The sequence below is a fragment of the Argiope bruennichi genome, chromosome 5 (assembly GCF_947563725.1).
Source record: "Argiope bruennichi chromosome 5, qqArgBrue1.1, whole genome shotgun sequence".
NCBI lineage: Eukaryota > Metazoa > Arthropoda > Arachnida > Araneae > Araneidae > Argiope > Argiope bruennichi.
In genome coordinates this window covers 269,050-413,228 of record NC_079155.1, presented here as the reverse complement: position 1 = coordinate 413,228, position 144,179 = coordinate 269,050, and the positions used below count along the sequence as shown (strand labels likewise).

Here is a 144,179-nt window from a genome sequence, read left to right as displayed (position 1 = left end):
TTAAACATCAAATCCTTATGCCCAAACTCTCTTTTTCATATACACGCCAAAGAAAATCTGTTTCGCTAATTCCTCTTCTGATTTATTTACGTGTCCATTTATTTGTTTGTCTACTTTGTTATTATGTATTGTGTTAGACGTTAATTTGCTATTTGCGTTTTAATGTTTAATTCGTTTTATCTAAATCGATTTTATTATTTACTTAAAATAATTTTTTTCTATTAGCTTGATTATTTTTCAAAATTATTTAATATCTTCTGAAGCATATATATTGCTATTTCTTAGTTTGCATATGTATTCATTTATTTAATTCCTGTTTGTATTTTTTTTTTTTTTACATTTTACTTTTATTTTATTTATTTCATATTTTTGTCATTTATTTTTTAATTCTCTTGATATTTGTGTATGCTGTTGCTTATTTTGTTTATACTCACTATAACACATTTTTCTGCATATATTTTGACTTTATGTACATTTGTGTTCTATGAGTTCATGCCTTCATGCTGAGATGTATGTGTCGGTGCGTTCTGTTGTCTCCCCTCCTAATAACTAAGACCAAGTCGGCGTTCTTGATTAAATACAACTGATGAATAGAAAAAAAAATCGATTATTTAATCAATCTTATTAGTATGATCTAAAATTTATGTTGATGTCAAGTATCAATTTAAAATGTATTACTAAATTAAAAATTTTATTCGGTTCTTTGATACGTCTGATTATATTCAGGTGTAATAATTTAAACAATGCGTTAATTTCAAACTATATTCTGTATTTCTTTTTGATTAGTGGCTTTAAAGAAACTATATAACACAGTAAAACAAAACTTTTAGAATAAGGTTTTTATTCGCTCTGCTAATTTAGTCAGATAGAAGAAAACGTATAGACAACAATTTTCACCGCTACTTCTTTTCTTGAAGACATAGAATTTTTTCAAAATATAATTAAATTATCAATTTGAGATCTTTACCAAATATTTTTTCCAATTTAAAAAGCAATGTATAGGAATTAAAAACAGAAATTAATTTTTATTTTTTATTTTATTTACTTTTGACCTAATTAAGGTAATTTTATTGATTCATGGCTTATTTTATAGAGTTATTGTAATGTAACTTTCTTCATTAAATCTATCTTCATTGATTAACAGTCACACTTAGTCATCAGAAACCGATGTCTTCACTAGAAACCTTTCTGTTTTCCTCTTTAAAAGGTCAGATATTAGTATGTCACGATACAGGGATCTGTTTTGAACAGCAACGATATAATGAATAAAAATATTTCACAAACGCTGTTACGATTTTTTTTTTATTCAACACTGTCGATAGCCATACGACTGGACTACAAGATTTATCACGCACAGTTCAAATTCAATGAGATGCGCAATTAAAGAAAAATAAATTATGTCCTACAGAAATTTTCCAAATTTCAAAGTTCGAACATATTTTCAAAGCAAATTACTTATTATACAAGACATAACAAAGTTTACGAAGGAGATCAACCAATCAAGATAGTATTTATTGAGTAAACCAACGAATTCTGCATTGCATTCAAAAATTACTATTCCGAATCTTTTCTTTAAAAAAGAATCTTTCCAAGATTTTCAGAGACTGCAGGGTAATTTAATTCCACTTTGAAAGGTGTACATTTTAAACTAACATCACTAACCAAATAAGATCACCAGTGCAAGATTCTTTATCCTCATCCTATATCACTCTTATTGATTTTGATTGAGTTGACCGAAAAGAAATGCATTTGGATGATTTGCACTTGTACTGTGAGACAAGGAAAAGAGCCTCTCCTGAAATGTAGTGATATTAGCAATCTAATCAATGAATTAGTTTTATTTTCGGCTATTTATTCGGCATTATTTTTTGAAACGATATTTACAAGTGCTATATCATTCACGATTTACAAAAATAATTAATTCGATGTATGCAGAAATGTAAAATGAGAAATAAACTTTCATTTCCTGCTGGTATATAACTTATGAAGTAATTGAAGTCAAGCTTTCATCATTTCAATTGTTGAAATTTGTTTATTTCTATCAATACATTTTAATTCAGACAAATATATTTGACTTCAAGAATATCATGCATATATGAAAAAAATTCTTATCTGCTTGTCACGGTGAATTCGCAGCATTTTATTCTCTTGTTTTAGGAATACAAAATATTCCACGTAGATTCACAGTCACTGCTCATGCGATTACGCTCCCGACGTATAATATTTAACGGAGTTCTCTGTTGGAAGTCACGGGGAATTGATTATTCTCAATATAAGTTAAAGCTTCTTACTGAGAGGTTTTCAACGTAGGCCAGAAATTCCTTGCATTGAAATTCCAGAAAGGTTGCAGGCTATTCAAACAAAAGAGAACGCTTCCGAATTTAATTACTTATGTCAAATCGTATGCCCAGAATGGAAAAAAGAAAATTTTTTTAGGAATATGTAACTTGAGACCGCATTTTATTTATATAAAATAATTTGATTGTAGATTGAAATGAAATTCTTGGTTAAGGATTCGATTCCACGCATTCAAATGTTGTAAGGTTTAATATGTAAACATTATTATTACATTTCATATAACTATCTTTATCATTTGATTGTTTTAAATGGTCTAATATATTATAAGCTGCATGAAATTTTAGAATAATTTGTTTGGAGTTTTTTAAAAGGTTATTTTTAACTTTAAAAGGCTATTTATTTAAACCTACTTTCTATTTTTAAAGGAAAATTATAGTCTTTTTAATCAATTCCTTAGTGCTTATTTCTATTTTTTTCGTCATTGATGAGTCGAATTTGAAGCTTACTGTACGATATTTTGTACAAAATTTGATTTTAAAAAGTAACAATTTTAGAATTTCAATGTAATGCTTTATTAATTTTTTTTTCTTCTTTTTCATGAAAATGTTTATAAATAAGTTTGGCAAGGTTATTTTGTAGTAATAAAGTACCTTACAACCCATTTGTTATGTGTTATATGCTCATTTCTGCTGATTATTTGATTAGAAAAAATCTTTTTTTTTTTTGTACACTTTAATTACTTTTCAACAAATATCTGAAAAGATGGTTTGCATTTTTATTGCATTCCTCATGTATTTAATATGCAATTTTAAATTAATCGTGCTAATATATTAAGTCATAATTTATAGATATAGAATGAGCATTCTTTTAAAGATAAAACTTTTCAGTTTTGTTTAAATTGATATTTACTGCTTGTCGTTCAGTTACAACATATTCTTAGGAATCTGTAAATACCTCCCTGTGCACATATACTCATAGTAGAGATTTACAGATATGTCTCTAAGAGACTGAATGAATTCAATGTCAATGAATTCCACTTTAAACTTCATTTTGAAACTTTGGCGACGGAACTGAAGGCTTCCGAAAATTCATAAATTTGGGTGACATTTCTCTTAGGATATGAAGACCGAGATCCTTCTAGAAAAGTCCATACCTCTCACGGTAATGCGGGGAAAGGTGCGCAAACAAAAGAGAGTCAATCGAGAGAATTTTCTCTTTGACGTGTTGATCCCGTAGCGTGTCTGTCTAATAATCTCTAATTCTAATAATCGTACTTGTGAAAGGAAGACTTTTATTAAAAGCAAAACTATATGTCTAAACCACAAGGTAAATACATAGAAAGAAAAAGCCGATAAATAAAATCAATTTTAGAGAAACTGAGACAAAATTTTAGTATTAACTTTAAAGGCTGTTACATAATTAGCAATTCCAATCATAAAATAATAAAATTATAGCTTCTTTGAATGAATTTGAATGTAATAAAGCAAAAATAGTTTTGTAAAAATCCTTTCATAAGATATTAAAGCTAAACTATGTTGCTACTAAACTTCGCTTGATAAATTTTCTCAAGCACTTAATAAAAAATTTATTTAATATTGATAAAAATTTGGTTTAATAAAATTGGATATAAAGTTTTCAATGTTTAGGTTGAATATTTCATTATGCAAAAATTTATGAAAATGCTCCACAAGGCATTTGAACCAAGAGCTTACCAAATTTTGCACACTGTTACTTCATAAGAAGTAGGTGCTCACAAAAAATAAATAAATAAATAAATTCTTCTCAAATAAATTTTTAAAATATAATCGAACTTTTGATTATTATTTTGATTGCTTGAGATAATTTATTGGCCACTTTTGCGTCGCTTTAATACTGGAAAGATAACAATTTATATCTATAAAACAATATCGTGAATCGTATTAGTTACACCATTTATAACTCAAGAACAGCTGTGCCGATTTTAAGGATTTGTTTTTCTTTTTTTGTATTCGTCTCAGGCCCGAATAGCAGAATAACTATTAAAATATCGTTAAAGTTCAAGGAAGAAAAAAAAAAATTAACCCACCTCTTCGTCATTGGCGATAACGCGCCAAAGCTGGCTACCACCGTTTTCTCCACCCTGTAACTCCTCCGAAAAACACGACGTAAGCTCTTGGTTGGCGAGTTGGCGATTTTTGAAAAGTGCGCCAATCCGGGGGTTAAACTACGATCGCATCAAAATTAATCTTGATCATAGGGATATTTTTTAGGAGTTGGTAACACTGCAACAATTGTCAAATGGGTCAAAACTACTAACTATATGATTTGTTTTGTTTTTACCAATTTAATGACTGAGGTTCGTAACAATATTAAAAACATTATATTGAGAATCCAACTAGGCGATTACCATACAGCATTTTCTTAGTAAACTGTAAGATAAATAATCGCAATTCATTCAAAACGAAAATTATTAAATATCCGTGTGCACATCAAAGTATTTCTTCAAACTACTTAAACAAAAAGCAGAATTTCAGTATGCTCTATAAATCAATGATTCATTAAAACGTGTGGAATTCATCATATTCAAATAAAATATCCTATTTACGAGAAACGTCTCCGTGCACAATAATAAAAAAATCAAACATAACATAATAATACTTGATCCGTTGCAACGTATCAAATTTATTCTACGCATTAAAAAAAAATCTGGAAAGTGATATCTTATTTCTGAGAAACATTTCCAGATAGGATCATAAATAATTCGAACATTTGACTTCGAAACATTACAATTTAAAAATCATTGCCACTGCTAAAAAATGAAATAGTTTGAATCTATAGAGGCTTGATTCTAGCGTCCCAGGATACTTTTTCAGTTTTTTAATTCAGGCTGTTCAGAACGGCGTTGGAACGCATGTTTTGTTTTTACCAATTTAATGACTGAGCTTCTTAATAATATAAAAACACTTTAATAGATTGAGATTTCACCTCAAGTAAATTCGAGCTAAGCTCATCTCAAGTTGACACGTCACTGCCGTGTCTTTTTTTTTTTTTCCATATTGTATGTGATTTGTTGTGAAAAAACATTTAGGCTACCGGTCAATTTGTTTGTTTTATATCATTATGCCGCGACGCAGAAGATCTAATTTTTTCCTACAAACTTGTAATGCAATTAGGCTTCGGAACATTGCGAATCAATCCACTGAAGAAGAACGAGAAAACGCACGCGAAGAGCGCCGCATTAGTATGACTCGGCTTCGAGCTTTTCAAACAGAAAAGCAAAGAGAAGAAGCCCGTGAAACGGCTTGCTTGGCAACGAGAAATCGTCGAGCTCGACGTAGAGATCAACAGCGAGATAATCTTCGGCGCGATGCTTCAAGTGTTGATTTGAATCGAGCAGCTTTTCTATACGATTACACAATTCCTCATTTCATTGCTTGTGGGCACTGTTCGGGCGAGATCGTACACTGCGACCACATTGAGGAATTTGCGGTCACATTGCGATATCGTACATAGCGGCCACATTGTTGGATGGATGCCATACGGCTCATTCAGCGTTAAAGTTGCGTTAAACCTACAAAATTCTGAGCAAGTGACATATAACATTTCGAAACAGTCCGCAATGGCCAAAATCTTAGTAGCATCTAAAATCATCATATGGGACGAATGCACGATGGTGCACAAATGCGCATTGGAAGCACTTGACCGGACATTGAAAGATCTGCGCAATGGCTCAAGATGCTTTGGAGGCGCAATGATTTTACTGTCTGGAGATTTCCGCAAACACTGCCAATCATTCCAAGATCGACTGCTGCCGATGAAATAAACGCTTGCCCTAATTCATCAAATCTGTGTGCGCTATGTGAAGAAACTTCAACTGACAACAAATATGAGAGTTACATTGCTGAACGATCCATCTGCTGAAGATTTCTCCATGCAATTGTTGACTATTGGTAACGACCGTGTTCCTGTCGACGAATCGTGCGGATTGATTTCATTATCTCAGAATTTTTGCACTTTTGTTTCATCGAAAGATGAGCTCATTAACAAAGTGTTCCCGAAAATCACTGATAACCACAAAAATCATAAATGGTTGAGTGATCGAGCAATTTTGGCAGCTAAGAACAAAGATGTGAATGACTTCGTTATTCAGAATGAAATCGTTGGTACTATGCCGTCATTCAAATCTATTGACTGTGTAACAAACGAAGACGAAGTCACCAACTATCCATTTGGATTTTTAAACTCCTTTTATGTGCTTTTCTTACCACCGCACAATTTAAAGCTGAAGGCTCGGTGGTCATGATGCTTCGAAACCTAAGCTAACCAAATCTATGTAATGAAACGCGTTTGGTGATTTAAAAAAAAAAAAACTGATGATCAATGTGATTCTCGCGACTATACTCAATGGAAAATTCAAAGATGAGGAAGTTCTAATTCCGAGGATCCCAAGCGATATGCCCTTTGAGTTTAAACGAATTCAATTTCTACTTCGTGTTGCATTCGCGATGACAATTAACAAATCGCAAGCCCGATCGTTGAGTGTTTGTGGTCTGAATCTAGAAAACCCATGTTTTTCTCATGGTCAATTATATGTGGTATGTTCACGTGTTAGTAAACCATCCGCTGTATTTGCTCTTGCGACCGATAACAAAACAAAAAAATGTTGTATATCAGAAGGTGCTTGACTCAAGAGAATAAACCCGAATGTATACAGGGATTGAATAAAGAAAATATCTTTCTGAGAAGACACTGTAATACTTACTTTTATAGTTTTATTGAATTTTTTTTCCTTATATCATTATGATAAGTCAAATATGATTAAAATCAGAACAGCCGTTCTTGAGTTATAAATGATGCAACTAAACTATTCGTTGATTGCTTGCGGTACGAAGCTCGCCGGGTCAGCTATAATACCTATAAAAATCGATGTTCGGTAATTTCGGTCGCCCTTTCTAAATTACCAAAAATCATGCTTTTCTTCAAAATTTGTTTGCTATAATACCTTTTTTTGTATGCATAGTGATTATAAAAAAACTCTCCCGATATATAAGATTGCAACTAATATACCGGAACGGAATAAAATCTTGATTCAAAATATTTTGAGGTTTGCTCTCAAGCATCATATGAGAAACAATAATTAAGTTTTAACAGTTACGGTTACAGTGAAAAATTTCAAAATTTCAAATGGCAAGACCATTATTATGTTTTATTGAAATACGTTCTCCACAAAAAAAAAGCAATAAATAGCGTTGGAATAGTACCAGAGCACCAAAAATCACCAACGCTAGATAGACTAAGAAGAAAAGAGAAAATGACCAATAACATCAGAAAAGCAACAGCATTATATTGTGCTTCACAAACATTTTACTTGACCTATTTCAACCATGATGACACTTTGAATGCAGCAGATGGTACTTAGAACCAAAGTATGTGACATGCCGCAAAGAATCTGTTGGTCTTCACGTCTTTGTTAGGCACACCAGTTGTTTTCTCTTTTCTTCTTAGTCTGTCTAATGCTGGTGATTTTAGTTTTGTAGATATCGTTCCAAAGCTGTGTATTATTTTTCGTTAAAGAGAACGCATTCCAATGAAAGAATGTTAGTGTTGCTATTTGAAAATTTTGAAATGTGTCACTGTAACTGTATTTTTTTTCCATGATTCTTGAGAACATATCTGAAAATGTCTAGAATCAAAATTTTATTCTGTTCCTTTGAACGGTATGGTAGTTACGATTTCATATATGGGATGGTGCTTTTTATAATCACTCTGTATTTAGTTAATTTTATATTTACGTCATATTACTTTCTTTGCTATATCGTCAGAATAATACTAGCGCGATAAAAACGTTTCTTGGTCTAATTCTCTTCATTTGAGATAGAATGATTTCGGTATTTGTTACTAGTATGTTCCATAGTGTCAACGTGCCTAAATGTAGTAATATTTTGTCTAATTTCAATGTCAAAAAGAAATTAACATTTTTATCATTCGGCATAAAGCATGTTCACTAATGGTTTTATTATTGTGTTTTCTCCCATTTTTTCCCCCTTAAATATGGAAAGATATTAAATAAAATTTTCGACCGAACAACAGCTGCTATCCTGAAATTTAATTTAATTCTGATAACATATTTCTTTTACGTCATATAGTATGCAAGTGGGCTAATTGCGTTCTTTGGAATAATGTCACATCTTCTGTTACATTAACGCAGCGATTCTCAACCTGTGGGGTTCGCCCCCCTAAGGGGGCGCGAGCACACTAGAGCACACATACACATAGAAAACAAAATACATTTCGACATATTTAATAACTTATTAAAGTAAAACAACTTACTAAATAAAAATTTACTTAATTAAAACATACTAACTTAAAAACAAATTTAATAACTATTAGTGACTTCCTTGGGCCTGTCTTTCAGAGCAAAATTTTTCGAAGGAAGGCTTAATATTAGAAATAGCCACTCTCAGTTCTGTTTCTTTATTTAGCCGAGATCTGTATTTTGTCTTCAAAGGAGCCACAGCAGAAAATCCAGTTTCACAAAGGTAGGATGTTGAAAATGGTAATAGAATGCGAAATGCCTTTATTTTTAGTGCAGAAAAATCATCCTCTACTCCTGCCTAAAATTCAAATAGTGATTTATTACTAAATTGTCTTTTCGTTTCGCCACTTGTAGTGAAGCCTATGATTAATTCTTCTTCATCAATTTAGAGTCCTTCGGGAGTCTTCTGAAATGAATCCCTAACCCACTCGTAACTTGCTATCAGTTTGTCATCAACAAGAAAATACTTTTTAAAATTCTTTGCCAGCATGGCTAAATGATTTTCAATGGTTACAAAAACAAACTTTTACATATTCTTCTTCAGCCTTGTAAGTTTTAGTACAATCATTCACATTTGCAAACATTGTTAGGTTTTTTTCTTTAAATTTCTGTTCCACAATTCCAATTTTCTACAAAAAGCATTAAATTTATCACTCGTATCCAACATATGTCTATTTGCTCCTTGAAGTTGAAGATTAAAGTTATTTAATTTCTCGAATATATCGACCCAGTAGTTCAATTTCATCACAAATAAATGTTTTCTTCTTCTAGGAAAATGGCAATTCTTCTCTTAATTCATAAACATGTTGCAAAAATTTCCCACGCGATAACCATCTTGACTAGCAATAAAATAGTAAAGCTGAATGTACTGAACCCATGTCTTTACAAAGTGCGGAAAAGATTCTCGATTTCAGGGGTCTCATTTTTATATAATTTACTATGATTACAACCGTAGTTAATACAATATTCAGACCAGGACTCATTTCTTTCGAAACCAAAGCGTCTCTGTGGATCATACAATGTATCCAGACCCACTGAGGCGATTTTTGTTTTATAAGTGCTTGTATACCTTGGAATTGAACGAGCACCATCGGTGCATATTCCGACGCAATTATTCCATTCTATGTTTGCCTCATTCATAAAATCATTTAAAATAGCAAATAATGCGACAGCGCTGTTGCGTTGAGTTCTATTGGTTTGCAGAAAAGTAGTTCTACTAATGACATATTATCACAAAATGGAACATAGGCAATTAAATGGGCATCTTTATTACGATCTGTTGCTTCATCACGCTGTACTGAAAACAATTTGTCACGCAACTTGGAGAAAAGCTGACTGTACATCTTCAGATATATCACCAATTCGACGAGCAACACCATCATTTGAAACAGGCATGAACTGCAATTGTTTTGAAAAATTATCTCCAAACATAGTTTCTGTAATCTCAATTGCTGCTGGCAAAATAAGCTCTTCACCAATGGTGTGAGGGTTTTTACATCTGGCTATTTTATATGAAACTTTGTAAGATGCAATTAAAGCTCTTTTATTCACAGTTTTTTTAAAAAGTAATTTTTGCTTTTTATATGATTTTAATTTTAATTCGAAGAATTATCTGGGTTTGTTGTACTCATTATGAAGTGTTTCCAAATGTCATCGGTTAAGTTTTTTAGCTTTCATGCTGCCTGCCGCCAACATTTTTGAGCAAATTATACACATGGGCCTTTCTTCTTCATTTACTTCAGTACTGATAAACCCAAAATTTAAGTATTCTTGAGAATACTTTCTTTCTTTTATTTTCGAAACCACGCTCGTCTGTGTATTTGTTGGTGCTTGACTGTCGTCTAATTCTCGCTTACTTTCGCTTAAAAATTTATCCACGAATCTGCATAAATCTACTGCCGTGAATATTTAATAATGCAATTAACACGAAAACATATAACATACACATTCACGATAGATTCAATAGCGATAGAAGGATCGACTCGAATTAGACTGGCAGGAATTGAAACTTGCGTTATCGAACATTTTCCTTCTTTCTATGAGAAAACATTTGCTCTGCGCCTGCTCGAGACGGCATCGGTCGCTTGGATTCCCTTCCACAAATATAACTTTGTTTTCTTTTTTGTTTAGTCGTGCTTCTGTTTTATTTCTTTTATTATTCGAAAAAATGTATTCCCAGTTTTTAAATTTAGCTCACCCAGTCTAGGTTAACTTTCATTAACGAATTTTTCTACTTTCATATTTTTTGAACGTTATCTCCCTGTTTGGCTTTCATTTCAAATATAATATTTAAATTTTCCCCGCTTTCATTCGCTTCATCTGTTCACCATCCGCTTGGCAAAATGCCAAAGGTGGTTTCGCGCCAACGTTGGCACGCTTTTACTCTTGTTTTGGCAATTAGTTAAAAATGATTAGAAACAGAATAAAAAATACTCAATATGCATTATTGTTTTATAAATTTTATTGTAAGTGGGGGGCGCGATGAAAATTATGATTGAAAACTGGGCCGCGAATACTGAAAGGTTGAGAAAGGCTGCATTAACCTGCTTTATAATAAAGCAAACAATTTTGAAAATACGTATGTCGTAAAATCCACCATAGAAATGCCAGCTGGATATGGGATAAAAGGGCTAATCAACTGCTTTTAAGACATTTAAAAGTGTGCAGCGTTATATATATACAAAGTTACATTTCAATAATACTTAATCAATATTTTCAAGTCGGTCATAATGTAACATAAAAGGTCTTCGTAATCGTCTGACAGTTCTGTCTCTGGATTTTGGTGAGTCTTTTCTCCCTCCTCGCTTCCTAATGCACATACTCCAAAGAGAATGTGATTTTAAAAAAATTCAAGCAACTTACACATGATATCATTTTTATATACTCTGCAACAAACGTATTCTAGATCTTTGATACTAAAAGGAATTTATCTGCCTGAAGTTCTTTGGATCATATCATAAATATTTCATGATTTCTTTCGATCTATTGCAAACAATTGTTTCATGAATAAATCATACCAAGTCGCATACCACAAAATAGTTTTTAGAAAACGCTTCGGAATTAAAAGCATCTTATCATTTAAATATATATTCCGATTCGGATCCTCAAAGAATGTGAAATTTCACTTCTGTATATCGCAGTTAGAAACGCAGGATCTCTTTGCTTGTAAAGAGTCTCTATAAGTCCATATAAAATTTCCAAGCTCCATGTGTCAATTGGAAATGAATTCAGTCAACGAACCTGCCTCAATATATTGGATGGCAAATGTCTTCCCAGAAGAAGAACTTCAATAATGTAATAACTTCAATATGTAGTCCATACTATTCCTTCTTTTGCTGCTGCTTAACTTCGCTCATTTTGAAAGAGAAATATGCTTTTGAATTTTTTTCCAATACTCTACTTCGCTTATTTATCTTGGTTCATTTCAAGTGAAGTACTTGCGTATTGGACATTAACGTTTATCAACGACTTTTCTTCACTTTCCGATTCAGAGCAGAAATCGCTTTGCACAATTCTGTAGAAAAACAAGCATATTTTTCGTTAAAATTGTCTCATTTTCGTCATTAGGAATTGCCTTTTTTGAGATAGCTTAAATTTTTAATTTAACCAAAACCAGTTTCAGATAAATTCCGCAACACTTGTGAAATTTATTTTTCTAATAGCACTCTTTTAGATTCAGTTCTTTGTGGCATGTCGATTCAGAAATGGAAAATGAAGAACTGAAATCGATAGAAATGAATGTTAGTCATTCTTACAAATCAGATGCATAAAAGATGCCTAGCAGGGGCTCTTTACTGAAATCCGTATTCATTTATATTCTTTTCCATCAAATCATTTTCAAATACCCTGCAAATTGAAAGAGAAACAGTGCAAAGATAAGTAAAAAAAAGAAAGAATGAAAACAAAACGTAAGCTACTTTTATTCTTTGAACGGTTAAAGTAATTGTAGTCCGTATTTCTAAGCATAAACATTCGTAGCGCCAATAATAATAAACAAAAAAAAAATCTGCTCAATATATTCTTTAAGAATAGTTAATGAAAATCAATGAAGAAACGAGATTTTGAAGAATAAACAAGGAAAGTATGAACTTTGAATTTTATTTGCTGTCAAATTGGCCATTCTCATCTTTATGGTGTTAAAAATCCGAAAGATATTTGCTTTTAGAATAAAAAAAACAACAAATATGTTAAATTTTAATTGAATGCTTAAAATAAATTTTAATCATAATTTGTAACCCTACTTTGTGATGTCATAATAGAATTAAATATGATATTATTGTTCAACCAAATCAGCCCTTTGCGTGCTTTTGACGGTATTAAGATAGAAAGAAATTTCTTTATTGCAAGATTGGAATGCAAAAATATAATTCTGTAATGTAATGCGCTGCAGAAAGTTTTGAAATTTATCATACACAATATAATATAGATGATTATAATTTTTAAACGCATTTCATTTCTATAATAAACACTAATGACGAAATATTAAGGAAAATATCACAAAAATGACGATTACTCAAAAGGTTACAAGTAAAATTTAATGAACATGACTCGCAATACATAGCACATAGTAAGATATAAAACAGCATGAAAACCAGACAATTCTGGTGTTACAGAAATTATCATATGAATAAAATGAACTTATCGGATGCGTTAGTTTGGTATAGAATAATTGCCTCCAATATGGAGTATGGTTGCCCTCAAGAAGCAATGCAGTACATACAGTGATGTGTGACGCAGTTAATCATGGGTGTCTATCAGACCTGTAGGAAATGTGAACAAAGCAGATACAAGCGTGACAAAGGTCTGAGGAGGAGGACTAAGAGCAGCATCTTCCTAAAGCATTCCAAACTTGCTTTATAGGATTCAGATCCGGTGATTGAGCTGGCTACTCCATGCACTGAATTATTTCCATGACGATAGCATTCGCGATGCGAGCCCTGTGCTGTCTTGTGCTATCATCCTACAGCAGGAAATCATCACCTATTGCCGCCAACTTTAAGGTGAGCGTAGACATCAAGAATGTCATGTTTATAGATTTGGGGATTGACAATTTCACGTGGAAATACATAAAGATCTTTCCTGCGTCCAAACACGTACGTCTACCTAAAGAGACACTACATCCAAATACAGACACTTTCTCCTCAGGATATATATTTTACAGAGATATTTGCAAGATAAAAACAGATTCCAGATTCTCTCTAAATCAAATAATGTCTCCTCTAGCTTAGGAGGTTGAATCTGGATTCAACCATAAAAAGAATAGACTCCATTAATCAGCCATCCAATGTACATGATGTGTCCACTTCAAACGTTCCCTTCTAAGACTGGATATGAACAGGTAGGCAAATTTCTGATCGCCTTGCATGCAGGCTACTTTCACAAGCAGACACTTCCTTGTGGCTGCAACAAGGAAGGATCTGAGTTGAGTCGGAGATACAATTCTATTCCTCCGAATACATAACAACAAATATCGGTCATCGGCACCCGTTATAGCGATTGTTCCCCATTGGATTGCTCATCATCATCCAGACAGATTTTGCATCCGTCTGGATGCCAAATCTGTGGTTAGAAATTGTTGTCAAAGTCTATGGAGCACGCAAGGATTCGCATTTAGCCATTTAGTTACTTCTGTCCTTGTCCAGTCTGTAAGTATCTCTTCATTGCAGTTCTTCAGGCAAATAATGCCTGTGGGTAACTCTTACGTATTGGTATCGAAAATTTTCTTATTTCAGTAGCATTACAAAATTTGCAAGCTTGCTCTCACACATACAATTTTATGTTCCTCATAGATGACGTATTCCGACGGCAGTTTCATAACTTGCATACAGCATTTTTATTTAGTAAATCTAATTGATAAACATATTCATATTCAAATTTTTATGCGAATTGGCTTAATATTTTTGTTTTATTTTCAATTTTATGCTATTTTGGGAACTGTTCCTTAAATTTAGGTGAACAGTGTATTTCAAGACAATTTAATGGAAAAAATTACGCACTTAATCCAATAATCATAAACGTACCCCGTAACATTGATCCAGATTTTACATGAACTGTTTTACTCATATGAACTTTTACTTTTTCATTTTTTTGCAATATTAAGGAAAAATTTGCTTTTAATTTTATTGTTATTTCCGAATTTGCAATATATAAAATCAGTTCGTCAAATAATAATAAAAAAATAGAATTAACACTCAATATTATAAATGTATAATTTTGTTATTTTCAGTTAGACTAAGCTTTGATGCATATTTTTAATATAAATCTTTCTTACTTAAATTTAATATTACTTTCTGGAATGTAGTATCAGGAATAGATGTTTTATGTTATATGTATTTTCTTGTTTTGTTTACCATTTTATAATTTTTGAATATGTTCCTTATATTTCTAAGTCGACATATTTTAGTTTTTTTTAAATGCTAAATGCTAATTTTTTTAATCAATTTAAACTGAAATGATTTTGTAACAGTTCGATAAAAATTGGATAGAAATACAAATTTCTAAACATTTGTCATATTAAAAAAATGAAATGTTTTCAAATTTAAAAAACAATACTTAAAACTTTTATCGATGTTTCTTCTGATTTAATTCCCAATGTTTTCTCTCTTAACTTTTCTAAATGTTTCTGAAATACACTATGTAAAATTAGAGCTTTAATTTTGGATATACGAGTCAGTTAAAAAAATATTTAAAAGAAATGTGCGTAATTTTTTTAGAAATAAATATTAAATATTTTTAATTTTCTTATTTTTAATTTTTTTTTCTAATGATGATAGTATTAAGTGATTCCTTATACTATTTAACCACCCAAGATATTTTAAAATAGTTTAATAAAACTGCTTGAAAAATATATTTATAAAATATACATAAAATGTGAAATATTATGGAAAGAAAGTCGAACTGTTTTATTTTATAAATGTTAATTCGATTTAAATACAATAAATACAAGGTATATATATATATATATATATATATATATATATATATATATATATATATATATATATATATATATATATATATATATATATATATATATATATATATATATATATATACAGGGTGTTTATAAAGTCCCGGACCCATTTTGATGTTTAATAACTCATAAAATAATAAAGATAGATTAAAATTAATAACATAAATAAATAGACTCAAAAGTTTCATGACCCTTGTCAATGAACTTCCACGTGTGCCCCCTTCGTCGCACGGAGAATATCAAGTCGATAGTCAATTTCACGCCAGGTAGCGACAAGCATGTCGGCATCCACAGAGCCATTTGCGCACATTATGGCGATTAACAATGCCAGAAACATGAAAGGATGCTTCATCGGAGAACATTATGCTCTTCAGAAAATCAGCAGCATCTTCTATCCTCCTTAGCATATCTGTTGCAAAGGCCATCCTCCTAGGCCTATCGTTCGGTTCCAAAACTTGGACAATTTGAACTTTGTATGCATGCAGTCTTAATTTTTTCTTAATAACCTTGTACACCGTCGAAATTGGCATATCCAATTCTGTTGCCGCTGATCTCACAGATATTCTAGGATTGTGTAAAAATGTCTCTCTGACACGCTCAACATCAAAATCACTTGTGCAAAGACGTCTGGAACGTTGCTTATCTTCGATACTTCCAATTTCTAGAAAATTCTTTTTCCACCGCAAGATGCTGTTTTTGGATGGAGGATCTTTTTGGTAAATTCTTCTGAAATTTCTCTGTGCTTGCACTATCGATTTCATTTCTATGAACCACCATAAAATCTGTGCTTTCTCTTGTGGTGTACGCATTCTCCTTAATATCCACTCGAATAAAACATCACATACAAAAGTAATACATAGAACAAACACATCAAAAGTAAACATAACATTGCAATAGTTGCCAAAAACAAAAGAGAGAAAAATGCAATTAATAAGCAGACAATATTTAGAAAAGTACAGATATTTAGACTGGAAAATGAAATTATCTGAAAATAACCACACGTGCAGACGATATTTACAAAAGTAAAAATATTCAAACCTGAAAAGGAAAATATATGAGTTATTCCATCAATAAATGCCATAAGTTTGTTTATATCTTTATTATTTTACGAGTTATTAAACATCAAAATGGGTCCGGGACTTTATAAACACCCTGTATATATATATTGTTACGAACCTGTGATGCGGCTTTCCAGCAAATTTGTTTCCATGGGAGGTCCCAGAGCTTAGCGACAAACTTGGCGACCATTTGGCGACTTGGCGACAAATTTGGCGCCTTCGGCGTTAAAATGGATTATGCCCGAAACACAGAGAATTTTTCCGAACCGTCCAGTAGGAACCGAGTTACGCCTCGAACGTTCCTGATTAGTTGAGAGGCTTCTGGCCCATCCTCCTGAGACCTATAAAAGGAGCCGCAGATTTGTATGCTGTTGTTGCTGCACGTCTCGGCTGAAGATAATAGTCTTCTGTGCTGTATATAGTTGTCGTCTTTGTGCTGTCCTGTGTGCCTTTGTGTAAATAAACGTCGTTGTTTTATTTTCTATTGCCGCCTGGTGATTGAGCGTTATTCACACCATATAACTTCCACTATCCAAACAAACCCCGAAAATTTTGTAACAATATATATATATATAGTTGGTATGACATTCGATAATTTTTGGCATTCACAACATCGTTAATATTTCCCAATATTGCACACTGCTGTAGTACTGACAGAGTGCACCGGATCCTGTTAAAAGTTATAAGAATATAACCACATATTCGACCTTTCATAGGCCTATTTGTTATGAGTCATAATAACAGGAGAATACTAAAATTTTCTTATTTCACTATATATATATATAGCTTTATTTGAAGATTGGTTTTGGATTCTTTAGGTTCTAAAAGCTTGATCTGTGAAGAATTGAAGAGATTTTCTACGAAAGCAGAGTTAAGAGAATTATTGCAAAAGGAAAAATTATTATAAAGGAATTGTCTTTGCTTTTATACAAGCATTATTGTTGTAAAGAAATTGAAAATTTATGCTAAACATATGATTTATTTCAATTTTATGAAACAGACAAAGTTATCAATAATTTTTCTTTATATTAATTATTAAGTTATTTTTTTAAAAATAATCTTTATCTTAAAGCGCAGAATGTTAATTAGAAAAAGAAAACTTGCATCTATCCTTTTGAAAACTAATCATGTAATGTTATTTCAATGCACAAAAAGATTTAATTCGCCAAGCAGACACAAGATATATTCAAATTATTAAAATAATTTAGTTATCTTCAAGATATTAAATATTTCAGAACTGCAAAACCATTATTTAGTGGGGAAAATGTATTTGTAGTGCAAAGCAAATTTTTTTCCCATAGTGTGAAAAAGGATGTATATTCATAATGTAAATGCCATACTTGCAATACTTAATTGTTGCTAAATTATTAAACTAATAAGTGTTTTTTTTCTTACTTTAAAGAATTAGACGAGTAAGTTAATTATAATCTCACGTGTCAGCATTGTATCTCCGACATGAAAATCAATTGCAAGCTTCAACTGACTGAGAAGAAGAAAAGATTATACGGACACTTATAGACTCTTTACATGAATGCATAAAGCTGAAATTGACCTTAAAATGCATATAGATTTTGATGCCATCCTTCCGATTTTGTGTCTTTTATAAAATGTACCCAACAAGTCGACTTGAGATATAAAAATGGAAATTAAAAAAAATGAATTATCTCTCTATCTGCCTCACTGCATCTATCGGTTTTTAAAGAATTTAGCAGTTGGAAAAAAAACCCTGAAATTGTTTTTTTCTTCGTAGTGCAAATCACATTAATTAAATTGATTACATTCAATGTCATTTTAGACTTTTGGATTCTAAGGAAGATTACTTGAGCTTCAATTAGCTGCTCAAATTTGTCACCGAGGGGTGCACTAAGTGAAAAGGCGTACATAAGGAGGATAAGGGGTCAAACTAATTTTAAATTCGATAACCTTCAAAACGAGTACTCGGGAAATCTGAAAAATATCAAACATTTTCCTGCCTTTTCTGATACTCTAATCCATGTAATTCTTTTGAATCGTGATTTTTTTAGCTGAATTTTATAACTTCTTATCAAAGAATACAGCCAAAAGTAAGAAAGTAATTTTTCCTCACACATTTTAAATAAATTGTTTATTTAACCTCTTAATTCGTTTTAAATTTTTGTCTTTTTAATTGTTTCCAGATTACAGAAAAGACATGAAAAGAATAATGTCACGGTAAAAGCTCTGCTGAGACAAAATAAATACTAAGAGGGTAGCCGATTTCTATATTTTCTCAGTAATTATTTTCCACGATATGAACATTTCCGCTTAAAGGCAACGAACACAACTGATAAAACGTAATCAAATGCATCCTGTTTACATTAAGTAGGCTTCAAAATTAAACTTTTAAACCTGGAAATTTCTTAATCTTTAGAATGATTTTGAAGATACAGGAATTTCATGGAAAAATATGTTTGATTTAATATTTCAAAATAGATGGGTCCATTTGAAATCATTTAAAATTTCATCTTCTTTCTTTATTTAAAACGTTATCTGGATAATTGGTTTTTAGGAGGTTTTTTTTTTTTTCAAAATAAATATTTATTGATACAACAGTTTTAATTTCAAATCAGTCTTTTAGGTTGTTTTAATTCGAAAGAGTTAATACCATCAACAATATTAACCGTTTTAACCAAAGTACTCGGCTTTTATTTCATCAAATAAAATGGAATCAATATTCTAATTTGGGGAGAAAACCTAATGGGAAAAATAACAAAAATTTTTACAAATTTGCAACATTTCAGCAAACATTTTGATTTGGTTATCTCTATTTTTTAAGACATATCTTCATTTTCAGTTATTTGTTTCGATTTTCACTCTTCCGTGATATCCTTACTGCAAAGAAAAATAAAAGCGCACAGTTATTATTTTTAAAATTAAATTTTGACTTCCTTCTTGTAGCTTTATTTTATGTGCATTCTTGCACTCATGGCCTTGCTGTCCAAGAAAAGGGCTTGGACGACAAGAAGAACCTTCATGAGATGAAAAGTTTACTTTCATTAAGGTACTTTTATTAAGAAATATGGAAGAAAGTTTCAGATATAACTTTCTCTCCCGCTGGTTTAAATATCAAATTAAATTTCGTGCTCTTCTGATAAGCACGCGATTTAAATGGGAGAATAATGGTTTATAATAGGGTTTGACGGTTTTCAAACCCGGTTTTAAAAAACCGGTTTTTTAAAGTAAATTTGTCATATTAGAAAACATGTTTTTAAATTAAGAAAACCGGTTTTAAGAATTCATATTATTATGTAAAAATTAATTTTGAACTTATTTGATTTGCTATTCATTCTATGCAATGGGTAGTAAACACATTTTTCCAACGTTGCAAGTTGAGTTGGGAAGTGCTGCGCAGTGGATATTTTATGTCTTTTAAAATCCTATTTTCTTAAGAGAAATTAAAATTAGTGAAAATAATATAAATATTATTTGAAATTTTTGTTTGAGCTTTCGTTACTTTGTGTTAGTAATATGTATATGTAATCTTTAATTTTGTTTTTTATATTTTGACTTTGATATTGATTTCGTTTTTTGTTATTTTATATAAATTAAAATAAAATAAAAATAGATTAGGGAGAAATATTTTATTTTTGCCTATTCATTTTTTTTTCGACAAAAAATCGAAAACCGGCTAAAACCGGCTTTTTTGGAAATATCGAATTTGAAAACCAGTTTTTCAAAAAGTCGGTTTTTGTATAAACCTTAGTTTATAACATTCATTAAATTTAAAAGTAATTACATTTTTAGTAACCGGAATTTTATTAAAAGCTTTGCAACATTTTAAAGTTTCTCTTCAGAATGATTTGTTGTATTATGGTATTTCTGATTCATAGGGCCATAGAATTCATAATTAATTTAAATGAATTGGAAAAAATTATTTTCTTTCTAACACACCAATACATTTTGGAAATATTTTTCAAAATATATCTACATTTTTCCTAAACACGTTAATATTGCAAGTTTCAGTAATTTCGTCATCTTTTTTACATACATTATTAATTTTAAGAATTCTTCTCTTTTGTGTTATTTTTAACAAAGAACGCAGTATGAAAATCATGAAAGATTAAAATAATATCATTATTAATGTTAATAATCATTCTTGATTTTTATAATATTAAACATTTCAATAATTTTTCCATTTTTCTTGATTTACTTGATGTAAAAAATCATCTTCATGCTACAGTCCAACAATTTTTGCAATAACTTTAGTACTTTTTAATATTAACCACACAAATAACTTGGGAAAAAAACTGTAGTTTTTGGAAAGGTGTACTGAGATAAGAGCTGCATGCACTATCAATGCTCTGAAGTGAGAAAACGGTGCTTATTTGATTGATAGGGCATTTCCTCGGCAATCTAATACCACAATTCTATTGAAAAACTATACTCAATAGTTTCTCAGTCTTAAGAATTAGCATATGGAAGTTTCAAACAATATAAAATACTGGATGATACAGAATAGCTATAAGACGACCCTATTCAGATTCCTCTAGAACCCATTCTGCCTTTCGGATTTTGATGAAACTTGGTATATACGTTATATGGATCATGTGGAAAATATTTCTGCAATAAAAAAAAAATCGTTCAAATTTTAACTACCAGTGGGAATTGTGGTGCCGGAAGAAAGACAAAAAATATCTTTGAGAATCATTGAAATTTATTCAGCTATAGAATGTGCTCAAAATGCTCTCCATTGACATCTATTCCGGGTTAAAAGTGCAAATATATTGTGTTCAATGGTAGCGTGAAAAACATCTCGAAAGATTCCAGCAACAAGGCGTATAATGCTGGCTTTCTACTCAGACAAAGTCTTAATTCCAACTCCATAAAAGCGGTTTTTTAGGAATCCCCCATCCAGAAATCACAGGGATTTAAGTAGGATGAATGAAAAGATCAGACATCCGGTAAAGATCTGGATATTTTACGATTCTTGCCAAAGTTGCCACAAAGAAATTCTTTGACTTTGAGTTCAATGAAAGTGTTGCTCTATTTTGCATGAAGACAGTGATCTGTAAACATTGCCGTTCCTGTAAGGCAGGAATGACCTGCTGTTTCAGAAGCTTACTGTAGCGTGCAATCTTGACAGAGCATGTTCTAAGACCTTGATGTGTGAGCATTTCAAAGAAAATCTGTTCGAGGATATAATGAGCAGTAAACCCAGACCATGCAGTCACGTAATCAGAATGCAGTGGTTGTTGGTGCAGGACATTAAGAGGTAATGCATCCCATATGCGGGAATTTTAATTATTTTCAACTCCATCTAAAGAAATCTCATCTTACCATAGAATTTGTCAAGACCACGCGTCATCAACTTCCATTCTCGCCAAAAATAGGCAAGCAAATCTAAAGTGTTTGATGGTCTCCAGATTGCAACATTTGCATCACTTGGATCTTATACAGATACTGTTTCGAAACGGATTGCAGAATCTTTCTTACTGCCAACCACGGATTCGCCAATTCACGTGACACCGATCGAGTACTTGCTGAAGAATAGCTGGAACTGGAGGCTCTTTCAACAGTTAGTCGCAACCGGTTTCTTCCATTTTTATGGCAGCGCAACTAGGTTTCCTGTCTCTTCAAATATCATAATCATCTTCTTCAAACCATTCTTCGACATGGACCCTTTTCGCGATCCCTTTTAAATGGCCATATTCGGGCAAAGATATTGGTGCTGTTTTGATAAAATAGTTTTACCATTAAAGCTTCATCTTTCTTCTGTAAAGGCATGTTTAACGATGACAAAGACACACAGAATTATATATGTGCTCTGACTGCAAATCTCTTTATAAGTTTGACTAATTTGTATAAGGAGTTTTTAAAAAGTGCCATCTGGTTGTCAAATTTTGAACTATTTTTATTGCAGAAATCTCTATCCTATGGTCCATAAAATGTATGTTAAGTTTCATCAAAATCCCATAAGTAGAAGAGGTTCTAGATGGGTATCAATAGGGTCACTTTGATTATATTTATAACCCCTCTAACAATTTCTATATATATTGGATGCCTTCAAGAAAAATGCAAATACACAGAATATGTAATAAATAAATATTTACCTTTGATTATACAGCTGAGCGTGTTCATTGTTTCCCATATCACCTGTAGACGTTACATGAGACATCGGCATCTCACTCCGAAGTTTCACGCTTTCTATTTTCTCTCCAGAGTTAACATCGCATATAAATAAATAATGGATGCCAACGGAGCAAAACAATGTGAGTAATAACTTCTATAGGAAATAATTTTGCATAAAAATATATATTAAAATATTGCTAAAAAATTAAAAAGTTTGAAAGTAAATAACCTAAATTTTCTCCATGTATTCTAAATTTAGGAAAACTGGTGATAAGTTGTGGAAATAATTAGTTTTATAATTTTTTTTTATATTAAGAGGATATATCAATGATATGCACAAATTAAAGACAATAATTTAATTAGATTTCCTTTCACTTTGCTATAATATGGATATCAGTATTGAAAACGCATAAAAAGAAATGTTTTGAATAATGTATCGCTTTTTCAAACAACCTTATCAAATTGGTATTTTTTTTTATAAAGGATTAGAATGTTTAAAATTTTGAAAAGATGTGATCAATTCGAAAACTCTTAATTTTAAGAGCTGATTAAATAAAAATCTCTTTGTCATTAAAATCTGGTCTTCAAATGACAGAAACGAAAGGCGAATGGAATCAAAAGCCTGAAGCGACGACCCATTTAATGAACGCTTGTACAAAAAAACATCTTTGTAATTTTTAACTGTTTAATCTCTTTAAATACGATAGACAAGTATTATTTTTGATATGAAAACATTTATTATTTTTTTAATTTATTTCTCACTTATGAGAACTTTTTCAGTTGAGTCTCATATGCTTTTTTAAAAAACTGTTAAATATTGTTTTATAAAAACAAGTTATACACTGGGAGCTCTGTATTAGTTTTGTTGACAGATGTACAGACAGGTACAAATATTCTGACGAATATCTTTTTTCCCTTCAAATATAATGGACTAATTTCATAGCATTCATAATGAAGATCCAACGTTGAGGCATTATCTTTCATTCAGCTGTCCCATCTAAATATTTCAAGATGACATTCAGTAAATTACAGTTTTCTTTCTGACTGACAGATATAACCTAAGTAAATATATATTCATCATTTTTTGTGTGTATATGATGCAAAAACTGTTTTCAATGTTCAGTGTTATTTTAGTAATACATACTTTAAAATTTGCTACCTATCACTTATAAAAGTGCAATTTGATTCGCATCAAGGTAATTATTTTTAAAAAATAAACATAAAATTCTGTTCGGATTCTCTCCAAACAAAAAAGTAATAATATGACATTTCGTATTGTTATCATATAGTAAATCATATAAGCTTTACTTATAATAAAGTTCAATGTGCGTGTGTGCGTGTGTGTGTGTGTGTGTGTGTGTGTGCGTGTGTGTGTGTGTGTGTGTGTGTGTGCGTGCGTGTGTGCGTGTGTGTGTTGGCGTTCTACATACCAGTCCGCTCTACGTACAGTTACCAAATTTGGCATATGTATAATTTGGAGGCCGGGAATATGCACCTCGGAGAGTTTTTTAAAATTTAAAAATTAAGCGAAATGTTGGCGTTTTTCAGCTATAACTTCCGAAAATATCGCAGCACAAAATTGATTTTTATATCATATTGAATTTTAAAAAATAATCTTTTCAATGATACTACTTTAAAAAATAATCTTTTCAATGATACTACTTTAAAAAATAATCTTTTCAATGATACTACTTTAAAAAATAATCTTTTCAATGATACTACTTTAAAAAATAATCTTTTCAATGATACTACTTTAAAAAATAATCTTTTCAATGATACTACTTTAAAAAATAATCTTTTCAATGATACTAATGTTTTAACGAACAAATTAAATTTCTATTTTTAATGATTTAAAACAATAATTTAATGGTATTTTTTAACAATTTATTTCGTGGAAAATAAAAATAAGATTTAAGCTGCACGAGCACATTAAACGTTAATGGGAGAAAAAAATTAGCTTTTATCAACGGGTTGACATCATATTGACATAAGCTCAAATTTAAAAAAAATATGTTAATGATCATTCCAAATTAAACATATAAAAATATAATTTTTAGCGCGTGTCTGTATAAAATTAACTAAATACGAAACATTATATTTTTTGAAAAGTAAATGCAAGGAAACGCTTTCTATGATCTTTCACAATACTTATATTATTAAGTCAATTGAATAATTTTATTTAAAGTAAATATAGTCTAATATGTACTAGATATCTACTCTGACTGGCACCTAACAACTCATTTGTAAACCTTTAGTAACAGACATACATAAATTAACTAAAAGCTCTAAATGAAATAAATAATTATATTTTAAATAATCTGACTCAACAAATGCTGATGAATTACGAATCTTAAATTTTTACATATATCTTCTGTCCTGTGACTCATATTTTACAAAATATTCTTGAGATGCTAATATCTTAAATAAATAGAGTTACACTCCAATCCATTGAATCCATCACTTAAGTTGATCGATTTATGAAAATTTGAATATCACTATTCTATAGAAAAGGATGATTTTAGATCACTTCATTTCAAAGAAGCCAATCATCTCTCAGGTTTTCTCAAGAGAGATTATGAAATGATGTTCTAATATTGTAATATTCCAAACTTAATGAATCAGTCAGATGTGAATGCAGAAGATAGAAATGTTTATTTATTTATTTGAAAGTTGGATATTTTGAAAAATAGGATTCCCTAGGACCAAAAGACTATCTAAAATTTTAACTTCATAATTTTTGAAATATATTTATAAACCGAAAAAAAATAAAATATTATTATTGAGAGCATTTATATCCTTTTAGAAATAAAACTAAAAACTGAATTATTTATTGAATCCGTGAAATTTTTGTTGAGAAATTTTTTGATATATTATAAATTATGAAAATTATTCGGTAGTGCACGCAAGACTTCAATGCCGAACGACTCTGACTTTTCTCATATTTTTTTAAGACACTTGGATTCACTAAAGAGGCGTTTTTATATTATTTGCGGTTTCATCCTTTCCACTTTAATCTAAAATACAATTTTACGGTGCGAATAGAAAATGAGAGAGAGAGAGACGCGTAGCTCGATGAACAGAATGTCTTAAGGTCTACGTAATAATATAAGTGAATATCAAAATGTGAAGATGAAAAATATATTAATTGTATATATATATATATATATATAATATATTAATTGAACTTTTAGCGAGCATTAATATTGGCGAACCGGCTGGTCGCCAAAGGGGGCTAGTACTTATAATAAAGTTCAATGGGTGTGTATGTGTATCGCTGCTCTACAGACTAGACCGTTCTACCTACAGCTACAAAATTTGGCTACATGGCTACCTGTAGACCGGGAATGTACATCTTGGAGCAATTTTTTTAAATTTTTAATTAGAATTTTAATTACTTAAAAAGTAAGCCAAATTTCGCGCGTTTTTCCGCTATAACATCTTAATTTTATATTATCTGAAGAAATATTTTAACCATGTTTTCAACAATTTATTTGGCATAAAAGGAAAGTAAAATTTAATCCGCACGAGTATGGCAAAAAATTAGTTTTTATGAACTTGTTGCCATTACCTTTACAAAAGCTCTGATAAGTTAATTCCTTCTGCGAATTAAATCTAGAAAAGTGTCATTTTCAGCACGTGATTACATGAAATGAAACAAATATGAAATGTGATATTTTCTAAAAATATAAATGAAGGCAAAGGTTTCTATTATCGTTTCCAATATCTGTATTATTAATTCAATAAATCAGCTTTGTTTAAGCTATTAATTTGGCTTTTTTAAAGCTGGTAATGGTTAATTTGTAAATCTTTAGTAGTACATACATACTATTTAGTACTGTTAAAATAGTTTAAATGACGTAAATAATTAGATTTTATGTAACTTGAGTCAGTAAATGCACAGTTGAATTACGAGTTTTAAATTTTTTCATACTTCGTTCTGTGAATCATACTGAACAAAATATTCTTGAGACACTAATATTTTAAATAAAAAGCATTGTATCAATCAACTGAACAAATAATTAAAATTGACTGATTTAGGAAAATATTAATGTTACTAATGTATAAAAACGTACGCTTTTGGACTTTTCCATCCACTATCTTAAAGAAAGTATCAATTCTGGGCCAATCAGTGCTCGGAATTTCTCCAAGGCTGATAATCAGAAGAATATGTGTTTGTGCGTCTGTCTGCTTTGGTGCTCTACACACCAGAGCATGGAACATAGAGCTACCACACTTGGTATACTTTGGAGGATAAAAAAATTATACCTAGAGAGAGTTTTTTAAATTTTAATTAATTAAAAATTAAGCTGAATTTTGGAAATATTACAACACAAAACTGGTTTTTTTTTAAATTATATTAAAAAATATAAAAAAAAAAAATATATGCCAATGTGTTAACCTATAAATTAAGTTTCTATTTTTAATAAATTTAAAAAGGTATTATAATCATATCTTTTAGCATTATATTTCGAACAAAATGAAAGTAAAATTTAACCTGCAAAAGCACATTAAGACTGTATCAGTGTGATGTCGTCACCTTCAAATAAACTCAAACTGATTAAATTAACTCTTATTGCAAACTAATACGAGGAAATTGGGATGTCCAGTGCATGTTTCAATGGAAGCGTAATGTTATGGTCTAAATATAAAATGTGACATTTTTCATAAAATACCACGACAGCTGATTGCGAATTAGAGAGATATATCGTACAATGAACAAATTATCGTAAGGCTTCTACAATAATAAGAGTTACGTGATTACGTGAGTTAAATATATTGTGCTGAAGAAAAGAGAAGAAGGTACATAAGTATTTAACTGAACATTTTAAAAAGCATTACTCTTGGTGAACCAGCTAGTCGCCAAAGGCGGCTAATATTTCATAGACTGAAGTGTTTCATTTGATACACTGAAAACGAGTTACGATCATCAATAGAATATCATGTTTCTAGATTAGGAAAAACAATTGAGCTTGTTGGAATGAAAACAAAGTAAGCCGAAACTTTTTACCATCTGAGTTTAGCATGGATTTGAATACCTATTTAGAGCCTCTCCTTAGTACGATAGTGGCGTAAGTCAGTTTTTAAATGACTGACTATGAGCTAAACTTCCTACGAACCCGCACTTCGGATGAGATGAGAATGAAACTGATGAAGTCAATTGTCAGGCAGCATATGTACTGTTTTCCATTCAACTAAACCATGGGAAATTTTAGAAAGTCTTCATTGCTTTACTTTTTCTACACAATTTGTGATATAACTCCGTTTCATTATTGATATCATGCTCAGCATATTATTATTTAGCCCTAGGTGGACCCGGCGCGTAGCCACCGCTCTATTGGATGGAAGATAAAAGAGACTGAATTTAGCATAACACAAACATGATGGCTTGTATAGGATAAACACGGTTTTTAGAATTTAATGAAATGATTCTAATTTATGTTCACTCGCCCGGTGGTCTTTAAATAAGCACGTGCTGCTAGTCAATAAGTTTCGGGTTTTTCTTCTGCAGTTACTCGTCACAGATATGATGTCCTTAAATTATTTATCAATCCTGAAAATACTCTCTTCATTACATTTCAACATTGCACAGAAAGAGATGCTGCAAACGGTTGCCAGATTATTCACATCAACTCGATCTAAATTTACTTAAAATGGAAGCAGCGAATCTATTTAAATTGAAACACTCTAAGAAATAAATATATATATATATATATATATGTTTTCAGAATGAAGATCATAATAAATTTACTGATTTATTGGGAAAATGTTTCCAATTCAACCTTCCAATGACACTCAAAAATCGACTCCGACATTTCATAATCGAATAAAAAAGTATATAGTTTCATCGCACATACCAGAGTGAAAATATTCTTTGACTTTTTGTACATCGATGTTTGTGTACTTATAAAAAAATCTGTCAAATAATTTCTATAACAATTTTATAGACGTGCAAATAGTTACATCACGTTCGCCGAAGTTCTTGTGTAGAAGTTATGTTAGTATTAAATTTTTTTTGCCAATTTTTATGCATGTATTATATGTCGAATATTTACAAATGGATTATAACTAAATACTCAATTCAGAAATTTTCTCATTTCATAATTCTTTGAATAAGCTAAGAATATACAGTAGAAAGAAAAAAAAGTCCATCGAGCTTTGCTCTGTGGTTTTAAATCGTATATGCAATCTAGAAACACCATTTTAAAGATTACTAAAATGTTTCGTGCCTGAAATGCTCATATAGCAAAGAAATTCTTAAAATTTTTAAGAAAAAGGGAGGCAATTGAAACGATTTTTTTATTATTTTAATGGAGTATTTGTTTCATTATTAAGGTTAGCAATTCGCAAATTGAATCCTAATGGGTTGTCTTTTTTGTTGCATTTTCATTTCTATAATAGAGAGTCATTCTCCTACGTATTATTGCCATTTAGTGATAATTTATTAAAAAATATACTGCTTTTTTACATAAAGTAAAATTACATTTCCTTCACTGGTAAATGCAAACAATTTTTCATCCATGCTTTATTGGAGATTTAGTGTTCTATAAAAGTTCTTTAAGTTCTTTTTAATTGCGAAATATTTTGTGGCGCAAAAACACAAATACTGAGCATATGCATATTAAGAAAATAGAACTCTAATTACAAATATCAATTATTTATTTCCTATAACTATAATTTACAACACACTTTATTATAGCAGTAGTAATCGTGACAATTCACAGGTTTTACTGCTTCAAAAATGATAAGAAATATAAAATTATGTATAATCATAATTATAGGAATAATTATGAAGTACATAATTGTTGAAAAATTATTTCATAGATGTATTTAAAAGTAAGGGCTTAATAATCGAAAAATAATGTTATAAATTTTTTTGATTAAACAAAGGAAAACAATTGATAGGCACAGATGAAAGATTCTTTTTCAGTCAAATAAATTCTTTGGAGTAAAAACATACATTGTTTGGAGTTAAGGCGAATCAAATTTGCAAAATTATATCGTATCGAATACTAAAAATTACTTATGATTATTTAAGGCATTTCTGCTTAATCACCACATTATTTTCTGGGAATATGAATAAAGTTCTTTCTTTTAAGCATTACAGGTCAAAATGTACTCGCATTCTCAATATGAATATATGCAATCTAGTGAAATTCGGTAACGTTTTGAAATTTAGTGAGGGAAATGACTGCTGCCAAGTAAGATGTTTGTTACTGATGCACATATGACCAACTATGAAACATTTAGATCTTAAAACTTTCAGAGTGCGCAAATTCATTCCAAACGATACTTTTTGAATGGCTGTAAAATGAGGAATGATGGAGTAAACAGGCATGGTTCCTTTTTCTTCAAAAATTGCACATATAATTTGATAAGATGGATTTTTAAAAAAGTTACATTTTGTTTTGTTTTTCAATGTAATTGTATTTTTGTTAAAAAACTAAGATTAATGGGAATTATTAAATATCAATTATAATAATATGCTAAACCTTATTTTTGTTTAAAGCTTATAATAATCAACCCGCCAGGAAACAAAGGCAGTTGCTTGTCGCATTGGTTTGAACAGGAATTTTGAATAATTTTAACAATGTGGAATTTACAGGAACTTATTACACAAACCTCGTAAAATTTATTCTGTTTAATAAGACAATCGAAAAAGCGCTATCGTTGTCCTGTAATCATATTGCATAAGGTTTGAATAAGTTTATAATTAAGATTGTATTGCATAAATTTGAATAATTAAAAGGACGGAATGTTTTGACATTACTGAAAGGTACATGCCCGATTCCAAAATTGAGGCAAATCAATTTGAATAAGCAGTTCAATCGAACATAATGTGCTAATTATTGATTTTATTTAACTTTAAACATTTCCATTCGGAAAAGTAATTTGATACATAATTATTCACCTAACACTTGTTTATTACTCCAAAAAATAAGCACATATAATTGTTTTAAGTTGAATTTTCTGAAAAATTAATCTACATCTTCTTACCATTCTGTAGTTATTTTAACAACCATCATTAAAAAGTTAAAAAGAAAGTAAAACGTCAAACTGAGGCTCCATCTTGAATCATGTTTGAGAGGAAACATCCGAATGCAAAGTGTTAAGAAAAATATTTAAACAATATGTTAAAAAGATAATTTTTAAGATATAAGGACTCGGTGCCCTTCTGTCACGGAAATAAATTATAAAAAGTATCGGAAAATGCTGCCGTTTCTCAAAAGACTTAAGAGCTATTATCAAATATCGAATTTTCTAACGTATTACAAAATGAAGAAAAAATGTTGGGGACCTGAACAAGTAGAAGCTTTTAATAACTTAAAGAAAGATCTTACCTCCGATCCTGTCTTAGGCCTTTAAGACGAAAATGCACCAGCGGAACCTCACACCGACGCGAGTGGATACGGAATCGACGTAGTATTAGTCCAAATCCAAGATGGGAAGGAAAAAGTAATAGCTTAGGCCTCGCGTACTCTGAAGAAGGCTGAGAGAAACTATTCCACAACTGAAAGAGAATGTCTTGCGGCCATATGGGCTATCACTAAGTTTCGACTATTCTCTTTGGAAAGGCTTTCAAGATCGTCACTGACCATCATTCCCTGTGTTGGCTGAGAGGACTGAAGGATCCCTCTGGGAGACTCGCTAGATGGGCGCTGCGACTCCAAGAATACGACGTATCAGTGGTGTACAAAAGTGGAAGAAAACACAAAGATGCTGATAGTCTGTCCAGAAACCCATTAAAAGTCGGTGCTTCATAGTCTGGGGACTCCATAGGTGTGCCACTTTATTCACTAATCTCTCAGAAGAACAGATGAAAGATCCGGAATTGGCAAGAATAATAAGAGACCAACAAAGTACCGAAGCAAGCAGGCTGGGAAACTTTGAATTAGTCGAAGGAGTCCTCTACAAGAAGTATTTTGATCCGTCCGGAAGGAAATTTCTACCAGGGATCCCGAAGCCTTTACGGAACAGTATTCTAGAATCTCTCCATGACGACCCTACCACCGGACATCTAGGATTCACCAGGACGTATGATAGAATAAGAAAGCGATTTCATTGGCCAGGCTTGTACAGAAATGTTCGAAGATATGTGATGTACTGCCGAGAATGCCAAAGGAAAAAATCTATTCCTCAGAAGACACCAGGTCATCTTGAGCCTATTCCACCAGCTGTCACTCCTTTCCATCGCATCGGAATCGACCTGCTAGGACGATTTCCAAAATCTGATGATGGCAACAAATGGATTGTAGTATGCACCGATTATTTGACACGGTGCACAGTCACCAGAGCTTTAACGACAGCGGAAGCTACACAAATCGCCAAATTCCTACTAGAGGATATAATCCTGAAGTATGGAGCTCCACGAGTTATCATTACAGACAGTGGACAAGTTTTCCAGCCCAATCTGGTGTCCGATATTAATAGACTGTACAATATCACTCATCGAATGACGACAGCCTATCATCCACAAACAAATGGCCTCACAGAGCGATTCAACAAAACGCTAGAAGATATGCTTCCTATGCATGTGGATGTCGAACAGAAGAACGGGGACCAGATATTGCCGTTCATCACATTCGCCTACAACACTGCCAAGCAAGACACGACCTATCTTTAGTTTACCAGATAAGTGTTATGGATTTTCTTACTGTCTCCAGAAATGTATTCTGGAACTTTCCCTGTTAGTATAAAAGCAGAAGATCTGTCAATCACTGTGTTCTGAGTTGAGTTAATAAATTGGTGTAACTCTACTTCTTGTGTGTGTCATTGCGTTCGACACAAAAGTACCTACGTGACAGTATAATTCCTTAGATAAAAGATATTGGGAAGAAAAGACGATTTAGTTAACAAGTGCTAAATCAAGCATCATAAACGGGTTTAAATTATGTTCTTAATACTTTCACGCATAAAATTCTACTTTTTCTGTTAAGAGGAAATTAAATATGACACAATACTACACAAATAAAATAAGGTATAATATTTCAAAATAACAATGAAAATTTCCAAGTGAAACTATTGATAAAAAAAAGAAAGTGGAAATTAACCTTACCTAGCTAAGAAGGCTACCTACCTAGGCTAAGAAATACAATAAATCATGATTCAAAAATATCTATCAACTAACTAAATGCTTTCAGTCTCTTTTCTTTAAAAAATTCACCAAATTTTCACAAAAAGTGTTGTCCTAGAATGAAAGATAATTTCGGATTGTTAGTAAAAAAATACGAGGAGTAACCCTTTAAATAGAAGAGAAATCCAATTAGAACACTCCATTGATAAAAGCAACTTAAGACATAATTATTCCGTTAGATGTAGTAAGAGAAGAACTTAAGCAGCAACAGAAACACTATTGTTGACAGGTTGTAAATAAGTAACATTGTAAATAAAGTGAAGTAAGTAGATAGTGGAAGACAACCAGAATCTGGTGTTAACAATATTTTCCATCCTGAAAATTTATTTAAATCACATTGTTTTTTCATCTTCACATTTCCCCTCATTTCACAATAGCGTTTGCGATGCCTGTTAAAAATAAATTTACACCTTTTAAGCTTGCACTTTAATAGGATTTTTTTCTTAAATTTCCAAAGCCTCAGTCACTCATAAAAATATGACATTAGAAAAATAATAAAAAATTATGTACGTTGCACAACCTACAAAGACAATAAAACATTTCGGTTAATGCATTTGCTTATCATACAACTTGCTGAATATACAGAACAGAAATTAATCAGTTGATGTAAAAAATAAGTTTAGAATAATAATGGTTTTTTTTGAAAGAAAAGTGTGAATTAAACTTGCCAAAACCGTGATTGCGAGTTTTCAATAAAAAATAATGGGACAATTCTTTGTTGTTCATTATCACATGTTCACAAAATTGATATGGATGAAAATTATCTAGATAAAAAAAGTTATACCCCTAATTAATTAATATAGTTAATTAATTAGTATTTCAGCATTTCCCATTGCAAAAATATCGACATTTTTTTAATTATTCGAGCCAACAAGTCTTTTTCGATAAGTGTATCAAATTTCATTCCAAAATTCGTATCAATTCTTGAAATATAATCAATTTTTTTTCGGTTAAAACTCCACTTGAAAAAAGCCAATTCACTAAGTACCGTATATTAAATAAATCTTAGATTTTTAAAATCAAAAATTGCATTTCTTTTTTTCCTTTCACAAAGATTTCAAAAAAATAAAATGAAACAAACTTTATGCGGATTGATCTTTGGCAAGAACAATCATTTTCAAATTCTAACTAATAAACAATTTCTTTCAATTGGAAATGTGAGCATTTCATTTACTTTTCAAAATATTTTCGAATCTGCCACTATGGTTGATATCTCTCCCTAGACATTTCAATCGAATACCTTTAAGTAAAATAAGGAGTTGGATATTCCTTTCAAGACTTCTTTATCTTCAAAACGTTCGTGATAAATTTTTCATGTAATAGCAGAAAACGAGCTTTTCCGTTTATCGTTGTATTACTCGTGTAATTTATCATTGGTTGCATTTCATCTCTGAAGACCGAAAATTCATTAATCGAGGATTCTGTATAGGCATACTTTTGCACTTTCGATGAAGCATTTTTATTGCGGAACGTAAATACTCTGATTATGGAATAATGATGCATCAGACGATCGAAATATATTTCAACTGAAACCAATTATGCTTTTGATATTTCATTCATTTATATGTGCGTTTGGTGTGTGTTATTTAGTCTTACATGTCGAAAATATATTTCATGAAATGTGACACTACTTGCACATCTAAGATTTTCGCATTCACATTTCGTGTTCTTGATCAATCATTTTTTTACATTTCAAAAAAATGATCGATGCTTTATATATTCAAAACTGTGATATTTCAAAAGCAAAATCAATTTTTGAGTAAACAAATTTCTTACTAGTGACTATCAAAATTTTCGCATTAAAATTTTTTTAAATAAAAAAATTATTGCCAGCAATACTATTAAATAAATAGTACTTGTGCCGGAATGAATAGACAGAACCTGTAGGGGAATGCATAGATGATCCGAGAAACAATTAACTGCTCCAGCAATGAAACCAGTTCAACACGGTAGAGTCATCTCCAACAATAAGATTGCTCCACTCCATTCATCCAAATTTAATCATTCCGAACTCCTGACCGTCTTTAAAAAGGAAATGCTAGGCAAATGTAACAATGACACAAATTTTAGAACGTTTGCGAATCAAGACAAATCAAAACTATTTGAACTGTTACCAATCTAATTGTGAATCATCTGACACATTAAACGACAGTTCTTCTATATACTAGAGATAAGAAATTCATTAAACACTACAAAGAGAAAATTTTATGAGAAAAATAATTTTAAAAAACTGTAAATCTAAAGCATTTTGAATCAAACATTGAAGAGAAACTTATTTGCATAATTTAAGATCCCACTTAAAGTTAAATAAGATATAGTAAAAAATATAGCAAAATATCCGTCGTAAAATGTTTAGAAAAAAAATGTTGCCAGAACTGTGAATAAAGATTTAATTCCAAAAGTGTATTTTAAAATATGTTGTACAAGACAATCTTTAAATATATATATATATATAAGGTTTCCAAAAAAGTGAAACAAGGGTTTCTTTCTTTACCTATTGCAAAGTTATATCAAATAGGAAATCCAAATGTACGAAAAGTACTTTGACTTCTACAAAGGATAACAATCAAAAATTAATTTTTTATATAATTTCCATAGTAAAAATGTATCGGTGAATAAAATATTTTTATTACACGCGTCTATATAGAAGCAAAATTTCAGGATTTTTTCAAAAATATTTTTTGAGCTATTAAAAGACAAATGTACTGATTTGCATCATCTTTCCATACTTCTGACTAATATTTGAGCGAGTCTTGCACACTAATTTTTAGAATTAACATGCACATAACACTAGATTATTTAAAGGATGAAATATGAAAGTAATAGGACTTCCTTCGGCATCTAAGCGAAATTGCATTCTTATATGAAAAATTGTATCATTTATATGAGATCCATTTCATGCTTTTGGTAGAAAGATGAGCTTTCTGAATTTGTTGGGAAAGATCTAACGGCAGCCCATTCAGTGTACTACTGTGCAAAACAAAACTAGCTGATGAGTTTCTAAAAATGCTATAGAACATGTTTATAGAAAATTGACAATGATGATTGATTAGATTTGTAATAATATTTATAATGAGCTATTATCTCAGCCACACATTTATCTGCTTTCGTGTATCTAAGTAAGTATATCTGGCAACAGCCAGCCAAATGCGCAATTTATAAAACTGATTTAGTTCCTGATTGACGCTTGTCTTGCTTACCTCGTATTTAATAAACTACAAAGTTATATAACATTGAGAAAAGAATGGACTTTTACCATTTCAAAAGAAATAGATGGAATGTTTGTTTTTTTTTCATTAAGGCCATGTTCGTTAGTCCAGACTGCATTTATCAGAAAAGATTGATTTGATTTTTCCTGTAGAGGAGCTCAATTAGAAAATTCTATACGCCGATTGTGTAGTTGCCTACGTAAGTATTGTAACAGTCCATGGACTCTGTGAATGCTGCATTGATTCTAATTATTAAGTTGAAATTTTATCTACACTGCCTTTATTGAAATGTTGAGTTCTGAACTGACTGTTCGTATTCTACATGAAGGATAGCTGAAAAACAAACCAAAATATTAAGCCTCCACTTCCCCGGCAAAATAAGGAATCTGCTATCGCTAAACCATTCATAAATGCACCTCACAATGCCAGAAATTCAGAAAATGATGTTTGTATTCGTCTTCAACTAGCTCAGCATCACGATTACCTATAGCATGAATTGTTGGGATTTCCAAACCTCTTTCTTATAGAAATATACCGTTCTTTCAATAAGTGCGATGACTGAATGATGTGCTTCTAGACAAACATTTGCATGCGACAGTTTTTCTGTAATGAAGAAATTTGCATTTCTTAAGTAAAATGGTCCACATAAATTTCCGAAACCATCTACTGAATTTAAGAATAAACGCATCGCTGCGGGCCTTGTAGACAGGAATTTTGTGTGTGAAAAGATAAATGTAAATAACGATTTTACTATATAACATCGTAGAGTAGCGTATAAAAATTGAATCGTTTTAACTTTCTATTGTCAACCTTCACAGAAGCCCGAGTGTCTACACAGGACTTTCCAGTTTCCTTTAAATAAACTTTGTGAGTGGAAATATGTAAGATATTAAGGAAATCAAAAGCCTTCTCCACTTCTTAGGACATGCACACACAATCAAAAGCAAAAACATTGAAAATAAATATAAAATGACAACAAATAAAAGAAATTAAATTAGAATGAAGAAAAAAAAATTGCCGAAAAGGCTAGAAACAAAAGAATAAGCATGCAAATAAAAACAAATAATAAACGTTCCGAATGAATACAATGAAAAGTTGCTATTTCCATTCGAACCACAATAAAAAACCAGTATGAATGGGAATCAATTTAAAATATAAAATTGAGTTCATTTCTTCATATATTATCTCCAATAATTAACAGGGAAGGTTGTTAAAATATTTGGATAAACAAGGGAATATTCCAACATACAAAGACGTATATTCTATAATTATTATGCTACTTTTTTGTTTCTAAGAATAGTACAAGAGTACAACTAATGTAATTTCACAAAATAGTTCTATCCATTTCCAAGTAAGGTTAATCCAACAGACGGTCTCTGTGTTTAATGTACAATAGTAGTTTAAAATAATTGTTTTCCTCTCTTTTCACAAGATCATCAAACTTTATCGACATGAGTGATTTAACAATAAAAATAGGATGGCCGGACACTGAAGATGAGAAGCTCGAAATTTATTAATACATATTACATTACCGTACTTCATTATTACTAATAAATGGTAAATTTTAATGATCGGAATTTTTACTCTTTCAAATCAAATATTTTCTCTACTTCTAAATGATCGAAGTTAAAAGTTTCAAAGTAAGTTCTATTAAATACTAAAACAATGAAAGAAATCAAATAATAACTCTTTTAAATATAAAAAGAGCACTTAAAACAAAGTGCAGAAAAACTGTCACTGTCCAGAAATTCTATCATTGTGAAACCAACATGAAATTCCAATTTAAATTGATTGCTGGGTATCTATTATTTTTATTTTCAAGATTATTAGTTTCTGTTTCTTAATTTCTTTCCTTTAGTTAGGAATTTCAGTACTCAAATGAGCTTAATGGCGTTTTCTATTAAATTATGATTACGGACACGAAATTTTATAGCATTCTTACCGTAAGTGTATCAGATGTTTCATTAATCGGATTTTTTTCTTTCCTTTTCTTAAAGGGGAAATAAAAATATTGTTGTTACGGAAGGTTTTTATGATTTTGCTAAAAACAATTCAACATTAAATATAGATATGAGAGGAAAATAGAAATAACATTAGAATGATCAGTAACAAAGAAATACAGAAATATTTCCAAAATATTTCAATGATATTTGAGAAAAAATAGTAAGCAATACAAAGATAAAACAAATTAGTTAAAGATAAAAAAAATGCAAAATAATTTATTAATTTTCTCTATTTTACTTAAAAATGTCTACCTTAGCTTTAAGAATTTAAATCCCATTTGATTTCAATGTCAATAATTTTTCAAATTATTTTGTAATTGTAAATTACAATGAATTGCGTAATTATTTCATAGAAATGCTCTCAAGAGAAAATATGTTATAGCATCTCTAGATCTTTTTAAGAATATTGTTTGAAATAAAAGAGGAGACCCTTTAATAATAATTCTTTTCCTACGGTTTTTTAGCAACAAATCATTAGCATTTAATTGTGCCATTTCTACTTTTGCCATTCATCAAACATAGTTTTATTCTTCCCTCAACATCTTCTTCTCGTTCCTCGAATGTATCTTATCTCCGCAGCAGATGGAAATTATATATATATATATTTTTTTTTTACCGGAATTGTGTTACAAGAGTCTTTTGCCGGACACTGAAAATACTGCAAGAGTTTGGAGAAAATACATATATGATTCCGGAGAAATAGAGAAAGAGTAGAAAAGAAGCGCATTTATAAATCGCAAAAATCGAACAGAAATCTACTGTAACTTTTCTGCTTCTACCTCAAAAACTACTGATGAAGATGGATGACGGCCTGATGGGAAAGTTTCTTTCTCGACATTCGAATAAGAAAGAAAAAAAGGAAAATAAGGAAGAAAAGGAAGAAAAAAAGTTCTTCACACATCTCATATATGTATAAAGGCATAAACAAGATGAGGCTGTACTTTTATGCATATACTTCCTTTTCGTATTATACATATAAAAGGAAGGAGTGTATGAAAAGAAACAGTGGAAATTCTGGCAGTGTTTTCGTATTTCTTTATGCAGAAAATACCTTGTGGTGTTTTGTATTATTTTGCTGCATCTTAGAATGCTGGTTTCAGTAAAGCTGAACCTTCTTAATTCGAAGATTGTAAAGAATTTCCCACCAAAATTTCTCAATCGAAGCTTTTCTAAGAATTACTCAATAGTCTTTCATAGATTTGGAGCAAAATACACTGAGCGTTTAGGAATTTACAATATGTGACGAAATAAATATTCATATTCTCTTTTAAATGGATATTTATTCATAAAATCAATAAAATTTAAAATAAAGTAGATTCAAAATGTTTTTCGTAATAAAATAAATTTCATCATTTCCGAAATCGTTCGTCACAATTATTAGAAAGCGTTGCATTCTTTACCAGAAAGGAATTTTCCTGTTAACAGAGAAATTTTATTTTGAGCAATGATGCACATTTTTATATGTAATCATTTTATTGTTGTTCCAATGGCTTTATTATTTTCTGATATTTTGATAGCAAGCGAAAATTTGTTTTGGGTCATGTTTAAAATAACAATAATCCTTTCATTTCTCTAATACAATTAATTAGTAATCTCAGTTCGATTATGAATACAATATATTTCGCTTATTAGTATTTCGCTCAATTTATTGAACCGAGAAGAACAGTACAAGTGGATCCGGAGTATGAAGTTACTGAAGCTTTGATCGTAGCAAAATACAGGGTGTTCATTAATTATTGTCGGGGTTTCCTTACCTCATAACTTTCGAATAAAAAATATTACGCAAAAACCGATTACGTATTCGTAAATTACAACTCAAAGAATTCTATTAATGATATTAAAGTGTAAAGCTTGCACAATTTGCCCTTTGTAGGCATTCAGCTGAAGGTTATTATGCATTCGTAAATTCGCTGAACAAATTTTGAATCGAATTGAGGATGATGAAAATTACATTCGGAAATGGTTCTTTAGTCAGGAATCCACTTTTCATGTGTCAGAAAAAGTGAATAAACATAACTGTAGAATATGGGGCTCGGAGAACCCGCACGATTATCGAGAATTGGAAAGAGATAGCCCAAAGGTGAATGTTAGGTGCGCTTTATCACATACTGAAGTTATTGGACCTTTCTTCTTTGCTGAAACAACAATAAACTCCGCGACATGCCTTGACATGCTGGAGATGTATGTGGTTCCTCAGATGCAGCAACATCAGCCAGATGTGATATTTCAACAGGATGGTGCACCCCCACATCGGGACATGATTGTACGTGACTTTTTAGACGAGAACTTTCCCGACAGATGGTATGGAAGAGGTGGACCAATCCCATGGCCTCCAAGATCACCAGATATAACACCGCTGGACTTCTTTCTATGGGGGTTTGTCAAGAACATTGTGTACAAGGCCCCTGTGCCCTCTCTTGATGAACTGAAGCGCATAATTGTTACTGCGATCAAAAATGTTACCCCACAAATGCTGGAGAAAACTTGGAGGGAAATCGAATTTCGTCTAGATATGTTACGAGCCACAAAGGGCAGTCATGTGAAATTCATTAATCTTTTTAATATCATTAATAAAAATTCTTTGAGTTGTAATTTACGAATACATAATCGCCTTCAGCTGAATGCCTACAAAGTGCAAATTGTGCAAGCTTTATACTTTAATATCATTAATAAAATTCTTTGAGTTGTAATTTACGAATACGTAATCAGTTTTTGCGTAATATTTTCTATTCGAAAGTTATGAGGTACGGAAACCCCGACAATAGTTAATGAACACCCTGTATATACATTCCAGAAAAGAAACACAATCAATATATAATATTTATGATTCCTTCAACAAAATATGTTATCCTAATGGATTTCGTTATCCTAATGGATATGTTAAAGTTAAGTCCAAAATGGTATCTGTTCCTTAATATGACCACATAAATGTGTGAATTATAATCTAGACAAAATAAATTTTTATTGTATATATCTATAACATAAATAAGTAAAAATGATTGGACATAAGTTGCATTTGCCACTAATTCTTAAAATCGATTCTACATTAATGTTTTGAGTGACTTTTGACACTCCGAATTTGAATTTTGGACATCTTTCAGACTTTTCACTTTTTTTTTCATGTTGCTTTTATAATATTTGTTCAGCAATAACATTTGTCAAAAATTCTTAAACAAAATCTAGATCATTTTCGCATTTTCATTGTACAACTTAAGATACTTTTATTCTGCTATTCTAATGCCCGTAAGGACCCATCTATCGATTTCTTCCGCAAACCGTTTTTATAAAACTTTCACCATTCAAACATTTTCTTACCTTATACATCACCTGCTGCGGAACCAAAATTATTATACCATACACAAGAATATTCACCATTATTATCAGCTTTCAAAAAATAAGGATACCAGCAGATAATTATTGTATTTCTGATAATCGAAGCAACTTTAATCAGAAAATCGAGTTCAAGTTGGAATAGAGGAATTGCAGTCGAATCATCATTTCAATAATGATGGATGGATCTGTAACTAATTTTAAGAAATGAAAGAAACAGCATTTTCAGTTCTAAAAGAAAAGAAGGGTAAAACAGAACTTTTCTCCCTTGAGTCCAGTTTTAATAATCTAAAAAATTAAAATTTTTAACAACTCAGACTGATATCGATTGCAGAACTACATTAAATGAATAGGGTGGACCGGGGCTAATTGTTACAAGGAGCAATTTGTTGTATTCGAATTTTAAATTACCCGTCGTCAGAAAAAACTCCCTTTTCTTCACTGGATGGTAATTTTCATTTATGTGGCTTTTTAACGAGTTTTGGACTACCGCAGACAATAAGAAAACCATTACTTGTAAAAACATCAGTTATGTAGTTACTTGAAATTTTCTTTTAAATTTTTAAATTCCTAATTTGTAAAGAAATCCAGTGTAATTTTAGGATTCTGAAACCCCCTGGATTTCATTTAAGTGATATCCAATTAGATTCTGACTGAATATAATTTATTATCTGAAGTTCTGTATAAGTGTACTTCATCTCTCACAAGTATCAAGATTTAAAATGCCACTTAAGAGACAATTTGTTGCGATTCCTTTGGAATGAGTTGAAACACTGTAACAACTTGTCCGGATTATTTCTAATTTTATAATATATTTATAATTTTAGTTTTAAAGTTGATATGAGAAACTAAATAAGAAAGTGGGTAAGGGTACATTTGCATAGGAAGCATTTCTAGAGAAAGTTGAAGAAGCAATTGTTCGTTGCAATAAACAATTGGCTAATGTGAAATTAAATTCATGACATTCCAAAAATTCTACAATAAAATTAGAATTGCTAGTAATGGTACATTGTAATTATAATCAGTATCATTTTCTAAGTTAAATACTATAGGGATAATGAATGATATTAATTAAATAAATAAACAATATGAATAAAATTTATTAATTTTTGAAAATACTTCCTAAAAATGCTGCTGGTAAAATACATTAATGCTTTGTTTCTATTTCAGATCCAGAATCAATTATACCTAACATACTCTGTAAAAAAAAATCTCGATTTATTTTCACAGATTATCAGAAGATAGAGTTTCAATAGTACGTAGATAGTATTTCAAAAACATAATATGACTTTTATGCTAAGGAAACATAAACTTTGGCATATCAATACGCAATTGAAAAGATTAAATAAAAATCCGAATGAATTAGATATATTGTGATAATTCTTCGACTGGATATTAGCTTTTCTAATAGATAAAGTGTAAGTCTTCTTGTGCAATTTGCAGACAGATGCAAATATAATATGCATTACAATAAATACAATATGCACCAACAATTGGTAAATTCAAATTCTAACGTCAAGGTATTTACAATGTTGACGGGATTGGACTTATAAAGATTCAAAAGCAGGAAAAAATAATTGCCCAATAACTATATCAAACATTATGAAGCCGTATCTTAAACAAAGGGAAACACTTTGTTAAAAATTATTTTTGCTGTTAGAACTAATGCCAACTTAGTTACCCCCATTTTTTTATAGAAAATGTTTTTAAATATTACATCCTTTTAAATACTTCAAGTGCAAACTCAACAAATAAATATGTGTAAATATTAGGATAAGATTTTTAGAACATTTTTAAACATTTTAAAACATTTTAGACATTTTTTAATACCAAACTCATCAAAGTCCGTTCTGTCCTACTTTTTCTGGAGAATCATCAGTTTTACCTCGATTTACCATCACCAAATAATACGGAGGAATATTTTTGCCAAAAAAAAAATCAAAAGTTTATTCCATGCATGACATAAGTTTCAATAATTAGACAGGTCTGTATTGAGCCCTTTCAAAAAATCCCTTAGTATTCTCTTTAAATCTTTAGGGAGGAGTAGACTTCAAAAGACTGATCACGTATGATACTTCTTCTACAGTGAAATAGACCTTACCAAATGCTATAACAGTTTAGAAGATTATATCAGGTTTCTTCGAAACTTACTTGCTACTGATTTTGGTTATTTAATTAGGACATTTTCGGTCATGGATACTTCTTGTCGTTGAACGCGGCTGAGTGCTCAAGGGACGAAAAGTAGCAGAAGAAGCGTGAACAGCAATGATGCGAAAACAAAAGATTCCATATCTGAACGAATATCTTCTGCATCACAAGCAAACCCTTCATTAGAAGAAACAGGTCCCTCTAATAAACTATCTCTCTAGAGAGGAGAGTTTATTTCAATTCATAGGAAACAAGACATTTTCCATACGCTGATGATGGGAATGTAGTCAAAACAGAAATGGACGGTGAATTTCATTTTAATATGTTCAGCGACAAAAAAAGCTTTGTAAATCGAAGTTTCAACGTGGCAAGCGTTAAAGAGGAAACTATCAGTCATTAAAGAAAAAAAGAGCATCGATACAGACAAAAAAAAAGAAAGAAAAGGGTTCTGAAGCAGTATATTTGGATGAAGAGGACGACTAATATTGCATAGAACCTTCAGGTTAAAGTATAAATATTTAAATCATGTTGTTGTTGTTTCTAATCTCAGATGTTATAGCTGCGCTATACCACCTCCATGAAACCAAAGATCTCTAAAAAGTCGAAAACAATTGTGGATCCTTTAAAATCACAAAGATCGTAAAATTTAAACATTTAAGAATGTGATTGGGGGAGACGTAATCTGCCTTGCACCAAGGACATTCAGAAAAGATCCTCCGTCAGTGTTGGAAGGTGAGGGATTTGGTGCGTCCACTCAAAAAACGAGAGAGAGCCGTTTGCTTTTTTCTAGAGATATTCAGGCGGTGACACAAACCAGGACTCTTACAAAAGTACCAAGGGTGAGCAGGCGGGACTCTCCAAAGTGACCACTCGACTCCATCTTTTTGATAAAGTAGATTTCAGAATAAGTTAGTGTTGCATCACCATGAAATATGTCAGCTGAGACAGTCTTAGCTAAGTTATTCACTATCTCATTACCATTTAAACCAACATGTGAGGGGACCCATTGAAAGTGTATAAAGTGTTCAGAGGAGAGCCTGGAAATTAGGTATAAGATATTTATGCTAATCTTGTCCGCCACGTTCGTCCAATGAGAAAGGTGCTGAATATAGGCACGACCATCCGTTAAAATCCAAACGTCTCCGACGACAATTTCAGATGACGTGTGTATAAATGGAAGTCCCTTATAGATTGCAATAAGTTCGGACCTGAATACAGAACAGTTGATAGGATTACTAAACAAAATATCAGTAGTTCCTTCAGGAGTCTCAATGTGCACACCACTACCAGAAACGCCACCATCTCCTTAACTGCCATCAGTGTACATTTTCAGAGCAGAGGATGGAATGCTATGAATTGTTTCCAGAGATATTTGTCTAGTAAATTCAGGTAACTCTGACTTTTTGCTAATCTTGGCCAAGACATCAGTATGGAAATGAATTCGATCAGGGTCAAACTTAAAATTCCAATAAGGATTTAAGGAATGTGGTTCCACATCTCCAGGAGGTAGACTCATCTCTTTTGCGAGAGAAAAAGGACTGTGTTTCTTTAAACGCTTATTATTATGCCAAGAATGAAGGTAAGCAGAAGTTCTGTGCTGATCATTGTAGCTATAGAGCTAGTTGTAATATTTTGAAAGACAGTGATTTCTTCTTAGAGAAAGAGGTGGTAGATCACTCTCGTACAGTACAATATCATTAGGGCAGCTATTACGAAGGCCAGTAATTATTCTTGAAGCACTTAATTGCACTCTTTCAAGTTTGTCTAAGTTAGCTTTTGAGGCATAAAAGTAAATTGAGAAACCATACTTTAGAATAGGTCTGATCAGAGAGATGTATTGTAGTTGGTTCTCAATGTATTAGCGTCTGTACCCCAGTCAAGTCCAAAAAATATTTAAGTATGTACAGTACTTTCCTACATTTATTTACAAGAGCCTCTATATATGTCGGTTGTTGAATATCTCTTGATCGAGAACGTAGCCCAAGTATTTGGCATTTTTTGCATAATTTAATTGACAGCCATTCATAAAGACACTTGGTTGATAGTTATAAAGTCGTCGTCTGTTGTTAGTAAAGAAAATTACCAAGGACTCTGAGGTATTGAAAGTCACTTTATGTGTTTCAGCAAAAACACATACCTCTGTAAGTGCAGAGTTAAGGGCCTAGCAAAAAGTCCCACGTTACAGTAGTTACTGATTACTTCTTCGATACCAGCAATAGATAGAGAAAACAATAACGGGCTCAATACTGACGCCTTAGGTAATCCATGTCTCAGATCAAAAGGGTCAGACAAAGTGATTTTGTATTTTACTCTAATCGATCTGAGCTATAAAAGATCAGAAATCCAAGGCAGGGTTCTTCCTTTAATATGAAAAACATCATAAAGTTTCGTAATGAGCTTTTGTCTCCAGACTTTGTCCAAATCTGTACTCATGTCCAAAAGGACAGCCGCAGTGTGGTTGGTTGGTTTTAAATTTTGAGAATCTCTCACATTCTAGAAAAAGAATAATATCTGATCAATTGTACTATGTCCTTTTTTAAAACCATATTGCTCCTTTGAGAGCAGTCCATTTGACGACAAATAAAAGTTCAACCTGGCCAGGGCAAGTCTCTCCATGAGCTTGCATACGAAAGATGCGAACGAGATGGGCCTAAAGCCCTCCACGGATCTAGAGTCCTTTCCAGGTTTTAGGAAAGGGATAATTATAGCCCTCTTGCACTCCTGAGGAAGTCGACCCAGTTTCCACGAAAGGTTAAAGAACTTCAAAAGTCTTTGTTTTCCCTGAGCACCGAGTTGTTTAACCATAAGTCCATGTATATTATCTGGTCCTGGAGATTTTTGACAGTTCATTGCCTCAAGAGCAACATCCATTTCGTGCACCAAGAATAGATCATAAAAAATGGGACTTCCCAAAAGAGAGGTGCAGCAATTATGGACCATTTTTTTGGTTTTGTTTTTAAAATGTTTATCATCTCTGGCAAAGCTCGAATGGCTTATGCTTTTATAAAATTTGTCCAAGATGTTCGCAGCCGTTTTGTTATCCTGAGGTAATTATCCTGAGGATTTAAATCATTGTAATTGTAATTAAGATTGTTTCAAATTCTAATAGGAAAAGGAATGATTTTTGAAAAATATTTATGTTGTTACAAATGTAGTTTATCAAAGAAAGATCAATGTCTTTTTAATAATTACCTTTTTTGTTTTGTATTAATATAATCTATACTTATAATAAAGCTCAATGTGTGTGTGTTTGTGTGTGTGTGTGTGTGTGTGTGTGTGTGTGTGTGTGTGTGTGTGTGTGTGTGTGTGTGTGTGTTGGATCTCTACAGGCCAGGTCATTTGACATACAGCTATCAAATTTGGTACATGTATACCTTAGAGGTCGGGAATGTGCACCTGGGGTCCCTTTTTTCGAAATTTTAATTATTAATTAAAAACTAACTTTCCAGCCAAAAAAATCTTCCATTTTCCCCACCGCCAACTTTTCCGCCAAAAAAATCTTCCATTTTCGCCACCGCCAAATGAGCAAGGCTTTCGTTTTTTTTTCTCCCAACAGTAATGAGGCTAGGGTTAGTATTTTTACGCGGATTATTTCAAACGATTCTGTTTATTTTCTTAATGTTTGATGCATTTAAAATTAAACATTGTTAATGAATCGATCCTTCAGATTCATTCTGAAGTACTTTTGAATTAAAATAAAACAGAATAAAGGAAATTAAAAATTTCTAATCCACATAGCGTTACCCCAACTGGCGTAGAAAAAAAACACCACGTATTTGCGTTACGTAACTGGCGTTGAAAATTCACGCATGCGCTTTGTGTTCTGAATTCCGCATTGTGTTGACAAATTATTATAACGGATGCGGACTGGATTTAAATTTTTTTTAGGTTCGTTGCATGCTTTTGTAATTAAAATGTATTTATGTTAGTTATATATTTTTTGTATATGCTTATAGTTTTAAGTGCATCGTTTTTTAAGTAGTTTTTTTAAAACCTGTTTTAAACCGTCTATTTTAAACGATTCGTTTCATTTTCTTAGTGTTTGATGCATTTAAAAGTAAACATTGATAATGAATCGATCTGCTCATGATGAATCTAAGAAAATTTTGTTGACAAATTCTTGAGATAATACGTAAATTGAAAAAGATATTCTTTAGTGCCCATAAAGTTTAAACGCTGAGTGACTCTATTTTCATTAATCAGATGATAAAAAAATTCTTTGTTTCAGTAAAAAATATTATTATATTAATTGCAGATTAATTCTTTCCACTTTAATTTAAAGCATAAATTCTACGGGTGCTAACAGAAAATTAGAGAGATACATATTACGTTATGACTGAAGGCCTTTATAATATTATGAGTGAATTATAGGACTATCAAAATTTGAAGTTTTAAAATATTTTGATGAAGAAGCTATTAAAGTAGGAATTGCATAAAATATTTAAATATAAAAATTTTAACGAACATTAAGATTGGCGAACCGGCTTTTCGACAAATTCTTGAGATATTACATAAATTAAGAAAGATATTTTTTAGTTCCCATAAGGTTTAAATGCTCAGGGACTCTGTTTTCGTTAATCATCTTATTAAAAAAATTAACATTTATTGATGAACACGAACACACTGATTTTCACCGTTACTCTGATTAGATGTTATAAAATCTGAATAGATCAACATAAACGTGTAAACAGCTGTGCGCCGGTTTCTATGGCAACACAGCTGGAAAAGGAAAAGAAGTTTCTACGACAGAACATCTGCTTTACACAATTTTATAGAATAACTTTTCCCCTTTTTCGTTTCATTTTTTTTAAAAATTACTTATTTAATAAGAACACCTGATTTACCCAATTTTTTGGAATAGTTTTTTCCCCTCTTCGCTTGCTTTAAAAAAACATCTATACTTATATATAAAGTTCAATGTGTGTGTGTGTGTGTGTGTGTGTGTGTGTGTGTGTGTGTGTGTGTGTGTGTGTGTGTGTGTGTGTGTGTGTGTGTGTGTGTGTGTGTGTGTGTGTGTGTGTGTGTGTGTCGGCGCTCCACAGAAAAGACCATTTGACCTACAGCTACTAAATTTGGTACATGTATACCTTAGAGGTCGGGAATGTGCACCTGGGGTCCCTTATTTTGAATTTTTAATTAGAATTATAATTATTAATTAAAAGCTAACTTTCTCGACAAAAAATTATTCATTTTCCCTACCACCAAATGAGTAAGAGTTCAGTTTTTTTCCCCAACAGTAATGAGGCTAGAATTAAGATTTTTCGGCTGATTATTTCAAAGGATTCTGTTTATTTTCGTAATGTTTGATGCATTTAAAATTAAACATTGTTAATTAATCGATCTTTCAGATTAATTCTGAAATACTTTTGAATTAAAATAAAACAGAATAAAGGAAATAAAAATTTCTAATCTGCATAGCGTTACCCCAACTGGCTTAGAAAAACTCACGCATTTGCGTTACCGTAACGTTACGTTGCGTTGCGTTGTAAATTCACGCATGCGCATTGTGTTCTGTTTGTTGACATGACAACCAATATGAACGGACGATTTAAATTATTTTTAGATTAGTTGCATGCTTTTGTAATTAAAGTGTATCTATGTTAGTTATATATTTTTTGTGTATGCTTATAGTTTTAAGACCATCGTCTTTTAAGTAGTTTTTTTTAACCTATTTTCGACCGATTATTTTAAACGATTCGTTTTTTTTTTTATTTATTTATTTTTTAGTGTTTGATGCATTTAAAATTAAACATTGTTAATTGATCAATCTGAGAAAATTTTGTTGACAAATTTTTGAACTATTACATAAGTTAAGAAAGATATTATTTAGTGCCCATAACGTTTAAACACTCAGTGACTGTTTTCAATAATCATATTACAAAACAAATACTTTGTTTCAGTAAAAAATATTATTATATTAATTGCAGATTAATCCTTTCCACTTTAATTTAAAGTATGAATTCTATGGGAGCCAACAGAAAATGAGAGAGATACATATTACGTTATGACTGAAGGCGTTTATAATATTATGAGTGAATTATATGCCTATCAAAATTTGAAGTTTTAAAATATTTTGATGAAGAAGCTATTAAAGTAGGAATTGCATAAAATATTTAATTATGAAAATTTTAACGAACATTAAGATTGGCGAACCGGCTGGTCGCCAAAGGCGGCTAGTTTCAAATAAAGTAAACAAATTTACAACTTGGAAATAATTCAAAAAGTCATTTCATCATCCTAATTGCGTCAATATAATTGAGATTCAACAATATCACAAAACAATATTCATCATTATAATTATTTTGAGTCAGAATTTTGGTACAATTAGCTATTTCAACGAGAACTATTTTTCAATTTGTAAGCAAAAAGCTTAATGTAAATTGAACATCTGTCCTCAAACGCTTAGAGAAAACATCAATTAACCGTAACAAGGGAAAATTATAAGACGATTACGCAGCGTTTTAGATCCCTATCTAAGAAGAGAAAGGAATTAACATATGGCATTTCGGCCCCTTAACTCTCGTGTGACAATTTCTATGACGGACTTTTTGTGACGAAATGGAAGTCAGTTTTCCTTTTATCGTCGCCCTTTAATCCAGCAATAGCTGAAATCTAAGTATTTTTTTGCCTATCAAAATATAAACTGGTGTCAAAGTTTCGCTGCGCTCATCCAATCCGTATTCATACACAATTGGACAGCTATCGAGATTGGCTTCGATTCCGATTAACCCTGTAGGTAACCGTTCTTCTTTCAGGCGAATTATTTTAATGGATTTACATGTAATCTTTTAACACTATCTACCATTCTCTTCTACCTACCCAACTACCACCACCACCAAGCTATTCGTACAGCTATGAACTTCCTAAAGATGCTGTATGTTAAAACCTTACTGGAATATGAAACTGATAACAGTTTCCAAATTCCAGTAAGTTCTCTATTGGTAGCAAGGAATGCTGCAAATTTATTAAAATCCATTATACTAGGCAAGCCTCGACATCCCATAAACTTCTGAAGTGACATAGGAAACTTATTTGTTGAGAGACATGAGACTAGCTCCAAATTATCCTTGTGATGATCCGAGTGAAGAAGGTGATGCAAGGTTTTTCGACTGATTAACATTGCCGGACACGAAAACTGTTCTTCACACTCACTCTAACTGCTTGAAGAAGTGCTTCCATCTACTCTCTTGTCATTTGCTTAACAGTTTACAAAGCAAGCATTTATGAATAACTTTCTTGGTAACTTAACGTCCTCACCTGATCCAAAATGACAATCAGAGTTCTACAAATTCAGTGCGTATTACTAAATAATGTAAGCATAAGTGAAAGTAGAGTAAAAGAAGTTTCGTAAATTTGTCAGATCCATTCAATGATAAAGAACTTTTTTCAAGCAATGAAAGTTGCGAAAGTTCTAATTTTCCAACAAGACGTAAGAGAACAGCTTTAAGAAAGGAATAGAATCGATTGGTTTTTATTTAGAAGTTTTGTTATTTGATAAAATATACATTTCATTTGGAAAATTATTTTTCAGAGGTATTTTTGACAAATAATCCGAAACAAAATAAGTATTCAATTCAAAACAAGTAAATTTCTGAATATTATGTTGGTGTATTACCAGTGAAAAGAAAAATTCAAGTAGTCATTCCAAGCAGCTTCCTTTAGGAGTTGAATGTAGAAACAACGACAAATTTTTGAAGAGCATCTATTGACCTTTGAACATCTTATTGGAGAAAAAAGCAATAAGACATAAACCATACGCAAGAAAATAATAGTCTTTACACCCATGCATCATGATAATGTGTGCTTAATTCATCCATATAAAGGCTGTACTGCTTTTCAATATCAAAATTGTTTCAAAGGATCGAATAGGATTTCAGACAAGAGCAGTAAAACAAAGTAAGACATTAAATGTATTGCAACAATAATTATTTAAATATATTAAATAAAAAATTTAGTATTAAATGCAATCTAATCATGTTATAATACATCATTAACACGTATTTCCAATTGTGCATTAAATATTCTTATAGTTTACTTAAAATATTTCTTAATTTTATGCTTATCTTATTTGATTCGGTACAGGGGCTGACTCAGATATAAACAGACATTTTATGGATTTTTGGATTTTACATTTACACATCTACCTAAATAATTTATCGTCCTAAATAGAAGAAAATATAATTATTTACACAACAAAATGCATGTAGAGCAATAATCAATTTTAAAATTAATTACATTGCCGAAACCCTTATATACCAGAATACTTTTAATTATTGACTCCTAAATGCATCTAAATGCTGTCACTACATAGATTTACAATAGTTTTGCATTTCCTGTTGATTCGACAGAAAGGAATTTGTGGGTAGAAGATGACCATGCACAATGATGATGATGAATGATTATTTCAACCCCACTTCGTGATCTGATGACGAGACTTGCTCAATTCATCCTCCACACCGAAAACAAATTATCTGTTTCCCGAGTAGAGTGTCTCCGACAATTATTATTTTCCGCATTTAATAGAATTTTTATCCATTTAAATTCCTCTCAAAGAAGACTACTTTGGCCCGAAAGCCAGTTTTTCTAATTAACTGAAGTCTCCTATCGCCTTACTTGCCACATTCTCTTTTTTTCCTTCCCTCATTTTTGTTTCTTTTTAAGTAAAAGTGTGAAAAAAGTTTTCAACGAACCAATTAGAAGAAATTCAGGAAAGAATAGGATCATCATCATGACAACGAAAAAAAAAAGCTTCGTGTTGCCTTTATGAATAAAGAAAAATGAAACTAAAGGATTAGAAAGAAAATAAAAGCATTTAAAAAAGAGAGACACAGTTCAACAGGCACATCAAACGTGGTCCTTGCCCAAAAAAGGGAAAACCAAGCTTTATCCAAGTCGAGAATTGAGAAATAAATTTTAAAATGATAAATTTATTTCAGGACACGTGTTATTCTTAAGGGGAAAAAGACTATTCGCATAAACAAATTTTCAAAAAAGGCTTCTTAAAATTCAGCTGGGAACTCAAATATTCAAAATCAACATTTTTCTTACATTAGATCACATAGGAGGAAAAATTAAATAATAGGAAAATTAATAAAAGGAAATTTTCTATAAATTATATACGTATGAATTATTCTTTTATTGGCATCGATTCAAATTACATCACCTAGTAAATCATAAACTATTCTGCTATTTGTGATTAAATTCAGCTGTTTGTGGTTAAATTATTATGAGATTTTAATTTCACATGATCAAGCTACATCTTACTACTTCATATGACTCGAATTACAAAGACAGATTATTTACTATTATAAAACGTATAAAACTGTCAAGGAGATAAGGTTGCTTTTGACAAATATGAGGTCTGCCAGACACATTTAATTATAGATAATTTATGCAATCGCGGAAAAGAAATCTTTATTTAGAATGAAAATGTGATATCCTAGATTAGATGCTCACAGTATATTTTGAGTAGAATACAAAATGCAACAACAAAACAGATGTGTGGTTAACAACGTGCGATGTATTGTTTCGGAATTCTTTCTTTAATAAAGTACTCCAAAGGCTTGAGTTTGATATCGCATTAGACTTGTGTTTTTGTCTATCATGCGTCGTATGACTTGCAGTACTGTTATCCATGCAATGTCGTTGCCTACTGCGAATTCATTAAACCTGTATTGTGAGTTTTGTCTTTTCTTTCATTAATACAACAACGAAAATGACAGCTACAGTCTTCATTAGCGTTCACAATTCCATTCTTGTTTACCTGTCTAATCCTTAACATTTGTCAAAATAAGGAGGACTTTTGGTTTCTAAGGACTATGGTCGGATAAACTGAGCAGAGATTTTCTTGTGAGCCATTGCATTTTTCTAATAGAATCTGATTAATGATGGCATTCGTTCTCTAACATATCTTATTGTAATCTGTATTCCCACTCTACTATTACACTCTACAATTAATTCATCCTCGAGAAAATATTGGATGATCTTAGTTACATCACAAACTAATTTAAATTTTACATATTAAAGTTTCAGCACTTTTCTAAACTCACGTTTCGATGACCTCAAAATTAGGTTAAATCTCTTTTCGAATGACAATGCAAACGATTTCATCCCTTAATAAATTCAGAGGGCAGATATTTTTTTCAACTTCATGATGCATTAACCATCGCGGGCCTTCCAGTGTCTCAAATTATGTCCTTCAAGTGGAATGTCTGTAATCTGCCGAATTTTCAGATGAGAAATCCTGGATGTAAAAAGAAGTATTAAATTCGTGGAATGGAAGAATTAAGTCAAAAGGGTTGTCTGATAAGAGAATTGAGACGGTCTTTCGCTGTTTGGCCTCTCATTAGCTAGATATCATTGGAAGCTTTCGATTTTGAATAGAAAAGGTTAAAGCCCTTTATAAATCGAGATTTGTCTTAAAGGGGCGATTACAGAAGGTGTCTGAAATATAATATTTAAAAATTTTGAAATTCCAGAGCTAAAGGAATAAAGATGTGACGAATTCGATTTCGAAAATAACTTAAATATGAAACCATTAAATGTGAGATGACGGATTAGTTATCAGATATGATTTATGTTATTGATAAATCTTATATGCCTTTTGCAAATATATACTCCATTGCTAAAGCGGAATGAGAAAGACATGATTCATGAGATAGTTTATTTTCAGTTATCCATGAAAGTAAAATATTATATATTTTTGTAAAAATGTTAGAGCTTGAGAAAAGATTTGGCAAATGTATTTTGATAGAATGCACGAAAAAAAAGTTCAAATACATGCATTTTTAGAAGAGATTACAATACGATTCGACTTGCAATGCTTAGAATTTTATGCTTCTTGAATAGGAATGTCGTATAGACATTTCAGTACAGATCAATAGTTTTTCGGGAGAAGTTCTACTTTAAATCAAACGAGGCCGTCATATCGGAAGCTAGTATACAAACAAACACGGTTCCTGCTTCATGGAACATAGTGTGTGCATGTTCGACTTGTTTACCCTCACAATTAAATTCATCCCTCAGTAGCAAAATATATAAGAAAGTCCATGACATCCAAGCTAAGCAATGAAGAGTTTTCTAAAAAATAACAGTATCCATCGTTTAAATCGAGGAAAAAAAAGATCTTTCAACATCTCCTAAAATCCATAAAGCCTTCATCTACTTATTTGACAGGGGACAGTCCTATTTAGAGAACCCTTATGATTCCATTTCAATTCCTGAGATTTCTCGAACCAAAGCATATGTATTCTAATTCAACTATCCTACAACGGTCAATGGAAAAAAGGCTTCCCTGACAAACGTGGTTCTATACTCTTACTGCCTAAATTCCACAAATGAATAAGGAAATCTTCCCGTTCTCTCATTCATGACAGATAGGTGATTTAACATTCAAACAATTTTAAGAGACAAGAGTTAAATTTGCTTACAAATCTTTCTCTGTCATCAAATATTTTTGAAATAAACATTGATCTTCTGACAAATTAGGACAAAATTCAACTTTATAAGAATAAATTTATATTCTTGCTAGATTTTTTTTTCTTTCTTCCACGAATTTGGTACGCAGCTTTTAATTTGCAATACCAGCTCTTAAGAATTGACGTCTGTTTTTCAAATGAAACTATAAAAATCTAAAATAGAATGAACATAATGATTTCCATTCAAATATTTTAAATCATAAATTCCTTATATATTCAATTAAAGCTCATATTAACTTCAATGTTCCATTCCATATTCTATTACAATTTTTTTAGCTTTGCAAGACTATTTTTATTAAAAGATTATTGTAATTTTATTCTTTTTTAAAACTCATACAATACTCGGATGAGCAAATGAAACATTTGAAAAGAGTAGGTGGCAATCCAGTGGGCACCGCAGTGAAAACTGAGGTTATAGTTAAAATTGAACAATAATAAAACCCTGTGGCAGGTATGCCTTAACGAATGCGACTAATTTGAGTCATTTCATACCTAGAGGACCGGTTTCTTAAATCTCAAAAACATGTCTATTTTCCGCTTCGAGTATTCGGGAAATTATTACTTTTCGTGTTATTCACTAATTTTTATTCATTTAAATTATTCTGCAGAAAAACAGCTTTGACCCGAAAAACTGTTTTTCTAATTAACTGGAGTTTCCTATTTCTTTACTTGCTTTCATTTTTTTACGCTTGAGTGTGTGCGTTTCTTTTAATGTAGCAGCGAGAAAAATTCGATGAACCAATTAGGAGAAACGCAGGACAGAATGGAAGCGTCATCATAGACATGAAAAAAATTCTTGGCGGTAAAAAAAACTGAAGTAAATAGAAAAACTTCTCTGCTCTAGCAGTGGCAAGAGCAGAGAACGCAAAATTCCTAATATAATGGAACCAAAACCAAAAGCAATTCAAAGCTAAATAAATCAAATAAATTTAAAAATGAAAAATAAAATTAGTAATTCGAATTGGGATGTGAGTTTGTACCGCAGATGCACTGGTTAAAATAAGATACTATAAATAGATTGAACTAATCAAAATGGTTGCGCTTCATATAAATTGGAATCATGTAAAAAATTAATTCTTCAGAAGAACAAATCTCGTGCATCCTAACAGAAATTGTAGTTCATATTAGAATGAAATATAAGAAAAATATTGCTCAGACATTGAACTTTCATAATATTCTTCAATCAACGTCACAAACTTTACTGATAAAATGAATTAATTGTATTAATATATTCATTTACACACAAATATATATATATATATACGCCTAATTTTTGAAGCAGAAGGCAGTTTCGAAGACATGAGAAGAGACTTTCGATTTTTTAACTTCGTTTTATTTCTGTCCCGGGAAACAGGATTTTTTGCACAAGCAGAAGCAACGAGAACAACACAGAATTACATAAGACGAAATGAGGAAAAGTTGATGAAAATTTTATCCCTGTGAATATATACTGTGAGATCTTAATAGAGATTCGCATAACGTGTTAGTCACAAGCAAGGGAATCATAGGTATCTTTAGAAGAATTTGTGTAAGTCAACAATATTTTATCCCTTCACTCGGAGTGTGGGAACCGCTAACTAAAGCATTTTCACAGAGCTTTTGTTGCATTAATTAAATAGAAAAACAGGAATGGGATCAGGAAATAAGAGAATATTTTAGAATGAAATTAATATGGGCTGAATTACGATAAACTTTGAGAATTAATTTGGATTCAAATTAGAGTTTAAAATATCCTTACCACACACACACACACACACACACACAAACACACACATACATACATATGTATATATATATATATACATATTGTTAGGAAATTTCCGAGGTTCGTTTGGATAGTGGGAGTTATATGGTGTGGAGAACGCTCAATAAGCAGGCGTCAGTAGAAAAAAAACAACGACTTTTATTTACACGAAGACACACAGGACAGCACAAAGACGACAATTATATACAGAACAGAAGACGATTATCTTCAGCCAAAATGTGCAGCATACAACAAGACTCTACTGCAGACAGTAGCACACAGCTTAGTTCAGCATTAGCTTGACTCCGTCGCTGCTCCGCTTATCCCTGGAAGACTAGTTCTTCACCGTCAATTCCGACTACTCTCGCTGTCGCCTCCGACTACTCTTCGACTCCACTGGCTCACGACCACTCCCCGGCAGTTGCAGCTGCTTTTATAGGTCTCAGGAGGCGGGGCTAGAAACCTCTCAACCAATCAGGAATGTTCGAGGCGTATCTCGGTTCCTACTGGACGGATCAGGAAAATTCTCGATGTTTCGGGTATAATCTATTTTGGCGCCGAAGTTGCCAAATTCGTCGCCAAGCTCTGGGGCCTCCGACGTGCCACCTGGACTCCGTCCAATACAGATGACTGTAAAACTGTCTTTCTGATGATGGAACCAACTATGCTGGGAAGCCGCATCACAGATTCGTAACATTGTCCCCCTCCTAATGACTGCACGTCCCGGGCAGTACAATATCTGAGTAAGAGGTATCTACTTATAGGATTACCATATTCACACAATAAGCAAGTATAAAATAACAAATACCCAAAATGACATACAGCGTAAATATTTTCAAAATACATGAACACAAAAATAAATTACAATACTAAAATAACAAAATTAAGATGATAAATGATTTACATTATTTATCATATAATGGGCGACCATGGCGATCTGAACTGGAAAGATCTTAATCACCTTGGCAAGGTAAGGGGCTAGCCTGTTACAGTGTATCACCTTCGGTTTTGAGTGTGGTGATTTCTGTATCCGTAACACAACGTCATTCAGTCTTTTAAGGATTGTATAAGGACCCTCCCAGTTGGTCTGCAACTTCGGAGAAAGTCCTTTGCGACGTTTCGGATTCCATAACCTTCGTGGAAATTGTGTCCCGTTGCTCTAGCATCGTATCGGGTCTTCATCTTCTCTGAAGCCATGTCGATCCTATCTCTGGCCAGATGATGCACCTCCTCCATCCGTATCCGGAGGTTCTCGACATATTCCTCAGGTGCCAAGGGAGCATCTGGAGGCCGGCTGAACAGTAGATCTGCAGGCAGACGAAGGTCACGTTTGAAGAGCATTTGAGATGGGGAATAGCCAGTAGTCTCGTGAACGGCACTTCTATAGGCAAGTAGGAAAAAGGGCAGTTTTTTGTCCCAGCCCGGTTGATTGCTGGACACCAGGAGAGAGAGACTGTTCAGAATGGTCCGATTGAATCTCTCTACCATGCCATCTGACTGAGGATGTAAAGCCGTAGTTCGAATTTTGTCGATGCCGAGTATCTCACACAGTCTCCTGCAAACAGCCGAATCGAAGTTTCTTCCTTGATCAGAGTGCAGTTGTAGAGGAACTCCGTATCTTGAAATCCAGTTTTGAACTAGAATCTCTGCAACAGTCGGGACTTCTTGATCGGGAATGGGGTAAGCTTCAGGCCATTTGGTGAAGTAGTCCATGACAACCAGGATGTTGTTGTTGCTATCTGATGACCTAGGAAGAGGGCCTAGGATGTCAAAAGCTATTCGTTCGAAACGTTCCCCCATTATACAGCTGCAGTCTTCCTTTAATGCGTTTCCCAGGACCTTTACGTGCAGCACAGGGATCACATGTACGACACCACTTCTCCACGTCATTTCGCACATTATTCCAGTAGAACCGTTCTCGAACTTTTTGTAAAGTCTTCGTAACACCAAAATGACCCCCAGTCGGACTGCCATGGAGTTCCTTAAGGACTGTTGATACTCTTGTCTTTGGGAGTATTAATTGCCATCTGAATGCTTTTACATCGTCAGACTCCCATTTGCGATACAACACACCATTTCTTAGATGGAGAGAATCCCAAAGAGCCCAGTAACGCTTCGTTGTAGGATGGAAAGGGGTGATGTCTTGCCAGCTAGGCTTTCCGCCTGTTGACTCTTTAAATTCAATTATTGGTTTTATTTCAGTATCAGCTAGTTGGTCTTTCCGGACGCTCTCCGCACTCCATGGATCTGATTCTGATGTTGATGGTATTGTAACTTGGCGAACTACAGGATCTACCATGCCAAATTTCTTTTCAACTCTAGAGCAGTAATAGCAGTTCTCCGAACATGGTCTTCTGAATTTCCATGTCATATTCCTGTAGTCTCTGTATCCATCTGGCTATTTGACCTTCTGGATTTTTAAAATTCAATAGCCAGGTTAATAAAGCATGATCTGTACGAAGCAGAAACCTTCGACCGTAGAGGTAAGGGTGGAAGTTTTCTACGGCCTTTACGATATCCAGGAGTTCCTTCCTGGTCACACAATAATTTCTTTCCTGTTTGGACAGACACTTACTGAAATAGGCGATGACACGCTCTTGTCCATCTATTTCTTGGGACAACACAGCTCCGATGCATTCATGGCTTGCATCCGTATCCAGAATAAATTGCTTTCCAATTTCAGGATATGCCAGGACGGGAACAGATGTTTGGGCGTCTTTGAGCTTGTTGAAGGCGTTGTCACACTCGTCCGTCCAGATGAATTTCTGTTTCACTTCGGTCAGCTTATGGAGTGGTCTGGCGATTATTGAGAAGTTTTTCACGAATTAAAGGTAATACGTGCATAAGCCTAAGCAACTCCGGAGCTGGTGAACATCCGTCGGGCAGGTCCAGTGTCTTTCTTACGATGACACTAGTCGTACTGAAAAGCAAAATTACAGATTTGTAACAATATCCTATCTGATACAGTTAGCGGGACGAAAACTAACTAAGGGAGAGTATTAAAAAAATTTCCGCATATGTCACCTTTGCTCTAAGATCTTTGCTATTCTTCTAACATAATTTTCCCTTGGAGATATCTTATATATGGTTTAAGAAGCTTTGGTTGCATATAAAATTGCCCGTTTCGCGTTGCGTCCTTCGCCATTTGGTCTGCCTGTTCATTGCCTATGCTGCCTACATGCGCTTTCACCCACGAGACATTTACTGTTGGATTTGTAAGGATGCTAAACAATTTTTCTCGCTCTTTTGTTTATACTCTTTGAATAAAGGGATGTCATGAAACTTTCTATATTGTCGATATAGACATTTTAAAAGTGGTGATGTTTGGAAATTGAAACTCATATTTGACTGCTTCATTAAGTGTAGGGACTTCAACTTGAATAATAGTGTTGTTGTCATTCAGCCAATGGTAGGAATAAATGCCAATAATCAGGATGCAGAACGCAGTTCCAACATCGTGTTCTGTCTTCGAGCTATCTGTGAAAATATTGATTTGTTCATTTGAGCTATATTTAATTCTTTATCTTCCAATGAGATCTGATTGAGATGGAGATGCTGTGAAGGGTGATAAACCAGGCTGCTTAGATCTTCCCATTGGATCTTTGTTATGTTATGGGAAAGAGGGATTCTCAGGCGATATATTGCAGTTTTTCTAGCTTCAAACTGTAATTTCATCGAACTGGTTTGTAGTGCGGTCTTTGGTGTTGTGTGACATGCAGCAAAAATGAGAATGTATTGAATTATTTTATTTGCATTTAGATATAGAGAAAAGAACTGAGATATTTGCAACTTAAGGGTGACAGAAATTTATAAAGAGACCGCTATCAAAATAAAAAATAAAAAAAACTTGGTATACAAAACTTCAGGTCTAGTTCTTCATCATATAAGTGTAATTGCATTAATAAAATAACATGGAAAGCTATTAAAGCTATCGAAATTTTACTCATATGGAATTCTTCTAATTTCCAAAAAACGTTTATAAAAAAATTTCTTGACATTGCAGCATGCGAATATATGGACTTAAAATCTTGCCACTGGAAAAATGCCACAACAAACAGTTTATAATAAGCTTGAAATCTGAGAAAAAATTGCCATGAATATAATATAGATCAATAAACAAATGAACAGCTTTAAAAAAACTGGTACAAGGGACGAGAAAGTTAAAATTTTAGAAATTGCATTTTCTTTTTTGCAGAAGGAATAAGAACCCTCCTAAAGCAGTAGCATTTAAGTAGCTTTAAGACAGAAGTGAAAGAGAAAATGAGAGATTGTAACATCATTCTTCATCATGGACGTTGCTGTCGAGGAAGATATTCTAACACATTCCATTCCCTAAACAAAGCTAAGTATTCAACGACTGCAAAAAGCTGCATGAGCGCGGATTGCTTGTACCCTTGCTTTCAGTATTAGTTCATAACCGTTAGTTCACTCGTATTAGTATATATTTCAATTCTTTTAAAACTAGTAACATATATCTTAAGATTGTATCATCGCTTGCATTACAAGTAAGAATTTAAAAAAAAAACGATATTGAATTTTTTAAAACTAAATCATTTAAAATTGCAGTGATAGGGCGCAACGACACGGCTCTTAATTCGTAATATTGCTCTGTTCATTGTTATTCCAAATAATGTTTCCATCATAATGCAAAATAATATTCTTATTAATATCGCTTTTGTATGCTTGTAAATTCAGTAATACTTGTTACTGTTTCATCTTCTGTAAATATCTTGGTTCTTAGTAAAATTCCCGTGACGTGCCCATCAAAGATTCTCTGGAATATTTATTTGGTGACCTTGTATCGATTTCACATGGAATACGTTCTATATTTTTATAACTGTATTCCCATTTTTAATTTATCAATCTGTTTCTTTTATGGTGTTATTTAAGTTAAATTTCGGGAAATTATTTGAAGTTATTGTTTTTTTAAACAATTTTACTGTGATTGTGATTGAGAAATCACAATCACAGAAGAAATCAGGATTTTTAAATTAAATGTCAAATCATATTTTTGAAAGTCAGTTACTGGTAATTGTTTTTATTTTCTGATAACCATGGGCAATTTTACAATATGTTTAAGAGAATGCTATATAGTTCATGGTGACTTTTATTTGTTTTAACATAACAATTTTTGAATTTTCGTTCCACCCTTCTGCAGATTCTCTGGAATATTTTTTTTTTCAATTTAATCGCTTAGACATAATTTCATGTGAAACTGCTATTCATTAATACCGTAATTTTAATCGTCTACTCTGCATATTTTTTGTTTATTGTAGACATGAAATTCCTTAATTTAGGCCAGTTTTATGACATTATATTACTATTAAAAATGGAATTTTCTGTTTAAACTCCTTATTAATGATAACTTTCGCGGTATTGGTAACCTTCACGGATTTGCGAATTCACTTTTTATTCGTCTTATAAGCTACACAAATATAAAATAGAATCCTTCTTTAGCTTTTAACAATGGAAAGAAATGTCGCGACTAAATATTTGAAAAAGCAATGGAACCGATTTGCACTCCAAATCAGTAATGTAATCTCTTGCTGAAAAATAGACAAAAAAAAAACCTTCTTTACAAACAGGAAACATTTGCACGACTGCTAAATTCGAATGATTAAAATGCGATGTGAAAATCTTTTATATTCAATAATATTTTCTGAAGTTACCCCGGAGAAGCGTGAAAACTTTGCTTGATTTTTAATTAATAAAATTTCCAAAATTTCAGAACGATTTCTTGGAGATAAACATCACTCCTTCAAGATATATATTTGCCAAATTTAATCTGTAAATCAAAAGGACCAGTCTACACATAAAAACACGCGCACACATACAGACACACACATATTCATCTTCATTATTAGTACATTGTTTTTCACTGAATTTTCTTTCACATGAGCATGAATATATTGTTCTTAATTGGAAGTAAATTTCACGTTCGTATTGTTTTACTTATATTAAGGTTAAAGGTAACCGTCTATTTTATTCCATCACAATTTTTTGGTACACAATGAAGGTTCATGTTTACACCTGCACTCGCCACCTTTGGTGAGCAGCCGGTTTGCCAGTAATAATTCACGCTAACATTTTTATTTAAATATTTTATCTCACTTAGTCTTGTAATAGCGTTTTTTTTCAAAATATTATTAATCTTCTAGTTTTGATAGTCATATAATTTACTCGTACTATTATGGAGGCCTTAGGGCATTCTGTTCATTAATCTATATATATTTTTATAGTTTTCTGTTAGCTTCCTTTCCTTTTTCAGTTAAAGTGTGAATGATTAAACTGCAGTAAATATATAAATATTTTTTACTAAGCGTGTTAAAAAATAAAGAGTATAGAAAACCGAGTTTTGCACAACATTGAAGTCTTGTGTACACTAATGAGTCATTTCATAATTCATGTAGTATCTCGAAAAGAATTATTCAGCAAACATTTCTCAGATTCATCATAAAATTCAGTTTTTACATTTACTTTCTAAAGAATTTAAATGATGTCAATAATAATATTTTATTTTGTTTCGTTCTATAAATATACTTAAAAAAATTATAAAGTCTAAATTTTGTACAGTTTATTGGTCCTAAAGGATAGTAATGTGCGAAATATTCTTGACACTTCAAATTTTAAATAAATGAATAGAAGTTTTTGTTTTCTTTGTTCAAATTTGTCCGCTTTATGAAGCTACGAATATTATAATTCTAGAACAATCAACATTTTCGTAATCTTAGGTCCATCAGAAACCCTCGGAGCTGCTTGGCGTCTCTTCTTTCAGACGAACAATGAAGTCATTTAAAATGCCACGTTTTTATTGAACAGCCATATTCAGATTTTCCAAAATGATTCAATTCAAATGATTAGGTTAGATAATCAGAATGCAAGTCTTTTTATTTAAAACAATAGCGTCTCAAGAATATTTTGCCAAATAATATTCACAGGGTCAAGGATATATATAAAAATTTTAAATTCTTAGTATTATTTACTGAGTATTTATTGACTCAAGTTACATAAAATGCAATTATTTACTTTATTTAGACCATTCCGTAAGCAGATGTATGTTTATTACTAAAGGTTCACAAATTAGCTGTTGGGTCCTATTTAGAGTGACTATCCTGTGAATATTGAGCTATGTTTGCTGTAAATAAAACTGAATTATTAAATTAATAATATAGATATTGTAAAAAAAAATCACAGAAAAATGTTTCTCCTTTTTTTTTAACATTGAATTTTATATTTATTATATTTTATGTAGATATGTGCTGAAAGTCACACTTTTCTAGGTTTAATTTGCACTAATAGTTAATGTATTTTTAATTTATGCTTTTGCTAATGTGTTGGCAAAGCATAAAAAAATAAGCTCGATAAAAGCTTACTTTTTCCCATGCAAGCTTAATAAGCTTGTACAAGTTAAATTTTATTTTAATTTTTGAAAAATAAATTGCTGTAAAATAAGTTTTTAAATTCATTAAAATATTTATTTTTATATACATATATTTTTATATATTTATATTATATACATATATTTTAATTTCATTAACATATATCTTTAAATTCATTAAAAAAATTTTAAATATTTGTTTTATTGAAAATATAATTTTTTTCTTTAAGTTTATATAAAAATTACTTTTTTTCTGTAATATTTTTTCAAAAGTTATCGTGGGAAGATGCTAAATTTCGCTTAATTTTTAATTATTTAAAATTTTAAAAACAACGCTCCAGGGTGAACATTTCCACCCTCCAAACCATGTATGTGTTAAATTTGTTAACTTTTTAGTAAATTTTGCATTTCTATATTTTGGTAGAATACTTTTAAAATAATTTATGCAATATTTCAAAGAATTATTAAATAATTTTTTTTCTGATTCATCATAAAATTCAGTTTCACCTTCAAAATAATTTAAATGTGGTAAATAATATTTTATTTTATTTTAATCAATAAATGTACTTCTGAAAACAATCATGAAGTATGAATTTTATACAGTCCTTTGATCCTTTAAATCATATTCAGTTACATTTTCTTGACAATCCAATATTTCATTCTTCTGCTATGAAGCCTGACTGAACTATAAAGGTTTCAACATCATTATTTTATCAACAATTTTATTATTTTGAACAATCGATCTTGTGGAAAGTCCAAGCGCTAATCGGTGCATTTTCTTCGAGTGTCGCATTTTTTTTTTCGATTGAGAGGTCTAAAATCGCGCCTTTATATGGAATGAAAACATTCAAATTTTCAAAACTAAATTAGTTTTCATTGCAAAATAGGGGAACATTATGTAAAAAGATATTAGTGTTTCAAGAATATTTTATTTAATATCAGCAGAGGCTCTATATAAAAAGTTAAAATCATAATGAATCAAAACATTTAAGGATTCATATAATTATTTACTTCATTTAGACCATTTTTTTTACTATACACGATAATTAATAAGTATTTAGAAATAATCTGTTGGACTCTGGTTATAGTGGATATCTTTTGTGTACTGAAACATGTATACCTTAAATAAAACTGAATGATTGAAGGAATAATATAGCTATTTTAAAATGTCACAGAATACATTTTCTCGCTTTCAATTTTAAAAAAGAAAACATTGATTTCATATTTATATTATTTCAGGCAAACAAATGCAGAAAATTGGATTTTCCTATGTTTAGTTTGCAGTAAGAGTTAATTTAATCTTTGAATTTGAGTTTTTGTCAACGTGATTTCAAAGCGCTGATAAAAGCTAATTTTTCCCACGCTCTCATAAAGTGCTCAAGCTGGAAAATATGATTAAAAATTATAATTAAGATTAAATATTAAAATGATAATAAATATATGGTGCACTTGTCTTTACTTCAAAATTTATATATACCGTTTGCTGTAGGACAAACGATTTGGCCAGTAGAGGACCACACATGCATCTTTACTATTATTACAAATAAAAATATCTTTAATCCTTGTCGATATTAATTTGTACTTTTGTAAGATGCTTCAGGACTACAATTCAAAACTCTTGTTTCATTGTCATGCTTTTTATAAGTTAAGTTTAGTTAATGTCCTGTTTTAAAGCAGTACTAGGACTATTTAGGGATGAATCTCGTAATTTTGAACCACGGTCAGATGACAAGAACGACAATTGAGCTGACATCCCCTCTCCAAATTTCTACACCACACCAATGGAGATTAACGCGCACCAGACTAGCTTACACGGCGGTTTTTCAATGGAATTGGATTTCGAACCTGAGTCTCTCCGATTTTGGTTTGAAACCCGGTTTCCTGGTGATAAGCAGAACCCTCACCACAAGGCCTTTGCGTCCCTTGTATTTTATAACTGCGCATAGCTGATGTTTGTAAGATAAATATTAATTACGACTTTAAATTTCTCATTAACTTTATATTTAATTCATCGTAATAGGGCTCGATTAAGCGAATCCGATTTAAAAAAATTGAGGACGTGAAAACTTTAATGAAGCATTAAGCCTAAATAAGCTAAACGTAGATTCAGAAGAATCGAGCAAATATTTAAAGAATTTTCTAAATATGATGCTTCCTATTCAAAAAATGCTTATGAAATTAATAAATCCAATATTTAGAAACAGAAATAGTTTTATCATTCCCCCAATGATGCATTTACTTCTAAAAGTACTCCCATTTGAAATATGCCTTCTATTGAAGCTAAGATTTAAATGCTTCGCTTTAGCAGCAAATATACCGAATGTCTGAATTTTTTAAGACCATTTATTCGGCGATCTTTCATGACAATAGCTCATTGACCATCAACTCAGAAATCATTAATCAATATTTCAAGAAATTTCAATATTTGATAAGATTTTTAACCGATGAACTAATAGTATTATTAAGCACATTTCTATTTCAGAAACTGCCTACTGTAAGATAAATTAATCAATCCTTATGACAGAAAAAGTTAAATTGTCAAATGTCAGAATATTTAGTGATCAACCCTGTATTACAAATAGTAAATTCTGTTAATTTAAGATTAGACGATATATCTCATAAAGTTAGCCGTGGATTAGATCTCTGGGCGAAATGACGTCCTACAGAGACGTTTCGCTCATTTATTTTTTGCTTAGAAAAGTCGATGGTCAGACGCGCCAATTATGGTCATAAACGCTTGGCGAAGATGAATTTCCTACAATCGAGTGCTTTTTATTCTTAAATCCTAGATATCTCATTTGAAAGGTTAAGGATACACAATACCCTAAAAATGAAAAAAAAATCAAGGTTTTATTTTTTATAGCTCATAAAATTAGAAAACTTGGCTAAAAATTTTATATTAGACATACTAACCCTTAACTGGGGACTTGCGGTCTGTGAGACCGCTAGCGATGGATTTTCTATCACCCCTATTCTATTTTTAGCTCAATTGAATGGATTGACCCTATAGCTTCCTGTTTTGTGACCTTCAATACACGTTCACTTTTTCGACCGATTTCAACATATGCTTTTTAAAATAATTCAGTTATTTCTTCGAGCGCGGTCCCTAAGACCGCAACTCTTTGTTAGTGTCCCAGAGATAAACAAGGCTTAGCAGATGGTGCTAAAACTTAGGGCCCGAAATATCATCCAGTTTACTGATACTATTATGAAGCAGTGCTTCAGACACTTTTAAATGAAGCAAAAAGTGATTTTAGTGATAAGTATAATTGTACAGAAGAGTTTTTCGTTGAAAGTTCGCATTGAACTGATTTTGATATGTATGTTCAAACATAATCAATTTTTCTTGTGATAATGTATTTTGAAGAATTTATAAAATATATTAATATACCAAGAGATATATATACAAAATTTATAGGTTGATTTTTATACTAGTTCTTAACCTGTATGTTTAAAATGCCCTAGAAAACCGTGCTATGAAAGTTACACAAGCCGATAAAAAAAGGTCCAATTTTACCCATTGTCTTTTTTTATTTTTCATATAATTTTTGAATTTTAAATTAAATTGTCTTCTATATACCTTCATATACTGTAAAAATAAATATGATTTGAAAAGTAAAAAGTAATATGCATTTTCAAGTATGAAATTTATTGTAACATGTCATTTGAGAAGAAAATGTTTCTTCTAACTCATTTACTTTTTTTAATGACAATATATTTTGAAAAATTTTTAAACATATCTATATATCAAGAAAAATATCTGAAAAATATATTGGCATTTTTTCATACTAATACATTCATTAGAAAATTTTATTTGAGTCTAAATGAAATGCGGTCTCGTAGACCGCACCTCCCCAGTTAAGTCCTAAAATTTCACCTCCCCAGTTAAGGGCTAATATGTTTTAAGATATTTGCATTTTCTAATTGTTATCTATCTTAAAATTTCACAGTTGACGGGGCGATGCTAGTTTCGTTCTCATTTTGAATCCGTTTCCCTTTCTTAAAATTTAATTAATTAATAATTTTTTTAATCTTTCATGTTTGTTTATGTTCCTCGTAAATCTGTTTATGTTATTTATTTTTTCGGTTTTCTTATTACTAAACAACTAATGCTCATAAAACTGTCTTTTTAAACTAGTATTAGTTTTTACACAAAGTTTTTTTTTTTTTAAATCAAGAAACTTTGATGTTAATATTGTATTACTTTTATTCAGATTTTTGTCGAGAAAGTGCCACGATCAAACGTTCTCGAGTTGTTATAAAATACAATATTTTGAAGAGATGGCAGAATAGTGAAAATAATATTTCTGAAAATCAACTTTCAGCAGATAGTATTATCTGCTCACTAGTATCTGCAGTGCATATCAAAGCAAATTTTGATACACATCGAAACGTTTAGCTAATTACACTGATTATAAGAGACCTTTCTTTTGAAATAAGATAAATTCAGTGAAATATAAAGCGAAATGAAAAAAAAAATGAAATTAGCTAAATTGTTTAAACCAGAACAGTGAAAAGAAATTAAAAGGCACTATGTACAGAATTGGTTCTTTTTACTTTCTGTTATTATTATTTGTGAAAGGGTTCATTATTATGTAATACATGTATTATGTTATTCTGTTTAAAAATTTTGTGAAAATATTATGTTCTAAATAAATTGAATAATTTGTTGTTGTTGTAACCATCGATACTGATATTGGGAAGTCACAATTTGAAAAATTCTATGCAGGCAATTTCAGTTAAAATAGTGTGTTTATACATATTATAGTTGAGAAACAATATATAAAAAATTAGAGCCCTTAAAACATTATTAACTTCTGATGACAAACTTCAAATGTATTTTCCTCAGGCTTTTATTTATTTATTTTGATGCATATTCTATTATCTAAATCGTTTGTTTTTTTCAAGATAGAGACTTGAAATTTCTGTAGGCACTTTTATGCACGCTTACAAGAAGAATTAGTATGGGATTAAGCCTAAGAGTTTAAGTTATGTTATTAAAAAATACAAAAGTTAATATTTTAAACTTTTTTAAGTGTTTTTTTTTGTTTTAAATTATAAAAAAATACTAAAATTTAACAAAATCATAAATTCTATACTAATTTTATTGGTAATAATATAATAAATATAAATTACTTGGAATAATAAAAAAACACTTAGAATTAAACATTTTCTAAAAGTTTAAAAACTTCAAAATTTTCAATCTTTTTAAACAATGGTACTAAAAAATACATCAGAATTAATTTAATAATATAATCTAAAAAAAGACATAAATTACTTTGAATTTTACTGTCCCCAGCAATTTTTTTTTAATAAAAAAGGTAATTGTGTATCCTTAAATATCACAATAATAAAAAGACATTTCTATAAAATTTTTATAGATTTCGAAACTGAACACAGAAAAAGAACCTTCATTTCACTATTTACCAAAATCTTATATTCACTTTACTTGCTATGACTATGTCTTTTAGGTTGAAAGTGTTTTATCAACAACTGTGGCTCCTGAATCTTAACTGAGATGCGTCATTTTCCAACGAATGGAAATACAAGTTACTGCGATTGCAAAAAGATCTGAGGATTCATATGAAAATGTCCAGATGGCTTCAAACAGCATCTAAGTGCATTTATCTCTAAAGTTTTTGTGATGCTATGCAGCCATCATCTGTTGTGTTCAAATGACTTCTTCCGAGAAACGAAAGCAGCATAAATTTGTTAAAACTAAAGTAGTTGTTAATTAACAAGTGTCTCTTCCCATACTGGAAATCCTGGGAGCATTGCCTCTAGCCATATTTTCAAATATGTCCTTCAGATCTTAACTAATGTTGAAATACCATCTCACGTTTAGATTGACTCCACAGTAAACCATTACTGTTTTGCAACTCATCTTTGGAGATGGAAATCTTTTGTGGACAAAAAGCCTTCGGAAATTTTAAACGGTATTCCTTATGATTAATCCCCTCAGGGGCTCACCTTCTTTAGGTGGGTACGGGTGTCCCAATCCCAAGGTATCCAGGGATCTTTACTCTTTCTTCTCTCTTCCTGCTCTCCCCTATCCCTTTTCTCTTCTTTTCCCCCTTCTCTCTTCCCCACTCTTCTCTCTCCCTCCTTCTCCGTCTGTTTTCTTCATTCTTCCATCCCTCGACGGTAAGCGAGTGAGCTCTCCATGAGAAGCTGTTGTCGCTCTGTTTGCTTCTTGCTTCTCATGGACAGCCAAAACACCACGTGTTCGCCGTGCGTGGCGACCCTTTAGACGGGTGGTACATTTCGGTCCCTTATGTATCAATCGGCCGGTATCCCAGATATTTGACTGGGCTGCTCAAAGGGATCAAGCGAAGGGGTCACTTCTTGGGCTTGGCGTTAAGGGTGGTCACTGTCCCCGGGGGTGACTCTCAGCGTATAGGTTTCGGCTAGCACCATGTAAGCGCCGAGGCTGGGAATGTCTGGAGCCGGTGGCTGCCATCCCTTGTTGGGCTCCGTGGTGGGCGGTGCCGTCGAGCCCGAACCTTAATCTATATCATATGGGTCTTGAATCTAACGTCGTTGTAGCATCATCCAATTCTCGTTTCATGATTATTAGTACTCAAAACACATTTCATCGAGTTTCTCCTTTCCTTGTGCACAAATTGATACAATCGACAATTGGTGAAGTACAAAATATAAAAAAACTACGTTCTGGTGACCTTTTGTTGCAGACTTCCGAGAAGCAAGCTCTTCTTATTAGTAAACTCACCAAATTAGGAGATTTTCCTGTCCAAACAGCCTTACATAAAACTTTAAACTTTTCACGTGGTGTCATTTCCGAGCCGGATCTCATCGACTTATCTGATGGAGATCTTGTAACAGAATTTTCAGACCAGCAAGTATGCGCCGCGCGTCGTATTAACATTCGACGTGACGGTCAACTTATACCAACAAAACACATTGTATTAACTTTTCAAACTCCAGTTCTTCCTAAATCAGTCAAAGCAGGATACAAAATTTGTAGAGTTCGGCCAAACATACCTAACCCTCTTAGGTGTTTTAAATGCCAAAGGTACGGCCATTCACAGCAAGCATGTCGTAGCAAAATGATCATGTGTGCAAAATGTGCTGAATCTGGACATGACATAAATAATTGCCATTCAGACACCATGAAGTGCGTTAATTGCTCTGGGTCTCATACTTCTATCTCCAAGTCTTGCCCTAAATGGACTCTAGAGAAGGAGGTGATATCCACAAAAATACGAAAAAACATATCCTTCGCAGAAGCAAGAAAATTAATAAATGATAGAACTCCAAAAGTTGGTGCCTCTTACTCTGGTATACTTAAAGCAACACTCATATGTAGTAGTGTTTAAACCGATTCTCGCATAACTCAATTACCACCCACTAGTTCAGTTTAAAATAAAACTACAAAATTGCCAGCAGTCTCCTCTGTTTCGTTGTCATCCAGTTACCCTGTAATTGATAAAACTGCCAAACGTAATCGCAGTAATAAAACAAAAATCTCCACGACATCATCTCTTAAAGCTTGTCAAGTAAATACAAAGCAAAGAACAAAAAAGAAAGCATTATTGAATCGACCCATTGTGGCAGAGGATTTCTTGAAAACTTATACATCGTCTTCTGAGTTCTCCGATATGGAGTTAGACCCTTCTACTATCTCTAAAAATCAATCAGGTGGAGAAAAAAAGAAAAAAACTCCAGATAAATCTTAATCTTGATGGCCAAATTTGTTTCTTGGAACTGCCGTGGTTTCCGTAACAAAACAACTCATATTAAAGATTTAATTAAGGAAACCCATCCGATTTGTATAGCTCTGCAAGAAACTTATTTGAAACCGTCAGACACTATGAAAATCAGACGTTATAGCTTTATCCGAAAGGATAATGAATCTGACCGAGCTGATGAGGTGTTGCTCTCCTTGTATCCCATAATGCACCCTCGTCTATCATTCCATTACGTACAAATTTGCAAGCTGTTGCTGTTCGAGTCTTGAACCCTTCTTTGACGACAATATGTTGTCTTTACTTGCCACCCAGTACTTCGGTAGAATTATGAGATCTTAATGCCTTAGTGGATGAATTACCATCACCTTTCATCATAGTTGGTGATCTAAATGGTCATAACCCTCTCTGGGGAGAAGAAGAATGGGGAAGTTATTTCCAGTGTTCAGGAAATGGCTGATGCTCTTGCAAAAGCTTTTGCCTCTGTATGTTCAACGAGTAATTACACGGAACCTTTCCTCACGCACAAAAAATACTAAGAAAACATCAAATAACGCTTTAAAACAAAAAAGTGTTTGTCTTACAATGCTGATTTTACTATCTTGGAGTTGAGCAGAGCATTATCTGTCTCAAAACAAACAGCACCGGGGCTGGATGGAATTACTTATTCAATGCTGCAGCATTTATCTGATAGATCCCTACAAAATCTATTGTTCCTGTATAACAGAATTTGGAAAGAGCATATGTTTCCTGATAAATGGAAATTTGCTATAATAATTCCCGTACCAAAGCCTGGAAAAGACCCACAAGAGCCATCCAACTATAGACCAATAGCTCTGACCAGTTGTTTGTGTAAAGTGTTTGAAAAAATGGTAAACGCACGCCTCGTTCATATACTGGAGGAAAATGAATTTATTTCCCCTTTTCAAAGCGGTTTTCGAAAGAATCGTTCAACAATTGATAATCTTTTGGGCTTGGAAACGGATATTCGAACGGCCTTTATGAAAAGGAATCATTTGGTGTCAGTATTTTTTGATATAAATAAAGCATATGATCGAGCATGGAGATACGGGATCATGAAAAATCTTTACGACCTTAAATTTAGAGGGCATTTACCTCTCTTTATTCAAATTTTTTTACACCAGAGATATTTTAAAGTGCGGCTTGGGAATACCTATTCCAATGTTTATTGCCAGGAAGGAGGTGTTTCACAGGGCTATATATTAAGTGTGACACTCTTTGTTTTAGTTCTTAATCCTATTTTATCTGTTGTACCAGCAACTGTTAGCAAGACACTGTATATAGATGATATGCAAATTTCTTGCTACGCCCGTGACATGCGATACATTGAGAGACAGCTTCAGGCAGCGATAAATAATATTGTAGATGAACACAGTTTCAGTCAAATGAACACAGTTTCACATTCTCTCCTCAGAAAACAGTTGCAATGCACTTCTGCAAACGTCCTCTTCATCCAGAGCGAGAGTTATTCTTGAACGATAATCTAATTTCCATTCAGGATCAGCAAAAATTTCTAGGAATTATATTTGATAAAAGATTTACTTTCCTTCCGCACTGTACATATTTGCCGAGTAAAGGCCTGAAGTCACTAAACATACCGAGGGTTTTATCCAATACTTCTTGGGGTGCTGATCGATCGTGCTTGTTAAAAGTCTACCGAAGTATCATTCGATCAACAATTGATTATGGATGTGTTATCTATGGCTCTGCTAAGCAATCTTACCTTAAACGTTTGAACGTTGTTCACCATCAAGCTCTCCGATTGTGCATTGGAGCATTCAGGACATCACCAGTACCTAGTTTATATGCTGAAGCGTTTGAGCCTCATTTGTCTAATAGGAGATTGTTTTATTTCTATCGTAGTTTCTCCAATAAACGCCATCCTTTTCATGAGAAAATCCAGAATGACGTTAACGACCGTTTGTTTAATCTCGCAAATCCTACATACCTCATTTGGGATTGCGTATACGAAGAATATTACCAAATGATTTTACAGATATACAAATATATGCGGCTGATAGTTCAAACTCAGCTCCATGGATAGAAAATAAATTACACTATGAAGACCCATTTAAACAATTTAGAAAATCAGACACTGATAGCTCGGTTTTTATTTCACTTTTTTAACATCATGTTCTAATGAACCCCTTTTTACGGATGATTCTAAGTCATCTCATCATGTGGGTTACGCATTTGTTCATGGTCATCGCTTTATAAGTTATAAACTTCGTCCTTTTACTTCTGTTTTTACCTCGGAATTAACTGCTATTTACTTAGCCCTCAAATATATTTATGAACAACAGATCCATAAGTCTGCTATTTACACGGACTCTCTGAGTGTTCTGCATCTCTCGGTCATCCACTTCTACAGGAAGTGAAGAAGATATACGTCTTCTATATTTGAAAAATATTAGAGTTTTGCTTTCCTGGATCCCTTCGCACATGGGTATTTTTGGAAATGAAATCGCAGATACAGCAGTTAAGTCAGCGAGCGTAATTTTGCCCCAACGTATTTCTTATAAAGATATGCGTACAGTTAGTATTCATTGGTGCTATCGCCAGTGTCAAAATCAATGGGACATGGAAACTAACAACAAGCTTCACTTTATTAAACCACAATTGGCCAACTGGTCTTCAAAACGAAGCAGGCGCTATGATGTAATTTTATTTAAGATGTTGGTATCATCCATGAAATTTAACTTACAATTTTAATACCTTCTTTCCTTAACTTTTGACTAGTTTGAACACTGTCAGTTGCACTTCTTGTAACGATAAACTACTTTTTATCTTGCTGTGAAAATTTTAAGTTGCTTCGGCGCAGCATATTCTGCAACAGGATCTTGCACCAGAAATCTAAATCTAAATCTAAATCTAAAATCCGTATGATTAATGCAGCTGAGTTGCATCAGAATGAAACACAGTTAATCTCGGGAGATCTATTTTAAGCTTCTGCTAAAAGTGTCCCTGCGGATGAATGGGGTATTATTCTTATCACTGAGCAGTTCAAAATGGCCTCAACAATAATCCATCGATTATGAGGCTGAAAGAAATGCAAATGTCTTAACTGAATAAAAGACAAAATTCCTTTTTTGCATAGCAGCTTATTTGCTTCCAATTCTTATATACTAATAACACTATGAACAATTTATTTCAAATTATTTTTCTTCATCTGAAATAGTCGTTATAATTATCTTTTAAGATTTCTTTCTGAGTGTAAAGAACGAATCTCAGGTGCTCCTCTTTCTAATAATGAAAGGCAAGAAGCTTGAAATAGGTTTTAAGGTGGGTTCAGTTTATTCGTTTTTATAATGAATTTTGGTTTCTAAAAATATTCCAGCCTAAAGCATTTTAAGCTTACTTTATCTTTTTCTGACTAATGAAGGTATTTATAGGCGGGAGGTCATTTATAAAATTCTGAATTAGTTTTTAATTTTAAGCATCCTATAATTATTCTGGATCAACATACAATTGCTTATCTAATAATATTATATAATTTACATGCAGACAGAACATACTTTACTGTCCAGAATTTTAAAACAAAACTATTAGATTATAAATGACAAGAAACTTATCCTTTCATTTATACAGAAATGCATCATTTGTCACAGATATAAATGTTTATCAAATAATTATTTAAGGAGGAACTTGCGAAAGCAAATATTAACACTAAAAAGAATTTTTTTTTTGCAGCATTCGTATTAATTATGTTGTTCTATAATTGTAAATTGCTACACATTGTGATTATAATGCTACTATCGTTGCATTAAGATCACAAAAATTTGTCTTACTTTATTTGCAAGTGTAACCATTACAGTGCACTAAAATGAGGTCCTCAGTTGCTTAATGACTGATTTTCTTATTATTCATTTTAGAAGATTTGTGTCTAGGCCAGGTGAGATTACATATTTATTTTCAAATAATGGTACGAACTTTACTGGGTAAAAAAGAAAATTATTTGAATTGTTTGCATCTCTTATACTTTCATTTAACAGCAATGAATTTGTTTTAAATTATTTAGATCAAACAACTGTAGAATAGTGAGGGGTTCTGTCTGCTTCTCCCCTCTTGGTGGCTTTTGGAAATCGTGAATTAAATCGTTAAAAAATTAATTAAAGAAACGAAGTTACATTTGAAGATTCAATTACTCTCCTATTTCAAATTGAAGCTATTTAAGACATTAAATACATACACACGTCAGAGGATTAAAGACATCCATTCTTCTCAAAATATATTTGCCCGTCCTCTAATGGCTGTGTATATCATTTTCCGATACATCAATTGATATGTGATGATGGAAAAAGTGAAATACCTTTCGATTTTTTTAGCTCACATATCTGTTTCAAATAAATGTTAATTTGAAATGTAAACTCTAAATTTTAAAATATTAAATTAATATAAGCATGAAAATAGAAATAAAATAAATATCATAATCAATGAAATTTAAGAAATAAATATTATTAACTAATACTTCAAAATCTTTTTACTTTCACTTTCTATTTCCAAGCGAAAATTAAAATAGCAGCAAGCAATCAAAGTGAAAATTCGATCACCGCAAGAAAGTTCATCTTTTTATTGCTAAACTCAAGAAACTGTAACACTCTTTATCGACTTTAAGGCAATAAAAGTGACCACGCTGTATTATTACACTGACCACTAATTTCGAAGCTGTTCGCCAAGACGAAGAAACTCTAAGTATCAATTTAATAGAGCAATGAGGCGAGGAGCTGACTTGATCTCGTTTATCGGCTTTGGCTTAAAAAGCCTTTTTTCCTCGATGATTTGATGGCGGAGCAATGTCCTGGAAAAAACACTTAGAAAAGGGCAGCAGCGGGCAGAATATCTTATTTCTTTTTCAGTTTTGTGAATCCTAATCGAATTTTATTTCTAACTAGTGGAATAGTTATATACTTAGGAGCGCATTCACCGATTGCATGAAACGTCTGTATCTGTCTGAGAAATATTATTTCAAAATAACAATGCGCAGAATCTTTCAAAAGTGTCTAAAAAGAATAAGAAGAAACAGAAACGCGCCATTTCCAGGAAAAACACGACATTTTTTATCACTAAACTTCCAAATTTCGAAATTTGAGAGAGAGATATGAAGCCTAGGAAAAAAAATACTTCGACCATTTTGAAGTTCTCATAAATTGACACCATTTCACAGCGAGAGCTGCACTCGAGTTTCATCGCTCTTATGCTAACAGGTGCTTCTCAGAAATTGCCACTTTACTGAGCAAAAATGTTTTATTTCTTGGAACAACAGATATCTCATGTGCTGGAATTTCATTATTGTGGACTGCAAACGGAAATAATGAGGATCACAGAAGTGAATCCTCATATGGGTTAACAGTGACCCCAAGTTCTATAGCATTGCAATTCATGTTGGAATATATGAATGCCCACGCATTGCTTCATGTGTCACAATCTTCACAAGAGATAAAAATTGAGAAAATCCCCCAGTGTACTTGTAATGAATGTGCGTGGGCAACACGCTACAGCAAGCATATCAATGATACATACATATCGAGGAATATCGGTATACATATATCAATATACATATATCGTTTTACGTATACCACCCATGTATATCGGTGACATACATGGAATACGCTGTCAGTTATCGAGGTTTTTATCTCAATGGCTTCGTCACTAAGTACGTCTGACACATCTTAGGAACGGGAAATCCCATGCAGTTCCATGCATCATCCATGCATTCAGCAATCGTTATGATTTGGGTAGCATTTCCTCCAAACGAATAACAATTTCGCTGTGGATTATAAATAATTGCTAAGACACATCATATCGCTGCTTCAACAACGGAAATTTATTATGTTCCTAAGCACAGGAAGTGAACAATGCTTCCTATTACTTTTCCATCCTTTTAACAATTTTTTTAATGGAAAAGCTACTTTGTAACACCTTCTATCCGTGTCCGTTTAGTTGCATTTAAAACGGATTAAAAATCGATAAGATATGACAACTACAATAAAATCCAAATCTTTCTACACATATACAGAGTATCTCAAAAGGTATGCAACGTCATATATTTACAGATTCGGACAGAATGCGTCAAGATGAGTATTTTAATATGCATCTTGTGAGGGACCCGAATATAGCATCATAGTCTAATTAAGGTGTATGGTTTGTGGTATGAAAATAAATGAAGAAATATCTTCAATAAATGAGGAAAAACCAATTGAAAATTTATTGAGAACTTTCAATACAACAGATTTTGGAAATGTCGGCCTTTCAAACAAATTATATGGCGAAATCTGGAAAAGAAATTTGCAATTGTTTTCTGAAAAACTTCTGTTACAGTTTCCTTGTCCTCGGTTCTGCTCTTAAATCGTCCAGGCTGTTTGAGATAAACTGTGTCTTTTAGACATCTCCGTAAAAAAGTTGCACATATTTAAGATCTTAGGCGTAAGGTGGCCATTCTATACCGTTGCCTATTTTCGTAATAGAATCTATCGTTCCGCTAAGAGATCGAAGTTCTGCTGAGGGCGGTGAAGTCTGACATTATCTTGTATAAACTAATAACACAGTCATTTAATATGTCAAAAAAAAGATTCACTTATTATTAAAAAAAAATTGACCCAATGAAGCCTTCTGCGGATAAGCATACCAAATTGTGAGCCTAAGGGAGTGCAATGGCCGAATTATTGCTTTATGTGGATTTTCAGTGGCCCAGAGCCTTCAATTCGGATCGGTAACATATCCTCGGAGGTGGAAGTGCGCTTCGTCACTGAACCAGATCCGATTAAAATCCTTTTCGTCACACTCGATCTTATTAACCATCGTGTTTGCATAATCAAATCCCCTCAAACAATCCTGATCGGTCCGAATGAATTTCATAAGGGAACAGAGCCGCATCCCTTTTCATTATCCGATGCACCTTGCTTTTGGACATGTCGAGCTGTCGTGCCATCTGTCGTATCGAAGTTGATGGACTTGCTTACCATACTTCTTTCACTTTCTGGACATTAGCTTCCGTTCTTCCGCACATTTGTTTTTTCCCCATCACCAGCACATTGCCTAACACAGTGGCAGTCTCCTTAAATCTTTCGTACGTTATTTTGATAGTCGTGCCGTTTATGTTATAATCATTGATGAATTTTTTCACCTCAGCCGCTGATGATTGCAATTCATGATAAGTCAGCAAGATCAAAACATGATGTTCAATTGAATATTTGTTCATTTCAGAGTCTCAACGATTACGTACAGTAGGTACACACTAATTTCTTAGCGAGTGACGCCCGACTCATTCTCATCAAACCTGATTTATAGTTTTATGTGCTGCGGTGAGAATTTGCTATTCACTTGCAGACGCACTTCAGTGGTTGCCACAAATTTGCGTAGTCACCTGAAGAAGCGTCTTTGTCGTGCAATCGTTTTATGCATCGTAATTTGGAATACAAAATGTCGGATTCGTAATCAACGTTCTTCGTGTAATTAGATTATGACGCTATATTCGGGACCCCATTTGCTGTATATCAAAACACTCGTCTTGATGAGTTTTATCCAAATCTGTAAATATTGGACGCTTCATACCTTGTGGGACACCCTATATCTCTACTACAAACATTTCTACACTGCATGTATATCTTTTAAACTAAAAACTGGATTTAAGAATTTTAATTTTTCACGGACTTTCTTTTATATTAATGAAGTAAGTATTAAAAATTACACATTTGATGAAATTTTTAAAATTCTCTACTCATCTCTAATTTCAATTAAATTGTCTGCTCTTCTCTAATCAACACATTAATTGCAAGATATTGAAACAGTTCATAGAAAATATATTGTGTGATGGACTAAGTTGTTTAAAAATAACCCATAAGACGACTTTTCTATTGTACCTAAACTTTAAAAAAAAATCATGTTTCATTTTTTCCTCATTATAAAGCAGTTTCTGTGTGACGTATGCATTTTAAAGAAAACTTTTGAATTTAGGTTGGTCTCTAAATATCTTCACTGAATTATAAAATTAAAAGAAAATCCATGTAAGCTGTCCGGAAGGCGTAGGTAGATATTGTCTATCCTGAGATAAAATGAAAGAAATTTTGCCCTCAACGTCATTCTTCCCATAGAATTTCGAAAGAGTTGCTTCTATGAAAAATGAAAGACGACGTAGGATTATGCAACTAATGAAAATTTTCTTATGAGATGTTACCTTCATTGGTTAGAAAATTGTAAGAATTAGAAATCTTAAAATAATAACGAATACTTTTTTTAGTGACGTAGTGACGATCATGAGCGTGTTTTTGAAAGAAAAATAACAATGTATAATCCATACGTCTTTTGTAATCGAATCAGTATTTAAAAGACCTTTTGTTTAGAAATAAATACAAAATCAGTTAACTGCGGTAAGAAGTCAAAATGTGAAGCTGTTAGATTCATCAAAAAATTTTATACATCAAATGATAAAGCAAGAAACAATCCGAATGCTCAGGCAGAGGAAAACCACAAAAATTCCGTTTCAAATTCTAATTCTATTCTATTCTAAAAATTCTATATTCCGTTCGGGATCTAGAATCCAATGTCCTCAATTTTTCAAAGAAATCCAATCGCCTTATTTTAACACAAACTAAAACCATTGCAGCTGGCAATGTGGAGCTCCTCCAGCACTTGACTGAATTCAACCAAACTTTGCATGCTTATTGTTCCGACCTGTCACTTGTGCTGCCCTCTTCCGGCAAAGGGAAAAACACTTCAGTGTATCGTGAGCGAGTGTGTGTGCGGTAGCAAGGCAGCGTGCTGCTAAGCAATGATGGCCGGAATAAAAGGAAAAAGAGTCAAAAATTATTCCTGTGTGGTGATTTTTTAATAATGTGATAGCAATCGACATAAATTTAGAGCCTGTGTGTTCACTAATTATTTAAGACAAGAGAAAGAACTTTGTCATCTTTTGAAAATGTAAAAGTTAATTAAATATTCAATTAATTAAAAATTACCCGAAATACTGCTACTTTCCTGCAATAAATTCGGAGTAAACTATTCTAAAAGAAACAGTTTCATATCATCTTAAAATACAAAATTTTGCCTTTATAGTTATAATAATTTCTTTCATGTAGAGAATATTCTTTATTAAGAGGTCTCCGCTGTTAGACAAATGATGAGGCTTTGACCTGCTCATACTCACCTTTTATTTTTTTCATACTTCTATTTTAATTTAATATTATATCAATGCCTTTAATTTATTTCAAAAATCAACTTGAGTAATATTTATAGCATTTTTTTTATTGCTGTTGCTGAAGAACAAAAGTACATTGCCCAAACACATTAGCAAAATTTTGAAAGGACATTAAAAGAAAAGTTTACAAGTAGATGATTAGCAATTTGATCAAGAACAACTACTGATTTTATTTATAGATATGGAAAAAATTATTATCGTTGGTTTCTAAAAGCCGCCTGGTTCAATAAATATTCCAATTTTAATTTTAAAAAAGGTTTCAGACTATAAAAAGACTTTGTATTAAAATTATTAGACATGGAATTATTTTAATCCTGGGTAACGTTGAGTATATAAGCGAGTCAAAATTATAAAGTCAAGAAATAAATGGGGGCTCATTTAATTGCAATTTTCGTTTATAAAGTAAAATTTTCAAGGCAATTATTGCTGAGATAGGAACAATAAATTCCATTATATTTCGGAAAACATATTGTTCTATCGCTAAGTTCACAATACTTTCGTCAACTTTTAGGATGGATTAAACCATTTATTAAGTTTTAACTGTTGTCTAATAATATATTTGACGAGAAAACATAAAATTTTCATCATAAATGTGAAAATTATCTTTATCATAAATGTAACCGAGGAAAGAACACGCAAATAAGTGATGATGTGGAACAATAAAAGTGATTTGAATCACATTATTTTAACAAAAGTTATCTTACAATATTTTTTTTTTGAAAAAGTTCGAAAAATTAATTGATATTAAATAAATTGTTGCATGGAAATAAAATTCATATAGCTGAAAATATTTTTTTTAATTATAAGGTGCAATGTAAGATAATATACCCAGAAATCTTTGAGAATACATTAAATTTTAGATAAATATTAAATTGATTTAAATTTCGAAAAATTCATGCTTATTGATAACTATTATTTTACAAATAAGCAGGAGCCTAATTTCAATCGGAGAGTCCTGATGAATAAGGAAGTCCTGTGATCAAGAAGTAAGTGAATGATATTTCGCCTCTTCTATGTTGTCAAGAAGAAAATACATTTTTGGAAAATGAATCAGTTTGTTTTAAGTTGAATAAAGATAAAACACTATCTTACCCTCGCTTCAATGATAAACATTATAAAAGTAAAATTCAAACGAGCTAAAGCATGCCCAACCTTTGCACAACCTTTCTCAAATGCTAATGAATCAACAAATAAAAATTTTCCTTTACTGCCTCTATTCCTTGTAATCTGCATATTACTTCCTATATTCCTTCCTACTTAATTTCTTCCATAACAGAAAAATCTTTTTATCACGATTTTAATTGAATCAATATTAAATATATAATATGTATTCAAAACCTTCTCTTTTTTGTACTATTTCGTAAATATTTAAGATACTTTTGGCTAAAACAATTGTGAAATGGGTAAATACCCCTTATTCATTGTCGGAGATGCATACATATCTGATATTCAGCAAAATTTCTACTGATGAAAAATTTGATAATTATTCTAAAATCAGATATATGTTAATTTAAGTATGTTAGTTTACATTTTCTGAACAGAGTGACAAAGAAATGAGATTTGGTTTTTTAAGAAATACATATTTTTGGCTCTCATCGCAAACAAGGAGAGAGAAAAAATGAAATGAGAGTGATAGCGGTTATAAGTTATTTAAAGTTTCACTCGGCACTCCTAGGGATTAAACCCTTTCATGTATAATTTTTTAATCTAAAAATAAATTTTATATAAAATATTATAATATGCAAAGTCTGAATAGCACCTAAAACTATCTTTAATTAAAATTGGTATATCAATTGAAGCAGTCAATTTTAAAAATCGGCGATAGTGGATTTCCTTTATTAGTAAATATTTGTCATTTTAATGCTGCAGATTTTGTTCACAAATACTAATAAGAAAGATTTAAAAAATTTGAGACAGCTAATAAAATAGTAAATTTTCCGTAAATATAAAACATAAAAAAATAAACTAAATTAATAGAATAGCAAATAAATAGATCAGCAAATAGTTTATTCTCTACCTTTAAAGATTTTTCTCTTAGAATTTTTTTTTTTATTTTACATTGGCAAAAGTTCTTCACATGTATTCTTGTTCATCAGCAATAACAAAATCATTTGCGTCAGAAAGGATTATTTTCCTAAGCCTTCGATAGAAAATTAGAGGTGCATTTCGTTTAGTCACCATTATAACACTACTTTAAAACAAAGTAAGCGAGAAATTTTGAAAAAAAAAAGTAGTGGTAGACAACTTGAAAGTATTAATGTTACGCTTACTTACGTACTTACGCTCCTTACTTCAGTATCATCTATACCAAATTTTCTTTTAAAAACCTAATAAAATGAAGAATTTCACAGAAAATTATTGGCAATTTAATAAAATTGGTATCAATGTAAAAGCAAAATTTTTAATTTTAAAATGGTATAAAAACATAATTTCCGAGAAAATTTTCACCTTATCGGTTATAGATAAATACCAAATTTTGATTAATTTCTCTTAGCTTGAAGTTCCTGCCGTCTTTGAACATATGTTTCACTTGCTTGCAAAAGCTTTACTTTTCCCGTTTTTCTTTTAGCCATCGGCCAAAACGTTGAGTTATACAACGTTAAATCACTACTTTAATGCTATGAAAGACATTATCAAAAGGTATATATAACGGGAAAGAAAAAAATTAAAAAATGTTGTAGAAGTTGGTAAAGTCTTCCGTTGCTTAACAAAAACTATATCCTTGTCTAAAAATCATTTACATTTCTATATTAATTTTTTTTTAAAAAAATAATAACAACTAATGAAAAAAATTGGAAAGGTATGAAATCGGTTTGTTCGAAAAGGTAAAATTTAAAATTTTTAGGTGGTTTAAAACAATTGGTCTAGAAACATTTCTCCGGAACTTAAGTGGGAAGGTGTCAAATTACAAACAATTTAACTTATTTTTACGCATTGAAAATTCTACAATGTTCTTCCCTTTATTTTAAGTAATAAATAGTAAAATTTAATTGAATTTAGCTCAGTTGTTCAATAGGAAGTATGAAATATACACATGTACATATATGCAAGTGTAACTACAATGACGTTTCTAGGATCTAACACATGCAAGTTGACACTTTTCTTTTATGGATAAAATCCCAAATATTTCAAAAATAATATTTTATCAAAATGCATGCGTAATTAGTTGGAATTGCAGACTGTAGATCTCACATGCATTCATTCATTTCGAAAAATATACCTTTTTTCATTGTAATATAGGAGTAAAATAAATTAAATGAATCTGAAGTTAAAATTTTTGTCTTTGAAAAGTTAAACAATGGAAGATAGCAAAGGAAACGTTAGCAATTTATCAGTTAAAAGAATTCCTTTGAAAGAAGTATGAACCCCCTATATCCTTCCCCAAAGTATTATTTGAAACTCGGCCCTTCTTTTTCTTCTTTTCTAATTTACAGTCGATGTTTGACAACGAAATCACTCGTTTATTGAAGACCGGTAATTGCTTTTGTTTGCACAGAAAATGGGTAACGTTCTGCTGTAATGTGATTGTTATCGTTCTTCTATAATAACAGCCAGACCAGGTGATAATTTTCAGACTTGATAGATAGAAACAGATATATTTTATCGTCATAAATAAGTTTCGATTAAGGCTATTATTGATCTAGGAACGTTTCTTGCTCATTGCCAAGGATATATAGTTGCAATCTATATTTTGATAGGCATCGTGTTAAGTGGAGAATGAATCGAAGTAATAAACGTAGAAATTTCAAGGAAAGTATCCTTTTTTTCGATCAAGTAAGGTTCATCTTAATAAGGAATTTACTCAATGGCTGTGAGTTTTTTTTTCATTCGAAAATTTAGGAACACTGAATGTCTTTAATATAGCTCAAGCATTTTAGGTTAATGATGTGACAGGATATCCAGATAACAAAATGAAATTGAAAGGAAGTTTTACAAAATCTGTGGAAGCTATTTACGATGATATAATCTTTGAATCATCTCTGCATCTCTTTTCGTTTTTCCGAATGGTGAGAGGGAAACTTGCTTGCTTACTGACAAAATAGAGCAAAGCGGTACGTTGGGTGGTTGTGGGGGATGAAACCTTCAAAACCAGATCAGAAGCGATTCAAGTGTGAATTTCATAAATCTCCAGCAAGTAACTGTAAATTAAAGCGAAATGTTTTGCATCAAAAAAAAAAAGAGCAGACGGGCTTATCCGCAATGGAGAGGAATGTTTCCGCCAGTGCAGATGCATTTGTAAATAACCCAAGCAAGTGTGTTCCAATCCCGGCCAATGAATAGGAATTTCCTCACAGTAATACAATTGCTTCAAAGAAATGCAAAAAAAAATGTGTTTTTTCTATCAAAAGAATGAGACCACATATTATAAAAGGTGGTCATTTTGTATGAGGATTATCTTAACAATGGAAAGACGTGTAAAAGATAATTCAGTTGTGACGTTAAACAGTTATTGCTTATACACGAGATACTCACATTGCATTTTGTAACAACTCAACTCTCTGTGTATAGCTGGATCAACTCAACTCTTCATTTTTTTTAAAGTTTGAAACTGTTGCTACGTTTTTAAATTTGAGTAAAAACAAGAATTCGAATTGCGTTTGTGTTTGCATTTACGTTTAGAAGTCATTTCGTACAATTCAGAAGTGGAATTTACAGGTCATTTTAATTTTCAATTCTGTTTAAAGTACAAAATGTTTTTTTTAATGCGACGTCGTAAGGAACAGTTACGTTTCGTAGCCGAAGAATTATTCGAAGATGTTACATCTAGTGACTTGAAAATTCCAGATTTGTGAAAGTTAATATTAAATAGTAAAAACTATGATGAAGAAATGATAAGAGGGATGGTTGATATTTTAATTGAAGAAGCTGAACAGGATCGACAAGCCGAGAGACAAGCCAAGCGGGAAGACGCCGAGAGACAAGAAAAGCGGGGAGAAGCAGAAAGAACCATGCTTTAGAACTTAAAAAGTTAGAGATTGCTGCTGAAACTTCAGATTTCGTTGACTCAGAATTATTAACATCGGCGCAAAAAGTTGTTTGGCAGTCACAATTGAGAAAATCTTGTACTAGTAGTGAAGACATCGGCCTTTATTTTGTTCACTTTGAGAGAGTCATGAAACGAGTACAAATACCAAATACGCTGTGGATGGCATGCTTGGTTAATCAGTTTCCAACTGAAATTGCGCAAATGATTATGAGAGAACCAGAAGAACTGTCCGAAAATTATGAGTATGTGAAGTCACTTTTACTTAAGCGTTATAAATTGAGTGCTGAAAAATTTAGGCAATTATTTTATTCACATGAGAGTACTTGTGGTAAGACATGGAAAGAATATTATCATGATCTGGAAATATTTTTTAATGGGTAGACCGCAGAGCTTAAAATAAACAGTTTTGCGAGTTTGAAGGATTAAATCATCGCATATCAAATGAAATTCTCACACCTCCAGAAATCCGTGAAAATTATTTGCATCAATGGACACAAATAGTTTCCCCATACATGCTTGCTGAAAAGGTTGATGAATTTATTGAACTAAAGGATAATTTCAAGAAAAGTGGTCATTTTAGTAGTAAACTCAATAGCATTAAGTTTGCAAAAGAAGAAAATTACGCCATTAGTAAACAAACTGATCCAAGTAGATTTAAAAACAATCCAACTATCTGCTATAATTACTTTGAAATTGGACATTTTGCTCGTGATTGTGCACAGCCCAAGCGACCAAAATTTTACACTGCATGTAAGAATGAGGGTCACGGGACAAAAGAATATCCAAATAAAATACCTTCACCATCAGTCAACACAATTTCGGCTGGCAGTCGCGTTAATAACACAACAAAGAATATCAGTATTGAAGGAGAAAATACAAGTGTTCTTATGGATACCGCAGCTGACATTTCTATGTTGAAATATAGTTTTGCTCAACGGTTAAATAAAAACATAAACAGAAAAGTTATTGTTCCAATTAGAGGTATTGGAGGTGTGAAAGAATCACTCAGAATCATTATTGTTATCGTGATTATTGACAAAGAAAAGCTACATGAAGTGCTATTTTATGTTGTGACTGATGATACTTTTGAGGGTCCTGACGTCCTCATAGGCAATGATATTATTGATTCTCCCAATGTGGTTATAGTTAGAAATCAAGGGAGATCCAAATTAGTTAATATTGATGAATTGAGCGTTTTACGTGATTTTCAAAAGGATGAAATGCCTGATACAGCAGTGTTAAGGACTCTTAAAGAATTTGTGATTGAACCACGCACAGTTCAATGGGTCACCGGTTTTTAGTGAGGGTAAAAAAAGTGATGGGTATGTATCCTTCAGTACTCAAGACAATATGTCTAATGGTGTTACTTTGGCTGTATATGATGGCAAAACACAAGTACCTATAATGAATTCAATCAATTTACATTTACAACTAAAGAAAAATCGTGCAATTTTTAGAGGAAATTGGGTGCCTGAAAACAAATGTAACTTTAATATAGAAGAAAAAAGAATTCAACTCCTACTGTACTTTTAACAAAAGAAATTTTGCATATATAACTGCATATAACTGAGAATCCAAGTAGCAAACCTGTATCTCGTTCACCATATCGAGCATCTAACTACGAAAGGCAAGTTTTAAGAAAAATAGCTCAAGAACTGAAAGGACAGGGTGTCATTCGGGATAGTTGTTCAGAATATAGTAGTCCAGTTTTGCTGGTATCAAAGAAAACTGGAGAGAAAAGAATGGTAATTGATTACAGACATTTGAACTCGCAGACTATTAAAGATAAATTTCCGCTTCCATGCATTGATGATTTGCTTGAGAGACTTTCAGGTTTTAATTTGTTCTGCATTTGTTCTGCATTGATGCTTGCCAGGGATTCAATCAGATACCCATGGATGAAGAATCCTCACGAAAAGCGGCTTTTACCACACCTGATGGACATTATGAGTCAACACGTTTATTTTTTTGGATTATTGAAAGGACCTCCTGTATTTCAACGAGGCATGTCTTTCGCTTTAGGAGATTTGCTATGGAGCGGTGTCTCATGTTTTGTGATGACATATTCTTTGGTTGGACCGATTTTGATGATATGATAGAGAAGCTGAGACAAGTGCTCGAAAAATTGCTAAATGCTGGACTGACATTGAAATTGTCTAAATGTGAATTTGGGATGTCAGAAATAGAATATCTGGGTTTTGTAATCGATAAAGGTGGAATACGACTAGGTCCACGAAAACTTGCTGCAATTGCCGAGTATCCGGTTCCTAAGAGCAAAGATGAATTACGTCGTTTCCTTGGCTTTACGAGTTTCTTTCGCCGCTTTATAGCACATTACGCTTCCGTTGCTGAACCCCTCACAAGGTTACTAAAGAAAAATTCTTTATTTATATGGACTGTAGATAAATATGAAGCTTTTGAAGAATTTCGCTCTAGGTTAATATCTAGACCACCATTAAAATTATTTGATCCAAAGGATGAAACTGAATTACACACCGATGCTAGTTCAGTAGGATTAGCAGGTATGCTGTTATAACGAAATAAATATAATAATGCATTTCAGTTAGTTTATTGTGTAATCCGTCGAACCACTCAAGAAGAAGAGAAGTATCATTCAAGCCGTTTGGAACTAATAGCTGCTGTCTGGTCGATGACTAGGCTTAGGCCTCTCTTATTAGGTTTACATTTCACGTTGGTCACTAATTGTTCAGCCATAACATATTTGCATTCACAAAAAAACATTAAACCTCAGATTGCAAGATGGACGTAACTATTAAGCGAATTTGATTACGAAGTTAAACATAGAGATGATGCAAAAGTGGCTCATGTAAAAGCTCTTAGTCGATCACCAATTGAAGAGAGAACATGTACACCATTAGATGAAATAGAAGTTACGAGTCCTGTAGAACTAACTAGTCAGCCTAAAGTATTTTACATCTCTACTGAAGAAGACCGGGTAGCTCTTATACAAGCTCAAGATAAGGATCTACAAAAAATTATATCTTCCTTAAAAAAGCCACAGAAAGTAAGAACCCGAAAAGAAAAGCAGTTGGCTGAAAGCTTTGATCTCATAGATGGAATACTTTCCATCCATCGTGAATCTGGCGATGAATGCATCCATCATGAATCTGGCGATTTGCAAAATATGCGAAAACTGTTTGTAATGCCTAAATCAATGCGAAAGTACCTTGCAGTTCTCTTCCACGACTTCGCTGGTCATTTTGGAATGGAAAAAGTAGTTCAAATGATACGTAAAAAATTTTGGTTTCCCCGTATGACAAGCTGCATTAAGCAACATATTAGACAGTGTGTTGTATGTGCATATTCAAAAGTATCAGGGGGGAAAGGCCAAGGCAAATTGAATTCTATATCACCTGGAAGTCGGCCATTTGAAGTTATTCACATGGATTTTCTTGGTCCTTTTGTAACAAGTACGTCTAGGAATAAGGAACTGTTAGTTTTTATCGACAATATGACTAAATATGTACGTCTTCGTCCATGTCCTAGCTGTTCAACTAAAAACGTTTTAAAGTACCTAGACGAATTTACAAATGACTTTGGTTGTGCAAGGCGTATCGCTACAGACAGAGGAAGTTGTTTCTCATCATCTTTATTTGAAGACTATTGCAAACAGTTTGGAATCAAGCATACATTAAATTCTAGTCAAAGACTGCAAGCTAATGGACAAGTTGATCACATTAATCGAATACTCATTCCAAAAATATCATCCAGTATTTAAACAGAATCTCACAAAGATTCTGATAAGATATTGCCAGAAGTACAACGATGCATTAACTGGTCCCCGAGTAAGTCGACTGGGAAACCTCCTTTTGAACTTTTGTATGGATACACACCAGTAAAATTGGGACATTTTCCTCAAGATCTGCTAACAACGTCCAATGAGTACGTGAAGCCAACCGAATTGCAAAGAGATGCCCAGAAAAATATTAGGTTTGCGCAAGAAAAGATGTAAAAGAATTATGACAAACATGAATGTAGAGCACAAAATTACAATATGGGTGATATTGTGGTTATAAGATGACTGCCTGATTAAACTTTATTACAGAAATTCTAAAACTCAAGCTAAGTACAGATGTCCTTTAACAATCATCAAGGTATTATCATCGGATACTTATCAAGTTACTGACCTACGCACAGTTGGACAGGGGAGAAAAAGACAACCTAGTTATACAACTACCGCTCACGCTTCTGAGTTGAAACTGTTTCATCTTATCACAGAAGATGAAGATCTATCTGATGGTGACAGTGAGGACCTAATTACCAGTTACTGCAATGACGGTTCCGATGAAAATTCATGCATAGAGAACACTCAACCAGCAAGGGTTAGACGCATGCCACACCGCTTGAAAGACTATAAGCTGTATTAGAGGGACGAGGTCGTTCCATAGTAAGGATGGTCGAATGTAAAAGATAATTCAGTTGTGACGTTAAACAGTTATTGCTTATAGACGAGATACTCACATTATATTTTATAACAACTCAACTCTCTGTGTATAGCTGGATCAACTCAACTTTTCATTTTTTTTTAAGTTTGAAACTGTTGTTATTTTTTTAAGTTTGAGTAAAGACAAGAATTCGAATTGCGTTTGTATTTGCGCTTGCGTTTAGAAGTCGTTTATTACAGAAGCTGTGTACAGAAATAAACATTTAATATGAAAGGACGAGAACACTTCTTATGCGATATCAGATACAAGTAGCGAAACTAATAATAACAAACTGCTATTGCCACGCAATATCTATGAATATTGAAATTATAACATTAAACAAAAATGTGAACCTTACATTCGGTCCCGCTCAATGCGAAATTTAGACAGTCACAAATTTTAAATTAAAGCGTTTAAAACATTTAATTGTTTATCCAAGTAAAAACTATAGCGACGAGATGAGAGTCCAGTTCAATCAGGAACATCTAGGAGGTCCTCTGCTGCATCTTGCAATTCTGCAGCGGATTCACTCTCTTCCTCCAAGCTATCATCTTCTTCGATGATTGGTGTATCTCGTTTGCAATAAGGACGATTTGATCTGATTTGATTGTTTTTTTATAGCGCAAGGGCCAATACTGGTCAAGCTGTCCAAACTCGAGTTAACTTAAAATTCAAAAAAATATACTCAATACAGTAAAGGGATGTAAAGTTAAAATAACAAAGTGCAGATAGAATTTTAGATATTATGCATGAAATTGATGTGAAGTAAAAATGAAAATACATTAATATAGAAAGGTTCGCCAATTATATCTTTCAAATTTCGATAATCACTGCCGAAATATTTTACTCTTAGAAAGCGGTATTTAGGGCATTCACGTATGATATGCCGAACTGAAATTATAGTATTACATTTTTCACAAATTGGAGCTGTGTCTAAATGAAGTAAATGTTTGTGAGTAAAATGAGATACTTTTCCTGGCAGAACCATAAATTACAGAGCCATTATCTAGCTTAGAGAGTACAGTTGCCTTGTAAATCATAAGAATGGAGATTATGTCACCACCACCCCCAAGTTGAAGTCGATAATACTTTCAGAATATTTAGAGACCTTTCACACTTTTTCCGTAACTGCTGTATATGAGGCAGGAAGGTAAGTTTTTTGTCAAAGATAACACATAAAAATCGAATTTCATTGACAAAAGGTATATTTTCACCATTTAATTTTAGTTCAGGTTCCAAATGAATATTGCCCCTCAGGGGCTCACCTTCTTTAGGTGGGTACAGGTGTCCCAATCCCGAGGTACCCAGGGATCTTTTAATCTTTTTCTCTCCCCTTCTCCCCTTTTCTCTCTTCCTACTCCACCCTGCCCCTTCTTTATACTTCATCCTTCCATCCCTCGACGGCATGCGAGGGAGCTCTCCATGAGAAGCTGTCGCCGCTCTGTTTGCTTCTTGCTTCTCTTGGACAGTCAAAACCCCACGTGCTGGCCGTGCGTGGCGACCCATTAGACGGGTGGCACATTTCGGTTCCCGGTGTATCAATCGGCCCGTATCCTAGACACATGACTGGGCTGCTTAAGGGGATCAAGCGAAAGGGTCACTCCTTGGGCTTGGCGTTAAGGATGATCACTGTCCCCGGGAGTGACTCTCAGCTTATAGGTTCTGGCTAGCATCATGGCAAGTGCCGAGGTTGGCAATCACCAAAGCCGGTAACTACCATCCCTTGTAGGGCTCCATGGTGGGTGGTGCCGTCGGGCCTGAATCTTCTCAAATGTCGCATGGCTCTTAATGTTAATACTGATTGTAATTCTTGTTATAAATTTTTTGTTATTGCATCTGAACAAAATTCATTGAAAAAAGTATTGCCACTCTTGATACATAAAGCAATTATTAGAATTGTAGGTGAAGTAAAAACTATCAAAAAATTAAACAATGGGAATCTGTAAATTGAAATAAAAAACAAACAGCAATCTCAAAACATAATGAAATTGAAGCAAATTGGAGAAATACCCGTTACTGTTACTGCACACCGTTCACTTAACCAAACCAAGGGAGTAATCTCGGAGAAAGAGTTCCAGAGAGACCTTGAAGCAGACATTTTGGAAAACGTAAGAGAGCAGAAAGTAATTGACGTTCAAAGAATAAGTATCAAGAAAAATAACCAAAAAATTCAGACCAAAGATCTGATTTTAACTTTTAATACACCAGTCTTACCAAAATCTGTGCAAATAGCCTACATAATCTGTCCAGTTAAGCCATAAATTCCAAATCCACACCGTTGCTTCAAATACCAGAAATTCGGACACACAATAACAGCTTGCAAAGGGACCAGAGAAATTTGTGCCCGATGCTCTCTCCCAGATCATAAAAGTGATAACTGCTCTGCTCCAACGCCGAAATGCTCAAACTGCTACGGCTAACATCCATCTTATTTCAAATCATGTCCAAAATTTAAAATAGAAAAAGAAATGCAAACAAAAAAATTTCAAAGAGCATATCTTTTCCCGACGCTAGAAAAATTGTAATGGACAGAATTCTCAAACCAGGTTTCTCTTTCTCTTAAGCCCTAACAACTGATACTGATGCCCTGCTTAAAATTCATCCATCTGATGATGATATGTCCATTAGCGACGCTGAAGATAAATCTTTCTCTTCCTAGTTTTTTTTCCTTCAGTGCTTGTCTTTATGGCCACTTTTATTTCCTGGAACTGTCGTGGTTTCCTGAATAAGTCATCAGAGCTTAAAGATCTTATCAACAAGCATAATCCCGCCAGTATTGCACTCCAAGAAACATATCTCAAGACGGATAAACACAATATCCGATATTATTAAATTTTCTCCAAACATGATATTCATTATCGAGCTTCAGGTGGCGTTGCTATCCTTGCAGCTGACCACGTTCCCTCAATGCCTATTAACCTGAACAGAAATCTGCAAGCTGTTGCTATTCAAATCCAGATGCATTCTTTGATTACTGTCTGCAGCCTTTATTTACCTCCAAATGAACTTGTTATTCAATCTGAACTCAATAATCTTATTTCACAGGTTCCGTCACCATTCATAATTTTGGGCGACCTCAATGGCCATAGTCCTTTTTGGGGTAGTCCCGATTCCAATTCCCGTGGTTTGCAAATCGAGCGACTCCTTACAGACCACAATTTATGCCTATTAAATTCAGATGAAAAGACTCATTTTCATCTCCCTACAAGAACTTTTCATTCAGTTGATTTAGCAGTTTGTTCTCCATCTCTTTTACCATTCTTTAATTTAACAGTAGATAATGACTTGTATAATAGTGACCATTTCCCCCTGATCGTCTCAGACAACATATGTAACCCAAATAATCATTCCCATCCAACCAAATACATCCTGAATGCAGCAAATTGGCAAAAATTCACCATTTTAGCTAATATTCAACCCGATATAATCCAATCCTCCACCATAGATGATGCACTAAATTACATAGTTGATGTTATAATTGAGGCAGCAAATAATTCAATCCCGAAATCATCCGGTACACGAAAAAAGCAAAACAAACTTTGGTGTGACGACGAATGCAAATACGCATACAAAAAACAACGAAAAGCATGGGGTATCTTCCAAAGATATCCAACAGCGTCGAACTTTGTTTATTTTAAAAAGACTAGAGCAGTTTCGAGAAGAATACAACGTCGGAAGCGAAGGCTTTCATGGCAAAAATTTGTATCCAGTATCAGCTCTAAGATTTCAAGCCATGAGCTATGGAAAAAAGTAAAGAGAGCATCAGGTGTTTCTACATCAAGCTACACTTCTGTTTTAATTCATAACAGAGTAACATTTCATCCACTAAAGACATAGCAAATTCTATTGCTTCGACCCTGGCACTTACATCCAGCAGCCAGAATTACCCTCTTTCAATTTTAAAGTATAAAAGAAAAGCAGAAGAACAAAAACTAAAATTTTATTCTCGAGCTGATTTGCCCTATAATTGCAACTTTACTTTCTCCGAATTTCAGTCATGTCTCGCCAGTACTCGGGACTCTTCACCGGATCCCGACAAGATTAACTATTCCATGATTAAAAATTTGACCGTCGAATCCCAAAACGCTTTACTGTTATTATACAACCGTATTTGGAATGAACAGTATTTCCCTATTCTCTGGCAGCAAGCTATAGTAATCCCGATATTAAAACCTGGAAAAGGTCCAAAAAACTTAGAAAATTTCCGCCCAATTGCTTTAACATGTTGTATATGCAAGCTCTTAGAAAAAATGATTAATCGAAGACTCGTTTACCATTTGGAGTCTAACCACTTCCTTCATCCTCATCAGAGTGGTTTTAGGAAAGCTCGGTGTGCTCTTGACAACCTACTCGCATTAGAAACTGATATTCTTCTGGCTTTTTTACAAAGGAAACATCTGGTTGCGATATTTTTTGACATTGAAAAAGCGTATGATCGGACCTGGAGATTCGGTATTTTAAAGGATTTACATGACCTCGGATTAAGGGGCAACTTACCCACTTTTTTAAAATTGAGGAAGTTCCGTGTCAAAGTAGAATCCGAATACTCTGACTATTTTATTCAGGAAGAGGGAGTTCCTCAAGGCAATATTTTAAGTGTGACTCTTTTTATTTTAAAAATTAATAATATTTTAAAACAACTTCCCCATTCTGTTAAAGGTTACTTATATGTTGACGACCTGTACATCTCCTGTGCAGGGATGCACATGAATTTTATAGAGAGAAGTTGCAGACTGCTGTAAATAATATACCATCAAAAACATAACTTGTAAAAAAACCAAGTCTCGCAACTCAGTTCTATCGTAAAAAGTTGTGAGATCCATTTAATACCAAGTCGGTCAATTTATTCAGTCCCTACTTAAGGGTGCTTCTGTCTTAAGTTATTACTTAATTAGCTAACTTAACAACATCTTATAGTAACCATATCAATATTAAAAATCTTTTATGGTTAAAATAAATAGATTGACTTGACAATCGCACTAAACAATCTAATTTAATATAATATGTTAATGTAATCTAATTTAATGTAAAGATACATTGTGATTTCATGCGATGGGGTCTCATCCCGAAGTTCACCGAGAAGCCAAGTCAATCTATGCGATTGCCAAATCAATCTATTTATTTAAACCATAAAAGATTTTTAATATTGATATGGTTACTATAAGATGTTGTTAAGTTAGCTAATTACGTAATAGCTTAAGACAGAAGCACCCTTAAGTAGGGACTGAATAAATTGACCGACTTGGTATTACATGCATCTCACAACTTTTTACGATAGAACTGAGTTGCGAGATTTGGTTTTTTTTACAAGTTATGTTTTTGATGGTATCTCATTTCTTTTTGTAGATAGTCATTTTTGTATGGATGGAGTACGTCAATATTTCGACTTAACATGACTTTTACTCCTATTTTTATAATTATGTTCTCTTCCAGGCCTGCAGTCATAGAAGCATCGTCTTCATATTTTCTTATGCATTCACGAGTTCTTTTTGTTAGGTATCTGGGGCAATCTATGCTATCTACAGCTGTAAGTTTTATTTCTGGATGCTGTCGGATGCCAAGCCAATGATCCCAGAGCTTAGTGACAAACGTGGCGACCATTTGGCGACTTGGCAACGAATTTGCCGACAAAATGGATAATGCTCGAAACTTCGAGAAATTTATCAATCCGTCCATTATTATACGAATTTTTTAGTTTTTCCTTGATTTATACACTAAACACTAATTGTATTCTAAATTTGAAACTTCTATGTCTGCTAGAAGTGCCTTAGAGTTTTGATGATCGGTCAGTCAGTCAGTCAGTCAGTGACAAAATTCACAAACTTTGACTAGTTATAATTCTTACACTACTGGTTCAAATTTAATGAAATTTGAAACATACCGTATTTATATAATGCCTGCTTGGATTTTGAAAATTCAGGCTTCTAGTTTTATTCACAACGAAGTTATAGGGGGCCAAAAATGGCCTGAACTGCTTCGTGAAAAGGATGTTACGGCGTGCCGCTTGTTTTTGCTCGACTTGGCGGACCCCCAGATAACACAATGGTGCAATGCCAATATTTTTACCATTTCGGCCTCAAAAACTACTGGTATCCACTTTTGTCGAAAAAGAAATCTACACCTTGATCCTGAAATAAAACTAAATGAAGTAATTATACCATTCAAAAATGAAGTTAAATTTCTAGGCATTACCTTTGATAAGAAGCTTACTTTTCTCCCCCAAGTAAAAATATTGCGTAAAAAATGTGAAAAAGCATTAAACATAATAAAAGTTTTGTCAACTACAGCTTGGGGAGCAAATCGACCATCCATGCTTAAAATATACAAAGCTCTCATTCTATCCAAGCTTGATTATGGTTATGTTATTTACGAGTCATCCAGAAAAACAGTTTTACAGAAATTAAACCCTGTTCACCATAATTCTCTCAGACTGTGATCAGGAACCTTTAGAACCTCTCCAGTTCAGAGCCTATATGTTGATTGCTTTGTGACTTCTCTTGAATTTAGGCGAGAAATGCTATCTCTGCACTATTATTTTAGAACTAAATGAAATGCGCATCATACTTTTCATAATTTTAAACTCCGCCCATTCTTAACTCGAAAACAAGAAGCACGAAAATTTTTTATACCTGTATATTTTACTAGAATTCATAACATTCTCAAGGACCTAAATCTACTTCACCTGCATGCACACCCCAACTGCACAATATTTTCCCTCCATGGACAATTCCCAATATACAATACTTAAATCCAATTGGTTTGCCAAATCTGACACTGCAGATTCTATTTATAGACAAATTTTTTATGAACATAGGCATCACTATAATGATTACATTGCAATATACACAGATTGATCAAAAACATCTGATGGTGTCTCATTTGCTGTGGTTTTCCAAAACGCAGTGTTTTCATTCAAAATCAATCCTTCATGTTCAGTCTTCACAGCGGTGATAACTGTTGTTCTATTTGGCCTAGAAAAAATATCCGACAGTCTACAAGATAAATATATAATTTACAACGATCTTTATTATGTTCTTCACTGGGTTTTTTTTTAAAAATGCTTCAAAAAAATCTTCTTTAGTAGGGACACTATTTGTAAGAGAGTTTATAATACCTTGATCTCTTTTCTCAGCAAGTCTTCTTGCACGTTTCGCAGATTTCGATTCTTTTAATTTTACCAATTCAGTAGATTTTTGCTCCAGTTTTTTATCCTCTCGAGTTTTTCAGAATTTCGTTTTAGTGGAGAACCCTCTTTTGAAGAAGGCGTATTGGAAATTGGAACTTTATCTGATACATTATTGATATTTGATAAAGCCGTTGTAGAAGATGCAAGAATATTCAATTGTAATTCGCTAATATCAACTGTAGAAGAATTAACAGTTGGGAGAAATTATTTGTGCAATATCTTGGTTGGTAGGATTCTGGGACATGGTAGAAGCAGAGAAAGTTTCTCCCGTGATTTTTTTTATCTCAAGCAGTGCCAGCCAGTCGCTTTACTTTATTGTAATTGTTTCATTATCTACTGAAGGATGTGTTGTTGCAAATTCTGTAGAAGTGGAACATCTTTGATTATTTCTTAATTTTTGCTCAGAAATTGTTTGCGAGGGATTTAAAGCTGCTGAATAGGAGAGACCTGGTTGGGGGGGGGGGATTATCGTTTACTATTTTCCGCGCTTATGGAAATGAAATGTTTTGGGTAATTTTAAACGTTTGTATCTCTTTCTCTTGTTTGTAACATGGGCAGGATTTTGAATAAGCTGGATGTTCTGCGGAACAGTTGCAACATTTTGGTATGGTAGATGAGCAGGCATTACTTTCAAGGTCTGGAAGAAAGCAGAAAGTGCATATTTGTTTAGAAGATTTATAGGCTATAAATTGTGTGACCAAATTTTTGACATTTAAAACATCGAAGTGGATTTGGTATGAAATGTTTAACAGGGCAATTAATGTAAACAATTTTGACAGATTTCGGCAACACAGGAGTATGAAATGTCAGTATTATGTTTTTTGTTTGGAAATTTTGACTATTTCTCTTTATTGATATTCTACGAACTGATATGACCTTTTGTGCTTTGAGAGCATGAAGGATATTTTCTTCAGTATCCCTGTTAAATTCACTTTGTGAAATAACACATCTTGAATGGTTTAATGTCCGATTTGGACTAACAGTAACTTCAGTATTTGCAATTTTCTCAAGTTTTGAAATATTTTCAGATCGTTTTGAATTTGTAATTTCAACAAGTAGGTTTCTAACGTTTAATTTCTTGATCGATTTCACTTCTTCAATCATTGAAAGAATAGTTTTGTGTATTAAAATAGGAGATAAATTATTCAAAGTATTTTTTTCAGCACTAATTACAAAAAATTTAGTATAAACATTACTATAGTGTGAATTAAAAGTTGCCATGCGACATTAGAAAAGATTCGGGCCCGACGGCATTGCCCACTACGTGGCCCAACATGGGAAGGCAGTTACCGGCTCTGGAAAATCCCAACCTCGATACTTGCCATAATGCTAGCCGGAATCTATATGCTGGGAGCCACCCCCGGGAACAGTGGCCACCCTTAAAGACAAGCCCAAGGTGTGACCCCTTCGCTTGATCCCCTTGAACAGCCCAGTCATAAGTCTAGGATACCGACCGATTGATACACCGGGGACCGATATATACCACCCGTCTAATGGATCGCCACGCACGGCCAACACGTGGGGTTTTTGGTTGTCTGTGAGAAACAGGAAAAAAAACAGAGCGGTGACAGCTTCTCATGGAGAGCTCCCTCCTTGCCGTCGAGGGACGGAAGAAATAAGCAGACAGCAGGATGCGTAGATGAGAATAAACATAAAGGGAGTAAAGATCCCTCGGGGTTGGGACAACCCGTTCTCACCTATAATAGGTGAGCCCCTGAGGGGAGATCTGCGATGAAGATCAAATCTGTGCGTATTCGCTAAATGCGTTTCAGACATAGAATTTGCAGCTTCGGCTCTGACCAACAGTAGAAGGTCCAGTTGATCCTTGCATGGAGTGTCGTTTACGAAACTTCCAATATGAAGTTCTCGAGAAAGGCGTGGCTCATATCTATGAAGCTAAAAGAATAGAATAGGGATTTTTCTATGGGATTCTATTGCCAGTAAAGCATTAGGCAGTAATAAGTCCCATTTCTCTGGATTTTTGTCGATGATTTTTTTCAAGGTGGACACAATTATTCCATTCGCACGTTCAACTATGCTATTAGCCTGTGATGAATATTGCGGTGTCATTGATTGTGTGATTCTATATTTTCTCAAAACCCGCTGAGTGTGGCGTCTAGTAAACACAGTTCCTCTATCTGATGTATACAGACTTGGCGGCCCATATCGAAGTATAATGCTGTTATAGAGAGCATCGGTCACTGTATACGCAGCGAGCGATGCAGATGACGTTGCAATCACGTAGCGTGTCGCATGGTTAATGTGGACAAACATGTTAGTGTTCCCAGCTTTGGTTTGGGGCAAGCGTATGACGTGATCAGCGGGCACAATTCCCCGTGGTGTAGTTGGAATCGGCAATTGTTGCAAATAAGCCATAAACATTTGCAGTACGGCGGTTAACAATTTGACACTTGTGACAACTTCGAATGTATGTTTTAGTCTTTTCTCATCTTCGGCCACCAATAGCATTGCTGTAAAGTATTTTTTTTTTTTTGGCATCCATATTTCCGACATCATCGTGGCAAGCAAACAAAGTTTGTTCACGCATTGCTTTTGGAATCATTACTAAACATTTTGATCCATTGTTCTGTAATCGTACAAGAGTATTGCTATCGATGTTGTAATTACGTATGATTGACAATGTCTTTTTATTAGGTTTTTCCTCTTTGAGCAAACAAAAAATATACTGGCAGAAGTCATTTCTCATTTGCTTTGTGCAAATTTCTCATTCATAGCTTGCAGTAACTGTTAAACAAACAGGTGGGGTTGGAAAACGGGAAAGATGATCAGCGATAACATTTTGCCTACAGGGTCGATGCACAGTTGTAAAATGAAATTGAGTCAAGTCTACCAAATATCGGGCAAGCTTGCGATTGATTGGTAATTTCGTTACGATATATGCGGTTGTATAGTTATCTGTGATAAGTTCGAACTTGTGACCAAGAAGATAAAGGCGAAAGTTTTCAGTGAGTGCTCAGTGCACGGCAGTACATTCCAATTCATTGCTGGTAGCGTGTTTCAGTATCCTTTAAAGTTCGTGATGCATATTCTATGACACGACGTTTTCCGCTCTGATCCTGAGATAAAATTACACCTAGTCCAGAATACGATGCGTCAGTTTCTACGAAAGTTGGCAAACCTTGTTTGAAATAAGCAAGAAGGGGGAGCGGAAGTAATTTTAGTTTTCAAGGTCTCAAAGGCACGCTGTTGATCTTTTGTTAAAACAAAGGCAGCATTGCTGGTCTTCTTTTCTAATCCATTGAGGGAGAGTTTGTAAGTGGTTTCGAGATAACAGCAAAATTGCGAATATGCTTTCTGAATTGATTGGCTAATCCAAGAAAACTACTTACTTCTTGAATTGATTTAAGAGTCGAATAACGTTCAACTGATGCTGTACGCTCTGGCTCAGGACGTTCACAGTCTTGAGAGCCAATTCGACCAAAAGGAGAAATTTCTGATATTGCATGTTCCTTCGCAGAAAGTTTTTAAGTTTTAAGGATTGGTTGTTTTTAAAGGGAAAGGGAATTTGATGTTGCTTCTGTCAAAACAACATCGTCCAGGGGCGGTAATGAAAGTTTCTTAGAAGTGAGACAGTTTATGCTAGGTTTTGCTTCATGGATACATTCGTACGAGAGAAGCGAGGATGGTGTAGAGATGCATAATGATCCATTTGGGTGGTAAGCCTGGACTTATTGCTACCAATCAAACCCTAAAATTAGAGGAAATGGCAGTTGGGCACAAATTCCAACCTTAGGCATCATATGTTCAATAGTACCTATATTAATGTTCAAAGAAATCCAACCGATTGGCTTTATTTCGTGGTTGACAACTTGAAACTGTCCGTCAGTCCATGGGTGAATAACGACATCAGACGGCACATAGACTGATGTGCCGTCTGATGTCGTTATAGGATTGTTGAATAACAGTGATATCAACACAGGGATTACAGAGGACTTGGATTTCGGTATCATTATTAATAATGACAGGTATTAATGCACGCTTATTCATATGAGTTTTAATACAATTTATAGAATTGCTATTTCTCTTATTTATGGTCGCAGATCTTGCATTTCTCGTGTTGCGATTGGTGCTGCGGTGGGAGTCAGAAAAATTTGAACTATTGGCAACACATGGTGTATTCTTATGATAAGAAGTTGAGCTGTTAGTAGACGAAAGCGGAATAATCGTTTGGTTGTCTTGAATTTGTCGTTATGTACTTCTTGGTGAGACTATAGGTGATCCTCGTTCAGATGGCGGTAAACTGTACATAAATGAAGCATGGCCTTTGTCTCCACATCGCCAACATGTAATATTTCGAGCGTCGTCAGTTGCTGGATTGTATTTACGACGTTGCTCATCACGTGCATTACGAGATCTTGATTGAGATTTCAAAAATTGGTATGGCTTTTTCTCTTGTTTTGTACTTCGAATTGCATCAAATGATGTTGTTCTGTCAATCAATTCTTCAACTTTGATAGAATTCTGAGTAGCTAAGGCAATCTGTCACTTTTCTTCTGTAATGTCACCAATGATCATAGAAATACGATCAGGTTGTGGAATGGTAAAAGGAGCTTTTTCCAGAAGAGCATCTTTTGGATAAATATAATCAACTAACGTCTCGCTGTGTTTCAATTTTCGTTCACGTTGGTGAGCTAAAAATTCTTGCATTGTGATGCGTCTTCTAAACCTCGATGCTAGAGCAGTTTTTCACGCAGTCCAGTCGTTGTAATTTTTTCCTGTTGCTAATTGCCAATTTTTTGCTGATCCAGAAAGGCAAGAAATAGTATTTGTTGATTTCAGTTCGTCCGACCAGTTTGCTAATATTGAAATTCTGTCAACCTCTTAAGGCCATTCGAGAGCACTGTCAATTGCATTTCCTCGAAATATTTGAATCGAATTCGCCGCATCATTGGTGGACGTGATTTGAATAACATTTGACGTGTTTATCTAATAATAGTTTTCGCGTCTCCAACAGCGTAGCGAGAATTTCAGAAATATTTGGATCAATTTGAGAAGGAGGGAGTGAGGGATAAGGACGATTACTTAATAGTTCTACTTGTTTACTTAGCGTTTCAATTTCATTCAACAATTCTGTTTTATCAGAAATTGTTCCATCGAAATTTTCATTCACATTTTGCGATTGCATACGAAGAATATTTAATTCATCTGAAGTTCCATTTTCATTTCTTTTAGTATTATCCTCAATAATGCGCGAAATTAAAACATTTTTATTTCCGGTGGTTAAAAGTTTTCTGAAACGTAAATCCATTTTCAAGTGAACGACCACTAAATGACTCAGCGATTGCGCATCGGAAGAATTCAAAACAATTTCGTTTGTTGACATTTTTTTTTTTTTTTTTTGGCGAGAAAGAAAAATCACAACTGTTCTTGGCGAGGTGCGTGGTTTGGCGACGTTTTTAGCGAAAGATAAATGGAATAGTATTTTTGTCAACGGAATGTTAATTTTTATAAATTCTACGAAAAATAATGAAGTTTTCTTCAAAATAAAATTACCTGGGAAGGTATAGGTGCACGAAGATGATACTTTCTATTTTTTGTAATCAAATCCATTAGAATCTCACGCAACTTCAACGAAGTTATGTTGTCGTTTCTTTTCTTTGTAGCTAGCAAATTTTGAAGCTTCTGTGGAACATTTATAGCTTCTTTTTGAGAAAAAACCCGGCTGCGCCATATAAGAGATGGTAATTTTCTATGAGGATTATCTTAAAAATGAAAAGGCACTGTTTACAAAAATAAACATTCAATTAATATGAAAGGACGAGAGTACTTCTTATGCGATATTAAATAAAAGTAGCAAACTAATAATAACAAACTGCTGTTGCCACAAAATATCTATGAATACAGAAATAATAACATTAAATATAAATGTGAATCTTACATATATTTGGCTACACATGTCCGTAATTTATATTAGTAAAAAATCCTAAATCGTTTGATTCGTTGAGATGGGCCAATTTCAAGTTCTCTATGTTGCCCGGATTTTGCACCACGTGACGTTTTTCTACAGACACCCGAGAAATTAATTTATGTTGCAGAGGTTTGCAGCGTTGAATAACTAAATGCATCAGCTATTGTGATTGTGCGAATTCATGAAAACATTTAAAGGCCAATCGAAATCAAAACTATTCTATGATCAATGAAAGATGCTTATGTTGAATTGTATTTAAAATCTGTTGAATGGTTAGATAAAATTTAGGAAATCTCTTTTCTCCGTCTTTTATTCTGCACTATTTATGACAAACCTTTATCAGTTGAACAATTTATAGCCACCCTTTATATAGCGTTCTTCAAAAAAGCTTTTAAAAAATAATCATACTACAGTTGTTGCCACTTATTTTATATTTCGCACTTCCTGTTATCTTTTCTAATTATGTAACTTGTTATTTAGCTAGCGATACTGGCAACGGAAGAGGAATTAGTGTAGAATTTCATCCATGTTTACGTTTTTGATATAGTTCCTGTACATAATGTAAAATAAATAGTTTATAGATAAAAGATCGTCTTCAGTCACAACAAATTGGCGTCCGCGACAGGACAGAATTCTGCTTTCGAAGAATTCAGAATTATAAAATGTACAGGTACGAATAATTTAAATTACTACTTATGAGTTACGATATGAAGTTTACGAAAGTGATTTAAGTTTCAGAAAGTATATTCACTTTATTTTCTTCTTTATAAATAGACATTAAGAATTTATTACGAATCATTTCGAATCATCAAGAAACTGTTTTAAGTTTTCATGTGAATATGGATGCTTTGAAAACAAAACGAAAGTCGTTAAGAACTTCGTTTACGGCTACGGCGAACAAGTTGAAGGAATGTTTGGCGAAGAAAGAAGACGCCAAGGATGGCGATAAGCTGCGCGCATTGAACTCTCAGTTACAAGATAAATTCTTACGTTTAGATGAGATTCAGAATAAAATTTCGTCGTTACGTTTAGAAAATACTGACACTGCTGCCGAATACGAAACTGATTTTCAGGCGGCAGAGGACTGTAGAGATAATTTTCTTGAGCTTAAATCCAAGATAGAAACGCTATTAAATAAAGATTCTGGATCTTTTTTGGAAAATTCTTCCGAGCTTGATGTGGTAAAATTAAACTCACCTAAATTTGAATTAAAGATGTTTTCTGGTGATCCTAAGGAATTTTTGACATTTTGGAGTATATTTTCAAAAATTCATAACTCAGAGGAACTGACTGCTATAGACAAATTCCAATATTTATACCAATCTATGGTGCCTGATTCCAGAGCTGCTAGATTAATTTCCAGTTTCCCAATAACAACTGAAAATTATCCAAAAGCCGTCGAACAGCTGAAATTAAGATTTGGCCTGGAAGATATCTTAGTGCAAATATATGTCCGCGATCTCCTTTCACTGGTTCTGAAAAATGCTAAGACTGGAAAGAATGCCCCTGATTTAGCCACCCTCTACGATGTGCTGGAAACAATATTAAGAGCATTGGAAAGCTTAGGGCGCACAAAAGAAAAATTTGCTGACTTTCTAGAGCCATTGGTGGAGTCATGTTTGCCAGAAAATGTTCTGCGAGCGTGGGAAAGGAGTAGAATTTTAGAAAGTACTGATGATCCTACAAGTCAGAGATCCCTGGAAAACCTTATGTGCTTTGTACGCCATGAAGTCGAATCAGAAGAAATGATACGTTTAGCTCGTGAAGGATTCGGTAAAGATAGGGGAAGTTGTGCTATACGAAAAGATTGTCAGAAATCGGTCCATAAAGATGAACCCACTGCGGCTACGTTAATTTCAAGTACATCTGGTGCAAAACTTAATTGTATTTTCTGTGACCGCCCTTATCTAAGTCAAGACTGTCAAAAGTTATCTGATATGAGTTATGAGGACAGAAAATCGCAAGTTATAAGAAAAAGATGCTGTCTCGTTTGCCTTAAGGTTGGACATTTAGCAAAAAGGTGTCATAGTAGTGTAAGATGCTTAATTTGCAAACGGAGACATTATCCATTACTTTGCCAAGATTTACGCAAGGAAAAGGAAAGTAATTTTTCGTCTAAGGACAGAACAGCCGATAATGAGCTGAGATCTACAGAAACACTGCTAACAAATCTTTCCTCTGAACATGAAATATATCTCAAAACTATTATGATCAGACTATGAAATAGAGACAAGGAAGCCTGTATTCGAGCATTGTTGGACGATGGATCCCAGCGGTCCTATATTGAAAAGAATTTAGCTGCAGAACTATTCCTTTCTCTATCTGGAAGAGAGATATTTTCTCAAGGAGTGTTTGGCGGAGGAATTTCTCCTGCTTCTGAGCATAAGAGATACATGGTAAACGTAGAAAACTTAAATCGCAAATATTCAACTCCATTGTCTCTTCTCGAGCAACAAAAGATATGTTCAATCCTGCCTAGAATACATGACAGAAAATTGCTTCCTGAGCTTGCTTCCAGAGGAATAAAACTTACAGATGTTGAAAGAGATTCACCACCTATACGAGTTCTTCTGGGAGCTGATATACTTGGAAGCATTTTGACTGGCAGAATAGAAGTATTATCTTCAGGAGTATCTGCAGTTGAGACATTGCTGGGTTGGACAATTTTAGGACTGGGGAAGTTGTTAACCTAGTCACATTAAGCTTACAAAATATGAACGGGCCTAAAATGTGGGACTTGGAAGTTTTGGGCATTACAGATCCCGTAGAGAAGATAAATGAAAGCCTTCTTGAAAAAGAAACTTTGACCCATTTTAAGGAAACAATTAGGATCTATGAAGATCAAAGATATGAAGTGGCTTTACCATGGTTAGCTGGACATCCTGCTCTATATGATAAATATGACGCAGCAGAATCCAGACTTCGTACAGCAACTAAGCGTTTGATAAACGAAAATTACTTTGAAGCCTACAATAAAGTATTTAAACAGTGGGAGGCAGAAGGTATTATAGAAGCTGTCCCAATAGATCAGCTTGCCAAGGAAGTCCATCACCTACCTCACAGACCCGTCATTAAGCCATCAAGCAATACCACAAAGGTTCGACCAGTTTTCGACGCTTCGTTCAAGAAACCGGGATTTTCCTCCTTGAATGAATGCTTAAGTGTGGGCCCAAGTCTTATACATAAAATACTGCCTTTACTATTAAGATTCCATTCTGGTGCCATAGTTTAATTGCAGATGTGAAACAGGCATTTCTACAGATACGTTTGAGAACTGAGGATAGAGATGTCCTAAGAGTTTTATGGCGGGAGAACACTGGATGCTCGGAAATAAGAATTTTGCATCATTGTCGAGTAGTCTTCGGCGTTTCCTCCAGCCCTTTTCTGCTGAATGCCACTATAAGTTACCATCTAGAACGAGAAAAATTCCAGACAGAGAGCCTCAGGAAGACAATTGGTTATTTAAAAGAAGGATTCTATGTGCACAATTTAGTTACGAGGGTTAATGACGCTACAGAACTGGAACAACTGAAATCGCAATCCATAGAAATAATGAAAGAAGGCGCATTTGAATTGCGCTGTTGGGCTTCTAATGACTCTAAGGAAGATCAAGATAAGTAAATGGTACTTGGCCTGAGTTGGGATGTAGTCAGCGACGAACTTTCTTGAATTTACCAGCAATATATAGATTGCACCCAAGAAAAGCCAGTTACAAAAAGGGTACTGCTATCTGTGATCAATAGTGTATACGATCCGATTGGCTTTACGGCTCCAGCTTTATTGTTACCAAAATTGCTTATGCAAGAAGCTTGGAGAGGAAAAATAGGCTTGGACGAGGTGTTGCCTGTAGAACTTGAACATAAATATAGACTTTGGGAGAAAACCATGCATTTCATGTCTAAATGTTCAATATCTCGAAGATTGTTTGCTGAAAATTACGATGATTTCACTCTGCACATTTTCACAGATGCTTCTGCCTGCGCTTACGCTACATGTGCCTTCCTACGATGTGAATTCAAAGGACAAGTGATGGTCAAACTCATAGCAGCAAACGCTCGACTTGCTCCAATGAAAAAATCCACAATCCCACGACTTGAACTGTTGGGAGCAGCTCTAGGCGCTCGATTAGCAGAAACTGTGGATTCTATCCTACAAACTGCTTCTAAAACCTACTTTTGGTGCGATTCAATGGTGGTTTTAAGCTGTATTAAGAAAAAGGAGCCATGGAACACATTCGTTGGAAATCGAGTGAAGGAAATCAGTGATTTGATCAATATAGATGACTGGAGAAGTCAACCCTGCTGATCTAGCTACCCGATGCTGTGATTGGTCGGACCTCCTGCAAAGCAAATGGTGGGAGGGTCCTGGCTGGCTGTATAACGATGAAGAATCTTGACCATGTTCTGAGGTATCAGAGACTCCGGATGAAATATTTCTAGAGCGGCGTAAGACAGTTGTGACAAATTTAGCCACAGGAAACGAAGTTAGATTTGGAGATAGATTCCTGTACTTTTCGAGCTATAAGAAAATTCTCCGAATGACTGCTTATGTTCTCAGATTCTGCAACAATATTAAGAGAAACTCTCCTAAATTAATTAATTCACTTTCATGTGAAGAGATTCAAAAGGCAGAGGAGACTCTAATAAAAATCGATACATTTTTTCGAGGAAAATGACATCCTGAAAGTTCAAACAAGACTGATTCCCAGTCAAGATCCAGAGGACTTTACACATCCTACAGTTTTAGCAGACCATCCTCTTCTAGAAAGACTGGTTTTGCATACTCATAGATCCTTAATGCACGCTGGAGTGTTAACGACCTTAGCACAATTAAGAGAAAAATTCTGGATTCCCAAGCGTTGGAGAGTTGTAAAGGCAATTTTACGACAATGTATAAAATACAAAAGGCTGACAGCTGGCAAAGTTAACCCAGATCCAGCTCCTTTACCTCCTGACAGAATACACAGAGTTGCAGCCTTTCAAATAACTGGCGCAGATCTGGCTGGTCCTCTTTCCTTACGTGGTGGGTGCAAAGCGTGGATAGCTCTATTCACGCGCGCAGTATATCGAGCAGTCCATCTAGAACTGGTTTCATCTCTCTCCACCGAATCGTTTATGCAAGCTTTGAGAAGATTCTGGGCAAGAAGAGGAAGAGGTTCTACGCTATATACTGATAATGGTACGAACTTCGTAGGGGCAGCAAATGCTTTGAAATCTTTGGACTGGGATTTTATTCAAGCCGAATGTTCTTTAATGAAAATAAAATGGTTGCTTAGCCCTCCTTCCACCCCATGGTACGGTGGATTTTGGGAAAGGATATTTCGCACCATTAAAGAACTCCTCCGAAAGTGTTTGGACAAAGCATGCGTAACATATGAAGAGATGTTGACTTTACTCTCCGATTGTGAGGCTACAATAAATGAGCGACCATTGACATATTTCTCAGACGATCTGAAGGAGCTTAAACCTCTTACGCCTGCTCATTTCATCCAAGATATTAAAGAAAGAGAAACATTTGATTTGGATCTGATTGATTCTCAGCATATATTGAAACGAGTGCGTTATCTTCACACCTTACGATCAAATTTACGCAAACGTTTCTACAAAGAATACCTTGGAGAGTTAGTAAGAAGTCAGAAAGTAGCTTCAAGAAGAAAGATGATTTCTCCGGGAGAAATCATCATAGTTGAATCAAAGAACCCAAATCGAATGAATTGGCCTTTGGCTCAAGTGATCGAATTGCTTCCAGGCAAGGACGGCGTGGAGCGTGTGGCTAAATTACGACTAGCCAGTGGTGAGATCATACGACCGCTTCAATGAATTTATCCTTTGGAGCTCAGCGCTAGCGACCATCTCATGGAGGACCACCAAGGAACTGATATAGCTGCACAAAAACCAAGCCCTACTGCAGTTGATGTTCTCGAGGAAGTAAAGAAATGTCGATGTGGCCGTCCATTAATTCCTGTTAAAAGACTGAATTTGTGAACTGTTAATAATTTTTATTTTTGTAATGTCATATATAAGATTTTGAGTTTGTAATGAAAGTGTGTAATAATTTGTTTATGTTTTGTATTGCTTTAAAGTGTTTGTCGGCAATACAAAAGGTGGGAAAATGTTGCCACTCATTTTATATTTCGCACTTCCTGTTGTCTTTTCTAATTATGTAACTTGTTATTCAGCTAGCGATACTGGCAACGGAAGAGGAATTAGTGTAGAATTTCATCCATGTTTACGTTTTTGATATAGTTCCTGTACATAATGTAAAATAAATAGCTTATAGAAAAAAGATCATCTTCAGTCACAACAACAGTATTTTCTTTTTAAAAAAAGCAATCGGAATACATAGAAACTATAAATGAGGAAAGTTAAAATTAGTTAGTAATGTTTGAAATATGTCATCTGAAGGCATGGATAATTTTTATTGATTGTTTGATAAGAAAACAACTAAATTTTTATGAAATATAAAATAATTTTATTTATTATGAAATAGTAAAAAACTCTTCGAGGCTGTTTTAACTTGTTTATCATGAAATAACTAAATATGAAATTATATGCTTTAGAATAATCCCATTATTTTAAAACATTAATCATGGGTAACCTGTGCTGCGATCCAATAATCAACTGCTGCTTTTTGAATGGTGAAACGAAAATTGTACAGTATTTTTAACAAAAACAAAGAAAAATGTTAAAATAAAAGGCAAAAAGAGAATTTTAATGAGTTAAAAGCTAATAATTGAATGCTGTATGTGGATGCAGTGTCCAAGATGGTTTCCATTCAGGAACTTGGTGCTGATCAACGGAAAAATATTATGGAGCTGTTTACTGATTTGAAGCGTAAGTCCTTCCTTCCGAAAATACTAAGATTGCATACATTACTAAACAAATCACCCCTGAAAGCATTACCAGATAACCAGGGTTTTAAGAACCGAACTTGCATGAAATAATTGTGGGAAGAGATTTGAAACTTCAAGTTAAACCGTATGTTTTAAACCATCGAACAACTCAAGTGCTGTAAAAAAAAAGAGTCAAACTCAACCCGAAATGGGTGAGTAATGGAGCCGATAAGGTATCGACGTTGAAAAATGTGAGTAAGTTATCGAATAGAAAATCTGTTTTTCTTTCAAGATTCAGTCCTGATACTACTGTAAATGAATTATCTCATTTCTTGATTTTTCTAAAACTAAATCCTTTTCTATCAAATTGTCCTAAAAAGCTTTAGGGCTAAATTTCAATAATGCTTCTTTTCCTGTAAAAGAATTGAGATTGGAAATAAAAATTTTAAAATCCCTATCTCGCATTATCTGTGTAGTAATTCGATAAAGTAATAAATAAGCCTCAAAATTTTATGTACAATTTCGTACTTTGGCTTGAATGGAAGTCAGATACATTTTATTTAATTTTCACACTTCCTTCGTTTATCTGTTATGTGTTCCCATTCGACATGATACCGATTCTATGAGAAAAACCTGCCGTTTTTGTAGACGTGAACAGGTTTTCTGAGACTGGATCTTTTTGGGTAAAACGCAACGAATTTTTTCGACTCCCATATGAACTTCCTTGAATTTTTAAGCTAAAATTCCAAGATTTTTTTTCGCTTAGAATTGTTCGTCTGTGTACAACAATTCAACAATTTTACTTCTAGTGTTTGTGGAGTTTATATATTTACTTCATCTTAAAATGATGTCTAGGATATTCCATAGTAAACAATTTTATTCACTGTCAGACAAATGATATCGGAATGTGTTCATTAGCGAAAAAAAAATTAAAGATACAAGAGTAGTATTTAACAAGAAATAAAAAATATCTGCAATAAACTCTTAAGTCTTTTTTTTTATTTAATTGATAAAATTTCTTATTCAAAAATATCTTATTAAATAATATTTACCTTGCAATGAGAAGATAGTATTTACATAATCATACGAGAAATATTTATAATAATGAATTCCTAGCATATAAATATTTGTGCATAATTTTTGTTGATTGAGCCTTAGATTATTGAAAAAAATACATAGATGGATCGATTTTAAAATGATACAATTTTTTCTCCATAAATAAGTTGATGCGATGGGACTTTTCGAAATACATTGAAAAGAATTAAAGAATTTTTAGAATTAAAAAAAGAGTGGGGAAATTTAGAATTTCACCTAAAACTGCTTTCTAATATCAGTGCTGTTCGAATTCTCTAATGACCTTAGAAGAATTTCATGAAGGATGTTTGCAAATAACAGCAAATTGACCAAATTACTTACAAAAAACTCTATCCTTTATTTGAGTATCATTTTTATTATTCAAAACATATTTCTTAAAGGAAGAGAAATGTATGGCATTTCACTGAAAGCGCATCAAGCATTTTCATGTAAAACTAACATAATTCGATCGTGAGCCACCCAATATTTTGCTCAAACAACGTCAAATTATTTCGAGTAGTACACGAAGACGCCATCAACAATCTACTGATTAAAATGACACCTCAAATAGATGACACTCTGCATTTGTACACATGACTCTTTTTTCCCAAGAGATAAATACTACGTTTATGAATCTTGTTATTTATTTCAAGTTACGATGACAAAAACAACACCAAGTTATAAACACCAATCTTATTTTAAAGAATTTCGAGTCTCTTTGTAATGCCTAATCTTCAAATAAACGGCACCAAGTACTATAAATAATACTAATGTTAGAGGAAGATGACATTTTAAATCCCTTTTCAAAAGAATAAGTGATTTCTTTTATTACAAATTTCTTTCAACAAATCGAATGGAACGATGGATTACCATACGATACTGTCAGCTGTATGTTGAAGATCATACTAGATCATTATGCTGTATTATATTTTTTATGAAAGAACATGTAAACAAAAGAGATTATTATAATTTTCTGCTGGCCACGACATATTAATCTATGATTTAAGTATCGATGATTTTGAATATCCCGAATTGAAAGATTTGCTTTCTCTTTCGTACCCTAATGCAGAAGAGGAACTTGATCATTGTTTCTTCTGCAAAGATAAAGATTTTGTCAAAAACTAAGCAAGGGATTTTTGTTAACACACTCACTCTCAGAAAATTTCAAAATATCATCTTGCACACAGCAGGAGTAGAATCAAAAGATTTCTAAAATCATAATAAAATAGAATGCTACAATGGTATTATGAGATCTTCATGTAAATGTTCTTCGCAGAAACACACTTACCTCCGAAGCATAAATGAATTCTTTATAGGGATGTGGTTTCAAAAAAGTTTCGAAATGATCGTTGCCATTATAAAAGAGCGACATCATATTTATTGAGAAGAAACTTTTTATCATTTAGTTTTACCAGTAACCATATTAGTGATAAGTTCTCTGTGGAAAACGAATCACCGGGATGGATCACTCATTAGATCGATAGAGAGAATAAATGGTGCACAAATGAAAAAGAGAGTCCATATCTGCAGAGGTTTTTCAAATTCATTGTGAAATTATAACTCCACCAATTGTAAAAAAAAAATCCTGAAACACCAAGAAGCTAAAACCTACGAAAATTCAGAATTTGAGACTATACCAGAAAGAAAAAAACCTTTCTGAAATGATATTACAAAGAAAAAATTATGATATTTTGGGAATTGTATAAAATATTTTAAAACTGTATAACAGTATAAAATATTTTAGAATTATTTGAAGTCAGTAATTTCATATTAAAGTGGATTTTAGATGCCAAATCTGCGTATAAGAGAAACACATATCTCAGACTAATACTGTAAATCTCTAAACAAATTTATCCCAGAAGTGTTAAAAATTGTGAAAAAGTTCTAATGAAATTCTTACTGCATTTAAAACGATTGATATCCTTCACATTTTTTAATCGTCAAAAAAATGTATCGAAACAAAAATGATGAAATAACGAGAAAAATTTCTAAATGTATGAATTTAGAAAAAATCATGGTTGTCTTTAAATCCTTAATAAAACAATTATAACTTTATATTTATCCTGTTATCTCCTTCCATTCGTCGTTTAATTTATTTGTATTGAACTTAATCAGGCATCGCTCATTCTGTCAATAGTTGATTCAATAATTATTGTCAGGCTATTTAAAAAACATAATCTCATCCCAATTCATTGAGATTTTATTTCAAATTGAATGAAATAAAAATTCATAGATCCAAATTTAAAAAATGATGCCACTCAGATCAGTATTTTACAGCTTCATCAAAAGTTTGAAAATAATATAAATCAGGCAGCATGAAAAGAATTCAATTTCAAAATGATATCACATCCATTCAAAAGAATGATCTGAAATTCGAAGAACCATAAATCTTCAGACATTATTAATCTACCGGAATTTCCTAAGCAATAACATTTGTTAGGTAAATAATTCCTTGATTTTAAATCCTTCTAAACTAAATAAATTTAGATATTTTCTTGGTATTATAAATTTAATGCGCATAAACATCATGAAATAGTGTGCCTCTTTAGTTATTTTTATTCAAATATACCACACAAACCTGACAGTGTATTTGGAACAAACACTAATAGGGCTATTTCGACTCACGACAGGCGAAAAATCAGCAGGCAACAAGAATAGTGCCTTCTCCAATGAACTGGAAATCCTGTCAAATCCCAAAAACTGGAATTTGTGGAATCTTCTGCAGAATGTGAGAAATATCTGAGCTCTGATTTCATTGTGCGGATCTCACAGTCACCAAAACTGGTATTGGTATTCTGGACTCGGGGATAAAGTAATTGGAGATATTACAGTACCATCAAAGACCTCGCTCAACTCACAAGAGAAATAATGCCTCGTTCCTGGAACGTACGAATAATTAAGTGTCGAGCTGATTAAGGGTCCTCCAAGGACAAGAATGTCGTTTGGTCTCCGGTATTTCGAAACGACAAATGATTTTCCCTCGGAATCGTCAAGGCTTAAAGGATTCGGCATCATTTCTCCAGTCGGATTTCTGTTGCTCAGCTTGATGCTCTTTAATGATTCACTTGCAGTGACGGTCTCGATGCGCCGGAATATTTGTCACAGTCTCCTTCTAATTGGAATTAAAGATCAAATAATGATGAGCAAAATTAAAGGAAGTAGATAAGCTAAATAGTTATTTTACGGCCATTCCCTAATATTTCATTATCTATTCTCTTCTTCTTCATGAGTATTTTGTCTTTACCTTGATTTGTTACATTAATTTATGTGACACATTTCAGAATTTGGAACCTTGCTGAAACAGATGGATTCTACCTAAATCTTAGATCTCTAAAATTTCGCATAGCATTGAAGAAAGAACATATAATTCTCGATGCTTTATGTAGCAGGCATTTTAATATTTCACCTATAGATGGAACTTATTAAAAAATTATATGCATTATATAAATGTGAAGAGATAAAATAAATACAATGAACTCCAGCAATTCATAGGGTATTGCCGAATTTGACATACAAATTCAAAGAGGTGACAATAGGTAACAAGAAGTCAAAAAAATCACCATACAACATAGGGTCTTAAACGACACTTCGTAGGTGAGAATCACAAAAATATAGGGTGCAAGAAAATTGATGGAAACTGTAAAAAAATTATGAAAAATAACAAATGATATTCCCACTTCAAATTTGTTTAAGTGAAAGTAATTCTTAAAGAAATCAGGAGGTCACATGTCGATTTGATGATCCATAAGGTCGTAAATTTCTGAAAACGAGAAAATAGTTTGGAACCCTTATTTGCATAAATATTAAAACTTGATGAAAAAATATAGCATGAAAACGCAAAGAATTTTACACTCTTTAATTTTATATAAGCATGCAGTGTGAAAACTGAAGAATTTTTGAGATATTCAAGAAAAACTAAAATGGGCACCAGTAAACACGAATTGGCGTCTACTATCGGTAGCAACATCGTTACTGATGTTTTCATAGGGTGTTGCTGAATTTTACCAAAACATTCAGAGGAGTGATAGTAGGCATCATGAAGATAAGAATTTTGAACGAACAGACGATCGCAAATGACGTTTATTTAATGAAAATCGCAATACAGATACATCATGCAATTACAACACAGATATTTTAAAGCCAGAAAGGAGACATTGATAAAATTTTATAAAAATTGCTTGATGATGCGGCAACGAAGATCATTACACAGCCAGCACCGGTGTTTAAAGGGTCGTCGGATGCGTGCAAACATACCCGTTATATTTACGATGTCTCCAGCAGCGACGACGATCCGTGTCACGAGATCTTCTACTATATCCAAAGGCGTCTGATAAACAAGTTATTCCATGTGGCCCCAGAAAAAGAAATCCCAGAGATTAAGGTCCAGGAAGCGAGAGAGCCAAGCAAAATGACTGCCGCTTATACTACCCCTCCCTAGATACATAGCAACGATTTAGTTACGCATTGCAGTTGAAAAATGTGCTGGTGAATGATCATGCATTAAACACATGTTCTGGAATACAATGGTCGGTACTCCCTGCAATAAATCCGAAAGGACTTGCTGCAAGAAAACAAGATACTTTGCGCCACTGAGACATTGGGGCAGAAGATACGGTCCCTGCCCAGATGTTAATATTAAATTTATATTGTATATTTTACGAGATAGTTATGTGGAGATTTTCGAATGACCAATATTCGCATTGTGCGTATTCAAGATGCATTCTCTCGTAAAGCAGGTTTCATCTGAGAATAAAACTCTCTGAGGAAAGAGTGCACTGTCTGTGTGGAATCAAGTATCCAGAGGGTGAACCCCACCTGACGTGGGTAATCAGCATCACATAGAAGCTGGAATTTCTGCAAGTGTAAAAGGTGCAAATGTTAAGCACGCATAACCTACCGTACCGTTTCGTTCCGAATACCCAGTTCAGCTGCAACTGAACTTATTCTTGTATATGGGGTATCGGCAAAGTGATGCAAAACTCTATTTTCTGTGTCAGGTGTGCACACATTGCATTCTTGCCCCACATTTGGCCAAGCTATTTTGAAGAATCCTATGTCCCGCAGTCGTCGATCGATGTTTGCAAAGGTAGTATGGTGCGGACAATACCTCCTCGGATATTGCTCTTTGTTCATTCTTTGTGCTAAGTGTTCAATGCCTTCCGCTTGGACCTAAGTTAAAAGCATATCCGCAAATTTATTCGTGATATCTAACATGTTCTTTGCGAATGAAGTTCAACGACAATTCTGCAATGCTTTTATTTTTCCCAAATGTATAGAAAATTTACATAAGAGAAGGCTTTCTTTCCTATGTTGCTAATCCTTGCATTCATAGGGCCGTTCTCTGGGCTCATTGCCTTCTTGACGTCTGTTTTTGCGATTTTCACCAAATAAGCGTCACCTTCGACCCTATACTTTATCGAAATTTCTTATCTCCTTAACGCCTATTAGTGTCCATTTTAATTTTTCTTGAATATCTCAAAAACTCTTCAGTTTTCACACTGCATGCTTATATCATATTAAAGAGTGTAAAATTCCTTGCATTTTTGTGGGTTTTTTTCCCTTTCAAATTTTAATATCTTTGCAGTTAAGAGTTCCAAACCACTTTTTTCATTTTCAGTGATTTACGACTCCCTGGATCAACAGATTGGCATGTCACCTACATGAAAAAAATAATTTTTAAAATGTGCTTTCCCTTTTAAAACATTCGAAGTTGAAGCATCATCTGTTATTTTCTTATTAATTTTTTTACAGATATTTTTCGAACAATTCTCGGACACCCTATATTTTTGCGATTTTCATCTACTAAACGTCGTTTCGGACCCAATGTTGTATAGAGATTTTTTATTCTCTTGATACCTACTGTCACTTTTCTGAATTTCTAAATAAATTCGGCAACACCCTGTGTACCAGAAAAATAATTAATTTTGCTTAGAGAGCTAGAATACGTTGAAAAATGAATACGAGATATGAGAATAAAACGCGTGAAAATGCTCCATAAGTAATACAAGAAATAAAAATAAAACAACGTGTTATGAGAGAAAGCAATCCAATCATATCATACGCATTTTAGTAAATTAAAAATTTGGAATAAATAATATGCATAAAAGAAAAGATTGATTCTTCGGCAACAAAGAAAAATTTTCTATATACTTAAGATAGTTCTAAACCTGAAATGCGGTAGAGAATTCGAGACTCCTCACGCAGGTCACAATGACCCATTGATGAAAAAAAGCACAGAATATTTTTTTAAAATATTTTTCTGATTTCGTATCAATCTTCAAGTTTTAATACACGCATTGTTTTGATTTTTTTATAACACACATTTGATTCTGATGGAATATTATTAGGCATATTTTGGGGACATTTACGGCATCGTATAAGAAGGCGCTCATACAATTAAATTATACAAACTAATTATTAGCTTTCACAATATTAGGGCTGAAATTTTGTGATAAAATACATCTGAAAGAGCTTTGAGCATGTCTTAAATTTCATCACTAAATCTTATTTATATCATTTAATATAAATAAGAAATTTTATCTATAATAGAATAATTTAATATAATTACAAAAGCTTTATATAATATTTCTTGCTAATGCATTTATTTAGAATAATTCAAATTCTTCTGATTAATACCGCAGCTTTTCGATAAAAACGTGCCTCACACAGGACGATATCAAACAGCCCTTAATATACGATTGCCTGATTTTATATGGATATTTCAAAAATTATTAAATCACTGGTGCAGAAATTGCATCGTTCAATTAGATCAAAATGCAGGGGAATAAAAAAACAAACATCTTTTTTTCAATCAATCAGGATTTTGCTTATCTTACATATTTTATATACCTGCAGTATGACTTTAATTCAGTGGTAAATCTATTTTATATTAAAATTTTCAATGGATCTCAGGGAAATTCGGAAATTCTGACTCGTGCTTCCTCTGCACTAATTGAGAATTTATCCAGCAGATAATTAATAAAATAAGCGAGGCAAATAGAAACAAGCAGACAGACATTTTATAAATAGTGATGCTGTGTCCAAATTTTATAATAAAGAAAAGAAAATTGAATTATAATTACAAAATTATTACTATATGAAGAATATAAAAAATTAAATTTATCTGCTATTTTGTCATCTTTTCCAAATGTTGGACATTTACAAACTATTTCGCCAAATAACCAGACGCTCTCTTTTTCAACTTAAGCTTTTAATTACTTTAAATTGCCCATATTTTTATGTTGATGGAGGAGATTCATTTGTCTGTCTTTTTATGTTACTGTAGAGTATGCATTATTTACAGCTGACTGTATTCTCTTTGATTTTCTGAAGAAAAATTAAGCTTTATTAATCATTGAAGAACTCCTGAATCATAATTACAACATAACGAATTTCTTTGTTTGTTAGCCTTTTTTCTTACGGCCTATGGTTTAAAAAATCTACTGTTTAAATAATTTCACTTTTGATTTACTGACCACTTTTATGGAATGAAATTATATAAAACGATTAAAACAATAATATATCCATAAAACTAAATTACTCTAAATACAAAGTAAAGAAAAGAAACTCCTTTATTAGAATTATAATTACAAACGTTTAGTACAGGAACGACAAGGATCTATCTATACTTATATAAAGCTCAATGTGTGTGTGTGTGTGTGTGTGTGTGTGTGTGTGTGTGTGTGTGTGTGTGTGTGTGTGTGTGTGTGTGTGTGTGTGTGTGTGTGTGTGTGTGTGTGTGTGTGTGTGTGTGTGTGTTGGCGCTATACAGAAAAAACAATTTGACCTACAGCTACCAAATTTGGTACATGTATACATTAGAGGTCGGGAAAGTGCACCTGGGGTCCCTTTTTTTTAATTTTTAATTAGAATTTTAATTATTAATTAAAACTAACTTTCCCGCCGAAAAATCTTTTCATTTTCCCCAACGCCAAATGAGTAAGGCTTCAGTTTTTTTCCCAACAGTAATGAGGCTAGGGTTAACATTTTTCGGCCGATTATTTCAAACGATTCTGTTTATTTTCTTAATGTTTGATGCATTTAAAATTAAACATTATTAATTAATTGATCTTTCAGATTAATTCTGAAGTACTTTTGAATTAGAATAACACAGAATAAAGGAAATTAAAAATTTCTAATCTGCATAGTGTTACCCCAACTGGCGTACAAAAATTCACGCATTTGCGTTACCTTAACTGGCGTTGAAAACTCACGCATGCGCATTGTGTTCTGATTATTGACAATATTATCAACGGATGATTCTTGATTTAAATTATTTTTAGATTAGTTGCATGCTCTTGTAATTAAATTGTATTTATGTTAGTAATATATTTTTTGTATATGCTTATAGTTTTAAGTACATCTTTTTTTAAGTAGTTTTTTTTAAACCTGTTTTCGACCGATTATTTTAAACGATTCATTTTAGTTTCTTAGTGTTTGATGCATTTAAAATTAAAAATTGTTAATAAATCGATCTGTTCATGATGAATCTGAGAAAATTTTGTTGACAAATTCTTGAGATATTACATAAATTAAGAAAGATATTCTTTAGTGCCCATAACGTTTAAATGCTCAGTGACTCTGTTTTCAGTAATCATATTATAAAAAAATGCTTTGTTTCAGTAAAAAATATTATTAATTAATTGCAGATTAATTCTTTCCACTTTAATTTAAGGCATAAATTCTAGGGAGCTAGCAGAAAATTAGAGAGATACATATTACGTTATGACTGAAAGCTTTTATAATATTATGAGTGAATTACATGACTATCAAAATTTGAAGTTTTAAAATATTTTTATGAAGAATCGATTAAAGTAGGAATTGCATAAAATATTTAATTATTAAAATTTAAACATTAAGAACATTAAGATTGGCGAACCGGCTCGTCGCCAAAGGCGGCTAGTATTCAATAATTCAAACTCAAGCTGGTCATGAACGTTTATGAGAGGTAGGCTATTTGCGGCTATGTAAATACCTCCATTAGGATAAATGGAATTTTGGAAGGAGAAGAACTGGCCCATGTGGTTTCTGAAAGCAGCTGTTCATTAACAGAATCGAGGAAGAGATTATATGAATTATGCGTAATATTTTCGTAATAGATCTAAGTAATAGCAATGAAGGCAAAGTTCTTAAAACTCTTTTAAACGCAATTATTGCACTTTTTGCTCACAATTTCAGCTTAAGCAATATAGTATACAATTTTTACTATACTAATTGAAAATAAATAATCGTAATGTTACATTTTCTGCAATGAGTATTTCTGAAATCTGTATTTTGAAAAGCACTCAATCATATTAAACTTTCAATTCAAATTTCACATCCTGATAAATATTAGCAGCAAATTTCGTTTAAATTCGGGAAGAACTGAAGTATTGAAAATAATTTTTTTATATGTATATTCTGTCTTTTTTTAAACAAAACTAATATTTTTTTTTCTTTTTGAAAAAATTTCAGTCATATTTACAATAATGATTTTACGTACATCTTTAATTAAATAACAATCTTAGCGAATGATAGTAATATTACTTTTTTGCTCTATATTTTCAAAGTTTATGGCACATAGAAATAGCATAAAATAATTAATATTTACATCTTATATCTCTATTAAATAAAAACGAAAACTCTTTCTAAAATAATTTTGTTATATGTATTAGAATTTGAAATTATCTATTCAATCATACTTTTCTTAATTTTTTCAAATGATTTCAGAAGAAAATAAAATTTGGAAATCTGTATTACCATTTACATACCTGCTTTAATTAATGCTATTGAATAATTTCATTGAATTCTTAACACACCCACAGTATTATTTTTACAGCAGTACATGGAAGTATCGTGGCGCCATCTTTTAATCATGTTACAAATTAATTCTGTGGTAAAACAATAGTGTAAATAGAAAAAAGTAGAGCATGGCTCATTTTCCCACTTACATATAAAGAATCAATTGTATTCTCATTGTAAATATACCTAATCACTATTTTGAAGACAGAGACATCATAAATGTAAACCATAAGTTCTTTTTAAATTTTAGCCGATTTATATGATTATAAACTCGATCTATTGGATTATTTTAAGCTGAAGTTTAAAATCATCATCATTAAAATTAAAACAAGTAGTTTGTGGCAACAAAAGTGAATGAGTAAAAAAAGATCTATAAGTTTTCAGTTCCAGTTTCTCTTTCCACGTAAAATTTGCCATTTTTAACTTTCGAATTAGTTAGTGTATTAAATTACATTCTTCCCGTGATATTAATTTTCTGTTCAAAATTCGAAAGAAATAGAACTTGAAACCATCCAATTCTTCTAACAATCATCTAATGTGATTATTTTAATATAGGAATTCCTACATAAGAATAGTTATTTCAACTTTTTTTTGAGAGAGAGATTTTCTCAAATCTCAGGTTGTTTTGTGATCTTTTTAGAAGAATAAATACTCGTTATCTTTGCGTCGTAAGACAGATTTCTCATTTTGGAATGAAAAAAGGTCGCGTACTTAATGTTTTTGTTTTGTTTTTGCTTTTGTTTCTTTCTTTTAGTGGTATGTATTCAATTTCTTTTAATACAATGATGATCATTTTGAATAGAATGATGGTCCGAATTTGATTACTTTATATTTGATTACTTATTGGAAAGAGACTTAAACTGTAAAAGGGAATATTATGTTATTTGTGTACCAACAGTTGAACTCGGAGTCAGTTTAAATGTCTAATGCTTATTGAAATCCTTTTTTCTAAAATATTGATGTGTAGTAACAGAAATGTAAACCGAACGGAATTGCGCTTTAGGAAAAAAGAATATGCATGTTTCTACGTAAACTCTTTGAAGTGGGGTGAAGGGACAAGTTAAAGAATTTTAAAGATACCTGTGACTCTGACAAAAATGAAATTTTAATACTGATAAAACAAAAAAAGTAGCGATGGCAGCATTCTAATCTGCTCTTCCAGTCACTTTGTAGTAGAGTCGATTTCTATCTTGATAAAATGTTTTCAAAGATCTTCCCCTTCATTTGGTAAATATAAATGTGATACCTGAAATGTGCTGTGGTATGTATTGTTCTATTTCGTAACATGCACATATATACTGATTTTATATTATGTAGATTTGATTTCTTTTCATTTTAGACTTCAATAAAAAGTACGATTTTAACAAAATTATATTATTTCTAAACAACGGCAATAATAAATATCGTTGCAGACGAAAAAGTTTATTAATCAGTGTTCTTAATTGCAATTAATGACCTTGATTTCATATCACAGAATTTTTTATTAACGGAAAAAAACGTTCAAAAAGCAAACTACATGATCTACAAGATGTTGCCATACTGCAAAAGCTAAATCAAAACAAAATACATAATTCCTAGATTATAGGTGGATAGTTTAAATTCAGATATTGAAAATAATATTGCACAGTCATAAATTGAACACATACATGAAACAAACAATAAACAGAGTGAAATATTTTATAACATGTTACAGATATTACAAACACAGATAAACGAGATAATCTGCACTTGTAAATCCCTAAATCTTTGAAAATAAAATCTTTGCAAGTGTTGCCACAAACATTTTTGTTCTTCCTTTTTTAATTCCAGGGATTGCACATGTGCAGTGGCAAAAGATTGGATGTTGTTGAATAAACTCCCGCCATTCTTCCGATTCACTTCATTTTACATTTATTTAATACTGCAAATAGTATAATTTTTGGTTAAAGAACTTGTTAATATTCTTTGTAGAAGGCAACAGTAGAAATTTTTAATCCACTGCATTCCTTTGTTGTTTGCAACCTAAAGGCCATAAAGTGCTGAATGTTTACCGTTCAACTTTTAATAAGGGTCGCGGCGAGTGACTTATTAAAAGATGGCCTAATAAGAGAGCCATGAAAGAGCTTATCCTTCAGACCTTCGGTTGACCTCCTTCAGCGCAGGTGATGCGAGAACATTTCGACTCGAATGGCGTGAACCGAGAGCATGGACAGCAGGCGATAATGAAGGGGTAGGAAATGTTCAATTTTAGTACAATTGGTAGAGAGGCTTCATTTTAGGTTCTGTGGTGAGAAACTGCTAAGTCACAGTTTCATTTCTAAAAGTACCTGCTGCATGATGTAACGGTCTCTTGTAGTTAACTTAATAGCATGAAAACAGTTAGAATAAGGGGAGCTTTATTTGATTGTATGGTTTTATAATAAAGTAACATTAAATAGGAGAGTTGATAATGATTTATATATTTTTGGAACAATGATATATAATTGTATTCCCAGTTAACATAAGTTTTTTCCAATAGCAATATTTAAAATATCATGTGGTTTGATTTAGTTTATCTAAAAAATTTTTTTTTATTTATAACGAGGTATTACTCATATTTTGAAAATTTTTGTAGACCAATATCTTCACTAGAAGGAAAATCCCAGAAACTGTTTCCCCCCTTTAATCATTTCCAAATGGAATCACTTTACGAATCTCAGTTTAGTTCAAGTATTGAGACCAGTATAGTTTGAGAAAGCAGCTGTGAAAATTCGGTGCGAGTTTCTATCGTAAATATATCAATTGTATTACATACAACAGAGGTGACTGATGGCAGCTTGAATCTCATTTTTTATGAAATAATTTCTTCTAATTGATACAGAGCATCCTGACAAAATCTGCATGGCGTTAACCGTAACTTGAAGAATTTTAGCAGATCAAAATCAAAAAATCATAGAAGAGCTATAAAAATGAAGTAAAAAATGAATAAGATTTTCCTTTATTATTTATTTAATTATTGTTAAAGGGTTATCGTTGTGTGTGTGTGTGTGTGTGTGTGTGTGTGTGTGTGTGTGTGTGTGTGTGTGTGTGTGTGTGTGTGTGTGTGTGTGTGTGTGTGTGTGTGTGTGTGTGTGTGTGTGTGTGTGTGTGTGTGTGTGTGTGTGTGTGTGTGTAAAGACTTCATAGAAATTTGAAAGCTATTCAAACTAAAATGTGTAATTCTAAGAGATTTGAGAATCAAAATTATTTACATCTGTCAGAAGTCAATATTTTAAATCTTTTAGATAAATGTAATTGAATATTTTTCTACTTGGACTGACAAAAATCATATTGATATTTCGTAATAATATTTGAATGCATTCTGTTTTAACTTAAAAATGAAGTAGATGATAAATTCATTTTCGTACAAACCATCGAATTCGAAAAAACTTTTTTTCTTTGAGTCGGATTTTCTGCTGATTCAAACCTATAAACAATCCAAACTGGCTAGCTGTGGCGCAGTGATTTGCAAATTGGGCCCATTTTTGCATCCAAACAAGCCTCTCGTCATTATATATATTTCCATGTTTCCTGGATTGCTAATTTGGCGTCTTAATAAATCAGTGAAAAAAATAAATCTTTTATTAGGAGAAGTTAAATTTCTTCACAAACTGGGTCAGCGGAAAATAAAATCTTGTAACCAAGTTGAAGAATAATTATCTAAAAATCAATCAATGAAAATACGTTGATCATTAATATTTTAAATTAGAGAAAGCTTTGGAATAATAACCTCAAGGAATTTAAAAATGATAATTGAATTACGAAGGCAGATACAGAAAGCAGAATTACGGTTGTCACTTTTTTTCCGTTAAAAGTGACTAATATTTAGAAATTTCTGAAAATTATTACAGTATATTAAAAAAATACATTTTTATAAAAACAATTACTCATCCTTATGATTTTCTTATAAGATTACTAGACGCTACAGAAAAAGAAAATAATTGCTAAAATAACAAAATATTGAGCAAAACTTTATTTTTATAAATTTACATTAAATTTTACAATTCAAGATGCATTGAGTCTCATTTACGACTACTTGCGTTGCAAATCTCATGATTATGCGATAGATTTTTCTGGACTCACCGACACACAAATACTATTATAAGTGTAGATATTATACAGAATTCCCACTTAGATCCACTATACCCCTCCCCTTTACTTCTAAACGGTGATAGAGTAGACCATAAACTTGGTGTCAAGGTGTAGTAAAAAGGCTATGAGCTATTCAACGTGACACACTGACATCTATCGGCCAATGTTAGAACTAGTAGTCCTATCTTCTAAACGGTGAAAAATAAGAGAAAAATGGCAATTAGAAAGTTGTTGAATACTATCGATTGAGTTGGAAAAGATACATTCAGCATAACAATGCTCAAAACGAAATGTAAAAAAGGAATATTTGTTTCATTGCGATTTTCAACAAGAGTGAAATGATGAGAAAAGACCACCTTAACGGGCAAAACACAAGGCTGCTGTGCGGAGGGAAAACGAACACAATTCGTATTCACGAAAACCGTGCGCGTTTTATTAGGAATCTCTACCAACCATGAAAACTCTCCGCTGATCTTGCAAAATCGTCTCTACAAACACACGGCTCAATTTAGTTATGTGTTTTATAAAGATTACTTGGAGCCCAGGTAACGATGGAACGGCCAGAAAAATCTTGAATGAATCGGGTCATCATTGATACCGACCACAACGAGGTACAACTTTGTGATGAGTGGCTCAGAGGTCCACCCAAAATTCGTGGCAGACATAACATGAACGGCTGAGGCATGTTTTTAGAAAAACTTAATATTGATACACATAATGCTCATATCTAGTCGTTGAAAAATTCGGAATATGCTGTCAAAGTTCGACACAACCAACACTGACCGATTAATGTTTATTACCGATAAATATTTTAATGGCAAGCTCCTTGGACCAGTAGTTTACAAGAGAACGTCAAAGGAACAATGATACTTGAAACATCTGCATTATGTAATAACTGACTTTGTTGAGGATCTTTTGTTGCACCAACTCTAAAATGTATGGTTCCAACATGGCCCATAACATTTCACCTTCCACATAGGACTTCAACATAAGATTCATTAAGTCTTATGGCACCCCTCCACATAAGATTTCAAAGCTTTACCTAATGGAGACATTCCAAAATCATGTACTGGACTTTTGAACTTCTTATTATGGGGATACATGAACCCCACCGCCGGCATTGCAGAATATTCGGTGGTGCATTACTGATGCCTATGTCACCGTAACATTCGCCATATTGCACAATGTGCAGTGAAAAATCAAATACAGAGTGCAAGAGTATTTATTGAATAGAGCAGAGTATTTTGAGCAGTATAAATAAATTATCCTGAAAACAGGAAAGTGTTCCAATTTCTCTCTTCAACTCTTTATAACATGACAGTTTTCCAACTTCCAACTGCACATGTTCTTGTTATTACTTTGTTCATGTTATTTTATTTTTTTATTATTTATTTATTTATTGCATTCTATTTTGAATATTAATGCGCACAAGGAATCTTATACTAACTCGTGAGTATTCTACAACATTTTGAATGATTTTTTTTTCTTGTATCTTTCACTGTTTATGATATAGTACCACCAATCAAAAAGTTGCCGATAAATGGCGTCCTAAATCGTCTTATCGAGAAACGGAAAACTTTTTTATTATACACAGACACTAACTCAACGGTCTAAGCTGACACCATTTAGATGTCAAGGGGAATATAAAGTTATAAATGGAATAAATCCTGCATGTTAAAATCATTGTAAAGTATAATATGATTTTTTAGGTTTGACTATAATATTTTGGTTAATTGATTCAGAGAAAAATAATATAAATTATATCAATTAATTATATTTCATTTCTCAGTATAATATTTAAAATTTCACCTAAAGTTTAAAAAAAAATCTTTGCTAGGGCATAAATTAAGCAGTAATTCTTTGTTCATGCAATAATCGGTTACAAAATGGCAATTATTTCAATGCGATGTAGATCCAAATATTGCATCAACAAAAACGAAGGCATCGGGTTTTGTTTTTACAGACTGAGAAATGCATCGGTGCTTAAAATAATAAATGAATATTGAAATTGGAAGCTCATTTTGTATCAACAGAAACATTTTCATTTAGTAACGATGAAATTCTTAAATAAAAAGATGGCGCTTTTTTAAGAGAAAGGTTTTTCTTTTCTATTAATTTCGGCTATTTAGGAGATTACCACAGAAAATGACTAAGTGATTATATAAGAATCTATATTTCCAAAAAATATACAAAAATGTAATCAGATAAACCCATATTTTGCATGCATGTAAAAGTATATCTGTAAAAGTATATCATTGTGAGACATATTTTCGATTTGAAACATGGCTTTTAAGATTTGAATCATTTTTCCTGCATTTATGAGGTATAACAAACAGTGATGACAGCTTCCGCTCTCCTCCTACTCCCAATACATTAAAATCATTTGCCAATTTGTGTTAGTTAACTTTTAAGAACATTTTTTTTCAACAAACATTTTACTTTTCTCAGTGAAGTAGCATTTCATTTCCATGATACAAATGCGCAATCAAGCATTCTAACATTTAAGATAATGAAGTATATTTGACCTTTTTTATATTAATTCCTCTGATTATCTATCGGATGACTTTCTATAAGGCAACAGCAGCAACGGATAATTATTGGCGGTGATTGATGGTATTCGGTGATGAAGGAAGCAATTCACTTTGATGTTGGCTTATTAACAAAAGTAACTCGCGAAGTCGGAGTGATTAAAAAAGTAAGAAAACTTATTATTAAGAAAGAAAACTTATCACAAGGGAAATATTATCTTTATAATAAAACATTGTGAATCTCAGGTGATCTCAGGAGTATGCGGCTATTTTGTGTAAAGTTTTGCTTTGAAACAGAGTAGGTCGGAATTTTTTTTTTTTTTTTTTCATATCAGTATGCCAATTTATGGTTTATAAATAAGTAAAAAAGTGTCTTGTCGAGACATTTTACACGCATATTTAAATAATTTTCTGTGGAAAATAGGCAGAAAAGTGTACGATTTGGTTTTGACTTTAATCAAATAGAAACTATGAAATACCATTTATTTTTCCTTCTAAAAATGTGTTATAGACATGCTAATTAACAGTTTTGCTTATAATACGGTTCAGAAAAACATAATAAAAGGAGGAATGTTATGATAGTTGGTATCCGTTAGTTTAGAAATCAACAATGTTGAAAAAAACGATTTACCAAAATATTGCAATTTTAAAAAAAAAAAAAAAATTACTTTACCCATAAGTAGCTTAAAATTTTTAACTTGAAATCCACATATGCAAATTGCTAGATTCCAAACATATTCGATAATCAATAAATAATATAAATTCACTGTAGTTTTATCGATATAAAACTATATGAATGATGATTTAATAAATAAAAACATACAGAAATTCTTTATTTCCAACTTCAACTAATCAGCTCGATAATGCACTTCCAAAATTAAATATCGAACGATTTGTGCAATCTGCTACGTTCACCATTTCACAGGCAATTATTAACAATTAGACGTCAGTGGCGACTAACTTATTCGCCAAGAAAAATGCTCTCTAAAATTTTCAATTAAATATTTATGTACCTTGTTCTTTTAATAGCTTTTTCGGTAAAATATTTTCAAGCCTCATATATTGATAGTTACATAATTCATAACATTATAGATGCCTTACGATATTTTGATTAATGTACTATATATCTCTCTAATTTGCTGTCAGTTCCCGTAAGACTTAAATTTGAATTAGAAATGAAAGAGATAAAACTTCAATAAATGAGAAAACATTTTTGCGGAAACCAAATATAGTTTTTTTAAAATATTGCTATAGAAAATCAAATTCTTCAGCAGTAGAATATTAGAGGAGAAAAGAACATTTTTTTAATGATTAAAAGGATGCAATATTTCATATATATCATAATTAATGCAATATTTCTAGGAATGTCATGCAATATTTCAAAGAATTATTCAATAAAAATTACAAATTTCTTCAAGGTGGCCGATGGGGTAGTTTAAACTCACGCGTTTCTACAAAAATACAGCGGAGGCATTCAAATTTTCATCTAAATCAGTTTTAATTGCAAAAATTTTGAACTTTTTTATTTAAAATAAGAGTGACTCCAGAATATTTTATTAGATATCACACAAAGAACAGAAGATCTTTATTGCAGTTTAAAATTCGTAATTTATTAAAACATTTGTTGATTCATACTGCATAAAATATTATAATTTATTTCATTTAGAACCCTTTTTATTGGATACATACGCCAATTAATAAAGTTTTTGAAATTAGCTGTTGAGCTCAAATTAGAGTGGATATCCTGTATATATCAAATCATGTATTCCTTAAATAAAACTGAATTATCAACTAACTTTTTTAAAATGTCACAGAAAACTTTTTCTCCCATTTATTTTTTTATAAAAAATATTATATTTCATATTTATTCTATTTCGTACAAACATATACTTTACTATGTTCATTTTACACTAAAATTTAAATTAATGTTTCATTTTGAGTGTTAGCCAACGTGATGGCAATGTGCTGATAAAGGCTGATTTTTCCCTGTTATTCAAAATGTACTCGTACAGGTTAATTTTATTTTCATTGTGCAAAATAAATTGTTGAAAAATTAAAATATTTTTAAAAAAATTATTGAAAATAAATAAGGTTTTAATTTATGAATGAATACGTTAAAACATTAGTATCATTGAAAAGAATATTTTTTTGAGTTTTGAAGTTATGTAAAAAACAGTTTTGTGCTGTAATATTTTGAAAAATTCCAAAATTTGGCTTAATTTTTTATTTATCAAAATTCTAAGTGAAATTTTCAAAAATCGATCGGAGTTGCACATTTCCGACCTACAAAATATTCATGTGTCAAATTTTGTAGCCGTAGGTCAAATGGTCTGGTCTGTAGGGCGCCAACACACATATTCATCTGTATTAAAAGTGGAGATATACATATTGATAATGGATCCTTCATAGAAATTTTCTTCTGAATAGAGTTTTAGAAAATTACCCATGAACTTTTTTCTTCCCAGAACAAGTTTTATAAAAATAAAATAAATATTCAGTAAAAAAATCGTTTCGGTCAAAGTAAGAAAAATTGAGGCTAAAACTTATTTCAACCAATAAGCGACAGAAAAAAAACGCAAGAGAAAATGAAGGAGAACTTTGGATAGAAGTAAAATAAGTAATCACCGTTTCAAGCCTGGTCTATTCTAATTGCAGCACTGTCGTCTCTAAATTCGAAGGGAGAAAAGGCTTGCTATTTTCTTCAAATGAACGAATCACTTGAATGAACAGTGTGTTTTCATGAGCTGCATGGCAAACAATCCCGACCTACATTTTTCCTGTTTTTTGATTTATATATTATCTTATTTTTACGTCGGGCTCTCGAAGAGACAAAGTAAGCAAAGTGCTCCAAATCTTTAGAGTGGAGAAGTAAGAAATATAAATAAAAAAAGTTAAATAATGAAAATAAATTCAGGAGGTGTAGCCCTAATAGACGAACCGCCACTGAGTTATGAGTTTTCTCGACTGACTGCCCCTCTAATCAAAAATCTTCGAAAATTGGTAGCTCACCTTAATAAAGCTTTAATAATGATTACTTACTGAAGTCAGCCTGGTTGTGGGATGTTTTTCTGATTTTCTTCCAAGCGAAATGTAGAATTTCCCGTGAAAACAACATCCAGGGAAGCATCATAAGCCTTGTCTTGAAGTTAACTGAGATTTGTACCTGGATGCTCCAGGGTTATTTGGATCGAAAGAAGACTGCTTTCAATAAGTGCTCTAATTCTAGACTAGACTGATTAAAGAATAACTGATATTAGAATTGTTATGATTGCTGCTCATATAGATACATAAAAATGCAAAATGTTTCTCTAGTAAAATATCTTGATATTTAAAAAAATTATGAAAACTTTGAGGATTTTTTCATGGCGAGGATTCTGGTGGTAAAGATGAAATTAATTTCCTGTTATCAAGACATTTGAAATCAACTTCTCCAGTTCACTTCGTTTTATCGTAGGTGTGCCTATTTCTCAAATTTACCTTTTATTTAGAAGCTACAAATGATTTAAAGTAATAGAAGGATTAGAATTTGCAGTAAGGTGAAAAAAATTGTCCTGTAACTTGAATGAAATCCTTCGTTTCACGGATTCTCTATCAATACCGCTCATGACAGGGTAGTGATTGAAATGAGGGCTCCTTTTCATTTTTATACATTAAAAGTCCCTTATTTTTTATATAAATAGTTTAAATATTTACATATGTGAGAAATTTGAATGAAAACTCAGATGCAATAATTATTTTCCTTTAGATTTTTATTTGAAAGGCATTGCAGGGAAAATTTTATATGAAATCGTAGAAATAATTAACTTCAAAATAATAATTAAATTTGCAGTGTATTTTAATCATCTCAGATGAAATATTGCAGGAATAATTAAATGGCTTGTTTTAATCAATTTTGCTTTTTCAGATGCAACATTTTAATATTTACAAGCAACCTGGAAATTAATTTTATAAATAAAATGTAAAAACAGAATAATTGATGACAGTTTTGTAATTAAAATAAAGTAAGAAATATGAAGTGCAATGCAAAATAGTAAAACTGAATTGAATGATCCCACATAAGCAATGAAATTATATAATATACAAAAGCTAATGATTTTTCTTATTATAGCATAATTTTGTGATTTTAATGATTTTTCTTATATTTAAATGAGAAAAGTTTTTATAGAGAAACAGAGAATCTCTTTCTTGTATTAATAAGTTCATCTAAAAAATTTCACATTTATTTATATTTTTTCTACTTTGTTGAATCTATTATGTTTTACGACACATTATTTTCTGTGTCTATATTATTTTTCGAATAAAAATTTACTAACAGTTAATGCATTATAAGATTATTTCCACTAAAAACAAGAAGCAAAAAAAAAATTTAATGCAATTTTATTCGTACGATAAAAAGTATTTTTAAATGTAATTATTTTCTGCTTTTGTGTATAATTGATAATTACTATTATCATAGAATCTTTATTGCAATTTTTTCACAAATTCGCTTTTATGCAAACTCTTATATACGGTAACATAATTTATTTAATCTGATTTGCGTGATAATTAAAGTTCCAAAAATTAAAATGTGTTCTTACCAATAACACATGAATCTACAAAACTGCACACTCTAAAAAAGTGAATGCAAAATCGATTCCACCTTAACAAACACGAAGTGAGTCACGACAAATAAAAGATATGAATAATCGTGAAGCTGACGAATGAAATTCGTCATCTGCACAGAAGAGGAAATATTCATGTAGCAAAAGAAATTAGAGATGTCCAGGATTTGTTTTATTTGCAATTTTACTATTTAATGTGCTTTAAACTATTTATTCTGGTGTTTTTTCGTTGACGGGGATCAAAATCATGAACTACTTCTAAATTGTAATAATAATTGTTTAATTAGGTTAATAATCAGAAGGCTTCAAAAAAGATTATCCGCCAATTGTATTAAAAGAAAATATGAAGGGTGTTAAAAATAGGAAGCTTACGTAGATATCACAAACAAATCTTAAGCAGATATGACAAATGCAAACGTAGTGATGAAATTACAATTATAGAAACATCCATTTTTAATAAAGTGTTCCAAATGTCACTGATATGTTAACGAAGCTCTAGTCACATGTATTATTTTAACTTGTCGGATAATTTTTATCCGGTTCTAATAATTCACGGCCGAGGGTCGGAGCTACAGCTTGAGCAAAATAAGTGTTGTTGAGTATGAACAGATCAAGAAGAATACTATTTACTTGATTATTTACCGAAACTATTTGTTAAATCATTAGCTATTGCAGAGAAGATATTGCAAATACCGCGAAGTAACATCATGACAATCCATAATGTTATTCACCTCACTATCTAATCAAGGAGGACAGTGCAAGTTCATATTTTTGCTCGGAAGCATGCATTATTTAAACTAATCAGAGAGTATTCACTGTACTAAATTTTATTATAAATCAACAAATGGTCAAATTTCTATTCGACCTGCAATAATTAGAATACAGTAGAACTTCTTTCTACCTAAGAAGATAAAGGAAAAGGTTTAAGAAGATGATGCAACAGAAGTCCTAAATTGTTCAGGGTCGAAATGGTTGTTTTCTAAAATTCGCATTCAACACGTCTGTTAATTCTTTGACCGCAGAGCCGTAATTCTCATTTTAAAAGAAAAAAATATACGTAAGATCAAATTATTCTTTCCGAATATGAACTGAATTTTGAACCGTGAAGTCATCAGTTTCGCCTTCCTCCTTTAGTTAATCTTTCGGATTTTTTGAGCTCCCCATTCATAGTTTTGCTCCCTTGATTGCTGTTTTAGTAACTGTTTAGTATTGCTGTTTTAGTAACTGTTGATTTTATTGTAAAGGCAAATTTTAAAGGAATTGTTAATCCCGCCCCAAGCAGCAAAAGATCGTTGGCCAACCATTGGCCAAGCATCGCCCCACGGAACGAGCGAGATTGGGGCGAGATCGGAGGCGATCTCGCCCCGACATTGGTCATGTCCCTCGGCGGTTCGCCGCGCGATGGTCGCCCCGACTTGTTTTCGACGAATTTGCCGATCCTTTGGCGACTTGTTATTATCACGGGCGACGTTATACCAAGCATTTCGCGACCTGTTTTATCAATGGGCGACCCAATACCAATCATTTCCCGATGTATTTTAACAATCGGCGACCCAATACCAATCATTTCCCCATGTGTTTTAACAATCGGCGACCCAATACCAATCATTTCCCCATGTGTTTTAGCAATGGGCGACCCAATACCAATCATTTCCCCATGTATTTTAGCAATGGGCGACCCAATACCAATCATTCCCCCATGTATTTTAGCAATGGGCAACCAAATGCCAATCATTAGGCAATTTATTTCTGAACACTTGCTGGTGTCAAATTGAAATATTAGTTTAATGGTTATTCAATTTTCTCAAACTCTAGAAACTAGTGTCATAATATTTAAAACTATCATACTTTCAAAATTTTGTCAAAAGACTGAAAATACGAGATATTTTGAATAGTTTACTTTTCTTTTTTACCTATTAATAATAGTGTTTGTTATTTATTTTGATAAATTTAAAATTCCATAAAATACTTGTTTTCGTTAAAAATTCAAGGAAAATGTCATTCTAACAATTCTTCCAACTTTTTTTAACTATTATTATAGCATAGATTTTACCACAATCTTACCCTATAAAATGTTTAAATGACATTTTTTTACTGCTCTTTAAAAAAAATAAACAAATGTTAAAATTATCTGAAATAATTTTAAATTTGATCCCCTGAACATCTATCTACATATAAGATTTATTTCCTTCATTGATATTTCCTATTTATTTTCATTGTTTAATGCATGGGAAGAAATGTTAACATAATCATAGTTTCAATTATATAATTAATCAGTATGATTTTAATTGATATTAGAAATTTAAAAGTAGATGTATTATATATATTGCCTATATCATTTGTTTTTAAAAGCTATTTTATAAAAATTCGAAACAGAAAAATATATAATTCTTATTAAAAAAAATTTTTTTTTTACTATTCACACTTTTATATTGCTTAATGTGAGCAATAAACAAATAATTCCTAAAGAATAATGAATAAAACACAAACTCCTATTTTAACACCCTAAAATTTAATGCATTGGTTAAAAATAGTTTCAAACACTAAATTATATAATTCCTATTATATGTTTCTTCAATAGAAAATATTTTACAAGCACAAATTAATAAGTTACTTCAAATTTCTAATATTTTCATAATTTATGTTTAGTGAGGTTTAGATTCGTAGCAAAATAACCAAATTTGATCAATGTTAAACCCCGAATATTTCACAAATATGTTTCATAAAAATTCCATATACAAAAATGTAACGCTTCTTTCAATTTTACTGATTCTATTTACTATTGATTTTACAAAATTACTTCATGAAGAAATTTTATACCTCATTATAAATTTTAGTGTTAGCTAATGTCCAATTGATAACATTTTACAAGCTCAAATTAACAATTTACTTCAAATTTCTACTTTTTTTAAAAATCTATGATTAGTTTGGTTTTGTTTCATGGCACAAGAACCAAATTTGATCTATGATTAACTCTGAATATTTCACAAAAACTCCATACCTAAAAATGTAAACACTACTTTCAATTATACAAAATTTCTTTAGACAAATATTTTTTTAATTATTATTTTCCCCTCTTTATTTTTAGGAGAAAAGAAAAACAACTATGCAAAACAATTTATTTACAAAGACCTTCATTAAATAATATTTTAGAAATACAAAGTAAAATAATAATTTACTTGAAATCTTTTACTGAATTTTCTGTAATGACTTATACACCCAAGCAAAATCCTGAAACTATGACTTATAATTTAGAAGAATAAATAATATTGACACAAAGTAATTTATAAAAAATTTATTTAAACTTTATTTATTATGTAATACTTGAAGAGTTTGAAATTTCTAAAAATCCACACACATTTATATAAATATTATATATATGTATAACTGAATCTTCAGCTACAAAAAAATATACATTTCCTTTTTGCTGAACCTAGAAAACAATTATAATAGTAATTGAGATTTCACTTCATTTAAAAGTACAAATAAAACATTTGTTGACAATTGGAGATGACTAATTAACAAGCAAAAGTCTTATAGAACTTCATAAGCATAATATTTTTGTTCTGATACTGGACTGTGTAAGCAAACTTTATAATAATGTTTAGGATAATAATAATAAAAAAAAACTCAAACTAATAGGAGTAAAATTTATGTTACTGAAATGTGAAATACTTTGAAACTATTCATATAAGAGAACTCAAAAGTGCCTGCATAATCTCAAGTTTTAAAGATTTTTTTTTTTTTTGAAGTTTAAAATAAATACATTCTGCTAAACTTTTTTTTAGCCTCATGTCAAAATAAAAATAATTACACAAATGTTATTTCAATACCAAAATATAAAAATGTTATTTAATACTTTATTAAACTTCTTTCATAGAAAAATTGTAAATGAAAAGGAAAATTAACTAAGCTAAATAGAATTAATATCACTTGAATTGTCAGTCTGAAAAATTAATGAGGTTGCCATTAAAAAAAATTATTCAAATTATATAAAAAAATAAAATTTGTACAAAACAAAATTTATGCCTTTCTAATTAAGGCAAATAAGTTTTCAGATAAAAAAATCAGAAATTAAAATTTACCTACTTGTCATTCAAGCCTATCACATTTCAACATTTTGAAGTTTTACTACATTTTTCACGAAAAGACATTACATATTTTGGCACTTAAACACATACATCTGATAAATCCTTGATTGCTTCCACTGCTCTGAGTAATTGCAACTGAACAGAGAGAAATTTTGTGATTTGGAATATCTTCAATTCTAAACAAGTTCTTAGGATATTAAGTGAATTGAGACATATAATTGTCTCGCATATAATTGTTTTAAATTTCCTTCTGATGTTCCAAGTCGGTAGAAACCATACTCCGTCACATTAATTGTAACTTCCAATATTTTGCTCTTTTTTGAAGTCAGGAATAGAAACTTGCACAGTAGTTTCCAAACAAATAGTGATAAATTTTTTTTTGTTTATATTTATAGATCAATTTTAAAATTTATTTTATCTTTAATTGCATTTTCAGTTTTGAAACAAAGGTTGCATAAAATTTTTATTTCATTGAATGAGAGATGTATTTCATACTTTGCCAGGTTGTCATTTGGCATTCTATAGAATGCTTAGAAAATGTATGAAATACAAATTGTTTCATACATTACTGGCTTGTTTTAGGCATTATATACAATGCTTGGCCATTCTATAGAATACTGGATTTCATATTTTGCTGGTAATACATATAAAGAATTATACATATACTTTTCTTCAAGTTCACTCTTCTTTTTGCAGATTTGATGAACCTAAAAAACATATTCCTTAATTAGAATAATAATTGAGCTTTCACTTCTTTTAAAAGTACAAATAAAATATTTGTTGACAATTGGAGATATATAATTAAGGAGTAAAATAGATATATAGAACTTCATAAGCTTGATAATGTTTTCAATCTGATAATGAAGTATATAGGCAAATATTATAATAATGTTTAGAACAATAGAGAAAAATAATATAAACTAATGGGTGTAAAATTTATGTTACTATTTTATGAAAGGTGAAATAATTATAAACTATTCACATAAGAGTATTGAAATATAACTACATAATTGCAAGTTTTAAAGATTATTTTTTTTTTTTTTTTGAAATTTACAATAAATATATTCTGCTAATCTATTTTTTTAGCCTTATGTCGAAATAAAAATAATAACACAAATGTTAGTGCAAAACCAAAACATAAGAACGCAATTTAATATTTTTTTAAAAACTTTTTTCATTAGAAATTGTTGTTAACAAAAGGAAAGGCATTGTAAATGAAATGGAAAAATATCTGCAATAATTTAAGAACAGACACACACAAAAAAGATAGGAAATAAAATCACTTGAAAAGAATACAAACAAGAAAAGAAATGATAATCGTCGCTTACGCCTAACGCTAATAATACCACGTGCAACTCCATGTTAAGCAATGAGTTCGAACGGCTTCAACAAAAATAATCTTTTTTATTCACTATTTAGAATAAATAATATATTATTTACAAATATATAATAATAAAAACTTTACACTTACCAAGTTTCTTGAAATGACAGTATGCGTTGCTGGTTGAATTTCAAAATCCAATACACGCCAGGTGATTCATGGGAAATTTCTAAAATATGTTCGCATAGCGCCACCTAGGAAAAGCAACTTTCTCGACATCGAGGCGACTACGGGCCGATTGCTTTGAGCCGGTCTTTTTCACTAAGTCGCCGTAGGAGTTCGCCCCGATGAAAAAGCGATCTTCAGAGGCGACAGAAAAAAATATGGTCAAAATCCGATGTCGCGCCAATGCAAAGGTGACATTGGCAAAATACGGGCGGCGTATATCAGATGGCTGCGATGCTTGGCCAATCGTTTAGCGACTTCAATTGCTGCTTGGGGCAGGTCATCAAAATGGAATATACATCTTAGCAGGTGATGGCAATTTCATTTTTCTTCGCAGAATTTCTAGCTTCAAATAATCATAATTCCATTTACCATTTTCTATATATTAATCTGTTTCAACAGAGTTTCGCATCTTAAAATCGGATCAGATGTAATCGCATTCTTCCTCTAACTAAGGAGGAAATATAACATCTTTGTTTATTATATTTAAGTTAAACCCTTAAATGCAAGATTACTCTCTTAAAGCAGATCTGTTGCCTCCCAACTGAACGAACAACGTTTTGATTAAAATCATACAAAGATTACATTGTTCCTCAGAATTAATGAAACCTGTAAACATTTGTGTTTCTAACATGCTTTTCTCTACTTATGAAATCTTTTGCAATTGGACGATTGTTTACGGCGATTTTTCACGGGCATTGATTTTCGGAGATTCTTCTTCCAATGAAATGTCGTCACTTTAGAAATGTGTCTAATATGTGCCTGTCTTCAGCAACGATTTTGAGATGGTGCAGGTTGCTTATAAATGAATTTGACATCAGAAAAGATTGTGCGATTCACTCTCACCTTAACTGACTCGGTGAAGAATTATGCAATTTCAGAGTTCTTTCATAATCGCAAATCATAACACGTATTCCGTGAAGAGGATATTTATAATCATGTTTATAAAGTAATATTTTCCACATCATTGGGGTCTAATTTAAATGCACATTCCTCCAACCTCAAAAATGACGTTTTAACATCAAGATTAGGGAATTCATGAGATATAAACTAATGGTTAGGAATACATGAATGTTATTTTATAAAAAAAACTCATATGTAAGTTTCTATTAAATTTAAATGCTTCAAATTGTTTATTTTTGTAATGCTATACAAAAAAATTAAAAATTGTAATAATTAATCTACTTGTTTCTAATGGCTTTTCAAAAACTTTACTTCCTTATTTTGCGGCATTATTGTGCCTCCGATTTTTAGATTCATTAGGAATAGAGAAGACATTAGGGCAATATCTCCATACGATCAACATTTTGCATATTTCTATTCCTAGTAAAAAAAGAAAGCAATTCAGTGTCAGAATTTTCTAGAAAATTATCCTTCGGATTGATGTAGCGTAACTCTATGCTACTCAATATTTCAAATAATTATGCCGATGTCTGTTAAAAACAGACATCTACCCGATGCCTGTTTTGGCTGAGTGAATTTAAAAATAAACTGAATAAACAAGGATGTGATACATAAAACAATTAATCACAACTCTACTTTACATCACGAAGTTTTTTAGTGCATATGTAAAATATGTGAACATAAGAGCTGACGTCAGTTCTGGTTGGCTCTGATTGGCTGGCTAGGGGATGCCATTTGCAACAGTTTCCTAGGAGAACCTGAAGATTAGAACATTATCCGCCTACATTATATGTATACACAAGGTGCTACGTGTTTTCTTCACTATATTCACCATGTGATGGTTTATTTACAAATGAATCGATACCATAAAACAGGCCGAATTTCCAAAATCAATGCACATTTTGCTACACGAACATTTTCTGAATCTAATTTAATGCGTGTTTCATATACTGAAACCAAATATGACTTTAATTTTTTCCATCAGCTCTTCCATATAAGATATGATAATAGTGTTATTTAATTTAGTTCATTAAATTAAGTTTACGGTATAGGCGTGAAATGAAAATATTCCTTAATAAATCATGCAAAATATTTAATTCATTGGAAAAGAAAACGCAATGCTGCTATAAATCTCTGTTGAATTAGAAATGAGAAGAATAAGATAAAACAAAAGAAAATATTATTTTATTGCATTCCGAAAACTTTTATTTGACATCCTTCAATGGATCTAATTTACGCATAGTCTTTACAAATTTCAAAAGTAATTCACCAGTCTACAATCAGATGAATATTCCTGTACCCTTGTCTAAATCAGTTCTTCCTTATATTTAAGGAGAAATCTTTTACTAATGTTAATTATTGTTCAGTATTCCCACCTATATTTTCAGAAAAATGATCTAAATGACTATGACAGTAATATGCATTCTCAAATTACAGCAGCGGTTTTTGAAGCTGTAAACTAAATCAAAAGTATTTTCTTGTCTTGTTATTTCTCAGAATATTTTGGAACATGTGGATAAATGAGGTCCACGCTTTTCGTTCAGCCTTATTCGTGGAATGCCCGTTTATGAGCTGTCTAATGTGTGGGCTATAAAAAAGTCCAGTTTTAAGAATGTTTTTTTTTAATTTATTCCAGATATTTCTCTCTATCCATTGTAAACAAGGCATATTCTGATTTAAAGCTTTCATGAAACCATTTAATTAGCCCAAGTTTTATATGCAGCTGAGCCAAAATGATTCCGTCCGACAAAATGCATGTGAATGACATTTGCTTCTCCATCCACCAGGGCAAATCAACATTAAATTAATTTTGTTGGCATTGTGGTTGTTCGAAGAAGAAATCACAATGGTTCAAATGGAAATGATTTTTTAATCAACCGATGGAGAACGATTTTCAATCAACTCAAGAACGGAATATAACTTTAAGATGGGAAACTGATGAAATACAAATATCACCTACTTATCAGTTCAAGTCGAGAAATCTTTTATTTACAAACTTCTGTTTCCTTTTGACTCGCATTGATGGGAAAGCGTAGAAATATATGATAGTTGTCAAGTTAATTTAAATTCAGCAGAATAGAACATATTATACCACTTCAATTTTACATCAAACGCTTCTTTAAAGGATTGAAGTTCTTTTTAAACAAGCCATAATTTTTAACAAACTTTGCGATAACTTTGTTACTGATCTTTTCTTAAAAGTTGAGCAATGTTTTTTTAAACATCAGTACATAAAAACATGCGTGACACAGAAATCGCTCTTTTTACTTAATGTCGAATAGCAACTGTCAAATATAAAAAAATTATCTTACAAATTTCAGTTTGTTTTTACGCAGCATTGAAGTGAGCGCTTTGAGAAATTAATTAATATTCTTGCAAAATATTATTAGAAATGTTCTGGAGAGTGTTCTCGGTGTAACCAAAAGGCTTATTCAGCCATAAAGGAAGAAGATATAAAAGAAATCAAGGAACAGTCATCAAATAGGATATTTTATCTAGAGCAAAAATAAGCTAAAATCGAGTAATGGGTAATCGTTATGACTTATCTATGGAAAAAACTGCTCATATCTTTCAAAATCACTATCTTACAAAATGGTTTTCGTATTATCTTAAGACTAAAACATTAACCTTTTTATCAATATCAATTATATCTCCGTAAATTCCCCCTTAATTTTAATAATATTTTTAATTCAGTTTGCAGCTTAATCCATTTAAAAAATGAGTTCGAATATTAAGATGGAAATCAAATTTATTCATCACGACATTCATACGTGCGCTTTTAAATACATAGTAGGATTTTCACTTCCGCTTTTATTTAGTAATATATGCACTTTTTAATTTGCATTAAACTGAATTGATTCATGGTGAATTAATGAACATGAACATTGAATTCATGTTTTTTAGTCATATCACTTAGTAAGATGAAGGCTTTTTTAAAAATGCCTCCCAAATTAAACATTTTATTGTCTAAAAAGTCCGGAAAATTTGAACGAGCAAACTGTAAAAATGTAACCGTTTTCTCAAATTTGTATGTTCTCATATCGAATATCGAGTCAAATCATCACCTTCATTAGTATATTCATCCATGTTCACATTTCTGATCCGGCTGAGATAAGTAATAAATAATCTATTTAAGATTATCTTGGTTAAAACTGAATAAACTTTTAATAGGAATTGTTAAAAGTAAAGTAGAAAAGGATCGTAGCAATCACGCTGACTTTTAAAAATTTTTTAAGTATATTTAAGATAAAAATTTATGCAATATCCATGCTATTAAACTGTTGACTTCTAGTAAATTTTCAATAAATAAATAATTCCAAAAAACTGTCTCTATAAAAGTTAATATTAAGCAATTTTTTTTACCTTATCTGAGTTTAATTTCATTCCCATCGAGAATATTTCCTCCACTGCAACTACATACAAAATAATTTTTGCTTGCTTGCTTCAAAAAGAAGCTTCGAAGGCCTAAAAATATTGAAGGTGCAAAAAAATAAACCTCAGAGTTTTTTTTATAACCATTGTTTTTCTGATTTGTAATTGATTCTGATTCGGTGATGGAGTTGTCTCTATTTTTTACAGCAAGGGTTGTCATTTTATGAGAGAGCATTAAAAATGTTTCAAAACAATGTTCCTATAAAGCATTTGTATTCAATCAATGAACTAGTAAACCTAAAAGATATGAACAGGAAAATGGAGATGTGTTTCTGTTCTTGTTGCTTATCAATAGCCCTATGATTTTATCTACACTCATGTCCAAAATTAAGGTCAGAAACATAAAATCTGCGAAAAATAAAAAACTATTCACTGTGTTGCTACGAAAATTGGCACAGAGGTACACTACAATGGAAGAAAGAACATTGACACATAACAACATGAAAAAGATTTTGATTGGTAATTAAAAAACAGGGTATATCAAAAAGTGTTACATTATGAATCAGAGATAAAGCATTTATCTCAGGAAAATCCTGTCTAATATGGAATGTGACCACCGTGCACTGCTCCATTGGCTTCACAATGAGCTTTCATACTGTTTATGAGGATGTCAATAAATGCTTGGGGCAACAAAGCCCATTCTTCCAAAAGCGTGGCTTTTGACTCTTGGAGGAAATTAGGAGGGGGGGGGGGGGTTAGGCTGTGCAATGACTCTTCCGAGACCATCCCAAACATGTTCAATAGGATTAGGATCTGGAGTCTTCGAGGGCCAGTCCATACTTCGAATATCCTCTTCCTCAAGAAAATCATCAACGATCTGGGCTCTGTGTGGAAGCGCGTTTTCATCCATAAACATGAAGTCTGGGCCAAAAGCACACCGGAACAACCTCACATAAGCTTCAAGGATCTCCTCCCTATAGCGGTGTGCATTGACAGTACCCGCATTGGAGACGTGCAGTGGTGTACGACTGCCCAACATTATGCCACCCCAGATAAGGATTTCTCTGCCGCCAAATCTGTTGATTTCTTTTACGTAGGAGGGATGATAGTGAGCTCCTCGCTCTCTCCAGATAAAGATTCGACGAGTGTCACTCTGTGTGGTAAATCTTGACTCATCACGGAAAAGAACACGCTCTCATTCTTGTTGTGCCCAAGACTGATATGTTAGGCACCACAACAGCCGGGCTTTTCTGTTGGATGCAATCAACGGGACGCACTCAACTGGTCGCCGGGCATAAAGAGCCCTCTCTGCTAGACGTCTGTATACTTTTTGTCTGTAAATTCTTATTCCAGACGCAGCAGCAAGGTCACGAGCAAGTTGAGGAGCCGTTGTCAGCCTATGCCGTCGTGCGCTTAATGCCAAATAGTGATTCTGTGCAGGCATCGTTTCTCTGTGACGGCCTTGGCCGGCCTTCCTGGTTACAGTACCACTTGTTTGGAATTGATTCCAAAACCTGGATACCACTCTCAGTGCCACTTGTAACCATCGAGCCACCTCCGCTTGAGACTGCCCAGCTTAAAACCTGACAACGGTTCTCCATCTCAAGGCATCGTCTAAATGATTATGATAACTCATTCTCACTGGAAACAGGTTAAATTTTTTGTTTTAATGCAATATTCACAAAATTGCAGGCAAAATTCCCAGATTCCTAAACTGTCTAATTTCAGTAGTTCCCCAAAAACTAATGCTAAACAACATTTTTT

General features: G+C 32.3%; 5 protein-coding genes across 5 annotated transcripts; 4 read left to right on the top strand and 1 right to left on the bottom strand.

Moving 5' to 3' along the window:
* Window positions 1-57,801: 57,801 nt before the first annotated feature.
* On the bottom strand, window positions 57,802-58,467 carry LOC129968986 (protein NYNRIN-like). Its single transcript, XM_056083378.1, has one exon. It carries the CDS (start codon window positions 58,465-58,467, stop codon window positions 57,802-57,804), a length of 666 nt encoding a protein of 221 aa, XP_055939353.1.
* Window positions 58,468-70,650: 12,183 nt separating this feature from the next.
* Window positions 70,651-71,469, top strand: LOC129968985 (uncharacterized). The gene has a single exon (XM_056083377.1). It carries the CDS (start codon window positions 70,651-70,653, stop codon window positions 71,467-71,469), a length of 819 nt encoding a protein of 272 aa, XP_055939352.1.
* A 34,843-nt stretch (window positions 71,470-106,312) lies between these two features.
* Window positions 106,313-107,220, top strand: LOC129968982 (uncharacterized). The gene is made up of 2 exons (XM_056083370.1): window positions 106,313-106,762; window positions 106,861-107,220. The coding sequence occupies exons 1-2, from the start codon at window positions 106,313-106,315 to the stop codon at window positions 107,218-107,220; spliced, it is 810 nt and encodes a 269-aa protein (XP_055939345.1).
* Window positions 107,221-107,397: 177 nt separating this feature from the next.
* Window positions 107,398-107,904, top strand: LOC129968978 (uncharacterized). The gene has a single exon (XM_056083363.1). It carries the CDS (start codon window positions 107,398-107,400, stop codon window positions 107,902-107,904), a length of 507 nt encoding a protein of 168 aa, XP_055939338.1.
* A 491-nt stretch (window positions 107,905-108,395) lies between these two features.
* LOC129968977 (uncharacterized) lies at window positions 108,396-109,418 on the top strand. The gene has a single exon (XM_056083362.1). It carries the CDS (start codon window positions 108,396-108,398, stop codon window positions 109,416-109,418), a length of 1,023 nt encoding a protein of 340 aa, XP_055939337.1.
* Window positions 109,419-144,179: the final 34,761 nt, after the last annotated feature.

Coding starts and splice junctions, on each gene's coding strand:
- LOC129968986 (XM_056083378.1), bottom strand. CDS start 58,467: ATGGACTACTTCACCAAATGGCCTGAAGCTTACCCCATTCCCGATCAA.
- LOC129968985 (XM_056083377.1), top strand. CDS start 70,651: ATGGGTCTTGAATCTAACGTCGTTGTAGCATCATCCAATTCTCGTTTC.
- LOC129968982 (XM_056083370.1), top strand. CDS start 106,313: ATGAACGGGCCTAAAATGTGGGACTTGGAAGTTTTGGGCATTACAGAT. Junction 106,763..106,860: donor CCTTGAATGAATGCTTAAGT/GTGGGCCCAAGT, acceptor GCATTTCTACAG/ATACGTTTGAGAACTGAGGA.
- LOC129968978 (XM_056083363.1), top strand. CDS start 107,398: ATGCAAGAAGCTTGGAGAGGAAAAATAGGCTTGGACGAGGTGTTGCCT.
- LOC129968977 (XM_056083362.1), top strand. CDS start 108,396: ATGCACGCTGGAGTGTTAACGACCTTAGCACAATTAAGAGAAAAATTC.